The 115,437-nt window shown below is 49.7% G+C and overlaps 2 protein-coding genes, 1 long non-coding RNA gene and 2 other non-coding genes across 5 annotated transcripts; 2 read left to right on the top strand and 3 right to left on the bottom strand.

The window, feature by feature from the left end:
• Window positions 1-2,092: 2,092 nt before the first annotated feature.
• SACM1L (SAC1 like phosphatidylinositide phosphatase) lies at window positions 2,093-41,049 on the bottom strand. The gene is made up of 20 exons (XM_090284628.1): window positions 40,970-41,049; window positions 28,960-29,057; window positions 26,156-26,230; window positions 24,385-24,512; window positions 22,668-22,817; window positions 20,042-20,101; window positions 19,175-19,208; window positions 18,319-18,420; window positions 16,256-16,341; window positions 15,426-15,512; window positions 14,866-14,934; window positions 11,063-11,142; window positions 10,080-10,178; window positions 9,092-9,230; window positions 7,262-7,331; window positions 7,088-7,160; window positions 6,335-6,428; window positions 6,137-6,229; window positions 5,069-5,126; window positions 2,093-2,941 (listed from the first exon to the last, which is right to left on the bottom strand). Exons 1-20 carry the CDS (start codon window positions 40,999-41,001, stop codon window positions 2,805-2,807), a joined length of 1,764 nt encoding a protein of 587 aa, XP_090140754.1. The 5' UTR covers window positions 41,002-41,049; the 3' UTR covers window positions 2,093-2,804.
• Window positions 22,418-22,580, bottom strand: LOC150005358 (U1 spliceosomal RNA). Its single transcript, XR_016512582.1, has one exon. It is a non-coding gene; the product is annotated as a U1 spliceosomal RNA (small nuclear RNA).
• A 335-nt stretch (window positions 41,050-41,384) lies between the features above and the next one.
• TRNAR-ACG (transfer RNA arginine (anticodon ACG)) lies at window positions 41,385-41,457 on the top strand. Its single transcript has one exon. It is a non-coding gene; the product is annotated as a tRNA-Arg (tRNA).
• Window positions 41,458-50,024: 8,567 nt separating this feature from the next.
• LIMD1 (LIM domain containing 1) lies at window positions 50,025-98,461 on the bottom strand. Its single transcript, XM_090284627.1, has 8 exons — window positions 96,346-98,461; window positions 73,811-73,912; window positions 56,624-56,691; window positions 55,453-55,515; window positions 52,896-53,026; window positions 52,351-52,402; window positions 51,815-51,883; window positions 50,025-50,582 (listed from the first exon to the last, which is right to left on the bottom strand). The coding sequence occupies exons 1-8, from the start codon at window positions 97,736-97,738 to the stop codon at window positions 50,445-50,447; spliced, it is 2,016 nt and encodes a 671-aa protein (XP_090140753.1). The 5' UTR covers window positions 97,739-98,461; the 3' UTR covers window positions 50,025-50,444.
• Window positions 77,833-79,494, top strand: LOC150005355 (uncharacterized). Its single transcript, XR_016512325.1, has 3 exons — window positions 77,833-77,941; window positions 78,029-78,246; window positions 79,107-79,494. It is a non-coding gene; the product is annotated as an uncharacterized LOC150005355 (long non-coding RNA).
• Window positions 98,462-115,437: the final 16,976 nt, after the last annotated feature.

Raw genomic sequence — 115,437 nt, 5'->3', positions numbered from 1 at the left:
CTGAAACTGGTGAATGGAGAAAGGCGAACACTTGGACTTTTGGATAAAACCAACAGAACAAATAAAAATTCACGCTCAGAAAACCTATAAAGGGAAGAGCTGAGAATGCGCCATCTGGCAGTTCACCCGGGCCAGGACATTCGTTGTAATAATGAAACATATCACGCCTTCTTCACTGCCTCCCCCCCAGTGAAATCCCACTCCCAGGGCTGCTGCATGACGTCCAGCCCAGCGGAGAGCGAGACATGAAGGGAGAGCAAAGCAAACAAACACACCTATTCAGGGACGTGCTCAACTAGGAACAAATGCAGGGAAATGTAAAGACAAGAAGGCAGCTAGTGGTGATCTCCGGGCAAGATGTAGGGAGGGCGTTGGGAGGGAGAACACGGGGCTCCAAGGCCGCAGGCTCTGTTCTCCCCCCATTCTGTTACGGACCCCAAAAAGCATCAGGAGGGAAGTGGCGAAGCTGTGGGCGGAGCCGAGGTAGGAACTCCTACAGCAACGTCTTCCCTGCACCCTTGGTCCACAGCGGGGAGGGGGCAGCAGTCAGGGGACCAGCAGCCAGGCTGTGCCCAGGCCGGGAGTTCCCGCATACTTCCCGTGTTCCTCTCCTCCCCGCCCCCCATCCGGCTTCCTCTGTGTCCCCCCTCCTCTCACAGGTGAGTGAGCACATTTCTTGCGATCTCAGGCATCAGCCTTTGAGCCACACAACTGATTTCGAGGGGAATTAGATGAGAAACGCCCACGAGGCCCTGCCCAAATTGCAGGCTTTTGTGAGCAAAACGAGTTTCCGTTGTTCTAAACCACTGCGGGGCAACCTGTGTCCTGAGGACACTTCCCAGTGAAGCAACGTTGTCCCACCTCTCCACTGAGCACTGTGTCATTTTGAAAAACGAATGCCGATCCGGTGGGAGGGAGCAAAGGACATCTTGTCATGGACGTTACACCTTACTAAATATTTCCCTGGCTTTATCTGTAACTAGGAAATAATTGTTACAAGAATAAACACAATTTCTTAAGTGGTCATAACCGGAAAGCAGGATTTCAGAAGCTGTGGAATTTCTTGTTTCCTTATGTTGTCAAGTTTTTCTACAATGACCATGCATTGCTTTGCAAGATTTAAAAATTCTAATAAAGAAAGGACATTCCTTCAAGACAAAGTATAGGAACGACACCAACAGTAGTTAGAAAATATGACATTTTATTTTCACGTATGGATATACAGTACATGAATTTAGAAATAAAATCATTGCAGGGTACGGTCAACCACACCAGATCAGTCCATTCGCTGCGAAGCGGCCACATCAGCACTTCGGCTTTGGTCTTCACTGTAGTCGCTGAAGTAAGTTCTTAACGTGAAATGCCTGGTAGCGTCAGAGTAATACGTGACAGCAGACATGAGCTAAGTGTCAATATTTCATCTTTGGAACAAATTCTGCTTATTTACATGTTAGGAATAGGTAGTCCTAATTACTTACCCTATTGTGAGTTGTAATGACTGATTTTAAGCTACAGAACGTTTTCCAGCTATTATTGCCTTTAGAGTTTCTAAAAGCAACACCTCTTATTAATGTTTATAAAAGATAATGTTGAATAAAAGGTAATCTTGAAATAAAGGCGCTTTTAGAGATATTTAAGGAAAACAAGATTGCTACTGAGAAACCTGTACAGACTTCCAAGCACAACACAAATGTGGTAGCAGGGTTTAACTGAACTGTTTGCAAATAGTGGCGATTATACTATCTTACATACTTTTCTAATATTTAAACCTCATAATTACAATTTGAATACAGTCCGACGTAGACCTATGCACAGCTTCTAAAGCATATTTTCCAGGTTTGTTTTTACACATAAATTAAAGTTGAAGTTGGTCCTTCACTGGAGAACACACCTACCCGGAAGCGCTCGATTCAGACACACTGGCGGCGAATGGCAGGTTCACGCAGGCAGCCCCTCCCCGGTACCGTGCACGGAAACGCGGCCGCATCGCCCCGGGACAGGACCCCTCGGGGGCCTCACGCCTCCACGAAGGGCCCCCAAGGAAACGGAAGTGTCCAGGAGGAAGTCGCTGCCCAGCCAGGGCAATCCCTGGGCAATCCTTGTGAGAGAGGACGCTTTGGGCCATTAGCATAAGAGATAGACTTTACATTCTTTGATTTCATTTACACCTTTTAAAAAAGATAGAGTATACCTGAACCCATCATCACACTTACACTAAGCCGCACACATAAGGCAGCCCAGCTGAGCCTCCCAAAGAACCCCACCCCCACCCCCTGCAAAGTCACAGGCTGTTTGTCAAACTCCTTGATGAACGTAAAAGGCTTCCATTTTACACACATAGCAGAGTTAGCTTATTATTAAACTTTTAAGAGTCCAAAGATCTGTGGGAAAGTATGCTTGTTGACAGTGACTGCTTCCATAATGACAAAAATGAAACTGAGCTAGAAAAATAACTTTACTGTTTGAAGTAATGAAAGAAGCTGGATTTTTAAATCTATTACTTATTCTGCAACAGCTGATTAAACTGACAATGAGTAGATTCCTTCCATTATGTGAGCTGAACTCGGGTCACGCTTGAATTACAGAACAGCTTCAGATTACAAGCATAACTGTCGCAACAGTAAAGAGGTCCCCACGACAGTGACGCCAGGTCAACGGGAAGCCGTCACCCCACACAGCACGAGGTGTGCTTTGGGGAAAAGGCTTTGTCCGGACCCCAGGCTGCTGTGGAAAGCGGGTCAGTAAAGGCTCCAGCTCTGCACGGCGGAATCTTCCAGGCCAAGCCGCTTTCCACAGACACACACTCAGTCTATCTTTTCCTTCTGGACCAGGCGGGGAGCGTCCACGAAGTCTTTGCCATTGTAAAGGATAATCAGAAATGTTCCGACGCTGGCCACGCCCCAAAAGAGTACATAGGCCAGTGTTTCTGTCCAGGTGTCCCCTGTTGATATAAAAAAAACAAAGACGTGATAAATAAAAGTCATTTACTGATACTAGAGCAGCCTGTCAACCTTCAACACATATTGACACTGTAAGTCTGCAAACATACCTACGGGAAAATACAAGAACCTCTTGCTTGAGCTTTTTTAAAAAAAAATTTGTCTATTTATTTTTAGAGAGAGGGGAAAGGAGAAAGAGAGGGAGAGACACATCACTGTGTGGTTGCCTCTCATTCGCGCCCCCAACTAGGGACCTGACGTGCAACCGAGTCATGTGCCCTGACTGGGAATCGAACCAGCGACACTTGGCTCGCAGGCCGACGCTCAATCCACTGAGCCACAGCAGCCAGGGCTTCACTTGAGCTTTGAGCCTGCAGTCCTCAAGCTCTGGCTGGCACTGGAATCCTCTCCAGGGCTCGACTCATGGACGGCTGGACCCCACCCAGACTTTCTGATTCGGCAGGTCTGTGGCGGGGCCTGGGAACCTGCACTTCTGTCCACTATCTGTCCTGGGGCCACACTGCAAGAAGCGTTGGACTAGCCTACTTCATGTTATATCACACAAATAAAAACTGCTTTTAGATTATATATTTTAGTAGTATAAGAAACTACCACTAATAGTTTTCTATTTTCATTTCTTTATTTCTCAGCCCTATTTTTATATATATATTCTTTTTTTAAATCCTCACCTGAGTGTATGTATGTTTTTTTATTGCTTTTAGAGAGGAAGGGGAGAGAAATATTGATCGGTTACCTCCCATGTGCCCTGGCCGGGGACTGAACCCGCAACCTTCCGGTGTACGGGACAACACTCAAACAGACTTAGCCATCTGGCCAGGGCATATCACTAGTGGGTTAGTCCACAATATTAGCTACCATCAAAATATCTATGTGAAAATAACTAAAAAGTACATGTGTCAGAAAAGTTACATATTAATCAGTGTCTAAAACAAAACTCAGTAACCTATTTTAATAACGTATGTAATACAACTCTCCTGACATGCATTTTATTGTTCCCCCAAAAGATATAGTTATTTTTTAAGGAGTTTATGTACTTATTTACTTTTAGAGAGGGGAGGGAAGAGAGACAGGGAGAGACACACCGATGCAGAGAGAAGCGCTGATCATTTCCCTTTCGTTCGCGCCCCAACCGGGACCAACCCTGAAACCCAGGCGCGGGCCCTGACGGTGAATCAAACCGGCAACCGTCTGCTTTGCAAAAGGACGCTCAACCAACGGAACCAAACCGGCCAGGGAACTGATGTGTGTGGGGGAACCAAGGAACACCTTGTCGGTGGGGGGAGGGGCCTCGGAGTGGGGCCCCAAGGAGGGGAGTTGAGACAAGCTGAGAATGTTAGCCCAAGGGTTCAGGGGGGACGATGAAGACGAGGTGCCTCTCCCTCCAGAGGGCCTAAGGCTGTGCCTCGAAAGTACAATACAACCAAACCACAAACTCGAATTCCAGGAGCACTAAAAAGTATTCAACGGAAACACGCGAATCTTAGATGCTTATTAACTTAGTAACATAAGAAAAAAAGAAAACCAATAAAGAACTTGTTAGCTCAGTCCTTAGGCAATTTTGCTCTCAATCTATTAAAATTTAATAAACACTACATTAACCTATTAACAACACTTATTTTTCTAATAGGTGGTTGGTTAAATAAACTATAAATCTATAAACAGAATACTTTGCAGTGCTTAAAAATAAAAAACATGGGAAAATGTTTATTATACTGCTCAGTGAAAGAAACAGATTACAAGAAAATATATCTCACTTTTGAAAAAAAATCACACACAATTATAAAGATCAAAACATCAAAAAGTTAAGGCAGGATGATAAATAATATTTTTTTCTTTTTGCCTAGCTGCATTTTCTATAATTACTATGTATTACTTTGGTAATACGAAACGGTTTTAAAACCCTTAGGGAAAAAACATTTATGCAGCTACTGAGTACATATTTTTCCTCTGGCCACACCGAAGGACTAACCTCCTCGGCCCCCTTTACTCACTGAATTGCACTGGGAACATCAAGTATTGCGCTGACACACACACTCAGGACGCTGCGCAGGACAGGCCAACATTCTAAGAAGCAGCAAATACAAGACGTAAAGTACGAGCAGACTTACCGGCCATCAGCAGACAGATGATGCACATGGAAAAGGCCACAACCATGATAATGGGCAACTGGGAAGAGAACAGAGAGAGACCAGTAAGAATGCTAAGCAGCGGCTGCGGAATCAGCTGTGCACGCTTTCCCTGGGAAAGAACAAAACTTCCGAAATCTAAAATACAAGTATCTTCTTCCCACAAAACATCCCCATCTAGGCGTTCAATCCCAGCTGCCCAAGCCCTGAGGCTGGTCACGCAGGCAGCCCTGAGAAGCACGGCTTTGCTCCAAACCGAGTGCCGGGGAGGCCGGCTGCCCGGGTGAGAGCCACGGTGCAGGCCCCTCCTGCGCTGGGGCCTCTGCCACTGAAGCAGGACCTCAGAGAGGCTCCGTGAAGGCCAGTGAAAACAGGAGTCCAAAAAGGAGCCACGCACCAGAACCGCGCGGGCGTACCTCGTTTTACTGCTCCTCACCTCACTGTGCTTTGCAGGTACTGCCATATTTAAAAAAAAAAAAAAAAAATTGAGGGTTTTGTGCAGCCCTTTGTCAAGCGAGTCTATTGGGGCCACTTTTCCTACAGGCTTAGATGATGGCATTTAACAATAAAGTATTTTTAATTAAATATGTACATCAACAGACTACCGTATAGTGCAAACTTTTATATGCACTAGGAAACCAGAAAATTCGTGGGACTCACTTTATTGCGCTACTCGCTCTACTGCGGTATCTGGAACCGAACCTGCAATATCTCCGGGGTCTATGCCTGTACTTTGCCTTCCAAGATACAAGTTGCTTCCAATAATCCCTGAGAGTAAGGGGAGTGGAGTCTTCCTGAAATGAGAAAACTTTCTGTGTCCCCTTTGCTACGTGTCTTCACGTTAAAAGGATGTGCGAGAGGAGAAGTTTAAAAGAAAACAAACGCTCCAAAGTTACTTTCCTTCTCTCCCAGACCTTCTCCGCGGGGAAACCTGAGCACTTATGTTCCATTTAGAAAAACACACCACGTTTTAAATCAAGGAGAGTCGGCACTGTCTATACCTTCAGATACAATGCTTTTAACAACTTGAAAAACATAAAGGTTTCTTACAGCGAGGAATTTCAAATCCCTTGGAACACTTAAAGGACTATGAGACTCTAATTCATCCACTGAATAGTTCCCAAGAAATAAGTCTATGGCGTCCTGGAACAGAAAAAAAGAAAATTATTGACTCAAGTTAGATGTGATTACATTACTGGGGAGCAATGCAAAGGTATGGCCGCCTAATGACCAAAAACACAAACTGACCTGTCTAAACCCATCGGAAAAGTTGTTCTTGTAATACCGTATTAGAGAGTTCCAGCCATCCTTTAAAAGTCCCAGCTGAGTTCTCTTCCCGGTTCTGGTTGAAAGAGGTTAAGTTCTGAGTTACATATTTCCATGTTAAATTCCCATACTGTTTTATTGTGTGAAAAAAAAAAGCCAATAAGCATGTGGTATGGAGATAAGAGTTACAAAGATTTTAGAAATCAATCCTGAAAACATAAAGGAGATACTTCACAAAAGAAACCACCGGCAGGTCCAAGAAATACAGTCCCTTCCTAAAACACTACCAAAGTGGGCACAAATAGGAAAAACATTCAGTTTCAGGTGCCAAGACAGGAAATATGAAGAGAAACACAAGTCTATGCTAAGTCGTATGAAACAGCAAGAAGACTAAGAAGTCTTACTTGGCTCCCAGGAAATCCAGAGCAGAAGAAGGCCCAAATGCACCTGTAACCAATCCAAAATGTCCCCACCTCTCACTGCGCAGTGGCTGCGGGAAGCAGCCTCAGAACCGCCCGGGGGCTTTTTGGAGGTGCAGACCTTGGGCCCGGCTCCCGACCTGCCGAAGCCCCCTGGGGTGATCCAGGGGCGCAGTACAGCCCGCTGAGAGGAGCCGGAGGGCCGCGGTTCTCAGCCATCCCTGCCCGCGGATCTCCAGTTCAACCCAGCAGCGAGCCCTGGGCCTCGCCCCCCGGCCCCCCGGAGGGAAAGGCTGCCGCGGGAACGCGAGCTTGCCTGGTGAAGTCGGTCTTCAAGGCCCCGGTCCCCGCGTACTGCCTGGCACAGGCGTTGGCGTTGTCGGCCCAGGCTGTGAGAGAGTGAGAGACCAGTGACAACCAGAGCCCTAAATCTAAATATCAATTTATTTCTAAGTTTGAGTAACTCTGCCTCTGTTAAAGAAATACCTACCATTTTTGTAAATCTTCTCAAATTCATCTTGTTCTTCAAGCTTCTGTCCCACATGCAAAACACCCAGTCTCTGAAATAAGAGTGACTCCCATGTTTACCTGTCGTAGATCTCGGCACCCAGACCTTACACCGTTTCCCGGGGCTCCTGGCTGCAGGCGGGGGGCGCGTGGCTGCCCAGCAGGCCCCGGGGTCCGCAGCCCTCCCCCCGAGGCCCAGCTGCAAAGCCGAGGGCTCTACCCCGCGGCCCCCTCTCCCGGAGCCCCAGGGCCGCAGGATCGGAGCGGGACTGTCTGTTCTCGGGCACAGGGGCACAGGGGACAGGGGCGCAGGGAGAGGACAGGGGCACGCGAAGGCTCTGGGGGCTCCAGCCTTGCTTCCTCCGCCCACCGCCTTTGCCCCTCTGCCCCGCTCCCAGCCCACAGTGCCCAGGCCCCCTCAGCCCCTGGGGAGATGGAAGAACGCCCCCCCGTCGGCCTCCCCACACACCGCACGGCCCTCTGCGTACTCGGAGGGTTCCCGGTATCCTGCACCCCCCACGGGCTCCCCTCTGCGTTTCCTGGCCGCAAACTAGAAACTCCTGCCGCGGGCTTCGTCGTAGACCCTCCGCCCTCTCATCACCAGCAGCTCCCCTGTCCCCACCTCGGGCACAGCACAGGAGTCACCCTCAGGGGCCCTGGCTGGTAGGAGAAAAGCCTGGCCCGGCCCCCGCCGGCACGGGTGATGCCGGACAGCCTTCTGCCCAAAGATCCTCTGAACGCGGTCAGGTTTTATAACACCGTATTTATCACAAGAAACAGTTCCGTGCAGACTACAGAACCTAGTTAGATAGGTTTCTGTTCATCAGCTTTGGAAACAGCCGTCCCCAATATTGCTGCTATTGAAGTCAGTCCAACAGACTGACAAGCACACAGCCTAACGCGGATCAAAGAGACTCGAGGATGCTCCAAGGGGAGCCCCAGGCCCTGGAAAGGCGCTACTTGAGGTTCAAGGGCAGGTCCTCCTCAGGGAGGTACTCAGCCTCCACAGTCCTCCCCGGGTCCCACAAAACCATCGTGAACAAAGGCGGATGCTTACACTAACCATTTCAGCAGGAACCCATTTGTGATGCATTTTTGTTTGCCCCTCACAGCAAATGCCAATGTGATTTGGAAAGGCGGACTATACACATTTTTAATTCCAAACATAAATAGAAAAAAATATTTACATCTATTTTTCGCAACAGCACAATCCTAATGATGGAGCAAAGTTGCGTCAGAAACTTTGTACCTGGGGAATTAATATCCTTGCCAGTAATAAAAACGATGTAAATAAAAACAACCCTGAGGTACTACTTCGTATTACTAAAATAGAAAAAGGTTTTAAGTAATAAATAGCTAATGCTGGCGAGAGTCCAGTGAAATGGATTCACTATTGTCGACTGATACGACCCTGGGAAAGTAACAGACATATCCCTTTAACCCAGTAATTGAACTTCCGGGAATTAACCCGAAGGAAATAATCCAGGTTAAAAACAATACATATACACACAGTCTGTACAGTGGTATTTATAAGCTAAAAATGTAGTAGCCTGAACGGCTTAGTAAATCATAGTATAACTGAATGCAACGCTTAAAAACTATGATGACGTATCATGCTAGAGGACTGGCAAGATGAAACCTTGCGTGTGCAGACCGACTGTGGTCACGGGAAATGCCCCGCCGTGGACAGAAAGACAGAAACAGTGAGCGGGGTGAGGGGGAGGGCGGCGAGACTGCTTTTGTCACTGGGTTTTAAGCATGAAGTTTCTCTCATTTTCTGCTGTATTGTCTAAGAAAAGAGAAGCATCTGCACCTGCAGCTGGGCCTGCAGCGAGCGCCGAGCTAGCAGACTCTGGATCACGTTGGTTCTGTCCAGACAGTCCATGCAGTTGCTGCGGAACACGCCCTCCTGGGTCGCCACCACCTTGCCGGCAGAGTCCACTAGAAAATAACTAAAACATATTTGTATAAACACTCTCATAGAAAGTCAATTAAATCTACTAAGGACATACCTCTTCTAACACAGGTCTCCGATCAGTAGCATTGCTAAAACCAGTAAATTAAAAGGCCAGAGAGGAAATGCATGGTCCAGGTGTGTATCTGATGACCACAGACCAGGCAAGGGGAGCCCCCCATCCATAGAACAACTGCAGCATCGCAGGCCACTTCACCCAAGAGATGTGAAGAAGGGAGGGGAGCCCTGAGCCGAAACTGCCCCGTGACCCAAGGGAACACAGAAGCGCCGTAAGGCACGCTCCTTCCAAAGACGAGGAAGGCAAACGACACCACTCTGTCACAGAGCGTTTGGTGAAAAAAACTGAACATAAAACAGCAGCAAATTAACTTCATTATGTAAAAAAATTGTACATGTGTGAAAGATAATTTATAAAAATACAGAAATACCCTGTTGTAGGTCATTTTTAGGACTTAAAAATATTTTTAGCCCCAGCCGGCATGGCTCAGTTGGCTGGGCGCTGTGCCACAAGCCCACAGACTGTGGGTTCAATTCCTGGTCGGGGCACACGCCTGGGCTGCAGGTTTGGGCCCAGGTCGGGGTGTGTTCAAAAGGCAACCAGCCAATCAATGTTTCTCCCTCCCTTCCCCTCTATAAAACATTTTTTTAAAATCATGAAGTCTCATTTTTTCAATAAAAGAAAACCCTAGAAACAACAGTACAGCCAAGTGCAGTCAACACAGGGAACTGTATTTGTAAGTCTGCTAGAGAAGGAATAAGCATGATTATTACGTACACAGATCCCTCCCCACAACCCCCACGGGGAGACGGAGATAAAACAGCTTACCTTAACTCATCTTGCATGTCTGCTACCTGATCCAATAAAAGACTCAGTCGATCCCATCTCATATTTTTACATTCCTTATGGAAGTCAAAGGCAATATATCTACCAAAAGAAAAGATATTCAGAACTGACCGAAGATCATTCACTCGCTTTCCTTCTGTCAATAACACCTGCACAGCGACTCGCCCCTCTACGTCCTGGCAGAGAGGGGGCAGCGGGGCCTCCTGCACCCCGGGTTCCTCAGAGCACACGCCCACCTCCTCAGGCTCCTCACCCACTGCATGGAAAATGCACACACACTTCTGCCTCACGTGCTCCCCCAGGGCCTCACACAGGAGCACAGAGCAGCCCGGCTCCGTGCTGGAGAAGTGGGCTCCGTGGGGCAGTCATGTGTGCACCAGAAAGGAGCCCTCTCCAATGCAACAGCTAGCACACGGCTATTCTCCACCCCCACATGCAAAGGACAGGGTCCCATTGTGCTGTTTTCAAATTCACGGCCTCGCTGCCCGCACAGGGCCACTGCTAATGCCTCAGAAAGCCCCCCTGACGAGGCTACGGAGTTTGCAGCTGGGCCTGGTGACGTCCAGGAGGCCACATTGCTACTCCAGACAAGGCCACCAGGCTGGAGAAAAGTGCCAGCTCATGAGGCGGGTGGGACCACAGGGACCACAGGAAGCAGTCAGGAGGAACTGCAATTCGTGACCCAGTGACCACAATGACACAAAGCCTCAAGAAGGGGACTTTAATCTGGGACTAGGTTTTTACAAAACTCAAATTAAAACTCAACTGTTAAGAGGTATTGTGCAGTAGAAATTAGGCCAGAGAAAACTTTAAGCCAACAAAACCATTCTTTGATCCAGTACTAAAAAAACCGAGTTGAAATATACATGTATGAAACGTACAACATATGCGATCTGTGTGCTTGTGTGTGTATGCAAGTGCACACCTAATCCGAAAAGCCCCACAAGAGATTTCCAGTCAGGTACCTGATCATTCCATTTCCCAGGGAAGACACCATGGTTGCGAATGCTTGTTCAAGTGGCTTCTCTGAACCCTTCTGGTTAACCTGTAAAAAATTAAGAACACTACAGCTTTAATGTTATTAAAGGGAGAGCAGCACCAGCCAGACACGAGGGCTGGCACGCTCCAAGCCCTCGTTCTCTTACAGAAACACGGAAAAATCAGAAGCTGTCTGAACCAACGCCACAGCAGCTCTAGAAAACCAAGGCGTCCAGCAACCCAGAGCATATTCAACAGGAAGAACCCATCTCCAAGCTCACAGAACAGTTTCGTGGCGTCTGTGCCTGCCCTTACCCCAGCCCTTTCCCGGAGCGGTGACGGCCTCAGTGCTCAGCAGTGGGGACCGGTTCTCAGTCCCCTCCCCAAACCAGAGGGCGCGGGCCCGACCTCACGTGCACAGCACTGCGCATGTTTTGTTCTGACCTGAAGGACTGACTCCCTTGGCTCTGTCTTGTAGGACTCTAAACACAGGCAGGCAAAGTGGGGGGGCCCTGCTTTTAAAAGCTACAAGAGGACTCCAACCAACACAAAAGACTGTGGGTAGAGACATGAAACAGATCACCCAAGCCCGCGTAAGAAGCTGGGGTGACATTCTCTGGGAAATTAGGACATTAAAAAGCAGCCAAGTTTAAGGAGGATTTCAGAGAGCCACATGTACACCCAGGTAAGATGCAGGCTCAGAAAAGTCCTGTGAACACCTTAAATCTTCCTCTCAGGCTCCCAGCATGCCTCGCTAATGACCCCTCTGCAGATACTGGGAGCTGATGTGCTCTCTTTTTTGTATTTTTTTTGTCTGTTTCAATTCTTGGCATGCAAGGAAATCTCTGTCAAAACATTAGCTGAACATGAGCTAAAGGAGCAGACTTCAGTGAGCATACATGACAAGAAATAAGTCTTAGCAAAAACAGTCTGGAAAAGTCTCAAAACAAATGGATTGCTAGAGCTTTCAACAAGTAAAACAGAACACGAACCCAAAAAGAGCAAAACCATGGGAAAGAAGAATCTGACTTCCAGAGTTACCGCGTTATAATCAACCAGCCCCGATGTCAACCACAGCAAAGAAATCACAGGCAGGGCGTACACAGAAATAAGAAAACAAGGCTTCTTCAACGAAAAAGGATAAACGGACAGAAACCACCCTTGCAGAAACACTAGAAAAAGGTTCTAAAACAGCTGTCAAATATGCTCAGAGCGCTCTCGCTCCCAGGAACACACGCGCGCCTTCCCCTCCCCGCCCCTGTCCTTCCCCCCAAGTGCGTTTCCCTCGCCTCTGTCTCCTAAGCTCCGAGGGCCCTTCTCTGGCCTTTGTAACTTGTTTTCTGATCCCACACCCTTTCCTACCTCTGTAACTTTCTAAATAAACATTCTCTTATGGTTTGAGAAAATACATGCTTAGAGCTATAATAAAAGATGGACAAAAAACTAAAGGGAATCAGGAAAACGGTATATGAACAAAACAAGGATATCAATAAAGAAACAAATTATTGAAAGGAAGCAAACACCAAGCCTGGGCTGAAAAGTACAAAATGGAAACTAAAAGTTCACGATAGGAGGTCAGAAGCACACTCAGCAGGAAGAAAAAAGAATCAGCAAACCTGCAGACAGAACAATGACATAATCGAGTCTGGGGAGCAGGAAGGAGAGGATGAAGGAAGGTGAACAGAGGGACAGGGGACTTCTTGTAAACCGCTGAACAGACTCTCCACTCGTGACGGGAGCCCCGGAAAGAGAGGCAAGAGAGAGAAAGGGGTGCAGAGATTATTTAAAGAAAAAGTGGCCTAAAACCTCCCAAATTTGATGAAAAACAAATCTTCAAATCCAAGACGTTCGCCTATCTCCAAGTGTAATAAACCCAGAGAACCCCACAGCAAACACATTATAATCCAACTCTGAAGTACAGAAAGCAAACAACTCGGCGAGAGAAGACTCATCACCTACAGCAGAGCCTCAGGAGGGTCACAGGACGATTCCTCCTCAGACGCCTGGAAGCCAGGGCCGTGGGATGAGACGTATAAAGGACTGAAGGAGAAGAACTGTCTGAGAACAACATATGAACAAACAAGACAAAAATCATTCGCAGACACCGACCACAGCGTGGTGGTTCCTAGCAAGGAAGGAGGAGAGGAAGAGGCAGCACGTAAAGGGTACAGAGGGGCAAACACATGTCGACAGAGGCGATCTGACTCTGGGTGAGCACACAATGCAACATACAGATGATGTAACATAGAACCGAACACCCGAAACCTATGTAATTTTATTAACCAATATCACCCCAATAAATTTTATAAAAAATAGACAAAAAGCAAAACAAAACAAGAATCGTCAACCAAAAATTCTCTATCTTGCAAAACTATCTTTCAAAAACGAGAGAGCAATTAGGACATTCTGAGACAAACAAAAGCTGAGGGAGCTCATTACGGCTAGACCTGCTCTACAAGCAACGCTGAAGAAGTCCTTCAGGTGGAACAAAAGGATGCTACAAGAGGATCTCCAAAGAAGATATATGGATGGCCAATAAACACATGAACAGATGCGCAACATCAATAGGCATTAGAAAGTGCAAATCAAAGCCACAAAGAGTCAGCACTTAGGGACGGCCACAATCAAAAAACCAAACAAATACAGAAAATAACAAGGGTTGGCAAGGATGTGGGGGAATGGGAACCCTGGTGCATTGTTGGAAGGAATGCAAAACGTTGCAGCTATAATATGGTTGCTCCTTAAAAAGTTAAATATAAGCCCTGGCTGCTGTGGCTCAGTGGATTGAGCGTCGGTCTGCGAGCCAAGTGTCGCTGGTTCGATTCCCAGTCAGGGCACATGACTAGGCTGCACGTCAGGTCCCCAGTTGGGGGCACGTGAGAGGCAACCGCACAGTGATGTTTCTCTCCCTCTCTTTCTCCTTTTACCTCTCTTTAAAAACAGATACATAAAATTAAAAAATAAAAATAAAAATAAAGTAACCTTAAAAAAAATAAAAAGAAAAGGTTAAACATAGAAATACGAGATTCAGCAATTCCACTCCTAGGCATTTTGCCCAATAAATAATTGAAAGCAGGGACTCGAACAGACACGTGCACACGGCATTACCCACAGTAACTAAAATGGGGAAACAACCCCATGTCCACGGATGAAGCAATGGATACACAAACTGTGGCGCACACACACAGTGGGGCATTCAGACTTAAAACGGAATGACACTCTGATACACGCTGCAACATGAACGGGCCTTCACGACACAGTGCTGGGTAAAATGAGCAAGACACAGAGGAACAGGTATGTGAACAGGCACATTTATACAGAAAGCAGAACAGTTAGCTGGGGTTGAGGTGAGAGAGAGAACGGGAAGTTTAGTGAACACTGGGTTTCTGCTGGGTATGATGAAAAGTTGGAAACGGTCAGTAGTGATGGCTGCACAACATTCTTTTTACTTTTTTAAAGATTTTATTTTTTAGAGAGGGGAAGAGCAGAAGAAAAAGAGGGAGAGAACCATCGATGTAAGAGGACACAAACATTGACCGGTTGCCTCTCGCACGCCCCCCACTGGGGACCTGGCCTGTAACCCAGGCACGTGCCCTGACTGGGAATCGAACCAGCGACCTTTTGGCTCACAGGCTGGCATGCAACCCAGTGAGCCACACCAGCCAGGGCTGCACAACATTCTTAATGCCACTAAACTGAACACTTAAAATGGTTAAAATGATAAAATTTTATGTTAAAAATTTCATTTTTTGGTTTGTTTTGCTCCCCCAGAAACAAGTAAGAAACATACCAGGTTGAGTATGACTTGTTTTCCATAAATAATTAATTGCGAATCAAAATGCCTTTGGAAACCATCCATCTAGAGAAGAAAAAAAAGTTATACACTTTTATTAGAGTATACTGTAAGAATATTTATTTATAAGATGTCTTAAAGTATCTCTTTAAATATTCTCTCTGCAGAAGCCAGAAGCCTCTGGACATTCTAAATACCATGCAGTGAAGAGTAATTACAAGCCACTCTGCTCCGAACTGCAATAGCACTGCTTCAATTCAAACACAATCTCGAACAGGATACACAAAATACTCTAACCCTGTGTGGTTACAAATCTTACTGAAATCTCTAAACTTTGAATTTGGGACGCCATCCAACCACGGCTTGTTTTTCACATTTCTGACCTGCCATCGACACAGCCGTTTGACTTAGAGGGTCACTACGTGCCAGGGTCAACGGGAAATGCCTCAAAGATGAGGGACTCTGACTTATGAGGAATAAACGCATGCTCTGCATGTAAATTACAACGTCAACACGCTTCTTGCTTAGAAGATAAGGAAAGCACAGAAGACACATACATGATTTGCTACTTTGTTGATCTGTGGCCGTGGTTTGTACTTGAGGTTTGGTCTTTGAGACCAGAAAACTGGTATCGATCCTCGAGTCTGAAAGAAAAGAGAGAAATGTGAAAAAAGAAACATCCATGCAGACCAGTTTTTCTCAGCTCACTTACTGTCACGGGTATATACCCATCAACAAGTGCAAAGGAAAAAATATGAACACAACCAACGATGAAAGAAGCCCATGTGTGCCTGCTCCTAAAGTTCGTATTCTGTGGAACTATATTTGGAAAGGACCTTGTCTTCTGATTTTACATACACAGATCAGTGTTTGCCCTAAATTCTAAAATAAACCAATCTATCTACAACGTGAAATTAACAGGTTGCATCTGTGATGTCACTGGCTTTATACTAAAACTGGGAAACGGCGGTCCTCGTTCTCATGGGAACCGATGTGCTTAGCCACTAAGCTCTGGAGGAGCAAGCGACCCGCGGCTCCCTCAGGAGGCAGCAGGAAAGAGATGATCTCGCAATTAAGTGCAAGGCAGACAGAGTCAGCTGTCCTATCGTCACCGCCCTGAGTGAGTCTACAGGACAGAGCCACAGGAGGGTTCCATTCCATAACCCCTTCCCCTCCTCCCCCTGCCCTCACCTTAGGGATTCAGTTCAAGGGCAAGAAATGCCAGTAAGTGTGTGCCAGATTACTGGCATACCTTTGTTCCAGGGGAACTTTTTCCACATTGTAGACAAAGATATTACTTTAAGAAGGAGGGGGGAAGAGAGGAATTTCAATAACAAACAGAAAATTGTGATCCCAGCAGAAAAGGCCAGCAGGCACGTGAACTTGCCTGGACGAACGAGGCTTTGCTTCCATTGTAGTGCACAATTTGCTCTGTTTCTACAAAGTTAGCGGCGTGGCCCTCAGAATCAATCCCTGAATTGAAAAAAAAAAACAAAAAACTGTACTTATCACATAAGAAACACATCAGAAACTCACTAATTCAATGTAACGTGGAGAGAATTAAGTCAGTTCAAGTTACTGGAAAAGTACTTATAAAAATACATTTTAAACAAATGCATAATACATGATCAGAAAGCCAATAGATGCTCATTCATTTTGAACAGGCTTCGAGGGCAGTATTAAGGACCTATTAATAAATAAAGTTGGTTGTTATTTATATATCAATTGTTTATACATTCACAACCCTATAATTTCTCCAAAACAGCGTTTCTCAAACTTGAGATATATTAAAAAAAAAAAACAAAACACGAAAAAACAAATTTTCAAGGACTCCTGAGAGTATGTCCATAAATCCTAGTTTAAAAAAAATACTACTGTAATAGATTGAAAGTTAAAACCAATAAAAACAATATTTAATGCAAATGTGGACCATTATGTTAATAGTACTTCATTATAATAATTAAAATGGTCCAGCAGAAGCTTATAATGATCAAAATGATAGTGGAACTATATGAATGTATTACCTATTCAAAAAATTTAGTTAAAGATTATGTCTCCAGCCCTGGCAAGGCGGCTCAGTTGGTTAGAGCATCATCCCATACACCAAAAGGTTGCTCATTTGATCCCTGCTCAGGGCTCAAACCTAGGTTGTGTTAGAAACAAGGACATAGTGACTCCCAAACCAGTAGCAAAGTCATTGGTAACAAAGGGCAAATGTAATTAAAGGATCTCTGGGAAGGGAGTGGACAGTATTAGCATATTCACAAATCACAATAGGGGCATTTAGATGAACGCGTTAGATTGTACCTCCTGAGTATCCGGTCATGGAGAAACGGGGAAGGAGGAGAGGGGAGGGGAAACTAGTTGCGTTAGGGCGGGGAAGCTAATCGCTCTCACCTTAGAATGGCAATTTTAGGGTGGGGAAGCTAAGACTATAAAACCAGGTTCCTTTGTCTATTTGGCGCGCACATTCTCCTGGCTATGAGGGTGCGCCCGGCTCTGCAGACTCGTGAATAAAGGCCTCGTTTTACTGCTCAAGTCCTGTGTCCCAGTTTTTATTGTGAGCGTTTCTCACAGTTGCAGGTTCGACCTCCAGTTGGGGCACGTATACAGGCAACTAATCAATGTTTCTCTCACACAGTTATGTTTCTCTGTCTGTCTGTCTCTCTTCCTTCCTCACTCTCTACAGTTGATAAACACACCCTCGGGTGAGGATTAAAAAAAAAAAAAAAAAAGTTATGTCTCCATCCAAGAATCTCTAGTTACAAGGGAGCTGCTAACTAACTCTGGTTCTGTGATCTTGGCCAGCTCACTCACTGCAAGTCTTTCTTTCTCTGCTATATCACCTGGAATAAGGGAGAGTAACCAGATAACTTCCTGACCCCAAACTTCTACGACTTATCTAATGGCCCACAGGATTTCAGTCCAATAGTCTGCCCCCACACCCCCCCCAAAAAAATTAGAGAAACTCCTTTTCATGACAGTAACTTTTAATACAGATATTAAAAGGTTGATTTAAGCAAATCAGCAGTCGCTAGTACAAAGTTTAGAGAAAAAAAATGCTCAAACTGTAAGTCTTCAAAGTTGAAGGCATTAACTCAAATGCCTAGCTTTCCGCATGCAAAGAAGCCAAGAACAGGGAAAGTAAGTACTTCCGGCGGTGAGTTTAGGTTCTGGGAACTGCACCGAGTGCAGCCTGCGGTCACACATGCAGCAAACAGGCAGGCAGGCGCAGTGGACAATGTCCCTCAACGTCTGCCACGGAACTGCAGTGGCCGGGCTAAGGCACAGAAGTCCTACCTAATTGTTTTAATGAAGCAGGAGGTAAGTACTAACCGAGGCTCTCAAGTGATAATGTAAACAAGCAAACTCTAGGAGGTTGTGGTCACATCCCTGTAAAATGAAACACTGCATCACAGACGCTGAGTCCTGCCGACAGGGCAACCCTACCTCTCACATAGTAGCGCACCCCGGCTCGGAAGCAACTCCTCCTCGAGATGAGAATCCAATCAAAGCATTTGCCGTTAATAGAACACGAGTGCATAGTGATAACTGCACGGCGTTAAGGAAAATGGAACAGAGCAATCGCAGGTGTTCTTCCCAGACGGAACAATTCTGGCAGGACGGGCCCCGTCTGCCGGAGTTCCCCATTGGCTCCTGCAGGCACAGCCCCTGACGGGCGCTCACCAGCACCCAGTGCGCCCCCATTCAGAGCAGACTCCTTCTCCTCCCTACTGGCACTATGATGTAAACTTCGTAAGTTTTTAGTGGAAGCTTCCAATTAGATAATCAGACTCGTTTTGCATTTGTCCCGATTTCCCCCCTCTGCAAGCATTATCCATTTTTATTTTTCCATGGCTATTTCAAACGACAAGTATAATTTGTAACTGTAATTCTCCTCTCCGAACTGCAGATCCCCCTAGTACCTGAGTCTAACTTTTTAAATTTCTACGTCCAGTTTCCATATCAATAGTAAGGTTTAAACTACTTTTGTTTATTGATACGAGGTCTAATAAAGGCAAAACATAGAATACCTATTCCTTTCTTTTAAACCTCCAGCCCCAGGACTCTTGAATAGAGAATAATTTAGTCTATAAAGAGAACATTTTTTTTTTTTTAAAAAAAGGTCATTTACAACCAGTATGCTAAGATTTTATGTTAATGGTTTGATTTTGTTATCAAAAGCAATTTCTACTAATTCTACAATACTCTCCTCATGCAATATTTGAGACTGTCTCTAAATCTGCCTTATACTGATTGATATTCAAATAAAGACTGCTAGAAAACTAGTATAATGTAAGGATACAGCCATGTAATACTGGGAGGGCAAACCGATGGACCTGAAATGAAGATATGCATTACATTAGGAATCAACATATAAAATATGTTTAAACATGAGTGGGTAATATACAAATATAACAAGGTAGGAAGGTTATGGGTAATGTTTAATTTTAAAGAAATTTCTCTAGTTAACATTGTCTTCCCCATTAAAAAGTTTAAGAATGCGCTATAATCGTCTGGACTGGAATATTCACAGATTTGGGAACACTAATCAGACTCCCTGTAGCTGCGGAAGGTTTACCTCCCTCCTTTGCTCGGTCTTGGCCTCCAACAACTTCTCTTCTCTAAGGAAAAGATATGCTCGTGCTGTTTGCAGCTCAAACCGCTTTTGTAAAAAAGCAAAGCAGATGATAAGAAGTAAAGCCATTAGGCGACTCCAGTCACCCAGGTTCAATGTGTTTCGCTCCCTGGCTGGGCCTCATCTGTATGCGCTAAGGACCGAGGAAGGGGACACCTGGGCAGGGCTCCCGGGGGCCGGGAGGCAGCCCCGACCCTAGCGGAAGACAAAGGCAGAAGCTCCCCACGTGCCCGGGGACCTAGCCCTGGCCCTCCGTTTCTCCATTGCTCATCCACCAAGGCCCAATCTCTCTCTCATAAAAAACGTGTTTTTACTGAAGTACTTTTCTCTACTTAAGGCGTCTACAGGAGATGAGCTGTTCCTCCTCAATCTAGAAAGTTGTGAGAGAGCAGACCCGATCGAAGTCTGTAAGTCACCAACAGGGTTACACTAGTGTTACCCACACCGCTGGTGATTGGGTAGCCATTTCATAATACGTATTCAATTAAAACCCGGGCTGTAACAAATAAGCAGGTTTTATTTAGCGCACATTACCTCTGGCTGAGCAGAAAGTTCTCTCAGAAGATGACAATTCCATACAAACCGCTGATCGGCCTAAGAGAGAAGTTTTGAAATTAATAAAGGACCCCCTGCCAAGGTGAGTTTCTACAGAAAGAAAACTGCGACAACCAGTGTTCCCACCTGGTGGCTAGAAACGGGCCTCGTGGACATGCCCCAAACAGCACCCCCGTCCCCCCACACCAGCCCCTCCTCCTCTGCGTCTTCCTGTCTCACTGCCTCATGCCAGTGCTGCCGGCCCGGAAGCCGAGAGTCCTCCCAAGGTCTTTCTGTCTCACGTGTTCAGTCAACCAGCAAGTCCTCAGTCTCCCAAATCCATGCCCTCTCCGCCAGGCCCGTGCCCACCACCCTTGGCCAGCACCTGACTCCAGCCTAACCGCTCAGGGCCGGGCTTGGCCTTCCCCTCCCTCCCTCAGGCTGCCCGCAGGAGTTCTGTAACGGGACAGGTCTCCTGTCCGCGGGAATTCTTCACTGGCTCTCTGTCATCTGAAGAACCAGATCTCGGCGCGGCCTACCCAGTCCTGGGATCCGGCAGCCCCTACTTAACTCTCTGATCTCATCTCTGGCCGTTCTGACTTTCAGACTATAAATACAGAAGCAGCCCCTCTAACAGCTCTGCAGATGAACCAATCCTCTCCGTTCTCTTTGTAAACACACCAGCTGACACAGCCCCCTGCCCGCCACCACCGCCACCTGAGAGCCACTCAGCCGTGACCAGATGAGCGGTGCGCTTCCTGCGCCAGCCGCCCTTGTTATGCATCATTACGTAATGTAACTAAACATTCTATAAAGCAATAAAGTGTGATACAGAAGCAAACTGTTTACATAAAGCTGAATGGGCTGGAATTTAACTCGATAAAAGGCAAGCTGCTAAAACAAAGCCGCCCCTGAATGACAAGTGGGCGCGGCAGCCACACAAGGGCAGCGAAGCCAGTGAAGATCTGCGGGGTTCTGCAAGCACACTGCTCTGGGTCAGGACCTTTGGAGACTCAAACTGGAGGTGCTATGGATGAAATTTATCTAGAAAAGATAATTAGGAATCAAGGAACACCAGACACAGAGAAGCCTATGGTCCTACATCAAAAAACTGACAAGTCAATGCAAAATTTTAAGCGAAGATAAAATGTTTAAGGCATATGTGGTGCATTTATCACTTCTATGATTCCCTACGTTAACTTCAAGACTCTTGATGAGCTGACAAAAAAATCCCTTTCCCATCCCCACAGATGTAATGGCTTCTTTTTCAGTTTAGCCTATTACTGTCTCCATCATTGTCACCTGACCACTAACGCCTATTTGTCATTAAATCGCAGCTCAAAAGTGATCTTTGTAAAGTAGTCGCTGACTCCCCGAGACAGAGTGAGACCCACCTGCCTTCAGGATCCCATCGCACCTGGGTACTAATCTCCGTGACAGCACACGCCCCTTGTTTTGTGATCCCCTGGGCTTCTGCTTCCCCAGCAGACTGCAGGCCCCCCCAAGGCAGGGGCCCCGTCATTCCATCCTATGACCCAAGCGGCTAGTACAGTGCCTGGTATCAAGCAGGCATCTGCGAAGCACCTGACAACCAAATGGACAATGTAGCCACTCCTTTAAAAAGCAACAGTCTCTCTGTAGTTAAAAGCCCAACTTCTCGCCTGCTTAGCTTATATCTGAACTTACAGCTAAGCCTACATAAATTTTACAAGATTAGAGGATGAAATCTCAATAAAGTGAATTAATTAAAACATTGATTTAGGTTGAACTATATGAAATTATTATTTTTATTGGTCAAAACTCATTAATTACTGGCAATTTCATATGGTCCAATCTAACAGGTAACCAACAGCAACCTTTTAAATTCTGTCTGCCCCGTAAACACATCTAAGGTTTGTTAATAAAAAAATCAAGGCAGCATCATCCAGGTTCCTGAACAGCAAAAACCTTAACTTGATATAATTTGAGTCCCAGTTTTAAAGATGAACTCATCTTAAAAAAAAAAACACAAAAAACAAACAAAAAAACCCCCACCTTAAACAAAAGGATATTTTTCAAGTTCTTAAGTCAGTAATTTGTTACTTCGACACCACTGTAGCCATTACCTTTTAGAACATTAACTTTATAAGCATAATTAGGTGACTAATGCTAATAATAACTGTCAGACTACAGGACACCTACAACTAGGAAATCACCAACACATGAGCTCAGGCAGGACTTCTGACTGCCTGCATCATGATTCTCACTCCTGTCTGTGTAACATATACAGACTGGGATCCTGAATTTGGGATTGATTTATATTTGAAAATATACAGCCAGCCAGCCAGGATTGAGAAAAATCTATCTATCTATCTTTTTTCTTCTTCTTTCTTTCCTCAGGGGAGAGCGCGAACAACAGCCCCCCACTGCCCCAAATTATGCTGTCGAGTTTCCCACATGTGGGGAAATCACAGGGGTCAGCACACCCAGAGTCAATGAATAAGCCTTGCCCTGGGAAAACCACCTTCGTAATTACGGTACCTCCCTGCCAGGTAAGTATCAATATATATTTTTATGGATGAAATAGAGATATGCCTCTTAAAAAAAGAAACCCAAATAAGTAAAAATAACTGACGATTCAGCTTACCCTTTCCAAGAGACTCATTTCTTGAAATTCTGGACTAGTGTTTGACAGCCGCTGCAAAGTATGGGTCAGATCATATGTGGTTGAGAAGTAAAACCCATCCACACTCAAGACATGGTTTATCATCGCTAGGAAGGTTTTATTATCTTGTAACTGTAAACAAAAAGGATAAAAACAAAATCAGTCTACCTCATACTTGAAAAGCAATCTGTCAGCATGAAAAAATAATGAAAATAAAAATCTGTAAGTCTAGGCCTATTAACTATCACTGGTACAAGAACACTGCTCAATTGTAAGGTATCATTATATATTAATTGATTAGGCAGAACTCCTTCCCTTTGGTATCCTTCACAATTTTTACTCTAATGGGCAAGAGTTATTTTAATGAAATATCACCAACTTCAGTGATGACCTACTGTGTGCCAGACACTTTATGTAGATTTTCTTTTACCTTCAAAAACAAACCTGCTAGGTTAGTAATTATCCTCACTTGACAAATGCAAAACACAAAATCACGAGGGGCTTAGTAACACAGAGAGTAAGCAACAAGAGGATAATGCCATCCACATTCTTCAGAAACTTTACTAGGCCCTGGCCGCCTAGCTCACTTGGTTGGAGTGTCACCTCAATAAGCAAAGATAGTCAGCATTGGCGGTATAGTGGTGAGCACAGCTGCCTTCCAATAGGCAAAGACTGCGGGTTCGATCCCCAGTCAGGGCACATACAAGAATCAACCAATGAGGGCATGGATGGGTGGAACAGCAAGCAACATTTCTCTCTCCCTTTCTCTCTCTCAAACCAATAAATAAAATTTAAAAAGAAACAAACTTAACTGACTGTGGAAGATGCTAAGTAAAACAGAACTCTTTAAAAAAACATTTTAAGTCCTATAAAGGTAATTTTATTTTCTGATAACCATTTTAACTGGCTTTCCCAATGAATACCAAGACTGACATTTGTTTGTATCTTTGTTTTAGAAAACAACTGTTGGTGTTTGGTAATTATAAGACTTAGCCACGTCACCAAAGCCTCGGGCTGTGTACCTCGAGTCTCCCGACAGCGACAATACCAGCACCCCCACAGTTAGCAATCTCTCCTACGCCCCACTTGTGTTCAGTCTGAATCTCACTTGCAGCGTTGTCACTCCTGGTTTGTTTGCACTTTCACCTCTGGTGGGACAACCTTTAGTTACTGCACCAGGATGACTGAAATATAAACCACTGCTGGGGGACTGATATTAACAAAACACGCTAACTGTGATCTGTGCATACAGAAGGAGGGCTGTTTGAACACATATGCACACACTTATATCCACAGGTGGGAAAAGTGAAGAAAACTTTTCTCTGGGGAAAAGGGGGATGAAATAGGATGAGTGGAACTTCAAAGGTATTTAACATTTTATTTCTTTACAAAAAGAATATGAAGTTAAATCCGATGCCGAGAACATAAGCATTTTCTGTTTGTCCTTTTCTCGCCATATGAAATTCCGTAATTTAAGAAATGAACCGTTTTTGTTGTTTTTTTAAACAAACCAAGTGAAATAAAATATATGAAGACTTTTTAGAATACATTTTATGGCCAGGTATAAAGGTATGTAAAGTGACCTTGCTGTATGGGTTGCTTAAATAATTAGGTTTAAAAGTCCACCAAACATGCCTTGTATCCCACCTCCCTGGAACTACTTTGGGTTTTGCAATTAGTAAGTGCTTCCATTTCTTACCTGAATATCAGTTAAGTGCAACATTGTCTTCTTATAAGAAAGAATGTCAAAATCTGTTGCTTTCCAGATTACATGATTGAAAAATTCACCTATTTTTATCTTTCTGGTAATAACAATTAGATAATTTCCTGCAAAAAAGCAAAGCCAAACTCAGATAAATATAAATAAGACAACTCAAATGCCAAAGCAGCAGTCCTTGTTTAAAATCTAAAGGCTAGTGAATAAGAATGTATCTGCTATACAGATGAAAGGCCTAAACTTTTAAAAACCAATCTCATAATTTATGTTATTGACAAAAATTCCGATTGAAAGTTTACATCTTTTTCTCAAAAAAGATAAAAGCAAAGGCTTTTGAGAGCTAAAGGAGTGATCTTAGCAGATCAAAAGTAGGGACAGAGATCCTTCTCTCTCTCTCTCCTTCATCTACAAGGCAAACAGGCCTCTGCTAATACATTTCCCAGGGTGTAGCTTAAAGGGCCATAGGTCAGGAGATCTGACCACTGCAGGACAATGTCCCGTCTACACTATTCCTTTGTCCTTCATGTCACTCTATCAATAGAAAGGCAGAGAAATGTGTTGGGGCGGTAGTGTTTAACTAACAGCTGATGCAGCGTTACAGATGGTCCCCAACTCACGATGGTTTGACTTCGGATTTTCCTACTTTACGATGGCACCAAAGTGATAGCACATTCACTAGCAGCTGTACTTTGAATTTTGAATCTGGATCTTTTCCAGGCCAGTCATATGCGGTAGGACGCCCTCCCGCGATGCTGGACAAGAGCCGTGGGCCGCAGCGCCCAGTCAGGCCCGTGATCACAAGGGGAAACTACTGAGAGTCCACAGCGCGCTCGTGGGTCAGATTCCGCCCGGCTGCGGGCTATGTGAGTGCTCTCGGCATGTTTAAGGTGGGCTCGGCTGAGCTATGAAGTTCGGTGAGTTGGGTGCATTAAGTGCATTTTCGACTTACGACATTTTCAACTTACGATGGCTTTACTGGGATGTAACCCCATCGTTAAGTCTGGGGTTTCTGTACACAGATGAGCAGCCAGGCAGCAAGGAGCCTGCAGAGCACCACGCACGGTACCAGCCCTGATCCTGGCCACCTCCTCCCCCACGGCAGAGCAGGGTAAGCCTTTCCCACTAATTAATCTTAAGCTCTGTTGTTCAGGGCTCTCCTGCAAGTGCCCTCCCTAGAAGTTCCCTATGTATCCCCGTCCTAGAACCTGTCACATCGTGCTGCGGGAATTTGCTACTTAAATGCCTCTCCTTAGACTGTGAAGCGAGGACGAAGGGACCGGCATCTTTTATACCTGAGCACTCGGCACAGCACCTGACACAGCAGGAATTTTTTTAACGTTCAAAAAAATTCAGATAAACAGAATCACTTTCCTAATAACTCAGAACGAGGTAATATTCGCTAAGATGCATGATGTCTTATTCAACTCAGAATGAAGTTGAAGGCAGAATACGCTGGTCCGTGACTGTATTAAAAGTTTTATTTAAATACTCTTAGAATTTATGAAAAATGTTTAGTTGACTAGGGATTTCAACTTTAACTGAAATAAAACCCAAAACAAACTTCTTTTTAAATAGAATCTCCAGGCTGATAAATTTACCCATTTGGTGTGTATCACTGTTACAAGTTAATGACAGACACCTAATCTACAGATTATCACATAAAGCACGATGTGAAAAGCATGCCTTCGTCTTACACACGAATTGTGTCGATTTAATTACCTTCTTTGCCCACCAGAGCTTATTTGTTCCTTACCTGCCACCAGGTGGATTGTGCCCAGTATACCAAATATTGGTCTCGTGACAGCTGAAGGAGGAATATCTTTCTTGACTTTGAAAGGAAAAAAAAAAAGAAAAAATCACACTCACCAAGAGAATGGGAAATTTAGTTTGATTTCAATAAAATTTCAACTAAGTCAACATGCATGATTTGTTCTTAGAAAGCAATATTCCTCCATTCTGGCAGAATTCAAAATAAAGATGTCCAGTTGTATATAAAGGTCTCTGCCTGTCTAGAAAATGGTGTCAAAGGTAATATTCTCCAGCATTCTTACCAGGTAAATTATGGGTTATTTCTAATGTCAATTTTCAATTAAATGTATTTAACTTCTTGCCACAAAGTAAGTTTTTATCCCTTTAAGAGAATTAGAAAGTAAATGGAAAAACAAAAACAAAAAATAAATAAGTAGTAAAATAAAATTAAAAAGAAAGTGAATGAAGGAGGGTTGAGACAAGATTCTAACTGCCACAGACAACTAACAGGATGCGAGAAGGACGTGCCTATCCACGCCTAAGCACGCGAGATGGGCAGGTGCAGGTCCCCGGGAAGCAGAGCAAGGGGAGCCCTCCTCCGTGTGTCTGCCAGTAACTTACACAGGTATGAGGGAGGGACCACCATCAACTGCGACTTTACCAATTAACGCCCTTAATAAATTAATCTATGGATCTTAGATTACAGGGTTAATTTCAAAATTGCTGAACTTTCAGTTAATGTGTTTCATAAAACATATTTTGTAGGACTCTAGTTTAGAGAATAATGCCCTGGCAAATAAGCTTATTTTGCTCCACCCGTATTGCTGCTATTCCCTCTCCAGAGTCAGAACGCACAGAGGAGCATAAAAGCTCTGGGGCGTGCAGCAAGAAAGCTGTCCCACTGTTTAGCTCATGGCTTCCCAAACTCATGTGGCCATAACACTTTCCTCTCAGTCACAGCCGAATCATCACCTCGGAACCCATTTTGAAACACGGCTGTAAAAGCCAGGTTCTTTTTCTTTAAGGCAGTTCTAGTATTCTGAAGAAAGTAATTCTGAATAAGGTCTAAAATTCACTTCTGTTTCACTCAGTAATTCAACTTACTTAGCAATGCTCTGCCACAATTAACTAACATGAAAAATGGGAATGCCAGTGCAATGAAAAGCCCAAAGTAAGCCCTGAGTATACTGAGACCATCGGATAAACTTAAACCCATAGAGCTGTAAGTTATACTAAGTGGAGCGGAATAGCAATAAACCTATGGTAATTCCTAAGAAAACAGGTTAGTTTCTCATAGAAGAAGAAAACCCCTCTCTCGCGATGGTCTGTGCTTCCAACAGGCAGAGCAACTGAAAGCGAGTCCTCCCCTCTTCATTACCACCTTCAGGTCAAAGCATCGCTTCCTGTGTATACTGATGAGTGTGTGTATTTTCAGTTTTACATCCACACTGTTCGGGACCTTTAGCTTTGTCCACTGAACTGCGCCTGCAATCTCTTCCCACAAATTAAATGTCACTGAAAAGTCAGAAATAAGTGAAAATACATCCATACTAAATAGCTTTGATATGACCCTAGGCTGTATCAATATGGTATAAAAAAGTAGTGGAATTAAACTTTAGGAAAAGGGCACACCATTGGTTAAAACCAATCACATATCTAAGAGAACAACCACAAGCAAATGTCAAATTATCAAAGTAAAACAGAGCTCTAATTCCATTTGATCAAGTGAAAACTATATGTGGTCCTTACCAGAATAACCACATAACCAAAAAAATGGAAGTGCACAGTCATACCTTTCTTAAACTTTATTATCCTTTGCAAAATATTTTCATACTCCACTTTATCCAATCAAAGGGTAAGTTTACCAAATGCCTACTATATGGTTACTCAAATAATGTACTTAAGAAAAAAATAGCCCTCGCTTGGTGTAGCTCAGTGGATTGAGCGCCAGCCTGAGCACTGAAAGGTCGCTGGTTCAGTTCCCAGTCAGGGCACATGCCTGGGTTGCGGGCCAGGTCCCCAGCTGAGGGCGTGTGAGAGGCAATCGATTGATGTAGCTCTTGCACATCGATGCTTCTCTCCCTCCCTTCCCCACTCTCTCTAAAAGTATATACATAAAATCTTAAAAAAAGAAAAGAAAAAATATAGAACTCTGTCTAGGGGTGAATTTTAAACAAATTAAATATGAAATTCTAAACATGATTATCACATGGTACAATTATTTGTCACCAAAATTATTTTACATTAATCTAGTCAAATCTGTGTTCTACAGAACTGAAAAAAAAAAGTTTGGTTTTTAAACCCCAGAGAAACAAAACCAAAACATAACTGGATAGATGGATAAGATAGACAGCTAAAGCTTAGAAACATCATTTGCCTAAAACACAATTTTAGTCAATGACGTTTATATTATTTTTCATTAAATTATCCTCAAAGTCATGCATTTTAAAAAACAAAAGCAGCTATTAAAATTCCACACACTTAATGCTAAAACAACCTTCTCACAGTAGAATACCTTAAGTCTTACAGCTACAGACATTAATAAAGCCAATCCTGTTAAGAGTACAGATAAGGAAACAAATAAAGAAATAATTATGTTCCTAAGTCCTTACAGAGAGTAAAATTTTCAAGATCATTTCTCCTTTTCATAAAAAAGGAGAAAGCATAAAAACTGAATGAGGTAGAAAGAATTAAAATTTTATAACACACCCAGAGATGCACCCACTAACACACCTCTGTGATTAATTTAATTATTGCAACTTGGTATGAAATCTCTCTCAGACACTTCTAAACCTGGCTATAAAATACCTGCGAGGGTGACCTCTGTGGACACACGGTCGATGATGAGCACGTCATCCGCTCCATCATCACAAGCTTCCACATAAAATTTTTCAGGTGTGATATGCCTAAGAGAAATTTAAAAGCATAAATAAATAAGTGAAATAGACGTCTAATAGGCTGCTTATCATAACAACGTCAGCCGGGTTTGAATCTGACATCAGGTCCCCAGCTTTGGAATCGATGCAGCTGCTAGGCAGTCCTCCCTGGTCAGCGCTGCTCTTCCCACGTGCATATTTAATGTTGACAAAGTGTTACTTTGCTGGAAAACCAGCAATTTGACTCACACAAGAAAACTGCAATGAATTCTAATGCACTGTATTGAACATGGTGCAGAAGGCAAGCAAAATAGCAGTTGGCAGCACAATCCGAAGAAGCAGACTACCTGCGCTGTGTGACCCTGGGCAAGGTATCCATCTTCTCTGTTCTTCAGCACATTACCCATAAAGTAAGAATACCAGACTCACCAGGTAGTTTTGTTGTGAGGATAAAAATGAGCTTATTTTCCATAAGCATTGAGAACAACATCTGAAACATTGTAAGCAAGATCTAAGTATTAGCTAAAAATACTAAGAAACACATTTTTAATAAAACATTTCCAGGAAATTGTTTAATAAACCACTTTGACATTTGGGTGTTTCTGTTTTTGTTGTTGTTTTGGTTCGGATGCCACATTAAAAAAATGAGAATGAAAAAGAAAACTTTTCATTCTGCAAAATAAAAAATAAAATCAAGGGGGTAAAATTAGGGGTGGGACAGATAACTGAAAACACATGCGACTTTGTAACGGGAGTCCAACACAAGTAACCCTCTGTCCCTCGGGAGATGACTGAACAGCTCAGGCAAGCCACTGACGCATCACTAGGGACCGCGTCACTAGGGACTGTCTCAGGAAACACTAACGATGAACAGAAACAAAGTGAAACGCAGAGGCGCTGACCCCACGCGGCCGGCGGCACAGGAGGAAGTGCGACCCTCCAGGAGCTAACTCAGGCTGCGAGGAAACTGTCCCCACTCCAGCCCCAGGAGCTGATCCTCACTGTTCTTAGACGACACTTGAAAAAACTTGTCTGTGCGGCAGCCGACCTGAGGGGTTTTTCTTTTCCTTTTTAATTCTTCTCCGCTGATTCCACTCCCCTTGCCCATTAGAGACTCACGCAGACCCACGCACGCAACCCTAACTCACACCATTCCCTACTTACCGACCACGTGAGCTATCTGGTGTTACAGAAACAAGTCCTGCAGTAGGACAGACAGACTGACCACGGCTAAGTTCTCAGAGGAATGATCAACCCTTAATCATCCAAATACTACTCACATCCTTTCATGGTTCTCTTGTAACTAACTTCTTAATATTAGGCTAGTTTCCTCCATTTGGGGGCCTATGCTAAGGGAACGAAAATCCATTTTAATATAAATCAAGCAAAATGCAATAAAGACGACAAATCTCATGGTCCTCAGTTCGTACTAAATACAATAGTTTGTTCCTTTCTGCTGCAGAATAGTATTCTGCTGTATGGGTACATTCCAATTTGTTTATCCATTCACTTGGAGACGCACACTGTTTGTTTCCAGTCTGGAAATTATAAATATAGGTGGCATGAACATTCCTACAGATGTATGAAGACAGACACACGCATTCACTCCTCGAGGGTGACCATCTAGAAGGAAAACGGCTGGATGATATCAAAGTAGTTTAGTGCCTGCAGAGAGGAAAAGAGGGGGGACTAGGGGCACAAGGAAGCTTCTCTGGTGATGGATGTGCTCGTTATTTTTGATACTGGAGATGGTTTCATGGGTGTAGCACTATGCTAAAATGTACCAAACGGCACACTTCAAATACGTGCTGTTTACTGTATAACAACTATACCTCAATAAAGCTATTCAAAGTGAGAGGTCCGTAAAACAAAAATAAAATATAATAAAAACTTCCGACAATCCCACATACAGGGTACTTACCTCTAGTGTTAAATTATTTTTTTAAAAACCCAACACATCAGCCCCTGTCTGCAGAATGTTTAGGCAAGTGTAGGTTGCATTCTAAGAGTGAGACCATAAATGTATTGAAAAGCTACCACGATCTAAGCAATACCCAAGCTCTGCGGACTAGGAGGTATGTGATAAATAGAAACCAAACACAAAATAGAAAAAAAGAAATTATTAAAAAGCAGACCTGAAAACAAGACTGCCTTATAAAAGCTTTTGAAAAATGCGCTGTCCCTAAATCAGACGGTACTTTGCTAAGCTTTGCTCTTCAGAGCCCCTCCGCGCCCACACCCCCAGTCCTTGCAACGTCGTGTGAAGTGCCTGTGCAGCGGCCCATGTCCCACTGCAGCGTGTGGGGCTTACACAGGCTCGGGACCCGGAGTCACATGGCACGCTTTCCTGCAATGGCGCACGCCATCACGGAACATCCTGTTCTACCTCTAACATACCAGGGAACTCTGTGAGTACTGTTCATAATGTTCAAATGAATAACAATTTCTCCTGTGTTACCTGATTTTCTAAATTATTATAACAATGATAAGAACAGTCCATCGCCAATGCTGCTTTAGCATTAAGTCAACTACCAATGATTTGTTTTAGTCCCAGCAATACCCAGGCAACCATCCATAATCACAGTCAATCAGTAAGCACACGTAAGCCCCGTTTATATGGGATGATCATAGTTGAAATATTATACTTAGTATGACCCAAAGACTGCCAAATTATAAGAGCTCTGCATCAGTAGTAATTATTGGGTTGGTCAAAAAGTCCATTTAGTTTTTTCATGTTTACCAATAACTTTATTGATTTGGATATTTTGAGTATGTCAGCTGTCTCGTGAATGGTAGAACACTGATTGTTTTCAATTAATGTCTCGATTTGATCGCTATCAACTTCAACTGGTCTACTCAGCCCTGGAGCATTCTCCAGCACGGAACTTTGCAACCCACTTCTGACACATTTGATCAGTCACAGCACCTTCTCCATACACTGCACAAATCGTTTTTTGGCATTTCAGTTGCGTTGCTACCTTTCTTGACATAATAAAGCATAATGTGCCAAAAATGTTGTGTACTTTCCTCTATCTTCAATATTAAATGGCTGCACAAAAATTACCCAATTTGGATGTTTTTTTAACACGCACACTGATGTGACAGCTGTCACAATACAACCCAACGGAACTGTTTCAAATGCGGTTACAGACAACTAAGCACCGCTAGAGCCATTTCACATAAAAAACCAAACTTTGGCCAACCCAAGACACTCAACAGGCTTCGAGATTTGCAGTTAAAATCACAGAGGTTCTAATGCTGACTTTGCTTTACGGCTACGTAACGCCGGCCAAGTTACAAGCGCCTGCTCCGTGCCAGGACTTGCTCTAGGTCCTCGTGGTCCAAAGTCCTGGGTCACAGAGCTTACATTCTAACAGGAAAGACAATCAATATGCTAGGAAGCAATTCTGTGACTTCAGACAGCAGTAAACACTATAAAGAAACTAAAGGTACAGGGGAGATTCTGGGGGTGGGCGTGGTGCTCAATCTTCTTGAGGATGAAATGAAACAACAATAAAAGCTCCTGGCACAACTGTGATCAAAGAGAAGGAAAAACAAACAAACAAACAGAAAGGGCACCGGAATGTCCAACAGCCACGCTACCAGACTACTCGCTATCTGAAGGGTCACAATTTCTGACTCAGAATTCTGGACGGAGCCACGCTGCTAGCCAGGTGCAATGACAGAATGAAGCCATTTTCCGCTGTGCCATGTCTCAAAAAGATAGCTCTTTCCCTCTTTCTTAGGAAGGAAAAGTCTGTTTCACAAACATGGAGTACATCGAGAGTTAGACTCGGAATCCAGCCCAGGAGAGACGTGCAAGACACTCCCCTGAGGACGGTGAGGAGAGGTCCCGGGACAGCAGCCGGAGGGACGCGGGACAGAGGCTGCCGATGTAGGCCTCGGGGCCAGAATGAATCGCCAGTTTCCTGACATGTTTGAAAGGAGCTTTATTGCTGAAACTGAAGATTAATTAGCGGGAGAGACACTGAAAAAGCCAAGTAAATATAAACAAACAACTGCTTTTAACTCCAGAAAAAACAAACCAACCAGTTTATAAGGTCATGTAATTAAAATGCCCTACTGACTTCGTTTGAATCATACCTACATAACCATAACCACTGCCCTACTGTTAACTATACTGAGGAGAGGAAAAGAGAGCGTGGTACAGAAGCTAAGGTCCCATCTTCTGAAGCAGGAAGTCATCAGAAGACTAAAACTGGAAACAAAGTCCCCAGGGACCAGCAGTAGGCGCCACTGCCCAGGAACGTGGAGGAAGACCCCTGAAGGAGTCGCTGCGGCGGCTGCGGGTGGGCGTCTCTGGGCGGCGGGAGCTGGGGCTGCCAGCGTGCCAGGCTGCCTTTCCCTACAAGCTTTGGGCACCTATACTTTAAACCATTTATGTGTATGAGATCAAAGCAAACAGTTAAAAATGTGTTAAAATAAGAAAAAGAAAAGTGGGTGTAACTATAGATCAAGACCGAGTTCCCGTCCAAGGGCTCTGGGACTTCTGCTGGATGTCACTCCCAGGGAGATGCTGCTGGAACCTAAGCTGCTGGCACTGTCAACAGGCTGTTTTGATAATGTTACTGAAAATGGCTGCAGGTTTGCAGCGACGATGACAGGAACGGTGACTGCCAGCTAATCGCCATTTCTAAGAGGAGTCGTGACAGGTAAGGACCCAGAATCCCACCAGTCATAACAGCAGGTGTTGTCCCCACTCAGAGTGGCCTCACATCCCTCTGCTGTCCTCCTCTTCCTGCCTTGCATTTCCCACCACCCTTTACTTGGCCTGAACAGTGAGCTGAAGTACATCTGTTCTGTGTAATAGATTTTATTCTCTAAGTTTATGCTTCCCTGGTCTCCTTTCAAAAGCCAGTGAAACTTAACTTGAACTCTCCAGCACCTATTGTCGGAAACACTTGAGTCAACGTCCAGCGGTGTGATGTTTGCTGGTGTGTACGGTTTTATTATTTTTGTCTTTAATCTTCACCAAATAGGCTCCCAGGTCTGTAGACAAGGACTGCAAGCTTATCCACTTCCAACGTCATTTTTCACACAAGAAGAGAGCAGAAGTTCCCATCAATTTTCTTAAAGAGACTGTAACAAAGGCCTACATTAAGTTGGTTTTTACATATGGCCCTTAACTAATGTTTTCTTTGGCTCAGTGACAGAGTAAACAGAACTTTAAAAACTGCTTTTCTTTCTCTTAGCTAAGAAAAGATCTTGACAGGTCAAATTTTAACTGGACTGGATGTTATAGTGTAACTAATAAGAGGAGAAGGAGGGAGTCGTGTGTTTTCTCTGATTAGAAAGTCTACAATGTGTCACCAAAGCCAAGCTTGCCAGGAGTTTTTCAAAATTAACCAGTGAACCGGCCCTAGTAATGAATGTAATGAATACATGAAAACCGAGACAGAAGACTCAACGATAACAACCAATCTAGGAGAAGACCCTCTCCCTGCTGCAAAAAGAATGGCTCTCGATTGCTGCACTGTCTCACGATCCCATAAAGGTCTCTCCCATTACTTACTGTATGAAATAGATTTTAGAAGTTAAGGCAAGGGGAACTCCTCTAAGAACACGACTTGCTCGTTAACTATGCTGTTGATAACAAATCTCTGAAGTTCAAAGTAATACTGTGTTCTCAAAAGAGCTCTGGTCCTATGTAAAAGCTGTCCGTGAGGTCATGGGAATGCAATGGGCATCAACTATTACCTCTAACTGAACAGGAACACTGCCTTCTTTCTTTCAAGACAGGGGATTCGATATCAACGGAGAGTTCTGGTTTCTGTTAGGATGACACATATCCTGAGAGATGAAAAGGACATAATACTGAAATGACAATTGCTTCCTATTGACAACGCTCATTTGGTTGACTATTTGCCTTTTATGGATTACTGCCAAAGTATGGGGCAAAAAAGAAATCACAGGGAACTAAAAATTAAATTCCACAAAGGCCATTCTTACTATTACATTTAACACAAATACGTTTAATCGTACAGCCACCTGGTATTCAACAGCTTTTAAGAGTGCTTTTAAAAAATTACTCTTGTTAAGTTTTTAACAAGGCAACATAATTATAATATAAACACCAGATGTCATTTTTATTTTCTTTCAGTACTGGCAATATGATTTTCCAGTGTCTGAAAACATACCTTTTTTTCCCCATGTAATATTTACATAGTTCAGGAAACGACCTCCTCAAAACCCTTTCAAGTCACGGTAAAATTAACCTACTTCAAAAATATTACTATTTGCTGGCCTCACACCCATCAGAATGGCTATTATTTAAAAAATAAATAAAAAAGCTAACAAAACAGAATAACAAATGTTGAAGATGTGGAGAAATCAGAACCCTTGTGCACTGTTGGTGGGACTATAAAAAGATGTGGCCACTATGGGAAAACAGTATGGTGGTTTTCCAAATAATCAAAAACAGAACTAGCTTATGACCTAGCAAAGCCATTTCTGAGTATATACTCAAAATTGAAAGCAAAGCCTCAAACAGGTATCCGTGCACCCATGTTCACAGCGGTATTATTCACAAAAGCCAAAAAGATGGAAGAAAACTAAGTAGTCACTGGCAGATGAATGAACACACAAAATGCAGATCACACATAAAATACTAGTCTTAAAAAGGAAACTCTGACACACGCTATAACACGGATGACCCTAGAGGACATTATGCTATGTGAAATAAACCAGTCACAAGGACAATGCTGTGTGGCTCCACTTATGTGGGGTACTTGGAGGAGTCAAATTCCTAGAGACAGAGAGTAGAGTGGTGGGCGCCAGGGGCCGGGAGGGGGGCGGGCGGAGAACGGGGAGCTCTTTAACGGGGACGGAGTTTTGGTTTTGCAAGATGAAGAGGGTTCTGGAGACGGACAGTGCTGATAGTTGATCATGTGAATGTGCTTAATGCCACTGAAGTGTACACCTAAAAACGGCTTTATGCTTCGTATATTTTACCACAATTTAAAAAAACAACAATAAAATTACTACTTGCAAAGGAGCATGGTGATTGTCACGTCATAAAACTGTTGCAAGAAAGTCTTTCCTCAAAAATCTTACATAAAGAATTAAACCAAAGTCTTAATGATCGCATTTACCATATCTCCAGTTGAAAACGTACAGGCGTAACAGTTTACCAGCCCGGCTAAGCAAAAAGTACAAACTCAGGTAGTAAAGGAGGGTCCTGGGAGTCTCCTACACCCACACCCAGAAGGTGCTCCCACCACCGCTCATCCTTCCTCCCCCTGGGTCCCAGCGGCGTGTCCCTCATTGAGTGACTCCTTGGGCACCTCTCCTATAACCCAGGTTCATTCCAGACAATCCAGGAGCCCCACCCAGTCCCAGAGACCAATGTGATACTTCTAGGAAGGCAATTCATTTTAATTCCACCTTCGTCTTCAGCTCCGAGGTGCCATCTACTTCCTATTCTCTGTCCATCCTAAAATCCATTCTCTCCCAAAACCAGTCTCCTTCATAAGAGCAGACCTAATATGAAGGTCTAACACACAGCAAAACCTCCCGGAGGCCCGGGCCCTCTAAAGAATGCTCTTCCGCCAGCACGCTCCGGTCCTTAGCTCAGCCCGGCCCTAAAACACCCGTTCAGAGTGCAAAGGAACTACTAGCAGGACAGCTGGCTGAACCTGCAGGCTGCCAGGCCTCAGGAGGCCTAATGTGTGGCTCGGGAATATGCATTTAAGACAAGCACAGCACGTGATCCAATGCGGCCCAGCACTAACCTGGACTGTCCAGCCCGAGCCCCCGCCCAGCCGGTGCCTGAGATACAAACTCCCTATCATCCGTGCCTAAACTTATGAAGATCATCTTAGCCTCCCTCCATCCTTCCTCGCAGAGAGATGTGTGAATAATCTGAACGTTCACTGGACCAGACAGACCGCAGATGCCTGCGTCACAGCGCAGCTCAGTTCACATCTATTCTCAGGGTTGAATCATCCCTGCCCTGCCTGACCCCACAGCTATGACAATCTTTTAAGAAGAAAGGCAACTTCCTACGGGAGGAAACAATGTTTCTTCAGAGGCAAGCTGCTCGCAGCCTGACTTTCTAAAGGATGACACCTATTTCAGTGAGCCTTAAAGAAAAAGAAAAAGAAAAAAAAAGGCTTTGAACCGAGACTGGTGTGGCTCAGTGGGCTGCATGTTGTCCTGCAGACCGGGAGTGACTGGTTCGATTCCTGGTCAGGGCACATACCTGGGCGGCAGGCCAGGTCCCTGGTTGCGGGTGTGCGTGGGGGCCTGCGAGACGCAACAGAATAACGTTCTTCTCACACATGGATGCTTCTCTCCCTCCCTTCCCCTTTCTAAAAATAAATAAATAAATTCTTCAAAAGAAACGCTTTTGAGTGTTTCCAATAATGGATTTTTTGTTAATTATTTTGTAACTTCAAATTTATCACTGTCTGACATTACCCACCCATACACAGATGACTAATAAGGAAAAGAGCCACAAAATAGGCTATTTAGAACTGCCTGGATGTTTAAAAAGTGTGAATTTTAAATTCTAAACAAATCAAAATTCTCTTTTCTCTATTAAAAATCCATAAAAACATGTCAACTATTTTCAATTACAAGTGACTCATTTCTGTACGACATGTCAGAGGACTCGGGCGAGAGCAATCTGATAAGAGACAAGGTAATTTGAATAACGCACTGTAATGGAAAGATCACCAGACTGTGGGCCTGCCGTGTTCCAGGACTAGCGCTGCCATGGCTGGGCTCTGTGACCTGACTGTGAGGCCAAGGGCAACTATCTCCCTGCCTTTAGCAGCGATGGAGGATATGTATCCACTGATGACCTCACAGAGCCACTGGAAAGACATTAATATACGTACAGGAAGTGACTTAAGTTGCTGCTGCTTCAAAAGACTACATTCCAAAATATTCCAGACTGTTCAATTTTTGAAGTGCTGGTACGTGTTCTACACTGGAATGATCCTTTCATTTACTCAGGGGATTCACTGAGGATCTGCTCTGCACAAGGTTTTCTACTAGGTGCTGAGGAGGAGTGGAGAAGACATCAAGGTTAAGGGGTTTCTAGTATGCTCCACACATTTGCAACCTCGCTGGGGAAACGAAGTATATATAATGAGTTCAGCATTTCTAGGTGGTGAAGTGAGTCGCACAAACAGTGCTGGGCACCGATCACGGACCGCCAGACAGCAGATACTGTTCCCCAATTCTAAGAGGCAGACTGTGCAAACCACAGAGACGTTCGACGTCTCGTCCCAGGGACAGGAGACTGGTCTGCCAGCTCAGTGAAGGGAAAGATGTGGGGAAAAAAGGCTCAGAAAAAGTGAGTGTCTGTTAAGTACCCTGGTTCTGCCAAACATGCTGTCTTTCAATCCTTATAATAATCCTATGAAATAGTAATGCTCTCATTTTATGGGTGAAAACCCATTTCAGAGAGACAAGCAACGCGGCCAGGACACAAGGCAAATAACAAGGTCAGAGTCTGAATCCAGGCCTGCCCTAACTCAAAAGGCCTGTGTCTCTAGCTCTGTCATGGATATGACCACAGGTAAAGAGGGGAGATGGGAAGGATGCATTCTGCATAGAAGGACCGCAATAAGCCGAAGCTTGAAGCTCAACAAAAACTGCCAAGCCTGGTAGAAAGAGGGGAAAAAAGCACCGGGCAGTTCTGGGAAATAAAATCAAGGCACAGACTGTGAAGAGGCTAAAAGTACAGGTGGCTAAGAAACGGGGACTTACTCCTACGGACTTATAAAACGGAACTGGAGATTGTAAGCAGGGGAGGAGCGCGTGGCACCAGAGCCACGAGGAGGGTGAACTGCAGAGCAGGGTAGAGACGGACTGCAGAAAACGCGTGGCGCGGTGGAGAACGAGTTACTTAAAATCCCAAGCACTTCAATCTCTAAACAAACCCAGTAGCAATGCTTTTGTAATAAAAGATGATCAAACTATCTCCTCTACGCACCTCTCTTAAAACACAGCTCAAGACACATTTTGGAGAACAGCTACTGTGTCCTACTCATGGTAATACGGGTTGGAAACTACTTCCGCTTCCAAAGGCGTCTAAAAAAGAATACTCCTGGGATCAGGACACACTGAAAAACCTTGGGGCCCCCGCCTCACAGCAGAAAGGGCCCAACGGAAGGAGTAAGAGGGAAGACTGCGACCCACAGCCGCCTTGGTAAAGCCAAACAAGGTGCAAAAACGCTGGATCTTTCCATTCCCACAAGCACTCCAACTTTCTGTCACGGAAAGAAGTTGTAAGGGCTGACAAATGAGAGAATGGCTTTCACGATAACCCCAGATTTGCGTTTCTCCCAAATTTACAGTTTCCACTTCTCCCATTGATTGCGTTGTCACTTAAGGGCCAAGATGTCCTTTCTCTGATGGATGCGGAGCTTTCAGTTGTTCGTTTTCGGACTGAATTTAGTGCTCCTTTGGCAGCTCAAGTTCTCCTCCCATTCAATCTTTCCCGCAGGAAAATTCGGCTGCATTCCGTAACCCGACCCCGCGCTGCATCAGGCCAAGGCTCCGTATTACTTAAACACATTTGAGACTCCAGGTAGGATCGTATTAAACCCTGTAGTAACTATCAGGTAGACAGCAATAACCTAATTAGCCAGCAGAGCACAGGTGACAGCGGCCCCGCCAGCACCCTGTCAGAGACGCGGATGGACTCATTCACCAACAAGGCGATCGATCACCTTGAGAAGGGGAACTGGGGGAAAGCAAGGAAACCTGGCCGGGAAGATCGGGAGGGAATGTGCAGCTGGGGTTTGCGAGGAGAATTACAGCACAGCAAACACAGGCGGCAAAAGGACTGGGTCGGGGGTGGGGGTGGGAGGGAGTAACCTTCATCTTCCCAACAAAATATCCGATGTCCGCCCGACCCCGTGCCCAATTCTGTCTGCATCCCTAACTTTAGAGTGAGCCTTCAAGAAAGTTAAGTGAGCTTGAGGTTCCGGGGAGCAGCGAAGGGCCCGCGCCACATTCTGATGTCTGCATATCCCTGCAAAGGAAGCGTGATCCCTGTGTCTGAGCACCAAGGTATTTTAGCTTCTGCGGGCACGGATAAGCCCCTCAAAGGTTACATCTGCTTCCGCTGCCAATGACATTCTCAGGCGACAGCCACTGGATTGATTCTCGATCTAGAGCTAAGGCATTCCACAGGAAGTGAGCAGGACAAAGCCGTTCACAGGCCAGTGTAGGGGCCAGAGGGTGATGCTAAGGGAGATACATGTTTTTATTTCTCCAGGACAAGCCAAAAACCTTCCAACTCTATCACCCTGAGCCTATTTCTCAAAGCCTCAAGAACTTGGCCTTGGCCTTAATCGAAACGTCAACCTGCAATGCCAGAACCCTCCAGACTAGCCTCGGGCTATCACCCTGGACTTGAGAACCTGCTTTACACTTGATCTGTATAATATTTAAGGCCAAGTACGTCTTTCGGGATCTTAAAGAGTATCGACTGCACTTCACTCGCCTCCCTCCCCGCCCCCCGCATTCGAAGACTGGTCAGACAGGCTCCGATGCCCCGAGGTGTGTCGATTTGTGCGTGGACGCCAACGTGCTGCTCGGGGTCCATTAAATAAGAAGAAACTTTCTCTGCTGAGCGATAAGGACCAATTCAGGCGCCACCTCTCAAAAAAAAAAAAAAAAAAAAGTGGGGAAGGACGTGCAGGGCTGCACCCCACCGCCGACCTCGGCTTGCCGGCCGAGGCGCGGAGGCCGAGCGGGACGCGGAAAGACTGGCGAGGCTGGCGCTCCCGGGCCTGCGGACGCTCGGGCGGGGCCTTGGGGCGGCCGCGCCGGGCGGCGAAGGGGAAGAGTACGAGGGGCTCCCCCACCGGCCCGCCGCCCAGGGACTCGGGAACCTTCCCCGGGGCCATCGGCCCACACCTGCCGCCCCTTTAGGTTTACGGCTCCCCGCCCGCGGGACTCACAGATTCAGCCGCTCGTAGGTCGTCGCCGCCATCCTGCACCACCACCTCCTTCCTCCTCTTTCCGCCCGCCCCGCCCCGCGCCGCCACCTCGGCTACAGCCCCACCGGTCACCCTGGCACGGCGGCCGCAGCACCCAGCCTGGCCCCGCCCCTCTCCACGCCCCTCCAGGCCGGCGAGCGAACGGGGAGCGGCCGTGGACAAACTTAGTGCGTACGCAGGCGACGCCGTCCGATGCAGTCGGTTGGAGCGCGATGACGTCGCCGCTGCGGATTGGCGGAGTGAGTGTGCAGGGGAAAAGGAGGAGCGTTAGGAGCCGTAGGCTGACGTCGCAGCAGAAATGCAGTCGTTGTGTCGGGGAGCCTGTTGAAGCTGCGTAAGGGGTAATTGACATTGCAGCGAGTTTTCTAGCAGTACGGGGCCAGTGGCGCAATGGATAACGCGTCTGACTACGGATCAGAAGATTCTAGGTTCGACTCCTGGCTGGCTCGTCACGTACACCTTTTGCGCCACCCGGGGTAGATGTTTCACGGCTTTCTTGGGAAGGAATTTAACAAAAGTGTGATGGTTAAAGATCTTGAATTTTAACGCTACTTTGCCCAAAAGGTCACCTTTTAGGCTCTATTTGGAACTCGGAATTGTGCGAGGTAGCTTGTACATTGCCAAGCGCCCTGTTACTGATCAACCTGAGGAGTCTCTGTGATTAGGGTACGTTTAGGAAAACACACCTGGAACAGGAGCAGTTTGGGAGTGGGGATGGGGAGGGGGAGCGTACGGGGGCCGGAGGTTAGCTACCGGGGGACGCAGAGGAGCACTGAAAGCCGCAGTTCTGGCCTTTTCCCTGTGGATGAGAAGCCCCAGCGGTGACATGGAGAGCGGCGCGGCGCCTGTCCGCCGGGGTGGAGTGGGCTGCGGCTCTGACCCACTTCGGAGCGGGAACCGCCGCAGTGCGGCTGCGCGCGTCTGTGCGGCTCCGCAGGGCTGGGAGGCGGCCGCGCTGTCCTTTGAGAGCTCGGGGTTCCAAAGCAACCCGCCCCCCCAATGCCATCGGGAAACTTTAAGACATGGGTAGTTTTACAGTGACAAGACCCCAGGTAATTTCGTATATTTCTCTCACTTTATAGGCTCAAAGGCCTGGGAAGGCCAGAACATCGGAGGCGGAGAAGGGAGCGTGAAGCCGGGGAGTGGCTAAGACTTCTAACGCTGTCCATTCACCCAGTCACTCAAGCGATCGATTAGTTTCTCCAATATAATGTGTTTTCCTCCTGAGGAAATTGTAGGAAATTATTGGGAATAAGAATAATTCCGGTCCTCATCTCGAGATCGTTACTATTAACGTCATAATTTTTTCCATAGAGGCTTTTTTTTCTTCCGCGCTTTTAAATACAGGTCTACCCACACACGTATTTTTCCGAATTTGGGCTTATCCCAGAAATCTGTTTCCTTTTTGACTCATTGGCTGTTTGCCTGAGATTTAAGGTCATTAAACATTCTTTAAAGATATCTCATAGAGAACTAGGTATTTTAAGCATTACTCTTTTGTTGGGACTTTGGGTTGTCATTTTAACACTTTAAAAATAATTGTGTTGAATTACTTCATATATGTCTAGTAAATTTCTAGATGTGGAACGATCAGGTGGATATTTTTAATGTCCATTTTATGGACATTTTTACCCCTTGGTACATATTTTTTAATTGCCCTCCAAAAAAGTTAAGCCAATATACACCAATTAACACCCAGTTCCTTGCATGCTAACCAGCGCTGTGTATTATACATTTCATCATGATTTCTTTGCAGTTTTCATAATTGAGAAACAGGACTTCCTTTTACTTGATGTATATATTTATCATCTGATGTATATATTTTCTCTTGATATATGCATTCGGTGTTTTCTTGCAGATTTGTTAGACTTTGTAATATATAAAGGATCTGAATTCTTTGGCTATCAAATACATTGCAATCTGTTTATTGTTTACCTTTTCCTTATAATATTTTTGCACCCAATTTTCACGTTCATATATTTCAGGGTACCGATATTTTACTTTATAGTCTCTTCTATTGCATGTGTGCTCTTTTTCATATTGGTTTGTATAATTTTTTCCATTTACTTTTAGTCCATTTGTATTCTGTTGGTCATCTCAAAGTAAAAATCAATTAAGTCTTAAAGCCTATCACCTTTGTTGAACAATTAAGAGCTCTAAACTTTATTTGGACTAATTCAATCCTACCACAACGCCCTAAGGTAAGTTCTGTTGTTATCCTCATTTTTAAATATCAGGGAACTGTATTTGCTTAAGGTCATTGAGCAATTAGGTGGTAGAGCCTGACTGAGTTAAGACCTTGAACCTGGGCTCTTGACCCCAAAGCTGTCCTGCCCATGGACTTACTATGCACCAGAGGGTGACCACATGAGTGGACACACGGGCGTTCGTCTGGGCACAAATGGGGATCACATACGCACTTCACCCACTCCCCCTGGCCAGTTAGCAATCAGAAGGCCTCATCTCTAGTCCTGGTGATGCTTCTGCTCACCAGCTCTGGCTCTTGGCCATTTCCTCACCTTTGCTAAAATGGGGAATTAAGTTGTAGCCTATCCAGTAAGGCTTCACAAAAAGAATGCTTCCAGCTGAACAGCCACTGCTGGGCAGAGAGCACCTGCTTCGGCTCTCTGAATGTGTCACCACGTAGAAGTTCTGTCACCACAAGATGAAGAGACACAAAGGTTAATCTTTCTTTGCCAACTGTGTAATACAGCCCACAGCCTTTGTGAACATTCAAGGAGACTGAAAAATGGAAACTAATTCACATAGGAACAGGCATTCCTCTTGGGCACTTTTAAATGCCAAACAAGCCAAAATTGGATTGTTAGGAAAGCAGTATTCAGGATCAGAAACCAGTGAAGGATAGGTAATAGAAATTGACATCTTTAGCCCAATTTTTTTTTCCTATAGTGAAATTATGTTGCCCATGTAAATAATTTTTTTTCTTTTCTTTTTTTTTTTTTTTACAAAATCTGCCAACGGGCTTCCCATAGAAACAATCCAGGCTGCAAATGAAGCTTGGTGGCATCATCCATGTTATCTCTGCAGCCCACTTTGACATCCGTTCTCTATAGGAGAGTGGTTCCCAAGTCAGACTCCCACGTACTTTTGACTGATTCTGTTGTGGGGTCCACCTTCTTGCCAAGCCTCCAACTTGGGTATGTTCCCTCACTTCCCCTTCATCACAGGCCTGCTGTGTTCCAGGTCCCATGGGCAATGCTGGGTCCGTCCGCCAATCGGTGGGAGTGCCTTATGCTGCTTTGCACACCTGGGGTCATCCACATACCAGGGCTTCTCCTGCAAGGGTGGCACACCTAGAGCTGTCACATGCCCGGGACCTTCTCAATCAGACCTCTGGCTTTTTTCTCCCAGAGTATGACCTACTCTATGGCTTTCTTTTTTTAACACCCAAAGTCCAAGGTCCAAATTGCTTTTATGCACTTGTTTTCAATCCAAGGGAAATGCAAGCCCTACTTTTAGCAATGCTTGAAGGAAATGCACTTAGAATATTCCTGAGAGTTTCATTTCCAGCCCCGAAATTTGTTGGACTCTTAAATAATGCACACACACACACACACACACACACACACAACCTCCAGAAGATGTCCACGTCCTAATCCCTAGAACCTATGACTATCTATCCTACAAGGTAAAAGAGACTTTATTGGTATGATTAAGGGTCATGAGATGAGGAACTGATCCTAGATTATCTGGGTGTGCTCAGTGTAATCCTGTAAATCAGTGATGGAGCCACAACCAATGAATGCGGGCAGCCTCTAGCGCAGTGGTTCTCAACCTTCCTAATGCCGTGACCTTTAATACAGCTCCTCATGTTGTGGTGACCCCCAACCATAAAATTATTTTTGGTGCTACTTCATACCTGTAATTTTGCTACTGTTATGAATCATAATGTAAATATCTGATATGCAGGATGTATTTTCACTGTTACAAGTTGAACATAATTAAAGCATAGTGATGGTCTCGCGCTCTCGCTCTCTCTCTCTTGTGCCCCCTTCATGCGGCTTGGTGAAGGGGCCTTCTCCATGCAGATTAAAGCTGAGTTCTCCATGAGGTTTTGAGAGGGCTCTCCAGGCCGCTTTAGGAGGCTCTCGCCATGCGGTTTTGAGGAGAGGAGATCCATGCGGTTTGCAGGAAGAAGGCGGTTTATAAGGAGGCTGAGAATCCAGGCGGTCCTGCATTGAGAGCTGGAGGGCACCACAGCACAGAAATGACCTCCCCAATCAGAACTGAGTGATTGGCAGCTACTGAGATGCTCCCCCATGATGCCACGGAGAATAGAGAAGGTCACGTTGGAGAGTGAGAGGACAGTGACAGAGCCTGGAAAACAGGCACCTGTGGAGGACACACCTTCCCAAAGGAACCAGAGGAAAAAGTTTAATAAGTTAGAGGAGAACTTGAAAGTTTTCTGTAGGACCTGGCGTTCACTTTAGGCTTACCGTGCAGGGCAGGCACAAAACTGGCCATGTGAGTGTGCCCACATCCTAATCCCTGGCCCCTGACAGGACAAAAGGGACTTTGCAAATATGGTTAAGTTAAGGAGTTTGAGAGAGGGAGATTATCTTGGATTATCTGGGGAAACTCCATGTACTCCCAAGGGTCCCTGTGAGTGAAAGAGGGAGGCAAGAGAGCGGAGGTTTAAACATGCTACTCTGCATGGACGTGGAAATGGAAAAGTGCCGGAGAGCTTCCACGGTGATAACAGCAACAAGAAAAGGCTGTTAAAAAAAAAAGAAAGAAGAAACAAGAAACAATGCAAAAAGAATGAGTTTACGCCAAATGGAAGGAATAAAATCAATTATATATATACTATGTGAATTACAGAATTCTTACATCAAAGAAACTATCACAAGAGGCATTTTAAAAATGTTATTAAGTCTTTAAGCAAGTTTTTATGAAGTGTTTAAGTTAAAAATAAACAGATGACTTTATAAAAAAAAAAGCATAGTGATTAACCACAAAAGCAATATGTAATTATATATGTGTTTTCCGATGGTCTTCAGCGACCCCTGTGAAAGGATCATTCGACCCCCAAAGGGGTGGCAACCCACAGGTTGAGAACCGCTGCTCTAGAGGCTCAAAAGGGCAAGAATGAATTCTCTCCCGGAGCTGCCAGAAGGAACGCAGCTCTGCAGGCTCCTTGCTTTTAGCCTTCTGTGCCCACTTCTCCAGAACTGTAGGACACATTTGCATTGTTGTAAGCACTAAATCCGTTTGTTACAGAAGCAATAGGAAATGCGGAGACTCCCACAGAGACACTTGCACCACTCACAGTGAGTTTCGGCTCAGGAGCATTAATGAATTAAACACAGGGAAGGACGTTCTGGCCCCCAGCAGCAAGAGTGATCCAACAGCTCCCTTGGAGTGAGATTGCCTGGGATGGGATCTTGGTTCAGTCCATTGGGTACTTACTGTCTGGAGAGTTAATTCACCTTCCTGTGTCTCAGTTTCCATACAACGAGTGATTATAAAGAATGCGGTCCTTGGAACACTACTACATGGTGAGCACAGTCAATGCCAGTTGTTCCAACTGGTACTACATACTTTAATCGTGGAACTCAAACCCTGGCCCGCAACCCAGGCCTGTGCCCTGACTGGGAATCGGACCACCAACCCTTTGGCTCCTAGGCCAGCGCTCAGTTCACTGAGCCACACCAGCCAGAGCCGAGGCAAGAGAAAATTTTCAGCTCCATTATAATCTTACGGGGACCACCTTCATATATGCAATCCGTCACTCACTGAAACATGGTTATCAGGCATATAACCAGAGGGCAAAATCTCTGTTCCTTCCCAGTTCTGATACCCATATGTTCCTTTAAGAATCCAGAGCTCAAAAAAGAGACCAAATCCATTTAACAAAAAGCACCATCTTACTCTGCACACACACTAAAGAAGACCCAGTAAACATCATGTTTGGAGAGCACTTTATTAAGTCTACAAATTGGCGCAGTTTTATTGTCATGATAGTTTGAATCATTTTATAGTAACAGGAACATTTCAAATATTTTTTAGTAACAATATTTTTATAGTAACTGAATTTTTGAATAATTTTAATAGTAAGAGACAAAAATAATTTTCCCCACACAGTTAAAATTTTCACAACTCTGGAAATTTCCAACGTCTGTCCAGTTCTGGCTCAGAACAATAGATAGCTAATATAGTTTATTCATTTTTTCCCCTATTGCTTTTAAAAGTTACTTCGAATAGTAACTGGGAAGGTAGGGCTATTTGTGGCAAAAAGGAGAGTAGAAAGAATTTGGTTTCCTGGCAGACAGGGTTTTATTAACAAGTGCCCCAAGCAACAGAGGTTTGGGGCCAAGTCACGCACACACTCTTTGCAAGAGTCCCAGCAGCCTTCACGGCTCTCATGTTCACACACACGGGGAAGGCAAAGGAAGACAGCCTGCAAAGGCCTGTGAGTGCCACGTACTTCTTTCAGGTCCTAACATGCATTTTTCTCCTGTAAGTGTGGCGCCAGCCCGTGGGAACGCGGCGATGGCAGCCCTGGGAGGAGATCAGAACCCTGGCGACCCCTCCAGCCCCCCAGGACTCAATGGCATAACCTTGGGACTCAGCGGAAGGAGGTGTTCCCTCCAGCACTCACCACAGAGCCATGGAAGTCCTGCGCTGGGGACAGGCAATGATGGGGACAGGACTTGGTGCCCTCCCAGGTGAGAGATGAATAAATCAGACAGACAATCCTGATACAGCGGCCAAACTGGGTCACTGGCCTTCCTCAGACCCCCCAGGCAGCTTTTGAATGTCCCTGCCTGGGGGAGGGAAGGGAGTTGCCAACAGGTGGCAAGAAAAAACCTGAAGGGCAAAATGAGGCGCGGGAGAAGGCGTGAGGCTGGAATCGGGCCATAATTCTCCTCCTCGTTTAGCAGAAGTCTGAGAGTTGTCCAGGGAACTCAGGGCTACTTGCTCTAACTTATACAACAAACGTATTCATCCTGGTCTACCCGGTGCTTGTTTCCTTTCTAGGTGCCTATTAAGTACAACCCCATTCCAGTTCTATCTGGCTAACAACTTACAGAATGTTTAAAATAACCAGGTAGGTGAACACCTCTTCATGGCTTATATGCAAGGGCCTGAGCAGAACAGCCAAAACGAGAGTCCTACCCAGTACCCCCTGCGGGGACACTGCTCGCAAGAGAAGCTGCTTTGTGGATTTCGTCTGGTAATCAATCCTCTTATTGCTCTTCAGTGACTTAAAATGCCATGTTTGCAGCCAGATCTGAATCACCCCAATCAAGGCTATTTTTAAATTTTCATTTAAAAGATTAATCACACATTTAACTAGTTACCCAGTTGGCAAACACATGCCTCCTGCTTCTGACAGTGGCTCCGAGGCATCTTTCTTCATTCTGCCGGGCTTGAAAGTGGAGCAAAGGTGAGAGTCTGCAAGGCCAGACACACTCCTGGGTTGGCAAAGCCCGTGAGATGCATCGGCCGGCTTCACCTGCCCACAGCCTTGCCTGGGCTGAGCTGGGCGACTTGATGGGAAGAGAGGGGTATGACCCCAGGGGTCACCACCCCAGCGCCATGCGCTCACGGCTTTCCAGGAGGCTCAGCCTGTGAAAGGGAACCAATGAGAGCACGCAGCCTGGAGAGAAGTGACATCTGGCCAAAGAATCCCGGCAGAATGAACCTAATAAAAATGTGAAATAACCCATGGTGTCAGTGCTGCACTTCTTACAGGCAACTGCTGCCAAGTGAGTCAAAACGAGGCCCAGAAGGGACGCTGGGCCCTGTGGCAAGTCTGGGAGTCCCAGGAGGGCTCCGCGGACCTCCCCAGTCCCCCGGCTCGGGGTGCCAGCTGCCGTGCCCCAGTCTGGCTGGCAGTGTTGAGATGGCCCCAGCGCTCCTGTGACAAGGCCATGGGGCAAATGCCAGCCAACCTTTTAAAAATATTTATGTATTATCTTTTTCTTATTGAAATACCAAGGGACCCTGACCCCTGTCCAGCCTCGGGACTGTGACATGCAGGACAAACTTTGCCTCTTCAGTGCAGAGGCTGCCTTGAAACCTCGCCGGCGTGTGGCCGGCCCTGAGCCCTGGTCACCTTGGGGAGCCAGCACGAGGAAATGCGTAAGGCTGGGGCCCCCTGATGCCGATCTGCTCCGGCCCCCAGAGGGTTACAGTGCCCTGACGCGCCGCAGCGGGCCGCACGCAGCCGGACCTTCCTGGCACACGGCAGCAGCTAGCTGAGCCCACTGCGGGGGTCCCGACCCTCCTGGACCTGCGCTTTGGTGAAGCTCTTATCTGTGAGGTATTTTCTGTGTGTGGAACACTGACAGTGGAGGGAAACAACTTTTTTAAAAAAGAAAGAACAAACAGACAAAAGCGCTGTACCTTATACTGGTTTCTTCCAATGTAATGCCCAAGCCGAGAACTGGGCAAGAGGGCACTTGTGAAATGAGTGTAATAACTTAGCCTCAGGCACGCCCTCCACGCTGGCTTAGAGGTACCCCCGCTACCCCCCAACGCACACAGCACAAACAACTCGTCTGTGCGGGGCTGGCGGGGCTGGCTCTCAGGACGCCGGCAGGGCTTCCAAAAGCCCCAGGGGATGTCCGCACGTGGGCTCCCGAGACTTGCCTTTGGGAGAGCCACTCCAAAGTCACGGGCTCTAGAGCGCGCCAGAGGGGGTAAGGGCAAGCGGGTGGGCGACAGGCCTGGTGCCCGCACCAAGGTCTTTGTCCTGAAGCACTCTGCTAGAATAGGGCCGCCTCCGGGGGAGGGAAGACTTGCGGGGACCCGCAGGACGCTGTCAGTGTGGGTGCAGGGGACACCCTGTCTCGGCTATTTCAACACTTGGCTCTGTTTACCAAGGAAATTCTTCCTAAGGGACAGAGCGCACGTTAGGGCTTCCCTCTAATTTTAGGACAACTAAAATTTGCTGTCCTCCTATAGAAGAGCTGGAGCTCTGGGGTGGAAGGAACCCTGACATCACGTGTCACCTGTGTGCACCAGGGGCGGTCGGGCGCATGTGTTTCCTTGAAGGGAGGAAAAGGGCCGACTGTGTCCACAGCTGAAATCTGTCTTCCGAGGGTGTTAGGAAATAAATGCAGGCCTTTCCCTCTGGAGTGAACCGTTCCCAGAGGGGTCCGGCGGGTTCATTCAGTTGCACTGCGGTGACCTGTCACATGTCACCGGTTTGCTGGGGCATCTTCCTGAGTAATCGGATGAGCACAGGCCAGCAGAGCAAGGCCCTTGGAAAAGCCACACACCAGGCAGGCAGGGCTGCCCTCGCCGGGGAAAGGAAAGGAGCGCAGGCGTGTGCACAGGCACCCGCCCACCTGCCCTCATGCCCCCGCCCCGACTCCACCCCGGGGGCCGCTGGCATCACCCGGTGGACTGGTCACAGTGCAACCCTGGCCTCCCATCCCGCCCCGAGGTCTGCCCGAGGCTCCGGCTAGAAGTGGGGCTGGTGAAGGGCTGCAGACGCGGGGCCTTTCTCCAGCCTCTTCACGTGGCAGGGCTGGCAGAACAGGCGGCCCTCCAGGGGGTAGCAGCGGCGGCCGTCCTCGTCGTTGAGCTCCAGGCCGCAGTCCTGGGTGAGGCAAACGTGTGGTGGTAGCAAAAAGACTGCAAGACGGACACAGAGGCCACTGTCCCTGGGACCAGCGGCGGGATTCTACGGGGGTGCAGACTGCGGAACCCGGGAAGGTCTGCACTGCACCGTCCCATACGCGGGCCGCCGGCCACGTGTCACTATCGAGCACGTGAAACAGGGCTGGTCAGAAATGGGATGTGACGTCACTGTAGGCACACACCAGGTTTCCAGGACTTGGGGAAAAGAAGGGTATAAAATAGCCCACGAAAATGTTTTATACTGACTATGTGAAATGATAACGTTCTGGGTTGAATAAAATTTTATCACAAAAATTGATCCCACCTGTTTCTTTCACTTTTCTAATGGGGCTACTAGAAAACAGAGTGGCACACAGGACCCGAATCAGTGGCTCTCGAATGTCCACTGGACGGCACTGGTCTGCGATGTGTGGAGGGGACAGTCAAGCAAGTGTCTTCACCTTTTCCCCTGACAATTCCCACCTATTTCTTCAGTGCTGGTGGTGGGATCGAGCTATCTGTCCCCCCTGTACCCCCCTGTTCTCCTGATCCCCCACATCACAAAATAAATCTCATCTCCTTCCACTTAATTCTGGCCGAAAGTCCACGGGCCCTTAGAAGTGTTTGCACCCTTCACAAAGGCTAGTGAGGGGTGACCCCTGGCTGGCCTAACAGTCACGGGCCCCAGTGGCTCCATCAGCCTGGGGATGATACAGTGACTGAGGAGGGGCAGATGGCCCCCACCCACCTTCACAAGGACCAACCACACATCCCTGTTTCCAAGGGCAGGGGTGGGGTGGGGTGAATTTCTTCATGATTTCCAGGGCTCAGCTGAGACAGAGGCCCCTGGCATATAGAACAGCCTACAAGCTGGAGGAGCGGGAGTCTATTCCCCAAATCGCACATCTGCCTGACAATGTGGTCCCCAAACAGGACTGAATCCCACACTCCCCATGCCCCTCCCGCTCCACAGCTTTAGGCAGGGCAGCTGCGGTGGACTCGGGCCTTGGCAGTTACGAATCAGGAGAAAACAGTAAAGACCTTCATGTCCGAAGCGTCCAACCTCCCCTCCCTCTACCCCATTTCCTCCGTCAGCTCGGACAGCTGCCCCTGGCCCGAAACTTGATGACGGTCTCCTGACACAGTCAACTGGGCCGCTTTTCCCTTGGACTGCTGATCGGGGGTTGCGGGCCTGGGCAGGGAGGGGCCTACCTCACAGTGGTAACATTCCACATGGTAGTCTCTGTCCATGGACACGACACGGATGGTCTCATCTGAGCCCTGGACCGAGAAAAAGCAAGACCAAGGAGCCAGTTTGGGAGGGGCACATGCCGAGGGGGTGTGTGTTTTGGGGGGATTCTGAGTAACAAACAGGCAGCCTTAGGAGAAGAGCAGAAATTGGAGAAAGATACTAACACTGGGGAGGGGGGGTAAGAATGCATTTATGTACTTATGGGAAGAAGTGGAGGGGCAGGAGCCCTACCTTCTGGGGGGTCCAAATCACCACTGAAAAAAGCATCTACGTGCCTTAGCCCACCTGCTCATCTTCTCATCTGGGGTTAGCGTTGAGTCAGTTTGTCCTGATTACAGGGACAACCGGGACACAAGGAAGGCACTGGACTGGGCAAGCCAGCTAATGAGAAGGGGCCGTCTGGGTGAGGGCACGAAGGACAGGACACAGATCGTGTAAATGACCCCAGCGAGAAACCCGCGCCGTGGGAGATCCCGGGTCCACAGGAGCGTCTTACCTCAGGCGGAAGGATGGGAAGTCCGCAGGCTGCACACTTAGGGGCCAACACCCTGGGGGGAGACGCAAAGAGGCAATGAGATGCACGCTGTGTTTCTGGGGGGCAAGGCCCAGTGTTCTGGGGAGCCTGGCTCCCTCTCTGGGACTCCTTCAGTAAAGCTTCCGGATCATTCCTCAGTGGTACCAAGCACATCTGGCCCCTCTCACTTGACTCGGGACAGACACTGTCTGCTTACTCCCCTCATGGTGCCCAGCACAGGCCAGGTGCTGTGAGGTGGGTGGAGGTCAGTCACATCCGTGGTTTGTGAAATCAGGCAAAGCGGGAGCCATGAGCCTAGCAGATTTGATCTGTTTTGTTTTGTTTTTTCCCAGGTAAACATGATTCTTTAATCAGCTCCTCTCTGCACAGGGATCCCCTGAGCTTCTGAGGCCCGGGCTACCCCTTGCTGGTCTGGGGGCTTACAGGACCGGCGGCCTGCAGACGCGCCTCAGCAGGTGTCCCTGTCGGCCACTGCTGCGCGTCCACCGGTGCCCGGCCCTCCTTACTTGTGGTAATCGCGGACACAGTAGATCTTGTTCTCCGAGTCCACGGTGAAGGGCACCCCATCCAGGCACTCGTTACAGACGACACAGCGGAAACAGCCGGGGTGGTAGGACTTCCCCAGGGCCTGCAGGATCTGGGGACACAGAGGACAAGGCTGGGCCTCAGTGGGATGGTGGGGAGGAGGGGACGGTGGAAGGGAGAACAGCAGGCGGAGGAAGCACGTGATCACCCCACATGAGGCCCTCGTCCCGGAGTGTCGTTTGGACCAAAGTCAAGGAGGGACCACGCAGGAAAGCTAATCCAGTCACATGGCCAAAGGGGACGAGGCCAAACGGGATCCTTCTCCTGAATTCATAAAAACTCCAGGAGGAAAGTTAAACGCCTCCCTACCGAAAAATGTGCCATTCTCTGCAGGAACCAGTGCACGGCACAGCTGTGGGAGGATCCATCCGGGTTTGGAAGCAGCAAAAACGTGGGAAAGTGAAAGGAAACGCCTCGCGAAAAAGCAGAGCTCGGAGAAAGCCTCTTAACTCTTCCGGGCGGCTCTGCCTCTGCAGCAGGAAAATCCAGAAGCCGCGAGCCAGCCCCTGACGGCCTCACCTCCAAGGGCAAGCAGAGCCTCTTTGTTGTTTATAAACCCAGGGACGAGAAAGCCCCACAAGCCTCCTCTCAGCGTCATCTGATCCTCGGGTGATACCTGGGACCGTCAGAGGCCACCCTGAAACAGGACGGAGCTGAGACACGAGGGAAGGGGAGGGCACATCCCTGGGGACATCAGCGAGGGACCAAATTCACCCACCACGGAAGTGCCCACCTCCAACCTCTTGTGAGGTGCAAGAAAGCAGGTTCCCTACCAAGTCAGGGCTTCTCAAAGCACGACGCCTGGCCTGCAGCATCAGCACCGCCTGGAAACTGGTTCACAACACACCGTCTCGGGCCTCAGCCCAGATCTCCTGAATCACCCACTCTGGGGCAGAGCTCCGCAGTGGGTGTCTTCACGAAGTGCGTCTGCCCACGTAAACGTTTGAGCCGCACAGGCCTGAGTTAACGTGAGTCTGGGTTGTTCTATAACGTGGACCTGAAAGCATCTCTCCTGCCTCAATAGGAGGTTCATTTCTGCAAATACCCGGGCTGTGAAGCCCAGCACACAGTGGAGCTGTGGAATCGATACCTGCTAGGAGGCACCAAAGCACCCATCTACAGGCGACGCACAGAACGGTCATCAGTATTCGGGAGTGGGGGCCACCCAGGGTCCTTCAGAAGGGAATTGCAACTGAGGGGAGCTTGTCAGCGCGTTGTGAGACCCGTGGGAGCGATGGGCTGTGTCCTGGCACCTTCCAGAGCCCTGACGCTGCCTCCAGAGGCCTCCCCACCCCCCTGCACACCGTGGCCGCTGGCAAGCGGGTAGGACCTCCTGCTTTTCCGGTTTTCCAGCTTCCTCACCCCCTCTGAGGTCTCACAAGCCTTAGAGGCCTCTCTCAAGCTACGAAAATAAAAAGAAACACTGGCTGGGCTTCCACTTTGCAATTCAGACCCTGTCTTGGCAGAAAGAGACCCTTGAAGAGACCCAGAAAGAGACGCACAGTGGGATCAAGGTGCCATTCTGCTGCCCTCTGAGTAGCTGTTTCTTTTCACGTCAGATCTTTTTATGTAGTTTTCTTTTAACATGGGAAAATGCCCAGGTCCAAGCTGCAAGCCCGGAGCGTGCAATCCGTCTGTGAACAAAGGGGGCGCAGACCCACAATTCACACAGTTGGGAAGTTGGGGTTCTGTTGGAGAACCAAGAATGGCATCCGAAGGAATCTTTCTCTGCATCGTTATCATTTTGGGTGGCAGGTAAGGTTTCTATTTTTATTTTAAAACCAGGCATCACTCCCAGACAGACATTCACTACAAGCTGTCCAGTCCTAGAGAAGGCCCCCAGGAATCCAGGTTTAAGTTCGCCTTCTCCGGGGCGCTAAGAGATTGTCGCCCAAACTCAATTCCTTCCCTTCCCATATGCACAGGCTGATTCGCGCTTCAAAAAGAGAAGGATATTTGCCTTCCCCCTTGAGTCGAGACTGGTCTTGCGACATTCTCTGATCAATGGAATGAGGAAGAAATGATGTTCTGAAATGTCTCAGTCAGGAGGTAAGAAGACTGGCAGCTTCTGCTTCCTCTCTTCTGCTTATCTGAGTTCCTGTGCCCGACTCCGGGGTAGCTGAGAATTCTCTAGTAAAACCAGGCTCCACCCGACAGTTCACGTGGGATGCCGTGGGGATCACAGAAAATCAGAAGGAGCCCAGTGTGATCTGAACAGCCCAGAGCAGAGAGGATCGTCAGAAACACAACGCTGTGTGGACTGGATGGCGGAGGGAGCGAACAGCCGCCCAGGCCAGCGGTGTGGGCTCTTAACTACAGCAGGCGAGGTGTGTGTACTGCGTAGCACCTGCTTTTAACGGAGCCGGACGCACCCACCAGTCAAGCTGGGAGACCACTGTCCTCCGTGGTTGCTTTCTCATTTCTCTGGATGCCGCCCCCCACCCCCCACCCATGCCTTGCTCGGCTGACCCTACTCACCATGTCCATGATCAGATGGCCACAGAGAAAACACCTGTCAGCAGACTGCTGGAAACCAGAGTACTGCAGAGGAAAGAGAAAAAACAGTCACGCGCAGGCAGGGCAGATGGGTCCGGCCACTTGCCTGCCAGTCACGAGCATAACGTGGACGTTCTCAGAGGCGTCACTCCGTTCGGGAGTTTGTCATTTCACGGAGGACAACACAGCTGTGTGATGAATCGCGGAATATTCTCTGCCGCAAAAGCCATGACAAATACTACCACCACCTGCCCTAACAATAAGTACGTGACGTGCCAGGGAGCCCTTAGTCTAGGCAGGTCGTTCTAAAAGAGGGGCTCCCTGGCATCACCTGGGAGCTTTAAGAAGGGCACATCTGTACAATCCAGCCCAGACCTCCTGAGGCGGAAACTCGGGGCGAGGCCCTTGAATCTGTTTTCACGGGCCCTTCAGAGAGCTTATCATCACGTGCTTTGAGCCCTGGGGACGCAGGGCCCGGCAGGCCCGGCGGACGGGCCGAGTGTGGAGGAGGTCACCGGGCCAGCTGACACTGAGAGCCGTGCAGACCTGGAGGACGCAGCGGCACAAGGCTCAGCGCTTGGCTGCGTTCTGGGGGGGATGGGGAGGGGCAGGGGCAAAGAGGAGCCTAGGACACAGTCCTCAGAGACGAGGGTCCCAGGCACGGAGATGTTTCTGCTTCAGGCAGGTGGAGGAGGAGGAGCTGGGGACAGCCCAGGAACTGTCGCGTGGGGACTGAGAGGTCAGCAGCTGGCCTCAGAGGTGCGGACAGGGCTGGGGCTCAGAGCTGGAGGTCACTGGCATGTGGGGGGGCTGTCCATGCTTGGGAGAGGCTGGATTCCAGTGAGGAGGCTGGTATCCCAGTCTGAAGGAGTTTTTGGGTGTGGTGTGGGGGTGGGGTAGGCAGAAATGGGTGAAGCAACAAGAGGACAGTCCGAGTGGCCCTCAAGTCCCTTCAAAGCACAAAGCCCTGTGGTTTGCCACCCTGTGCATCTACAGAAAGAAAGCGAGAACCCCCTTTCTTGAGCAGTGCAGCTTCCCACCGACGCTGGGGACCACGGAGAGAAACCGCCCTCCTCTCCCAGCCAGGCCTCTCTGCGTGCTCCCTGACTCTGCTCAGGACTGCAGGGAGGGCAGCCCCGGGGGACACACTCACCAGGAAGTCTTCCTCACAAAACACTTTGCCGTTGACGAAATAAAAGGCTTTTCCTCTCAGCTTCCGGCCTAAGGAAAAAATACAAAGGCAACGTAAAAAGAAAGTGTTACTATGCGATGAACAAAGACACAAGGAAGGCCCAGGCTCTGTGAACAGAAATACACACGCAGACTATGCCAACTGTGGATACGTTTCTGGTTCACGGAAAGCTGCCGGCAGCCCCTGGCCCTGGGCAGGCGGAGGCCAGAGGACGGCCCCCTGGGGCTGCTGCCTGGTGGGTCAGCCGAGGGCTGACTTGGGGAATCGTCCTGCTGAGAAGCCAGCAAGACATTTGGTGGCAGGATGGCCCAGGCACAGACAAGAGGGGCTGCCGGGGAGCAGCCTCTTGTGAAGCTGCTGTTCCCCACAGGTGTGTGGGACCGTCACCTGACGTGTTCTACAGGGGATGCTGGTGACGACCTCTCAGGAAAGTCCTATACCTTGGTCAAGTCTTATTTTCAGATCATTTTTTCATGTGAACATAGAAAAGACACACTGTTGGAAAGATAATGGTTTTCCTTGTTTTCTTGTGATCTACGTGGGGTGAGCGGGGCGTGGGGAAAATTCAAAGTGCCCTGACACTTCAGTCACCGTAAAGCTACGTTCCTTGAGGATCTAACAATTTCAACTCAGCTACGTACTAGTGGGGCTTGGCCATGGTCTGACCGAGGGCAGTACGTGCTGAGCTGAGCTGAAGAAGTAAAAGGCAAGCCAGGGACCAGAAGGTGGCTGCAACCCACGTAACAAGGCACTACACCTAAAACAGAAAGAACACCAGTAATCGATAAGACAAAGACAAGTAACTCAATGGAAAAACGGGCGAAGAGCAGGAAGGGAAGCGGCAAAGGAGAAAAAAACCTGTTCAGTTCTAGGCAATGACCACTGTAAAAGATGTTCGATTCCACCAGCCATCAGAAAGTGCAAATTAAAACACAATGAGACACTCCCACTCCCTGGTGGGCAAAGCCCCCAAGCCTGACAATTCCATGTCCCGGTGAAGCTGTGGGACAAGAGGAGGCCTTTCGCACTGCTGCCGGGGTGGGGGGCGCCGAGCCGCATGACCACTTCAGGAAGAACTTGGCAAGGGCCCGTGATCCTGAAACTCCACGTTACCCGCCACACAGGCCTAGGCTGCCTCTTGAGATCTCCTAACGTGCTCGGACAGACGCTCACTGTAGCACTGAAATGAAAACCTGGGAGCCCCGAAGCATCTTCGGTGTCACCGGTACAGAAAACTTGATCAATACACAGAGGAAGAATCTCGAGTTCTAGTCACAGGGTGAGACTGTGCAGCTGTCAAAGCGAATGAACTGGGTTTGCACCCGGCATTCTGAACTAAACACACTGACGCGCAGATAACAAACACTGCCCAGTGATGCGTTATAGGATAGATGCTATTTTTATGTAAGTTAAGGCACGCACACCAAATACTGCTGTATGTTGTTTGTTAATACTTGTGCGTGTGGTAACAGTAGAAACACTGGGACTGAAGGATCCAGGCACTCAGGTCATGATTGCAGCTGCCCTGGGGAAGGGGAAATAAAATGGGAAGCCAGATGACTCCAATTTATCTGTAACATTCTACTTCCTTTATGGAAAAAAAAAAAAAGAGCTAAACGACAACATATAAATGTTTGTGCATGGTGGGTGGTAGGTAAATCAAGTTATTTCCTATAGCACTGTCCTGTGTTTTTTTAACTGTACACACACACACACACAAACTTCTTGAGATGAAATTATATAAATCAAAAGGCAAATGACAAACTAGAGAAAACATCTGCACTATATGACAAAAAAGAACTTAATCCTAATATGCAAATAGCTCAATTAACAGTCCAATATTAAAAAAAAAAAAAGTCAAAGAGAGGTGACAAAAGAAGATTGGATGGCCAAAAAATATTTTTAAAATCTTTAACTTTTCTCATGATTTAAAAAAATTGCAAATTAAAATAACACTCCATGTTTTATCACACTGGCAGAGGTTAAAAGGAGCGATGCTCAGAGTTGACAATGACATTGACAGACATTCTCCACCCTGAGAGGGACAGTGGAAACTGGAACAAGGGTTTAAGAGAAAATTTGGTATTAAGTATTCACAGAATTCAGAAAGTTCAGATTATTTTGACCTAAGAACTCTTCTGCAAGAATTTATCCTGAGGAAATAATCAGACGTCAATTGTTTCAAGGATCTTCATCTCAGCATCACTTATAATAGCATAAAAAAAATGACACCAACCAGCCCTGGCTGGTGCGGCTCAGTGGATTGAGCACTGGCCTGTGAACTGAAGGGTCTCTGGTTCGATTCCTGGTCAGGGCACATGCCTGGGTTGCAGGCCAGGTACCCAATGGGTGTATCTCTTACAGATCAATGTTTCTCTTCCTTTCTTTCTCCTTCCCTTCCCCACTCTCTAAAAATAAATTCATAAAGTCTTTAAAAAAAGACGACAGCAACTAAATGTCTAATTCCTGTAAAACAAATGACGGTATTTTTACTTTTATGTGACCATAAAAAAGACTGTTTTCAAAAAGAGATTTAATGACACAGAGATGCAATTAAAATACTTTAAAGGGAGGTATAAAAGGGTGTGTGAGTGTACAGATACAGATATACATATTCATACACCTATGTGACTGCAAAATTATATGTATGCTCACACACATCAAATATACACTCACTGTCACCAGTCATTATCACTGAGCATGGAAATGGGGGATTTTTAATTAGTTCTTTCTCTGAAGTGAATCTTAGCCATAGCCTGAAACAAATTGTAATGGAGGAGTGTGAAAACGGCCGTGGGGCATGTCAGAAGGCTACAAACCTTTCCTGTCCTTCCTTCAAAGTTAGTCACCCTCACTTCTAGAAGGTTCTAGACCTTCAGAAGTATTTCCTGACTCTGCTAACCTAAGGTAACAAGATGACTGCTTACAACTAAGTGAGTTCAGGGATCACTAACAGAACCCCCTGACAGCCCTGCAAGTTAATTTTAATTACTCACTCCATCCTGGGGTTTCCTACCGGGATGATGGGACAGGGGGTGAGGCTGCAGCTGCCGGGGAGGCCATGAGAGGAAGCCAGCGGGCCACCCCTACAAGCGGCACAAGACTTCCTAGAGAGAGGTGAGGCTGCCGACCCTGTGAGGTGGCACCCCAGCTCTGGGCCCAAGAACAGGTGCCGGAAGTTCTAAGGAATCTGAGCTGGGAATTAATGCTTTGTTTTAATAGAGGGCAGAGAACCTCTGTTCCAAACATCATCGAGGAAGATCATTAAACATGCCAGGGCACTGAACCCTCTCGTATTCTAAGAAACACAAATTAAACAAGAGCTTTTACACTCATATCAACAAAGCTTTTTTCAAGCGATGACAGTCGTTTGTGATTGTATCACTGCATATTTCTGTAAACTACCGATGAGAGTGTAAAACCATAAACTCTCTTTGGAAAGGAAACTTCAAAATGTTTATCTCTGACTCCGCAGGGCGGTCTGGGACTGAGCTGAGGGAAAGAATCTGAACTGTGAATAAATATTTACTTAGATCTAAATTGGCAGCCTTAGAGAGTGACTACATAAAACAGAGTACATCTGAATGTTAAAATATTATGTAGCCATTGAAATACCATTCAAATAAGTGTTTTAGTGATACTGGAAAATGCTTATATTATAGAAACATAATCAAAATACATTAGTAAGTAAAAAAAGAAAGCTGGACAACTGTATTTATAGTACAATTCCATTTCAGTAACATATACACAGACTACTAATATGCAAAAGAAAAAAACCCTGGAAGACTGCAAAATAAAACTATGGTAATAGTGGTTACAATACTGGGAGCTAGCATTACAGAAAAATTTTACTTTCAATTTTATAAAATTAAAAAAAACTTATCTAGTATTATGTATCACTGGTAGGTTGCCTGAAATGGAAGTTTTACTTACAACTTTATACATTTCAGTATTTAAAATTTTTTGAAGTATTAGGTACACTGGTAGATAACATGAGAGAGAAATTTCACTTTTTGCTTCATATACGTCTGTATTAAATTTTTTTAGAATTATGTATTTATAATCCAAAAAGTATTTTTTAAATTTTTAAAGGAAATCCCATATGTAATACTATGAAAGGTAAAAATAATCTAAAAATTATGTATTTCAACTATGTAAAGAAGAAATTCAAAGAAAAAAACACCGAAAAAGAAATCTGCCTAAGAGTGGCAATGCCTCTGAGTAGACCTATATGGTCTACTCAGGGGGCCGTGTCAGCGGCTGGGGGGTGTTTGCTATTTATACTCTCCTACACCTCCCCAAACCTTTAATAACAAGCAGGTATTACTTCGGTCATCATTCTGAAAAGTGCCCAGCTGGCTTGACAAACCTCTTGCTGTTAGTCCCCAGAGATGACAAGCCCCATGTCCAGAGGCCAGGGAAGGGGCTTAGGGGCTGCACCTGCTTTTGCTTTAAAAAAAGTAAAATAAAATTAAAAAAGCCCTGGCTGGTGTGGCTCAGTGCTTTGAGCACCGGCCTGCGAACCAAAGGGTAACCGGTTCGATTCCCACTCAGAGCACAGGCCTGGGTTGTGGACCGGGTCCCCAGTTGGGGGTGTGCAAGAGGCAACCACACATTGATGCCTCTCTCCCTCTTTCTCCCTCCCTTCCCCTCTCTAAAAAAGTAAATAAATAAAATCTTTAAAGTAATAATAATAAATTGAGGACTCCCCCACAGACCTGAGAGAGTGGGGCCTTAGTCTTCTCCCCTGGAGGACTCAAAGTCCAGTTTTTACTTCAGTCTTAAAACACCATCTAAGTTTAGATACTGAATTCCACATCCACATGTTTCAGTTTGTATTTTGTCAGTGGGACAAAAAGGCTAACATCTGTTGACTGCCTTCTATGTTTCAAGTACTATATTTAGAACTTTCATATTTAAAAAAAATTTTTTAAATGACCAAAAACAGTGTTCCATGTGACTGTATCATTAGTGCCCCTTTCTGACCCTGTCCCATCACATGCCTCTTACAGAGAAGTCCACGCGTCACTCCATGTCACTGCCTCTGGGTTCCAGCGAGTGTGGAAAGGTCCCACAGAGAATGAGGCAGAAACAAAATCCATCCCATGTCAACATCACGGAGCAGCACAAGGTGGCGGGTACTGACTGTTCTTGGGAATCCCTGGAAATGACACCCCAGGATGGTTCCCAAGTCTCCAGGTTTCCTTTTCTCTTCATAAAAACGCAGTACTCATCCGTGACACGTTATCATCTGCATTTGGTAAATTCTGAGGCTCAGGGAGGCTTGCCCAGGTGGTGAGAGGGCAGGACGGGAGCCCAGGTTGGTGTGGTTCTCTGTGCATGCCTGTCCCACGGTCCCACGGGCACCCCCTTATGGGGTGCACTCTGGTACATGGAATCCAGTTTCTCTCCTCCCACCAGGGAACGGCAAGGGAATCATCATCTTTGAAGCCCTTTCTGTTTATCGGGCACTTTACCTACATTGCATCTCGCTTAATTATCCTGACAATTCCGAACCGATCTCTCTCGATGGCACCCGTGTGCTGCAGCCTCACTGGGGACTGACTCCCATTGGCTCGTGGAGGGGAAGGGACGGTCAGGCTGAAAACAGCAAACGACTTTGAGAAGCAGGAAGGCAGAGGGAAAGCCACCACTCCAGATCTGGCCGGTGAAACAGACACCGACCAACCTGGGAATCCCTGGAGCAAGGGACCCTCTCCTGAGAGTTCCATTCCCCTGCGGACCCAGAACCTCCTCACTGGCACAGAAGCTAGAGCGGCCGACCACCACTAGGTGGCCCCAAAGCACAGCCAGGACCAGGACAGGTTGCCCAGCGGGTGGAGGCGGCTGGCCGCGGTCATTTCATAAATTCCACAATAATGTGACCCGCACGTCAGGCAGTTCAGCTCCACGTATCACACTATGTGACGGCTACAGCAGCCAGGCCAACTTGCCTATGTGGCGAAAAGTAAGTAGAAGAGCTGGGATTGGAACCCAGGTCTCTCGGGTGCGAAGTCTCCATTTCCCACCACACGATACTATATCCTTGTCCCAGGAGGAATCTCTCTCGCAGGCCAGGCGGCCTTCCCGATCAAACCGCGTGGAAGTAGAGCGGAATCAAGTCTCGCTGTCCTCACTCCCACGGCAGCACGTACGTGGGCAGAAGTGACACCAACTGGGCTCCTACAGACCAAGGACAAAATGGAATGGTGGAGGGGTGAGCACCACGCTACGCAGCCAGGGGCTCTCAAACTTCAGTATGCTTCAGACCAGCTGGCGGGTTTGCTAAAAGCACAGATTTCTGGGCTCCAGGCCCAAGATTCTGACTAAGTGGGTCTGCGAGGCTCCGAGAACCTGCCTTTCCCCAGGCGATGCTGCCACCGCTGGGGCAGGATGAGAACCACTGGGGCCGGTCTCCGAACCAGCGCTTCCACTGGCTGGGAGTCATCTTGGTCAAACAGGAGTGCTAAGACCTAGCCCGCCCCCACGAACAATCAGAATCAAACACAAAGCCACAGAAGGAGAACGAATGTCATCAGGCAGACATCTTTATAATTCTAGTTTCAGAATCATCCCGCAGCTAGTGATACGCACACCTGAAATACATCAGTTTTCCCAGGGCTTTAGAAGACAGGAGCTAAAGTTGCTCTTTATTTAATAGTTTATAAAATATTGATGAACAAATATACAGACGCAGCAGGAATCCCCTATAAAAGCCACGTCCCATAGATGCAGTGAATGAATATTTTATATTTGCCTTTGGGGCGCCTCCAGTTGTAACGAGAAAAGTGGGGGCAAAGCCAACGTGGCTGATGAAGGCAAGAGCGGTGGAGGGTGTCCCAGGGAGGTCACGGACGGTCAGCATTGAATTGGACAATAAAACGAATCGGCCACACTGCCCGTTTTCCCTATTTCGCTCTAGAAATAGATGCGATGCGTCTAGTCTGGAAAAGTAATTGGCCCTTAGCTATAAGCCCTCACCACAAATTTCAGTTTCCAAAATACCTCCCTGAAAAGTAAAAATGCGAGGTTTTCCTGACGATGAGACAAGTTCCAAGGTAAAAACTAGCAATTGTTTAGACCAGTGATTTTCAACCTTTCTGACTGCATGGCCCACACAAACCAAGTACTAAAATTCTGGGGCACACCAAAAAATATATTTGTTGCCCATCTGAGAAAATAAATAGGTATACTTTTGATTCGTTCACAGCTGTGGTCATTTGTTTATTGGACAATCGCAGGGAAAAGAGGTCAGTGCTCCTGCTGGACGCTTGCGACTGGGCAGCTTTAGCGCTGCTGCCCCGTTTCAGCAAGTTCTACCCAATCTGCTCCTTCAAACAGCTGTACCCAAAATAGGGCAACGCTTCAATGTATCGCTAATAAAGCAACAGGAAGAAACCAGCCACATTGGTTTGGTTCCGATGAAACGGATCAGCCGGGATTGCACAGCTCACGCAGCCTTGACGGCCAAAGGACAAGGCTGGGGGCGGGGGGCGGGGTGGAAAAGCGCTTGGGATGGCGTCCTTGGCTTTGCCACTGCCCAGAAGCGAGAGGCTGGCCGGTCACTAACTCCCTGGGTCCTTGGTAGAGGGTGCTGGAGAGGACGAAACTGGGGACCAGAGTGGGGAACCCAGCACACACAGTGCTGGCCCATACGAAGCATTCGGCATAATGACCATTGTCAGGGTCTCTGCAGGGACCTTCAGTGTCCTCAGCTGAACCCCCCCGAGCTAACAATCACCTCCGCCACCGTCCCCCTCTTGTCCAACGCCTCCAGGTCACTCCATCCTTCTCTGCTGACCGGTGGTAAAGGGCAGGGTTTCTGTTTTGTTTTGAATTTCCACCTGTCAGTTTTATTTTCATAATAATGGGGGGAAAATGAAACATAAAACCCAAGCCCTGATTTACTCTGTCAAATTGTTATGAAAGTTTCTAAACAGCCTCCATTTCTGTGCTTCCCCTCCTTCCGGCCAGCGCTGGCCGAGGTCCACGCGCCAACTCTCTTCTCACCGCCACCACGCGTTCTCTGTTCTCTCCCAGTTTCCCATTCCCACTATTCCAGGCCGCCGTCATCCGGATCAGAGAGGACCCCTGCACAGAGAGAAGACCCTGGAGACTTCTCGGCAGAGCAGAGAACTGTGTGGAGGAACTGGCACGGCCGGGGGAGAAGACATCCAAAAGGATGAGGGAGAACAGAGCCTGCTGCCCACGAGGGCCGGAAACAGCACCTACGCCCACCAGCCAGACTGGGAAAACTCATTATAATCCACGGGATATTAAGTGAAACACTCAGGGAGGTTTTGCCCTGGGAGTGGGTAATAATCAGACTGAGTCCTGCTCTGAACTCACTTAACAAATCTTAAGAGCCGCACTGGGAAGGAGCATTGTTTCCACATCACTTATTTGCAGACTGAAGAGAGCTCCAGCAGATTCAAAGGAATTCAAAGATATCCAGGACTCAACAAGGCACAACGCACAATGTCTGGCATCCGATCAAAGATTACCAGACACGCAAAGAGGCCGGAAAACACGACCCGTGATGAAGAGACCAATCAATCTCTGGAAATCAACCCAGAGCTGACAGACATTAGAACTCACAGAGAAGAACATTACAAATTGTTACTGTATCCCATAGAGCCAAAAAGTTAAGTAGTGACACAGAAGAGGGTCGTTTATTTTTTAATGTTATTTATTTATTTTAGAAAGAGGGCAAGGGAGGGAGAGAAGGAGAAAAGCCTCAATGTGAGAGAGAACCATCAATTGGGTTAATTGGCTGCCACTCGTTTGTGCCCCGAATGGAAACCGAACCCACAACGTAGGCACGTGCCCTGACTGGGAATTGAACTGGCGACCTTTTGCTCTGTGGGATGATGCCCAACCCACTAAGCCACACCAGTCAGGGTGAAGAATTTTCTTTTTTTAAAGGCCCAACTTTAGCTGCTAAAGATGAAAACTAAAATCTGAGATGGAAAGAATACTGGATGGGTCAAAGGGCAGATTACACATTGTGGGAGAAAAGGGTAGTGAATGTAAATGCATAACCATAGACACCGTCCAACCGGACACAGGGGAAAACCTTAAAAACTGAAAACGGCATGAGTGTGAGGCCGCAAAAATAAAGATGACATTGAGTTTCTGTCTGAAAACAATAGAAGCAAGGAAACAATGGAACAACGCCTTTTAAAAATTAAAAGAGAAAACTATCAACCTAGAATTCTATAACCCAGCAAAAAATCTCTTTTAAAACCGAAGGAGAAATAAAGATGAATGCATTCAAAATCGGAAAGAATTTATCACCAGCAGATCTGCACTACCCCAAAAAGTTGTTAAGACAGTCCTTTGTTCTGATATGGGGTCATGGGTGATTTTCTTCTCCTATATATACATATATTTGTAATCTGATCATATTGCCTTTGTGATAAATAAAATACTAAAAATAATACACTTCACTGATTATTTCCTATGAATAAGTGAACTCTGGTTTAGGAACAGAGACTATATTGGCACTGTTCAAAATGGTAGCCACTAGCTACGTGTGGTTATTTACATTTAAACTTTTACTGAAGTGAGATAAAATTAAAACATCAACTTTTCAGTCTCAGTAGCCACATTTCAAGGGCTCCGCAGTCTCGTGTGTGACCATTGGCTGCCACATGGGGTGATGTGAGTCTAGAGGTCAGGAAAGCAGCCGGAGACCTGGAGGCCAAATGAGAGTGAAGAGGGGTGGGAGGAGAGGCAGCTGCGGGGCCACAGACAAGTCCGGTCCCTGGGACGCTCGCCATGATGCACGTGCCTGGGCTCTGCTCTCTGGATTCCAGGGATCAAGACCTTGCAGGTGGAGCCAGGTGTCTGCATCACGACAGGCTCCTCGTGACGGTGTCTGATGCAGGAAACGGTGAGGACCACGGACGCAGTGGCAAGCACATACCCCGCACGGCCACCTAGAACTGAGTTGGGACCCCGGTCCCCCTGCACCAGCTGTGCGACCGCCCTGAGACTCCGCTTCCCCTTATGTACACGAGCGTGGCTGGGAGGCACGTGAGGGGCCACGAGGAGGCGGGCGAGAACGTCACAAACGCAGGTTCACGTCACAGCCAGCGACAGAGGCACAGAAGTGCGGTGGAAACCGGAGGGTGCGGAAGACGTTGTTGGTGAGGGAACGTGGGAGAGAGGAAGTGAGGAGGGAAGGGCAAGTAAAGGAGAAGGAAGAAGAAAAGGCCTGTAATAGTCAGGGTTCCCCAGAGGAACAGAACCATGTGTGTGTGTGTGTGTGTGTGTGTGTGTGTGTGTGTAGGTAGATTTATTACAAAAGGAATTGGCTCACGCAATTATAGAGGCTGACAGGTCCCAAGCTGGAGACCCAGGAGAGCTGAGGGTATAGTTCTAGTATAAAGGCAGGAAAAAATGATGCCCTAGCTCCAACTTCCTCCCTTGAAGGAGGGTCAGCCATTTTGTGGCATTCAGACCATCAACCGATTGGGCGAGGACCACCCGTTTGGAAGGGCAATCTGCTTTACTCAGATTACCACCTGTTCATCTCATGCAGAAACACTCTCACAGACAGACACACCTGCAATAATGTTTGATCAAGCATCTGTGCACCCCATGGCCGTTGAGCTGAAACACAAAATGAACCATCACAGGGCCAGAGTTGCGACAGTAATCTTAAGAGAAGATTTTAGAAACAGGACGTTCAAGAGAGAAAAGAAGAGATGCTCTTAGCAAAATGAGAGAGCCAAGGAGACCCAGGTCGTGTCTATGATGCCAGAGTCAAGTTCAGACCTCCAGAAAAGACCTTCCTCCCTAAATCCAGGGTTCTGGCTCTGACATGTGGCATCCAATGCAATCTCTTCACGCTACTCGGGTGCAGTGTCCCCTGGCACAGCGGCACACTCTCCATTCTCCTCTGAGAGCTGGGGAGACAGGTGACACGTTCCGGGGACACGCGGGGCACAGCCAGGTCTCACCCGTGCTCTGGGATTACTGAAGGAAAGGAAAGCAGACTTCCACCCAAAACCACGCGTGCGCTTGGAATGTAGGTGTGGCCATTAATGACACCAGTTACACTGGAGTTACCCGGACAGTATAGTTCAAAAACCCCAACTCGATTAATGTGTCACCACCACGAAGAAGCAGACGTTCTTCTAGGCCAGGGACTTTGTGCCTCTGGTTGAATCAACGAAGCCTGACCTAAGAAAGCAAGTCTGGTCCCAATTCCAGTGCACCCAGCAGAACTGGCTTTGCTTGAGATGGACGCAAGAGAGCCTTTGACCCGCCAAGTAAAAGAGGCCCCTCTGCTCTCTCCCGACCCGCATGGCCCTGGGCCCAGCTGTCTATTCCGGTTGTTTGCCGATTTCTCCCTCGCCCACTGATTTCCTTTGGGACCTGCCCACTCTTCCTTTCTCAGTTTCTTGATCTTCAGCTTCTTCCTTAGGTCCAGCTGACTCATTCGGCTCCGGCATAAATTCTGAATCCAATGAGAAATACTGGGATGACTCAAGGGCTCAGAAATTCAGGGAGCAAAGGCCTTAAGAAGGAAGAAACCGCGGATTAAAGCCCTTAATCCGTTTCCCTGCTATGGGTGCAGCCTGCTCTTGAGTCCTGTCTCCCCTCTTCCAGGTCCCAGGCAGCTAGCTCTTCTGCATTCCCAAGCCCAGAGCATTCGAACACCGGGCCTTTATTGTCACACGACCCCGAGGCGACAGCTGGATCTGAAAAGTCACAGCCAGACCCCATGTCCAGAGCCCGCCCCTTGCTTCGGCGCACGTTCTCAGCAAAAGTAACAGTAGAGTGTCTGAGAGCAAGGGCTTGTGGGTCCACACGGTCCTGCACTCAAGGGCCGACCACCGCACTCAACCGCCATGGAGCCAAGCGCAAGCCAACGCAATTCTCCCGGCCACTGTCTGGTCGTCTGTAAAAGGAGGGTGATGATAATGCTGGACTCACTGGATTGTTTTTGTTACAGGACTTGGTGAGCTCCGGTGGGGGGGGGGGGGGTCAGGCTGACAGGGAGCTAGAAAGCTCACCTATGAACTACACTAGGTCCTCCAATATCACCGTTGCATTGTCACGCTGATGATGAGGAAGATGCCTTAGGGACTTAACTCTTGTTTACATCAATTAGCTCATCGTGAAAAGCATGTAGTTATACCTGAATTCTGCTTAAAGTCGCAGAGCCTAGCGATGATGCTGAGTGAGGCCTTCCTGCCCTTAACACTGTGATGATTGCTTTAAGGAAGCAGGCCTGCTGTGAATTAAGGAAGACCTCCCTAACCCAGGCTCCAGTATTTGAGACTCGGAGCATTTTCAAAGTCAATGATAAAGGCAAACAGGATTTCAGGGGTGGTATTTAGACTTGGTAAGAAAAACCGAGTGGCTGATCAGAACCCTCCTGTACTTCAGGACTCACTGGATGGTGAGCTGCCAACCACTGAGTGATTCATTAGAACCTCTATTCCACACGCTGGGCTTACTCCTAGTCGCTTTATTTATCTGAAGGAATAAAATGGCACTTTTTGTGTGTTCCGGGTGCAGGCTGTCCACTGATTCAGACTTCCCCACAGCTGGGTCTAAATGGGTAAGATTTCATTATAAAACCCACTCTCGATCCTTAACAGGCGCGGATGTTTGGTTTCTGGACAGTGGGATGGGCAATGGCATATATTCTTAACTTTGCTGGGTCTTTCTCCCTAAGGTACGGCTGGTGGGGTGCAGAGCACCCCACCCTGGAATGTAAGCCCTAGGTCACAGCACTGAAAGTCACCAGCTCAGGCCTCGGCTTGCACCTCCCAGCACGGTCCCCTGAATGGGCCCTCCGTGGCCTGCTGCTGAGCTCGGGCCAACACTGGGCATAGTTCCCGTCAGCACGGACCACCTGTGCCCCACTCCCAGGACCCGTGCACCCCTGTGTTCCATGAGCCCCAGGGCAGGGAAGCATGTGGAATGTCTCCGCTGGTCCATCACTTTCCAATTCCTGCACACAAGCCGTATGTGGCAGACAGGTCTCCTCTGGATTCCAGGTGGATTTCCGCTCGTCTTTACAAATGAACAAAATCTTACTTTCTAGACCTGAAGCTGCCCTGGAGCGAGGACAGAGCCCTGCCTTCGCTGTCCCTCGTCTGCTCTGCAAGGTGCCAGCAAGAACGCCACTTGACCCCACAAGTTCAGCCCACTTTCTCTTCCTTCCCACGCCACCGCTCTGAAGCCGCGGTGGGCGCCAGCGTCCCCTCAGACAGGCCACTTGAACCACGGTGTCCAGACACAGTGTTTGTGGCCACCAGCCAAGGCCATGCCTGCTCTCTCCACTGACCCTCCCTCCTGAGGGAGCCCAGTGGGGACACGGCCGCGTGGGTGGGCAGACCCACAGCACCCATCTCCATGGCAACCGAGCACACGCGCGGCCTGAGGAGCATGGCGAGAAAGAAGGGAACTTGAAGAGACCACAGAAATCCCCGTACACGGCACCCAAAAGCTACTTCTGGGAGCGGACACCAAGGAAACAATTCAGTAGCGGGAAAAAGAGACGCACGCATGAGGACACTTGTGGGCCGTGGGCGATAATCAACAGGCTGCTAACGAACCTCGGAACCGCCCCGTCGGTTACTAGGTAACAGTTAAAAGGATTACCATGAAGGCTGCAGAGACATGGACGGATTTATGACAAAGAGTAAATCAAAAAGGATATAGTTTATATGCTATGATTACAATTAATAAAACTGTGCAGAAATGGTGGACACATTTGTATGGGTTTGGACAAAGCCTAGGAGGGAAAATAACAGGTGAAACATCTGTGTTATAGTCACAGAACAGGTTCCTGCCTCTAAGATTTTCTTTGGGGTTGCCACGCTGTTCTCACCACTCAAAAGGAACTGAACGCTGTTGCTTCTTGTCCCCGGTGGGGAACCGCCATGGTCCCCGAGAGACCCTGCACCCTCCAGGGAGTGGGAACACCTGTGACCCTCCCAGGACCCAAGAGGACGAGAGGCTGTAAGAGCGTCTCCCCAGCTCCCTGGGTGCCTGTTTGAGACGAGACAGCTTCTCACCCCTGATGAGAGGTGGGGCTGCGTCCGGGACCGGCTGCTCAGCATCCCATGACTGTCATCAGGCCCCTTTTGCGTCATCCTTTTGGGTGTGTGGGACAAGGACCGGGGAAGCTGGAACCTTGGGCATGTCCTTTGTTTTGTTGTCTGTGCAAGTAATAAACTGTCTGAACCTATCAGTGGCACATTGTGTCCTTACCAGTCAGACCAGTCAGGCCTGGCCTTGTAAGCATGTGGGAACTGACAAGATCCCAGAATTTTGTTTTAATAAATTATCAGTTACAATCCAAGAAGTGTGTGCCTGCGTGTGTGTGTGCCTACAGAAACATGTCTCTATTGCTGTCATAAATGAAACGGGGAAACAGGAAAATACAGACATATACACACGCACAAACACACACACTAACCAACGGAAAAACACAGCATATGAGGCTCACCTAGATTTGGGGGGCCGTGCATTCTGATGCCAGCTCCATGTTAGGTTTTCAATCTTGAGAAACTGTCTTCCCCTCTGTGGGCCTCCATTTCCAGTTCCCCTACCAGGGAGGGGATGGATGGATGAGCCCGGCCCCAGCTGTGCTGTTCCCACGACACTGAGCTTCACAGACACACACGAGGGTCTGCACAGTCAGGTCACGGGGCGCCCGGGCCCCTCCTTCTGCTGCCAGCAGTTACAGGGCAGCAAGAAGTGAACCGAACCAAAGTAAGTAACTGTTAGTGGCCCAGAGAAGCTGCTCAGACACGTGCCTGGTCTCCAGCTGCTCCAGCAGAGTGAAGAGGAAGCTGTGTGTCTGCACACGACAGCAGCGCGTGCAGGCGCGTGGCAAGCAGGACTGCACAGCCCTCACTTTCGGAGGGAGTCCCCATCCCCGTGCCTGCAGCCGCTCCGCTCTCGGGCCTGGGGGGCTGGCACCGGAGTCACAGAGTGTGGTTCTTAGGCGGTAGCGGAGCACCGATGAGCAAGCAGGGCAAGACACATTCAGGAGAATGGTTCCTTCCCGATAGGGGAACAAGGAAGGCTTCCTGGAAGAGGCAGTCTTCAGGCTGGGTCCTAAAGACTGGTCAGAATTTAAATACACAGAATGAGTAGAGAGAGGAGTCTCCAGGGCGCTGTGTATTCAGAGACATGGACGGGGAGAAGGGAAATGGAGTTTGACTGGGTAAGTCAGCAGGAAGCAATGACAGAGACCAGACCACGAGGGCCTTGAATGCTGGGCCAAGCAAACACCCAGGCCAGCTGTCGCCCATAGGCCTCTGTGCTTCGCACAATGTGAAATCGATAGCGGGTCATGCAGCCACAGGAGGAACCAACGGACTCATTAATAATGTTTTTCCCCAACAACTTTCTCAGTTCAAATGATAACTGCTTGAAAAGAAACACAGCTTCTACTTAGTATTTTCTTTTTATCCTGAAATATAGAGCAAATATTAAAAAATCAAAGATAACTCTGAAAAGAAAGCATGATCACAACTCTGGTCCAGGTACAACAAAAACGCGGGTCAAATGTGTTATCTGACTTGTGAATCAATGAGGGAACCAGAGAGGTGTGACCGGGAGCCTGCAGAGACCCACACATTTGGCCGTCGGAACTGCTAGAATCGACTTGCTAAACAGACATGAAACCAACAGTGGTCGATCCCCACAGGGCGACGGTCCACCGCACCTGCACCGACAGCCTGCACTGTCACGGACAAGAAACACGTGTGTTGCCGTCAGGACTGTACAACCTGCAGCGTGTGACGTGGCTCAAGGACAAGGCACGGCCTAGGAACCGGAGAATCTGGTAACCAGACAAAGCCTGTCCACTCAGGATACTCAGCAGACTTCAGATCCATTGCAAAGTCTTCCACGGTGTCTCCTACAAAGGTCAGCACTGACCACACACACGCTGTAAACTCTCAGGCACGTGTTTTACGGGAAATCGCAGTGAGGACTGAAGCATGAATTTGAGCCTGGCCATCGAGCCTTGGCAGGTGCGGAGGCAGGTCTATGCCCACCTGGTTCACTTTAGACCGGGAGTCAGAGCACCTCCAGGACTGTGCCATGGGCCAGCTGAGAGCAAGTCCCTCCCTGCCCCTCTCCAGAGGCTCCTAAAGTGAGGAGCCTGGCACTAGTCCAGGGTGCTCGGCCCTGGCCACCCTCTGGAGTCACCCAAGAAGCTTCGAACTGTACACTCTCCCCGCTCTGGAAACTCCACCCACGGTGCTTCTGGTTCTGCCAGTCACGGTGGGGCAGAGGCATGGCTGGTTCTTCTCCCCCTGGTGATTCTCAGGGGCAGCCCGGATGGAGAACCACTGGAGACCATTAGACCGCTTCGTCCCTGACACTCGGTCTTTGTGGTGATGTCCCCTTTATCCGACAGCTGCTAGCCTCGGTACAGAACTGGAGAACATCAGAAGGGCATTTTCCAAAACTGCTCCTCAAAACTGATCTTCGGTAGAGACCAGAAAACAAGTACCATTCCAGGCCTGGTCAGACTTGGCAAACGTCCTGCAATGTGTTAGGCTCTTCGCACTGTGGTTGCCAGCAAGTCAGTGAGACGCTGGCTGAGCTGGGCCCAGGCCTGGCCCCCCGATTTGCTGCTTTGGTCACGATGCACGGACCAGAGAACAAAGGGGCCCATGGGTGCGCTGCTAGGCCCCGCCCCTTGGGCGGTGTGCACACACACCCACACTGCACACTCGTACAGCAGCCTTCAACGCAGAGACTAGAGTTAGAGTTCTGAAGGAGCCGCGCCTCACACTGGCGTAACTGGCCCCCGCCGTGGGGGAGAGCGCTGACCACAGGCAGGCAATGGTAAATCCCTGTGCGCCCCCCCCCCCCCCCGCCCCTTACTCTTTGGAGACCGCTGACAGGCATTACAAGCCTGATGTCACTAGGGGTCACTCTGCAGCCACTCAGCTTATCCCCCAAGTGCACCCAGGGTGCTCCGTGATCAGGCAGGCGCCTTACCTGGATGGGCCCCGTGGGGGAGGCACGAACCCCTGCTCTAGAAGGCACTGTCCTTTCAGTGGGGCCAGTGTCTCCAGGATGGATGCTCTTCCCTCTCCTCCCTTTCTCGGCCCCCATGACCCTTAGCCACCCCCCACCCCCCACGCACACACTTACTGCAGGCCGCACAGGTGAAGCAGGCATCGTGGTAGAGGTTCCCCATGGCCTGGCAGGCCTGGCCGGCCCCAAACACCCCTTTGTTGCACTTGACACAGGTACCTGCAAGGGCGAGAACACGGGAGTGAGTCAGGAGGGAACTGCGTAAACTGAGTCATAAAAAGCCAACAAACAAAGTCAGATAACCCTCCCATTAGCAGCCCATCACCAAATCCCATGGGCTTCTCCTTTGAAATGTCTTTTCCTCTCACACTCTCTCCCTCCCCCAGCTTTTCAAGGATCGGTGCTTCCAACAGCAGGGGACAGCCACCAGGCTGGCTCCAGGCCCCCGCCCTCCACCCGCTGTCCACCCCTCTGCACGCCTCCACCTTGTCAATCCACTCCCTTGCCCAAAGCTCTCAGAGTCTCCCACCATCTCTAAGACAATGTCCAGGCCCTGGCTGGTGTGGCTCAGTGGATTGAGCGCCCTGCAAACCAAAGGGTCGCCGGTTCGATTCCCAGTCAGGGCACATGCCTGGGTTGCAGGCCAAATCCCTGGTTGGGGGCACACGAGAGGCAACCACACCTTGAAGGTTCTCTTCCTCTCTTTCTTCCTCCCTTCCCCTCGCTCTACAAATAAATAAATAAAATCTTCAAAAAAGAAAAAAAAAAAAAAAAAGACAATGTCCAAAATGCCGTGTCAAGTATGCAGATCGCCAGATTCCAGGTCAATAATTTCCTTCAGTTCTCCATGGGAACCACCAGCTAGGATTTACTCTCCCCGCTTTCTCCAAAAGCATCAGGCCCCCAGCCCCAGGTCCGTCAGCCTGCAAAGCAGGTGCTCTCCCCTGCCGCCCATCACCTGGCCCCTCACCTCCAAACACAACCCCCCGCCCCCAGGATCTCAGCTCTTAGCCTTGCTCATGGGCTCCCGTGCCTGGCGTCCTGCGCCCACTTACTGTCCCTTCACGCCCTTCAGGCCTAGCCCCGCCGCTCCAGCTCTCCGGCTCTGAAGCAACACGGTGAACCAGAAGTCAGAGAGCCAGGGCCCCTCCCACGTGACTCGAGTTAACCCGGGAAGGTCTCTGAGCATCAGTTCTTAATTAGGGAAAAGGTTCACCCCGGCCGCTCTGCACGTCTGCAGGTGCAGCAGTAAGGGCTGCTTTGCAGACCAAGGGTTCTGAAGAGCTCATTGACCTCGGCCACAGCGTGTTCGGAGGAAGCTCTGGCCTTGAACTGTAATGCCACAGCCTACTATCGCCCACACCGTGGGGTGACGGTGGCCCCTTCGAGCACTGGCCTGTGATGAGGGTTGCCAGTTCAATCCAGGTCCGGGCACAAGCCTGGGTTGCAGGCTGGGTCTCCATTTGGGGGTACGCAGGAGGCAACCACACACTGATATTTCTCTCCCTCTCTTTCTCCCTCCCTTCCCTTCTCTCCGAAAATAAACAAAATCTTAAAAAAAAAAAAAAAGACATTCCTGGGCCTCTGAGGACCTCGCCCTGTGAACAAGCCAGAGGCCTGTCTGTGTGTCTGTCTGGACCAACCCAAAAGCAGTGCGACCACAGCCCAGGCTCCGGGCCAGTCCACAGGATGGAGGCCCTGGGGCCCTTCTTCCAAAGAGCTCCCCCATTATGGTCAAGTGAGAAACACCGCAATTACATAAGCAATGCAGGATAGTAAAAAAAGATTCAGGGAAATATACCAAAATGTAAAGAGGGGTTTCTGTAGGTTGAGAATTTATGGCTGGTTTTACCTGTCTGCAGTGTCTACATTTAAAAAATAATTCTTATAAGAGCAAACAGGGCTTTATAGCTAAAAAATAAACAAAATTTTTTTTTTTAAGTCTAGCTTTAAAAACACTTGGATATATCTAAGTATATGGTATAATGTTAAAGTTCTTGAGAAGTCAGTTCTGTAGACACACATAGAGAAGAAAAGAGCTCCCCGGGCAGCCCGCGGGTACCAGCCCCCATATTTGGTCAGTGGGGGAGCAGCCCCTTCTAACTCTGTCTGTCCAGCTGAAAACCCCCGCTCCTGCGTTCAGAGTTCCTATCACCCCCAGCTGATAAGCAAACGAGACCACCTTCAGAGGAAGCCCTAGCCCACTCCTCCTTCATGAAAGACTCACACCGACCCGCTATGTGTCCAAAGAACACACCAGGCCGAGGGCCCTCGGGCCGCTTCTCCTAACTCCCCGGGAAGCAGGCAAGGCCGTCTATAGGGACGTAGGGCGTTGGCTGAGGAAACTGCTCTCGGGAAAACTTGTTCATAGAAAACTCTAGAGAACACAATTTGTAGTTCTGCATTTTCAACATTGTGAAAATTTTTCAAACATGCAGGAGAGTTGAAAGAATCCTATAGGGAACCCCCCATCCATCCCACCCCCCAATTCTATCACTGTTAACATCATCAATCCAACTTCCCACCTTCTCTTCAATGGCTATGAAATTGCCTGTATGTCTGCATGTGTATGTGTGTGCATGTGTGTGCATGCATGTAGGACAAGACTACTGGGCAGCTGGTATTTCTGTCAGAAAGGTAACAGGTGCCCCCATTGCTATGAAATGGAAAATGTCAAGGAACTCAGAGGCATCAGCATTTCTTTTTGTCTGATAATTTCATGTACAACTTAGGCAGCTCTTACGTCCGGAAAGACATCAGTTCTGGACACAGTCGGAGCTGGGACTGTCAGCGGGGAAGCTGACGTGAAGATGACAGGGTCGTGTCATGACGACATCTCCATAAGGCTCATCTCAGAGGCTCACCACCCTAGAGACTGGTGGAGTTGGCAGCGGCCACTGGGACCCGGAGGACTGGTCGCTGAAGCTGGCTGGGCCAGGTGTGGCCTCTGGGGTGTCGGACACTGGGAGCGCGGGGACGTGACAGCGATGGCATTGGCACGTTTGCCACTGGACTAAGCACCTGCCGTGCTGTGGAGGCTCCTGGCTGCCCGGGCGTCTGCCTGCCTCTGCGGGTACCCGCACGTGTCTTCAGGAGGGGCTGCGCCCTAACGCGGCCTCTGCGAAGGTCCAACCAACAACCGCTGGGTTGCATCCCTTCCTGCGTAGTTCCACGCACAGCCCTGTCCTCTCCCCGCTCGTCCCCTTGTACCTGGGGTACACACGTGCGCTCCCCTGGTAAGTGTCTGTTACAGAGATTCGGAGTCTTATTCGTCTCTGAACACTCCCAGCCCGACAGAGTGCACTTAGTAGGCCCTCAACAAACATGTAAAAACAGAAACGGATGACTTGGCATCTCTGAGCACCGGCTGTGGCCTGATCCAAAAGCAACGATGGGGCAGGATGCCCCTGAGAAACGTCAAATATCAAGTAACGGTGTGGTGCTGATTACACTATTTGGGGATCTCGAGATCTACTTCCAGTCCCCTGGTTGACCTGACTCTCAACCTTGACACCAGGCGATGAAGGCAATGGACGTGCACTCAAAGCAGAGGGGACGGAACGTCAAAGCAACACGAACACACCTCTGCTCGCCCACAGGAGCAAGACCACCCCCAAGGGCAACACCCCTTCTTCCCTGCTGAGTGCTGCGGCTGCTTCGCTGCACCCACTGTGGAGAGGTTGCTGCAAAGAGCCAGGAGCCGAGCAGGTCAAGGGCGTGGTCAGCTCTGCGGCCGCCGAGCACAGGTGAGCACAGCAAGGGGCCCAGCCTTCCACGCAGCGCGCCAAGGAGGAAAGCAGCAGGAGGCTCATGGGCAGGGGGATCCTGTCGGCGCACAGCGGAGACGTGAACTCATCTTGTGTGGGTGTGGGGAGTGAGACCTGAGCAGCTGGGCCGCTCCTGCTCACAAAGCGAACAAACGGCGGGATGGACAGCGCCTTCAAGTGGATGCGGACAACCGCCGGGCCTCCTGGGCTTCCTGCCCCTTTATCTCTGGCCGTCAGGCCTTCCTCCGCTCCCTGCAGGCAGCGGAGCGGAGCGACACCGTCTTCTGGCTTCCTCTTTATCTGAGGGCTGCGACCTACTGACTTCAACCCTGCCCCTCCCCCCACTTCTCTTACTTAACCCTGCAGCCGGACCTGAAGGGGCTGACATCATTTCTCACCACGCTGACCGTCTCACACAGATTCAAAGCAAGGAAGGACCACCAGTCACAGAGTGAGGAAGGTCCCAGAAGAAGCCACGCAGGTAGGAAAGTATTTCATCCTTGTGGCTTGCGGTGAGGGGACAGAAAAGTACCACGTGGGCAGGAAACATTTGTTCTTCCTTTCGTAGGAAAAGAAAAAAAAATCAGCCACGGTGAGTTTCATGTTCTAGGAAATCACGCACCTACCAGACCCCAGGCTGGGCGGGACTTTTCTTCCAGTGAAGGAGCTGTGGCCAACACCCCTTTCTGACAGCCCAATTCTAGGAGGAAAGATGCTGTAACGTGCTGAAGGTCACACTGCCGGTCACTTGAGAGACGGAATCGGAGCCCAGGCTCTCACTCCAAGGTCCTGTTATCCCTGTCTTGTTGCCAGTCGGGGACTGTTACAAATAAGGCAGCTTGTGTACAAGAGTTTGCGTGGCCATATATTTCCTTTTCTCTTGGGTAAGGACCTAGGAGTGGAGTGGCTGGGTCTTAGGGTGGGTGCATGTTTAACTTCATTAAGAAACTGCCCAACTGTGTCCCAAAGAAGTTCTGCCATCTTACACCCCCGCCGGCAGTTCATGCGGGTTCCAATTTCCCCACATCCGTGCCCACACGTGCCACTAACAGTGTGCCTGGGGAGCTCTTCATGGGCTTATCTGCCAGCCTCCGCCTTCTGTGGGGAGGTGTCTGTACAAACCTTTGGCCTCCTTTTTTTCCTTAATACTGTGTTATGAGAATTTCTTATCTATTAGGGATATAAATCCTTGATCAGATACTTGCTTTGTGAAGATTTTGCTGGATTCCTATGAACTCCAGCGGCCTCAGCTGCTGCCCTGACGCTCAGCAGCACTTCGGCTCAAGGGTCTGTGGGCTTGGCCTCGCCGCTCCCTGCTGGGATCCGAGCCTGGCACTGTCCCCCAGCCAGGGGGCTGCGGCAACCCCAGCGCTCGCCTCGTTTCCTGCCTGGCTCTCAAAAATCACTATCCTTCCCTGCCTGATGTCCGGTATCTTGGAAACCTCTGCTTCACACATTTTGTCTGGCTTTTGCTTTGTGTGTGCTTTTTCGGTTGCTTCAGGCAGGAGGGCAATCCGGTCCTTGCTACTCTATCCTTGGTGGGAATCATTAAGCATCTTACATACCGAGCACAGGGCTGCACAATTTATACATGTTTCTTCCCTCAACAACAATCCTATAAAATGGGCATTATCTTTGTTTTACAGATGAAGAAACTGAAGCTCGATGATTAAGCAGAAGGCCCAGAGGTGGGCTTCACGGTGCCCACCCCACTGCATAAATAAGAGGGGCAAAGGCAGTAGCAGGGGCGGGGCGGGGAAGGCCTGCGGGGCTAAACACTTAACGTTTCCACATTTTCGGGCGCCAGCGAATCCATAAGTACCCACTCACTGGTGGGAGCAGAGCCTCTCTCAGCTGTAGCCTGCGGTGGAGGCCAAGCCCCCCCGCCCCCCACCAGAGATGTGGCCTTGGGGGTTGTGGGCATGGAAGGACCCCTGCAGAAAGTGCGTGCGTGCCCAGGGCCTCTGCCTCACAGGATTGCCTGGGGGGCCTGGGGAGCTGGGTGAGTTTTTGAAAGATCATTAATAATCAATACCTGGGGTAGGGATTCTTTTTTTTTTTGACTGTTTATTCCCTCGTGGCATTTTTCAAAGTAGAATTTGCTTTTTAAAGCAGTGTTAGGTTCACAGCAAAACTGAGTGGGAGGGTCAGAGGTTTCCCACATGCTCTCTGCCCCCCAAATGACCAACAGCCCCCACTAGCACGGTATGCTTGTTAGCACTGATGACCCCGCACCCGGAGTCCGCCGTCTGCGTTAGGGTTCTGCGATACATTCTGTGGCTGTGGACACGTGTCCAATGACAGGGACCCAGCTTTATCAGAGCAGACAGGGAATTTTCACTGCCTTACCGGTCCTCTGCGCTCCGCCTGCACACCCCTCCCTCCCCTCGAGCATCTGGCAACCACTCATCCATTTACTGCCTCCACCGCGTCGCCTTCTCCAGAATGTCACGCCGTCGGAGTCACGCCTCGTATGTGGCCTTTCCAGACGGGCCGCTTTCACTTAGTCAGGTACACTTAAGGTTCCTCCGTGTCTGATTAGGGCTCGACAGCTCATTTCTTTGTCACTGAATAACACTCCAGTGTCTGGATGTACTACAGTTTGTTTACCCAATCACCTACCGAAGGTGACGTCCCCCCAAGGTTCTGGGGATGATGAACACAGCCGCTCTAAACACCCACGTGCACGTGTTTGTGCAGACACAGGTTTTCAGCTCATTTGGGTAAATGCCGAGGAGCAAGAACGCCGGATTGTATGGTAAGCATATGTCTTGCAAAGTGGCTGTTTGGGATTCTTTTTAAAAATGATGGTATTCCCACAGCGGGAGACAAGGACGAGGGACGGCTTCCTGGTTTAAAAGATGCACAACAGGAGGCAAATGCCACCAGAGATGGCCTGAGCCCTCCGCCCACCTCTCTTTGCGGCTTGTGGTTTTCTGCCAGGAAGAGCTAGTCACACCTGTCCCCTCCCGTCTGTCAAAGAATAAGCTGGCTGAGGGCCGGGGCCTGGCTGCATGGCTGGGTCCCCACCAGCAGAAGGGAAGCAGGGTGCTCACAAGCCCTGAGTGCATTCGGAAGCTGGAGCAGGGGGCGGGAGGGCGGGCCGGGGTCAGGAAAAAGCATGAGCAGGCTGCGCAGAGACAGGAAGACCAGAGGCATGGGCGCAGCTGTGGGGTGATTCCCGCGACAGCAATGAGCCAGCTCGGTGGCAGGGAGGAGGGGCTGGACGCAAAGAAACCCCATAGAGGCCCCAGGACACAGGAGGGGACGGGCAGTGGCTGTCTGAGCCAGGGAGGGCGTGTGGCGCCGGGGAGGGAGGACAGGAGAGACTGCACAGCTCGGGCGGCAGGAAGGGCTTCAAGGGGCCGCAGAGGGTCCGAGGGAGCCAGGCTTCCCCCTGAGATGCTCGAAGACGGTCTCCAACCGCTGCGGCCCAGACCTGTGGGGCTGCTGCCGGGCAGAAGCTCCGGGAAGATGAGGCCCTTAGTCACAGTGGATTTGCTCCCCTAGGGTGGGCTGGCTCCCATCCTGGAGGCTACAGGTGGGCGGGCCGGGGCCTGGGGCAGCTGTCCAGAGCCTTACCCAGACTTCCATGTGACAGAGAAGAAAACCTGGGTACCCATGACAACGCTCCTCTCGGAGGCCAAAGCGACATAACAGCCCTTCCCAAAAGCTTTCAATTTGCCAGAAGTACACAGAAAGTTTTACTCCTAAGGGAAGGTGACATTTTATTATTACTGTTGTCACTGCCACCATCATTTTTTCAGCTCCATGTTAATGACATTGGCAAAATACAATCCAGGCTGGCTTGTGTCTCTCTGCACAATGGCAGCTGTCAAACTGCTTAAAGGAGAAACTTTTCTCAAAAACCATGTCAGCGGAACCTCAACTATGTATAAGGGGCGCAAGAGAGCCCACTTGACGATTTGGGTGGGACAGAGCCCACTCTGCCTCCTGGAATGTCCCAGTCCCCGACAGCAGCTCCAGGAAAAGCATCTGATGACCAATGATATAGTGGAACTGATCGAACACAGACCCCACCCAGCCAGGCCTGGGCAGCGTTCCCTGGCAAATACGTGCGTTACCCCAAGTTGGTATTAAATTATCTTCCACACACCTGAAGCCAAACACTAACTTGGCTTTAGGGCCGTGGCACCTTCCCTACTCCCTGCAGAGGCAAGATTTACACACAGGGAGGCCAGCAAAGCAGCCACCGCATGAGGTTTGCCTGCAGCTAGGTCCCCGCCTCCTGCCCACGGACAGCCAGTGCTGAGAACCCTGCAGCCCTCCTTCCCTGGACGCACAGCCGAGCTGGGTGACAACCGCGTCCGCGTCTCCTGTTGCGATGCTAAGGACTGAAATATAAAGGCTCCATCAGGCTAGGTGGTGGGTGTGGCCCTGCATCCCAGCTCACACACCGGCCTGTCCCGTGACTGCGCCTCTCTCGGGGAGCCCTCCTGAAGCTGCCCCACCCTTCACTGGACATGGAGGGGCAGCCTCTCTAGCTCTGCCCCATGCAGCGAATCAAGGGGATGGGGTTGGGGCGGGGGTGTTGGACCACATAGCCATCAACAACCTACTGTGCTGAAAGGGGGCTCAGGCAAAGGTCAGAGCCCCCAGCCAGCGTGTGGGAGCAGGCTGGGAGGGGGCAGGTCTGCCTGGAACATATCCGGCTGATTTATTCCAGACACAAGTCGAACAAGGCTTTTTCTCAGCTGAGGGTTGCAGCCTAGGGATCTGGGCAGCTCTGGGAGTGAACAGGTTCTGGAAGAGGTGCCAAGAGCTTGGGGCAGAGCTGGCCCAACGACCCCAGCAATGGTCTTCCTCCTGGCCACACCAGAAGCCCCAGTAAAACCCCAGACGCAGTGGGGGCTGGGCTCCTGCCTCACAGGCAGATGGCCCTTCTCGTGACGGGCTGTAGGAACCAGTGGATATGCCCACCATGACCTCCAGGGACGGGTTTGGTTTGCGGGTGGGGCCAAACCACCTCAGGTGACGCTAAGGTGTGCAGCCTGGGCCCCCACGCCTCTGCCCTCTCTCCCAGGCACCCTGTAGTTCCTGAGTTGAGGGGTGAACACTAAGCAAGCCACAAAGGAAGTAGTTAAGGCCATTCTGCTCTCCGGGGTCATTGCACCAACCCGCTTTCTTCACTCTGAAGGCTGCTCAAAACCAACCACGGCTGCACTTCATTGCCGGGGGAAAGGAAGTTTCTATCGCAATTTCCCAATCACTGTGTGCTGAGCTGGCCTCCCGGCTGCCCGGGCGCTTCTCCCTCCCTGCCCTCCACTCCCTGAAGGAAGAAAAGAATTCAAGGTGTCCCCCAGCCAGCCCTGCACCCCCGCAAGGCCGGCAGCTGCTGGGCTCACCCTCCCCGCCCTTCCCTTCTCCTCCCGGCTCTCCACTCAGAGGCCAGTTTGCTCTCTCGGCTCTAATATGAAGTAGGAATGGCCAATCCGCACAGGAAGAAAATGTGCCACTGTGCCAGGAGTCAAACGCAAAGGTGGGATGCCACCTGTCACTGATCCGCCGGCAAAGACGAAACACAGTCATGGCTGCCACCGCCAGCACTTCGGCACACTGTTGGCAGAAGCACACACGTGGCCACCCTTGTGGAAGGCAGTTTGACACGACCTAACGAAAGCCTTAAACAGCTTCACACCCCTGGACGCAGTGACGTAACAGCCCTGGAGGTGGCCCTACAAGGAGGTTCTCGTTCTTTACCGCGGGGATCTCCATAAAGCCACCGCAAGTGCCGACGTGGCGAATACTGAACCATGGCTCCGAGAGGAAATGCAAGGCTAGGTTCCCGGGGGCCTCTGGTCACATTTCCACCGACCAATCAATACAGGACATGGTTTCATCTGTGCTTTTGACACCTTATTTAGCAGATACTGTTGATTCATTAACACTGAACTCACGCCCACGGCACTATGACTCATACCTGGGCGAGGCGTACGGAACATGCGCACTCTCTCCGTGGGCCACGTCAGAGCCTTCTTACGTTTAGGAACAAACACTTCAGCACTGCTTTCGGGGGCCGCTGAAAACTGAGAAATCACTGACAAAAAGCACAGAAATGCAAAAACCGTGGCACTGAATAGACCACGAAGAGGACACTTGTTTACAGCCCGAAAGCCGAGACAGGCACAGCATCACCCCCCAAGACTTCAGCTGGGACACCTGCGGGTGACTCAAAATGTTCCCTGCTCTGTGCATGTCCCCAAATGATCGTCAAAGAGCTGGCTACAGATTAGGGGGTTACAAGTAAATTTCAGGATGTAGGCAAAGGCACAAAACAGAATCTGAATAATAAGCATCAATTATATATGAATGCCTTATAAATCCCTTTATATTACCATTAGGACAGGCAAACGAATAAAAGGATGAAGAAATCAGAGCAGCGGTTGCCTGGGGTGGGCAGTGGCTGGGAAGAGGTGCTGGGAACTTGCTGGGGCCAGAACTTCCTATATTCTGATAGGAGTGTGGGTTACATGGGAGCAGGCGTTTGTCAAAACTCATGGACCTAAACAGTTCACTGTGCGTAAATTAAGTTTTTTAAGAACGCAGCCACAAATTCCTTGACGCTCCTTCCAACGGGAGACGGGGGTCCACAACCTCTCCCCTCGAGTGGGGCTGGGCCGGTGACGGTCATTAGAGCCCCGGGTGTCCCGTGCAGAGATGAGAAGGCCACAGTGTACAGCTGCCTGTGGCCCTGTCTGTTTGCTCAGCAGCGGCCCGTTCCTCCTGCCCCCCCATCCTGTGCTGCCTCGGACTGTAAACTTGGACAGGGCTGCCTCTCCCCAGCCCAGCCCCATGCCACACACCGCTGTCGGGTGTGGGTAACCTGGGGAGGTGGCAGCCACAGGTAGGCCACGGCAGAGGCGGGGCTGCCGGCCCTAAAACTGGCCTCAGTGGCAGGTCCACAAAGGGCCTCTGTGCGGGCCCGGCCACCTGAGAGGACGGCCTCAGCTGCATTAGAAGAGGCCCCAGACAATGGGGTCTTTGGAGGCTGCCCGGAAAGCCACCCTGACTTGGCCACCCTCCCCCACGCCCAGGCAAGCCCTCCAGAGCCTGGCCAGAGGCGCAGGGTGTGGGCGGCCTGTCAGCTGGGGCCCCAGAGGAGCCAACTCTGAGGGGTCCCCTCCCACCTCTCTGGACAGGAAACAGCGATTTTCACTTCTCTAACTACAGCAAGGGGCGGGGCAGTCTCTTTGGAGGCTCTGCCCCATGCTCACTGAGCGGAGCGTGTTTTTAAGGTTTTGGAAAATTGGCTGGCTCAGTGACATGACCACCTGCTAGGTCGTGTCCCATGCAGACACCAGCTTGGGGCCCCAGAGTGTCTTCTTTCGGTGTCACAGCACACATGAGCCCCAGGGGGCTCACAGTGCTGGGGGTAGGGGGGCATGGTGAAATCAGGCTCCCCTGGATAAATTACAACCTTCTTGTTTAAGTGCCTGTGGATTTGAACAAATCAGCTGGGCTTGGCTTTCAGATGGGACGAGGTAAGGAGGCTTTGATATTTTTGAGTAAATAATCATTGTAAGTGCCACACCCTGTTCTGAGAGCCTCATACAACATAGTCCCGTCCGATAGAAAAAATGATGCAAGCCATCTGGGATTTTACATTTTCAAGTAGCCACACTTAAAAAGTAAACACAGGTGAAATTAGTTTTAACAATATATTTACTTAGCCCAGTATATCCACAGTATTCTCATTTAAACACAAAGTCACCCCTGGCTGGTGTGGCTCAGTGGATTGCATGCCAGCCTGTGAACCAAAGGGTCACAGGTTCGATTCCCAGTCAGGACACATGCCTGGGGTTGGGGGGCACACGAGAGGCAACCACACATGGATGTTCCTCTTCCTCTCTTTCTCCCTCCCTTCCCCTCTCTCTAAAAATAAATAAATAAAGCTTTCAAACATAAAGTCAACATAAAAATATGAATGAGCTATTCACATATTTTTCCACACCAAGTCTTCACACTCCAGGTCTCTTTCACACGTAGGACACAGCTCAGTTCGGACCAGTTGCCTTCTGAAGTGCTCAGAACTACGTGCGGCGAACGCCTCCCACGCTGAACAGAACAGACATGTACTGTGCTAATTCCTTCAGTCCTCGCAACAACCAAACCTACACTTTCCTGACGGGGAAACGCAGGCACGAGACCGGTGAGCAGCCTGCGCAGGGCGGACCCAGCCGGGGCCAAGCCAGAGCCTACACCCTCACGCGGCTTTCTGTGCTCACAGACAGCACCTCAAGTTCTGATTTTCACGTAATGCAAGTGTCTTTTCTGATAAGAACATGAGCGCCGTGCAGGGAGTCTCCCTGCCCTCTCCCACCTCCCCAGGACTTAGGTGAGCGGGGCCCCCAGTTCTGCAAACGCGGACCATGGCACTGAGCCTCTTCTGGCCCCTCCAGTCCTCGGTCACCCCGGGCACCTTCCACCCAGGTGAGTAACTCCTGGTCAGGGTCACAGCTGAGGACAGCTGGTCCCGCGTGCCAACCTCCCTAGCACGTAGGTGTGGGGTGTGCCCACCACGGCTGTGACGCCCCCTCTCAGAGCACTGAGGCTCGGGAGGGAATCAGGGAATGTCCCCCTGCCTCCAGCAGCCATGGCATCCCCTCTTGTGCTCATCCAGGACCTACTGAGCATCCGCTGTGTGTCAGGTGCTGCCCTGGGCCCTGGAGACACACCAGGGACCAGGGCAGACACCTCACTCTCCTGGGGCGCACATTCCAGCAGGGGTGCCAGGGAAGAAGTCTCTGTGCACAGAGGAAGCCCCCCCCAATCTGAATGCAGCCCCTTGCATACAGCAGGTGCCCCACAGCGGCTGTGAAGGGAATAGATGACTTGGGCCTGGGACTGGATGTCGTGACGGGCAGAGGTGGGGGGAAGGTCTGGGGAAGGACAGGGGAGGGGCAGGTGAGCGCCGCAGGGACGCAGTAGGCACGGCAGCGCCCCACTGGGGTTCACGTCCACAGCACCGGCATCAGGACTCCAGAGCTCCACCCGGCCAAGCAAGGCAGCAAACGTCCGGAGTGTCATGCAGGTCACGGGTGGTCTGGCTAAAATTCCCTTCTCCTCAAAACATGGTCACGTCTCAGGTCTGTGCAGGGAACAGGGCATCTCCAGGCTTACAGACTGTGGAGGTTCAGCGCCCCTCAGGTTCAGCGTCCACCCCGCGTCTGGCCCACCTTCCACTGGCCACGTCACCCAAGTCCTGGCCCAGTAAGTTCGTCCTTCAGCTCGATACGCTGTCAGGGTCTGACAGACATCCAGATATCAGCACAGGGCGTCAGAGCTTACGCGTTCCCGAGAAATTACGCTGTGCCTCAGCCCGCAATGGCCAGGCAAACAGAGGCACTGTGACCAAAACATGTCAACGTTTTATTCTGATGACATAACATTATAAACACACGCCACGCTTCATGCACTCAACACGTCGTGAGTCACTTCTATAGACCAGGCCCTGTGTTTTATATCTTGAATCTTATCACTAATTCAGTGTCTGGTTTTAGTTTTTCATTTTCCTTATTCCTTAAGTGCTGCTTTATCAGAGAGCTTAAATATTTTCCCAAAAGAATGTTGTGTTTTAAAAAATATATTTCATTTATTTATTTTTAGGGAGAGGGGAAAGGAGAGAGAGACAAGGAGAGAAAGATTGATTGATTGCCCCTTACATGCCCCCAACTGGGGGCGTGGCCTACAACACGGGCATGTGCCCTGACTGGGAATTGAACCAGCAACCCTTTGGTTTGTGGGAGGACACCCAACCCACTGAGCCACATCAGTCATGGCAAGAATGTAGTTTTGATTGCATGAGGCAGGCCAACGATGACCAAGCCCTGTTGGTGGCAGAAGGGCACTTGTGAGTCACCTGGATCGGGACACAATGATCTCAGGGAGAAACCTGGTGGGCCAGCTCTTGAAAGGGGCTGCCACCACCATCCACTCGTCGGCCGCCTGGGCGTGTGCGTGTACACGCGGGTCTTCCCCGCCCTCGCCACTCCAGGCTCCTCTGCTCTGTGGCTGGCTACTCCTCCAAGTTCAACCGACACACACACACGTTGCTCACACAGTGCCCGAAGCAGGTCCTGCCCCCAAACAGGGTCACCCTCAGAGCCAGGAGCCTCCTCCCAGCCTCAGCCCTGAACCCCACAGCACAGGAAAGCAAGCAGAAGCACAGGACACCCTCTCCCCATCAGGTGAGGAAACTGAGGCAGGAAAGAGCAGCCACGTGCCCGAGCCGGCACAGCTCCTGGCAGCCAGCACGCGCCAGGCGAGGACAGCTCTGTCAGCAAACGCCCTGGAGCCCGGCCACAGCTGCTGTCAGCTGGCCTGCCCGAAATCCATCCCGTGCTAAATTCAAGACCTACTGCGTCACCGGGAAGCGAATGCCAACCGAGGTGGGGGAGGGACACAGGACAGGCGACACTTCAGCAGAAGCAGAACCCCCGCCCGGTCTCCGGGGTGAGCGCTGACCATCCTATGAGTAAACAGGGGACGCTGGGTCCCGCCAGCTGAAACGAAACCATGCAGTCAGCTCCCAGGAGGCTCCGGAGAACAGGGAAACTGCCGTTGGGGTCAGAGGGGCTTTGGGCAGAAAGGGCAAGTCTGCCACTGTCTCCTCATGCTGAATGGGCCGTCACATGCTGTCCAGCCCCGAGCCTGCTGGGATGCATGTGCACCCTGACTCAGGGCCTGCCTACTGGCGGGGTGCCCTGCCCACTCTGTCCTCAAATTACCTGGGCCTCTGCACCTCCTGGGATCAGCTGCAGGGAGACCAACGCTAAACCCTCGTCCTCTTCTTCTAAATGATAGACGGCACCATGGTAGGCTTCGAGAACTTTCTCTAAGCTACAAGTACATGTGGGCGGGAAGAAAGAGGCCCCGGTATGCTCCCAACAGACTTCCAGTTACAGGGAGTAAGCTGTCCCGGCTCTTCCCGGGACACGCACGGACGAGTCGCCGAACAAGAAGGGTGAGGAAGGAACGGGGCCAAGTCTAAACTCACAGCTCTCGAAACTTAAAAATAACCTGGCCTGAAGAATTCCCTTTAGAACACTCACGCAGAAAGTGTCCAGCCTCCCAGCGTGACCCTGAGATTCTGTGTCCAGCTGGTTTCCCTGGGAGGGGACCAATGAAAAACAAAACCTGGAGTAGATATAAATATTTGCTGGCAAGTGCTGTCCTGCTGGCCACACGCCTTGGAGAGGCCGGAGGCTGTTTTGTTTGAAGGTAACGTTTCTGTTCGGTTTGCCAGCTGGCCTCCCAGCACAGTCCCAGCCAGCGACTGGTGTCAAGCACCTTCTCACAGAGCCTGGACTTGACAGTGACCCTTGGCCAAGGCATCATGGCTGCCCCCAAGAAGAGTGTGGGCTGGCACCCCGCTATCCTTGCCCACAACACTCGGGAGTGTCACACAGGCACCCCTCGCCCTAACCCACACCCTTCAGAGGAACATGAGAAGTCAGGGGCCTGAGGGGTCATGGGTAGTCAAGGCCACGGTCCTATCACTGCCCTGCAGGGAGGGGCTCCTGGCCTGAAGAGGCCCCTGGGCGCCACCCCAGCCCCAAGAGTGGGACCCAGCTCCTCCAGCCAGCTCGGGGTGCCCTCCGCGTCCTGCCTTTCTTGTTGCTCCGCCAGAGAAAGGGGGAGACTTCAGCTCCGACCTCCTTGAGGCCATAGTTCCCCTGAAATTCCCTTCGTCAGGAAGCCACTGTGCCCCCGGAGCTGAGAGGCAGCACAGCGCGGTGGCCAGAACCTCACACTCAGCAGTCACACTCGGCAAAGCTCCTCACTAAATGTATTAGGTGGGTTACTGAATGTCTGTGTCCTCAGTTTCCCCATCTGTAAAATGGGGATAATGGAATAGGGTTGTTGGGATGACTGAACAAGTCAATGCACATGCCATGACGTGCAAACTGCCCGGCACAGAGCGACCGTTCAACAAATTGTAGCAAAACCATCTCTGAGCTATCACCCCAGCTAAACATCCCTTCCCCTCGCCCCTTCACAGCTCCTCCGTTTCATCAACAGACTTCCACTGAGCTCCTGCTGCGTGGGGTCCCGACAGTGTCGGGCCCCGAGGCCAGGGTCCCGTGTCCAGTGACCAAGGCTGAGTGGGTCCACAGGAGAGGCCTGGGAGATGCCGGCAAAAACAAGGTCACTGAGCCTCGCAGCGGGTGCTCACAGATGCCCCCCGCACTGAGGACCGACCCCAAGTTTAACTAGAATGAGAGTCTTGAAAGGCCTCTGGGTGGGCAGCCCCGTCAGACCGCGGCTCCCATGTTTGATCGTTTCCTAAAGGACATCATTGGTCCTTTCCAGTCTCATTTCATCAGACACAGTCCGCAGAGCAGACGGGCCTGTAGTTCAGAAAATGCTTCTGCATCTAGCCAAAGAGCCAAGACCCACAGCCCATGGCACACCCTGCATCCCGGCAGCCTCTGGCCTCCGGCCGCGGCTCTGCACGGGCAATTTTCCGCCAGAAACCCTCATGCTGATTGTTCGCAGGGTGGTAGGCATGTCGGTGATTCATGGGTCTTGTTGTAATTGTATGTATTTTCCAGAAAATCTACAGTACAAGCGATCACTACTTATCACTGAAAATGCAAGCAATTGCAAAGTTTTTTTTTAACTCTGTGGCGGTCTGGAAGGGCGGTGACTGTTCAGCCCCTGCCCCCCCACCCCGGCCCTTGCCATGGCCGACAACACTGCTGCCCGGCTCTGTGTCACCTCGTCAGCTAAAATCCAGGCACTCGACTGCACCCTAAGCCATAGCCGCCGGACTTCGGGTGAGGAGCACACAGCTCGGCAGAGAAAGAGCAGCCTGCCTCACGTCACATCTGGGCTGCGGGAAGGATCAGGCGCGGCACACCTGGCTTCCTCGCTCTCAAGTGCACGCCTCGCTCCCACAGCTCCCTCTCCTGTGTGGAGCCATAAATCAACACGTGTAAAGAAATACAACTTTAAAAAGAAAACTCTCCGGCAAGAATGGCCATGTGCATAGGTCGGTTTCGCGCTCCAGATTCCTAACGGAAAGAGCAGGAGAACCAGAGGGAGAAGACAAGACATTCTTTCCTAGTCCCAAAGGAACAGAGCAGAAACACCATCCCAAGGATGGAGGACCTCAGAGACAGACAGCCCGATGGGACCAGGCAGCCACCGTGGGAAACCGATGTCAGGACACGCCAGTGTTACAGCTGGTGACCCAGGGCCCCGGGGGAAATGGTAGGAGTGGGCCAGAAGGACGCTGGCTGGGAAGGGCAAGGGCAAGAAGCCTGCGGTGGGAAGGAATGCCCCAAGCTCAGGGCCAGCAACGAGGCTGGGGTGGCAGGAGCCAGTGAGCACAGCCCAGGCGCGGGCCTCAAGGGCATAGTAAGAGAACTTTGGTGTCACTGCCAAGTGCGATGGCCTGAGCCTGACCCTCGTGTCCTTCTTGCAGCACCAGTGCTGAAAGGACAGGATCCGACCGTGCACCTTGCTGGCATGTCATCGGGAACAGATGAAGCACGCTGGATGAGGTGTGGGCGCTCGGTCACCCTCTCCCGCGGACACCTCTGAAGAGCGATCCTGTGGCCAGAGCTGGCAGGCAGGGATGGGGCGGAAGGATGATGGCAAGTCCACCCCTTCAGAGAACACAGAGGACCGACAGTGTCCGAGCCCTGACCGCTGACCATAGCAGTAGCCACCTTCCAGCATGAGCCGGACAGTACAGTGGCTGCGACAGTGTTGGCCACACTGATGTCACCGGTTCCTCGCTGTCCGCAGCCAGAGCGGCCCTCCGATCACCCACACGCTGTCCCTTCGCCCCCAAACCTGACCCAAAACGTTTTAAAATTTGCTTAAGGTTTTAGTAGTTATTCCAAATCACACGATTGCTTAAAAACCCATGTTTGCAGTCAGAAGTTATCTGATAACTTTTCTTTCTTTCTGTGGTTATCACACAAGGCCGGTGGTGACTGTAAGGGGCACAGGTAGGGGGCTTCTGGGTGCTGGTCTCATTCTGTGTCCTGATGTGGGTGCAGGCTACGTGGGTGTGTCTTCTTGGTGAACATCTACAATGTGTGTCTGTTATACATCAATAAAAAGTTTAAAAATATACGCCCTTCTGATTTTAAAGGGAAGATTACCTGGTCTACTAAAAAAAAAAAAAAAAATTGCACATAGCTTATGCGATTTCAAAAGGGCTGGGTGTCCCCCTACCTCAGAGGTGCACCTGCGGGCTAGACAGGCAGAACTGAGGTCGTGGGTGCCACTTACAAACGTCACTGCAGGGTCTGCAATCTACCTACATGGTAAGGGACGCCCGGATCCAAGCAGTGGCGCAATGTCTCCAAAAGGAATTCAGGTGCACCCCCGGGTGACGGCGCTGGGTCACATGGAGCCGGAGGGCTGACGACTTTCCGCTGCCTCCTGCTTTGGCACCAGGTTCCAGTTTACGGCCGTGCCCAGTCTTTGGGGGTAACTGGGGTCGGACCAGGTTGCAGGCCCATGCGGTTTCCCTCCCGGCCCTCCGCAGCCGGGGGTCCCAGGAGCAATCCCTACACACTAAGCTCTGTCCCAGAGTCAGCTTCCTAGGCAGCGTGGCCTGTGACAGGTGGTTCGTTCACGTCCTTTGTCCTTGGAAAGGGAGCAGAGGCCCAGTGTGAGGAAGACAAACACACACGGCGGAGGAGAAGCGGGAAAGACGAAACCGAAGGCACGGCGCCCGCCTTGCTCCCTCCGCAGCGTGAACAGCGCTGTTTAAACGGAAGCCCAGAGGGCCCCCCGGGGGGTGTCCTGGGAAAGCGGGACACCATGCGCCGTTCTCCTAGCAGCAAAGCTTGTCCCTAACTCTTTCCTCGGGGACAGAAAGACACAGAGGCCAAGGAATCCTGGAGAAGGAAGGAGGGAGAAATATCTCCCTAGCACCATACGGTACCAAACCTACAAAGACGGCCACGGAAAGGCCAGAAGGGTCCTTGGTGACCAGTTGGTCAATGACTAGAAAGTGAGGTGTCTTCAGACCTCAGTGTTCTCAAAGGTGGAGGCCGGGATTCACGAGCTCTGCCCCAGGAAGGGGCCTACGGAACCAAAACCAAACTCCTGCTTTGCTGTGCTTCTGGCTAGAATCACATCGACTGATGGCACCAGTTACCTTATCCTGGTGCTCTCTCCGGTAGATATTCTTCTAGTTGGAAGAATAATTCCATCGTTATTTAACAAATGCAGTGTGCTGGGCAGACAAACTCTATCCAGTGACACGAGATCTGGGTCACGGAGTGGCGAGCCCACAGCTGGCCCTGCCTCCTGGTACGACAGATTCAGGGAGGCCTGCAGGACAGCGGGGTTCGCTTAAGGTCCCACGGCAGGAGCTGAGCCGAGAACTGACCGCCGGATGCTCCAAGGACAGACATGCTCCTCTGCCACACGGCCAGTCACATCAGAGCGGACGGAAGCTCCCTGCCACATCAGGCATGGCGCAGGCCCCCTCCTCCATGGTGGGCAGTGGGGTCCCCATCACAAGCTCCAAAACAAGCCACCAGGCAGCATGGGAAGGGCACACAGTCCCCAGCCACACAATCCCACCCCTGGGAGGTCACCCCACAGCTCCGCTGGCACCTTGCAGATGGCCCCTTTAAAGGTCCCCCTCCATGGCTGCTTACGTGACCCGGGGTACATCCACATGGCGGTGACGCCGAGCCAGCTCAACGCATGCCAGTACAGAACTGCCAGGACACACTGTCCAGGGCACAGGCAAAGAGCAGCTGACAGCATGCCACCGGTGTCACCGGCAGCTCTATATTCACTGTACTCAGGACAGCCGACTAGATATGGGGTAGGAAGGAGACTACGTACATGTTTTTATGTCTTTTGAATTTTCTGCACATGACTAACACAGTCAAAAAATAAATATGATTCCCCTTATAGGAAACAGCCAGAGTAGGTAAATCTACACGGGATGCAGACTGCTGGTTTCCAGGGGCTGGGAGAGCGGGGCAAACGGCGAGCAACAGCTTGGAGGCAGGGCTTCCTTCTGGGGTGATGAGATGTTCTGGAATGAGGCAGAGGTGGCGTTCGCACAACATTACGAAGGTACTGAAGGCCTCGGAACTGTTAGCTTTAAAATGGTTAATTTTGTTACGTGACGCTCACCACAATTTTTAGAAAGCCATAAAAATAGGCCTGGCTGGTGTGGCTCAGTGGATTGAGCGCTGGCCTGTGAACCAAAGGGTCGCAGGTTCGATTCCCAGTCAGGGCACATGCCTGGGCTGCAGGCCAGGTCCCCAGCTTGGGGCGCGAGAGGCAACCACACATCGAGGTTTCTCTCCCTCTCTTCCTCCCTCCCTTCCTCTCTCTCTAAAAGTAAATAAATGAAAGACATAAAAATAAACGAATGAATGAGGCTTTCTGCATCTGAGCTTGGGGACGGGTGCGGGGGGGGGGGGGGGGTGGGCGGCGTGGCAGCGCTGGTAAGAGGCGCACCCAGCCACACCCAGCGCCATCTGTGGGGCCTCGGTAAGTAATGTAACCGCCCGGGGCTTCAGGTTCCTCCTCAGTGAACGGGCTTAATGACAAAGCCTGCGTCCTAGGGTTGCTGTGACGAGTAAATTAAGCATTCCACGGCCTCTGTGTCACCCAGCGCCTGGCGCAGCCCAGGCCCCCGGCCCCTGCTCCTGCTGTCTGCCCTGCCGAGGACGCCCTTTCCCCGGGCAGACGTGTGGCCCACTGTCTCACTTCCCTCAAGCCTCCTCTCAGATGCCACCTTCTGACCAGCTGGTTTAAAACTGGAACCCCTCCTCTCCCTCCTTCTGTCCCTGAAAACTGGCTTATTTATGTTGTGCATCTCCTGTCTCCTTCTACCGCAGCATCTGCTCAGGGGGACAGAGTGTCTGTCGCTCCTGTGTGCTCTGTACCCCATGGCTCAGGGGAGACATTCAGTAAATATGTGCTGAATGAATGAATGGTGTTAGCGAATATCTCCGCTCTCGTCCAGAGTGTAAACGTGCCTCCCTAAAAAAAGAAAACCATCGTTCTGCTATTTGATGAGCTTGAAATAAATTAAAACAAAAGAGCCCTCAGCCCTGGCTGATGTGGCTCAGTAGATTGAGTGCTGGCTTGGGAACCAAAAAGTCGCTAGTTCGATTCCCGGTCAGGGCACAGGCCTGGGTTGCAGGTCAGGTCTCCAATTGGGGGTGTGAGAGGCAACCACACACTGATATTTCTCTCCCTCTCTTTCTCCCCTGCCTCCTCTGTCTCTAAAAATAAATAAATAATTTTATAAAAAGGCGCTCTCCCTCTCTCTTGGGAACATGCCCACACCTTTCCCGATTTTCGTCCTCTCCCCCCAGGTCCATTACCTTTACTCTCCTTTCTAAACCCCAAGGGCCCTTCTTTTGCCTTTGTAACTTGTTTCCTGAGCCCATTTCTTCAACAGCTCACTTCTTCTACCTCTGTGACTTTCTAAATAAACTTTCTCTTACTAAAAAAAATTAAGCAAAAGTTTAAATTAAAAAACCCACCGCATTTCCCCCTAAGCACTAGTCCCAAAGAGGGGCACTGGCAGAGAAGAAGAGAGGATTCTCAGTAAAATGATGCTACAGGCACGGACAAACGTCACCATGCCCTCTGACTGCCTGGTGTGGCATGAGGGTGGTCACCGTGAGACTGTCACCAACACAGTGCCCCCACGAGAGCCTCGGACCTGCCGATCACCCCAGGACACAGTGGTCCAGTCACGGAGAACAGGGCAGACTGACAGCAGCCAGCCTCCTGCCCCCAGACCACCCCCGCCCCTGCTCGCCTCCAGTGGGCAGAGTGGTCATCCCGTGGGACTCAGCTTCCCAGGGCTCTCAGGCCTCACAGGGAGAAATCGCGACCCCGAGAATCAAGAGTTCAAAAATGAAATAAAAAAAAAACAACAACCCAAAAACAAAAACAACCATCAGACTCTTCTAAAAATAGGCTGTCTTCCAGTCAGGTCTCCTGTGAGACGGCCACACCACTGCTCCGCGGGAGAACTCAGCTGCCCTCCTGCTGCCCCCAAACCCCGTGCGGAGAAAACAGCTGAGGCCAGCGGTCTCCAGAAGTCTGTGGTTTTGAAATAAAAAGAGAATAAAACCAAATCTGCAAGTTGGAGCAAAACCAGAAAGGAGCATCTTCCATCCCATTGTCAGCAACCTGGCGGCTGGCTGGAACCCCAGGTTTGGGGGGTGGCGGCTCAATCAGGAGGCATCTAGTCCACGGGTCTCCAAATGTCCCCCCATGTCAGGCTTGTGAAAACGCCAGGTCTCACCCCAATTTCTGATGCAGTAGGTCTGGGGTGGGGCCCTATAAGCTGCAAATCAGGGGGAGGGACGGGGCTGGCCCAGAGACAGCGAACCACTGGTCTAGAACCAATTCTTTCATGTTAGTGTGACACCTGCCTCAATTACATACAATACGTACAAACAGACACACACACACACACAGCCCTGCAGGGCCCCTGCCTGACCACTGGTCCTCTAACAGCCAGGCCTACCCGGCCCAGCCAGTTCCTGGTGCATGGCTCACGGGCACCAGGACTGAGAAAGCCGCTCCCATGCATGTCCTTTAACAAGCCTGTCACTGTGAGAGGCTCTAAGGCCCACATGAAACCCCTGAAAACCAAAGTCACAGCATTTCCCTTTTTTGAAAAAGGTCATGAGCAATCCCACCCTGCTTCACCCTTTGCACATGGGTAACCCCCAGCTGCAAGATCCGCTTTCTGCCCAGGGATGCTTTCAAGTTTCTGAATCAGAAGCACCTGAAAGAGGAAGCCCCCCCCCCCCAAAAAAGGGACAAGCCAAAGACACCTGCAGCATCCCTGGTGGCAACCCCATCACCCACTGTGGGCAGCTCCGCCAGCCTCTCACTCACCAAAGTAGTCGGCCTTCGGATGAGCATCCATCTCACGCTCCAGACGCTGAGTGAGGGCTTCTAGTTTCAATTCAGCAGCAGAGGGCCCGGGCTCAGGGCCGGGGCTGAGGGTCTGGCAGGGCAGCTTTACTCTGTGGGGGCTGGGGCTCTCTGGGAGCACAGAGCCCAGGCTGCCCTCCGAAGCCCAGCCGGGGGGGCCTTCTTTACAAGATAACTCAAGCGGGGTGGACATCACCGAAGGGACACGGCTGGTGGGGCTGAGTCTGGGACCAATGCCAGGGTCTGTACAGCCAGGCTTGGGACCCAGCCCAGGGACTGCACCCAGCTGCAAACTGTCCATGCTGGCTGGCAAAGATGACGGCCCAGAACTAGAAAGGTAGGATTTGGGCCCATCCTGGAACCAGGGCTGTGGGTGCACATTTGGTTTGGGCATCACGCCTGAAACCTCACTTCCCACCCCCGAGTTTGTTCTTGGAAGAGCTCCTTGACTGGGGCAGCTCAGGGCCAGCGGTGCTGAGAAAGGGGTCCTGGGATGAGCCGGCCCCAGGAGGGCCCCGTTCTCCGGGCCTCGGGAGGGAAGGCCAGGCCTCACCCACTGGGAGGAGGCAGTGGTCCACAGACCTGCCGGCTTCTCACTGCTGCGGCCATCAGCACCACCAGCCCGGCCGCTCTCCAGTGACCTGCTGGAGCTGGGGGACAGCTGCGGCTGGTATAGGTGGGGATCCCTGGAGGGTTTGGGCGGTGATGGGTCACTTCCTGGGGCTCCAGGCCACCCGGTCCCTACACCCAGCCTGGTGCTGGAAGACACTCCTGCTTCTTCACCCCACTTTGGGCTTGCCAAGGAGAGGTTGTCATAATAGTCTCCATGAGTGAGGCAGGAAGGATCCTCGCAGGGACTCACCCCGTGGAAAGCAGACACCTCGGAACTCGTCGGCCTCTCTCTGGAACCACAGTGCTGGCTACCGAGGCTCGTGCCACGGACAAACGGCCTGGTCCTCTGCTCCTGGGGTGGGTACGAGGGCTGCCCAGCAGCAATGGTGGTGGCTGTCCCAGGAGCTACTGTCAAGGCAGCCAGAGGGGGCTTGGCAGCTCCGTCCGTGGTCAGCTTGCTGCCCGCACCAGCGTCCCGGTGGGCTTGTGGGCCTGGGCGGCCCCCACCGTTGACAGGACCTCGGCTAGCCCTGGGCAGTGTCTCCTCCTGCAGGAGCTGTTGCTGCTGCTGAAGGTGGATTTTGGCCATCTTGGTGGCAAACACCCGGCGTGTTTCCTCAAACTCCGGGTTGTTGCCTGCCCCCTTGTCCACCCGGAAGAGTCCATCCTTCGATGCCTCATACATGTTCAGGTCCTCGATGAATTTACTGGCCTCCAGGCCCAGGTCGTCGTATTTATCCATGGCGCAGACTGATGTGGAGGCCTAGGCCTGGGGCCAGATGGGGTGGCGTGTGTGCGTGCTTGGAGGGGCTGGAGGGGCTGACGCTGGCCAGGAACGGGGGATCTCAAGTCCTGCCCAGAACAGGTAAAGCCTTCCACCTGCCCAGAGTGTGAGTCATGACCCCAGGCCTTAAAGCGCAGCCCAAGTTGAGGCCTCCAGGCCAGATGGACCAAGTTCTCTTCCAACTCCGTTTCCTCTCTGAAGTGTCCACGTGGGAGCAGATGGTGGCGCTTCCCTGTCCCAGCTTACAGTGCGTTCTTTTCTCCTTTTCAAATCATAAAAGGAGAAAGAAAAAAAAAAAAATCACATCCTCCTTAACCAACCAAACTCAGAAACCCACAAGGCAGCAGTCACGAGACGGGGCGGGCGAAGCAGCTCGGGCCGGGGAGTCTAGAAGTGGCCGGGCCGCCGGCCGGAGCGAAGGCGCGGCGGCCGGAGGCGCAGGCACGTCCCCGGCGCGCGGTCCCCGATGCTTACCCCGCAGCCGCGCGGCTGGGATCCCGGCCCGCGCTGAACGGGAGCGCGGTCCCCGGCGCACGGGCCGGCCCCGCCGCGGCAGGAAGTCCCCGGCGGCCGGAGCGAGCGGCCTATTGTCCGAGAGCGGCGGCGGCTGGGCGCGCGCGGGCCGAAGGGCGGCGGGACGCGGAAGTGAGTGCGCCGGACGCCGTACCCGCCGCTCGGTCGCCAGCCCGGCACGTCCCGGGCCTGCGAGGAGGCGGGGGCGGGGGAGGTGGCCGAGGGGCGGGGGCGCGGCCGAGGGGCGGGGCCGGCGCGCGGGAGGGCGGGCGCCCCGGGGCAGGTCTGCCCAGGGCAACGTGGCGTGGAGCGCCGGGGCTGGGGGGCCCGGAGGCGTGGCCCGCACGCGGGTCCGCGCTCAAGCGCGGGGATTGCGCGAGGTCTCCCCGCTACCGCCGCTGCCCCGTGCGGCTCCCCAGCCGGCTCCGGGCCTCCGGTTCCGCCCTGTCCCCGGCAGCGCTGGGCCCGGGCTTCTGCGCAGAGACCGCTGGCGGGAGGACGGGGCGGTGGGCCCGAGACGTGCCGCCTGCGGTTTGCGGGAGTCTCGAGGGCGCACGCTCCTCTCCCCGCTATGCCTAGTTTCCAGGGCAGGAAGCCCACCCCGCGTGTGCCGCTGGCCGCTGCCTCTGGCCGGGCTGTGCCCACCGCTCGACTTGACCGAAGTGCAGTAGTGGAGGTCTGGGTGTCACTCGTGGGCGTCACCCGTGGGCTGGGCTGAAGTCCTCTCTGACAGGTGGGGAGACTAAGGTACAGAGTGGGACGTGTCCAAGATGCCGTGGTAACCAGCAAAGCGTGGATGGAAGCCCAAGTGCCCTGGAAGGGGAAAAAGTCATGTTCTGGAGCGCTCGGGTTTGAGGTCCTCAGAGCAGCAAGAAAAACTCGTCCCCTGGTGGCTCGTTATTCATATGGCCATTTCTGACTTCTAAGTATGTAGATCCAAACGACTTGGGGGGGGGGGCGCGGGGGCCGATTCCTGAGCGCCCCTGCATGGCCCGGGCTCCCTGCACCAGCTCCGAGGTGAGGAGAGGCTTCATTTCCCACACAGCAGCCTGAGTGATCTTAAAAGTTGCCAGACCCGTCGCTTCCCTGCTTAAACCCTAGTCAGCTAAGAACGTCCAAGCCTGTAGAGAATTTTTATAAAAATTGATCTGTGCCAGACAGAAGATACGCCTCGAAGCAGGACTAACAGACGGAGATAATCGTTTCCAAGAAAGTGACGGTTTGCAACTTCTTTTATGCATTTGGAATTAAGGGGGAACCTCAGGAGGACTGCATGGAGGGGAGAGAGAGCCAGGTGGGGATGGGATTGCAGGGTAGTTAAGATTATGTGCTCTCTTGAGGGGTCTGGTCTGAAATGCGGTCACATATTAGAAGCAGGAACTGGAAAGAGACATCACAAAGGCGTGTTAACTAGCTGCCCAGAAACAATGGACAGGGCTTGCGTAAGGCAAAGATGAGCCTTTCGCTAAAGAAGCTGTATGCCTGGGGCGTGACTACCCACCATACCCACCTAGTTAAGAATTTATGATCAGATCGCCCTGTGAGGTTACCTCCTGCAGAACCCCTTTTCTATCCACAGCCTCCATGCTGACCCTCAGCTTAGGTTAAAATCGGCCCCCTATCTCAGCCCTCCTGCACTGGCTCCCTGGAACTGATTTGGTGGGGGGGGCCTTTCCACCCTGTGTTCTAGCTTCCTAGGGTATGCCAAGAACCTGACCTTGGCCTTCTCAGGGGCTCATCCTTCCCATCTCTGCTGAAGTCGCCCCCTCCTAGAGGCTGAGTGGTTTATTTGCACAATAAAGTTCGAGAATCAATGTTGTGAGAAGTATACTAGAATAAGGTATTTTTACTTAGAAAAACTTTTAATTTTTTTATCTATGAAATAATACACGTTTATGGTAACAACTCTGAACAAAGAGATACATAAACTTCTTAAAAGTTGTCCACAATCCCCTTGTTCAGAGGTAATCATTATTAAACATTATTATACCCTTAGGTAGTCAGTAATACTTGCTAATTAATAACAGGATTACTCATAAACTGGATAATTTGCTTATGAAATTTCTAGAGCAGTGGTTCTCCAAGGAGGTACTGGAACCAGCAGCATTAGTATCGCTGGGAAACGGGCCCAGGTCAGCGGTTCCCAATGCATTAGGATTTCTTAGGAAGCCTGTGAAAACGCTGGTTGCTGGACCTACCCCCAGAGTTTCTGATTCAGCAGCTCCGTCGAGGTAGGGCCTGAGAATTTGCACCTCTAACAGGGTTTCAGGTGATGCTGATGTGGCTGCCTCAGGAACCACACCACCCTTGGGAACCACTAGTCTACAGTCCCAAGTCCCATGCTTCCTCGGAGCACTGTGACAGGCATGCGGACATCTATCAGAGTGGAAATTTGAGGCCCGCTTTGTCTGATCCCCGAGTTTTGGGGGCATAGCTAAGTGGAAACACGAGGCCATCCCTGTGCAGTCTGAAAGCCCAGGGCCGGCTCCCTGGGTGCTCAGTGCTAACAGCTGGGAACCGGGTGCAGGCACTACAGACCCCAGCCAGGGCCTCTTGCAAATCACTTTCCTCCTTTCACTCTAGTTGGGCAGCTGCCCAGGCCCATACTTTTTGGTCCCTTCCAGCCGCCAACCCCCATCTTGACTTGCCTGCACCATGCAAGTCGCCAACCGGCTCAGGTCTGCACTCAATCGTCACTTCCCCAGGAAGTCCCCTCTCTCCATCCTTGTCCCTGACACCACAGTGAACATCTGCCTCCTCTCTAAAAGCTATGGCCTATGCGCCCCACTCCCACTCAGGTCTAGAAGCAGCCATGCCATCTCCACCCATAGACAAACACACCTGAACCCACAATCCACATATTTCCTGGCTCATCCCCTCTTAGTCCGTGGAGTACCTTAGACCTTTACAAAACAGCTTATGAAGATACCCTCCCATGGACATCAAAGCACACACTACACCTCTATGAAAGGGTACTTATTAATGCTGGAAATGACCAGGCGACCACTGGGTGTTTTACTGCTGTATTTACTTCTTAAGAGCAGAAATGCTTTCAAATTCTGTGCCCTACATTTAGAATTGCACCAGTGCCCTGACCAGTGTGGCTCAGTTTGTTGGGCGTTGTCCCTCAAAGCAAAAGCTCGCCAGTTCGATTCCCGGTCCGGGCACATACTTGAGTCGTGGGTTCAGTTCCTGGTCAGGGCACTTACAAGAGGCAACCGATCAATGTTTCTCTCCCTCTCTTTCTCCCTCCCTTCCCTTCTCTCTAGAAAATAAAATAAGAACAATAAAATAAAAAAGAATAAGAATGGCAACCGTGGTTATTTAATATGTATAGACCAGTTTTGTCCGTGCCATGTGCTTGGAAATATCTGTTTATTAATATCTCAAAGTATGTATTTTTAAACAACACCAGTTCAAAAAGCAAAATAATGAAGAGTTAAATATTTTATCAATAAGTAGGCAGAGCACAGATGGTGTCAGTGTTTACTGATAACATTTTGTTTTGTTGTGTTGAGTGAGAAATGTTCTGATTTCTATTTTACCAGTAAGGCCACTCCCGGCAGGGCTCATTCCCTGTGGCCCGGCCTGCCTGACAGGGGCCATTATCAGCGCCCAGCTTTGCTTTAGTCTTAATGTCTGTTTTCATCAGAACGCAGATGTCAAAACCGCCTGCCGGCGGACATACTCATGAACTGTGCGATTTTCAACTTGTGCCCAAAATCTCAGTAACATCAGTCAGATCATGTCCCTCCCCAGCTGCAACCCCCATCCTCCTGCTTCAAGCGTCCCACCTAGAGTAAAACCCGCCCCTTGACCCCCTGTGATGGGGCCTCTTGCTACCTCTACCCACTAATGTCCCCCCTCCCCCCCAGCCACAAGGGCTTCCTGACCATTCCCAGCCCTTGCCCTCACATGCATTCATTCCCCCACCGAACAAATGTCATGGGGCACCTAAGATGCCCTTTCTCAGGAGCTGAGGATGTGACTGTGAACCAAATACAGACTTTGTTTTGTCCTATCTGGGCTCACCCGGGGAAGGGATGTAAACAAGAGAGACACACAGGCCGTGCCGTGCACTAAAATAAGATGAGAGCCGTGGAGAGAAAGGAAGCTGGGGAGGAGGGGTGCGGTTTTAAATACAATGGCCAGGGAAGATGTCACTGAGGACGTGACATCGGAGCAAAGACTTGAAGAGCAAATGCAAGGAGACGCTGGAGACAGCCACTTCCTAGGCATTTTGTTGGGTCTAGTGGGATAGAGGGGAACGTGCCATAAGAGAGGGCTTTTAGATTTTCTTTCAAGATTTTATTTCTTTATTTTTAGAGAGAGGGGAAGGGAGGGAGAAAGAGAGAGAAGAGAAACATTGGTTGGCTGCCTCTCGCACACGCCCCGACCGGGGACCAAACCTGCAACCCACGCCTGTGCCCCGACTGGGAATCAAACTGACGGCCTTTCGCTTTGTGGGGGACGATGCCCAGCCAACTGAGCCACACGGGTCAGGGCTAGATTTTTTTTTAAATATGGGAAAGATACCCCATATTTCTATGCTGATGGCATGATTCCGTGAAATGGGGGTTGGGAGGAGGAGGACGGCTACTGTGGGGGAGAGGGAGAATTTTTGGAGTGACATGCCTGAGTAGCAGACTGGGACTGGGCACCATTGCACATTTCATCCAGGGTCACAGGGAGGAAGGACTTGGGCCGGAATGAAGTAGGTACGTGCACAGGCGTTGGAATCTTGGAGTGGTGGGTAGCTCTTTGGTTACTCAGGGGAAGAGGAAGGGCAGTGGGCTGAGAGGGAAGCCGGCGAGTTGCTGCTGGGGACTGGCCACCTCGGGAGTGAGAGAGCGAATGGCTCGCAGAGCGTGGCGTGGTGGAGGCGTGGGGGCTCCCCCTCGCTCCCGCCCTCCACCCTGAGATTCTGGGCATGACTCTCAGCAAGGCCAGCCAGCACGGTGGCATGGCTTTCTGCGGCCAAGTTCCGCTGTGCAGATGTGGGTTTGTGGTGGGTGGAGAGTTGCGTCTAACAGGGCTGGCTTTTGCCAAGGGAGTGCAATGTAACCGAAGTGAGCCAGGGAGTGGCCCCCCCCTCCTGCCTAGAACCCCAGATATCCATGTGACTCCCTGGCTTATAACCCTCAGGTCTGCACTCAATGGTCACTTCCCCAGAAAGTCCCCTCTCTCCATCCTTGTCTCTATCTGACACCACAGGGAACATCGGTCTCCTCACTAGAATGCAAATCCCGAGCCATGGATCGCCAACCACATTGTTCACTGATCCATCCCAGGAACCCAGAACAGTCCGGCGTTTGCAGGGCCCCTCCAATGCTCGGTAAATGAACGCATGAGTCACGACACAAAAGGTACAACAGGTGTCACGTCTGCTGGTGGAAAGAATGAAGGGGCTGAACGATGACTCAGACTTGGAGAAACAAAGAAAGGAGGCTGTTATTACTCTTATCACTTTACATGTCACTTCAAACCTTCTGTGGATCCTATTTGTTACCTGGTACTACATATCTGATCTGCTGGTTATCATCTGTGTTGCCAGTCAAGAGTACGACTACATACAAATATGCGTGTGCATGTATATTTGAATGTGTAAAGGATATTTGAAGAATATGCTTGTATGTGTACATACATGTTTTTCATATAAGTGTATATAAAGAATTGTGGACTACAGGACATTTGAAAAACCTGAAGGCAATACAGTAAATGGTTCTCAGACAGCCTGTGAATTCCCAGGGGCCCGGGAAGCAGAGGGCGAGTCTTTGAACAGAGCTCAGCTTCTTCTGCAGTTAACTGAAAGGGCCTCTCTGTCCCTTTTGCTGGCTACAGGGAAGTCTCCACACACAATGCTGTGTGTGTCCCACAGCTGGAGGGCCCTTCGAGGGAGAGCTCTGAAAAGCATCTTTATATTTTAGCTGAGCAGACAGATGAAGACTTAAGAATCCGGGTTCCGCTGGGCTCTCTCCAGCCCACTGATGCCCAGAGCAGGCCAGGAAACCCTGGTCCCTCCAGATGCGCTTCCTGAACCTTGGGCTGCTCTGACCCCAGGTTTCACTGGGAAATTGCCCTGTGAACGGTGACAAGCAGCTTCGATGAAGACCCTTTCCTGGTGCTTATAACAAACGAGGCTGTGCATCATGACTGTCTGCCCCGGAAAGCTGCCCAGGCCCGACCCAGATATTAGGACCGTGACCTTGCGCTGTGTGTGCGACCTGTGCCAGGCAGCTGGGCCCGCTCTTCAGCAGTCTCAGCCCCACACCCGGCCCTCTGCCACACAGGAAGACCCAGCTGGAGGCATGTGCCTAGCCGCAGGGGCCCACGTGGCTCCCCACTCTCCCACAGGGGAGGGAGGCTGCCTGCTGGCCCCGGCCCAACCCCTCCCGGGGCCATCTGCTCGGAGAGCCGCTGAAGATGTTTAACAGGACACAGTGAGGGGGAGAGCCGAGTCCTGAATCAGCTCCAGTCTCTGCTTACTCCTCTTTTCTTTCTTTCTTTTTCAAAATAAGCAATACATGTGTACGGCTTCAAATTCAAAAGGTGCCAACAAGCACAGGGCGAAGGGAATGTGTCTCTCCACCTCTGAGCGCAGCTGCCACCGTATCTCCAAAGTGCACAGGCCTGCGCAGTTCTCTGTGCGTGTGCGCGCGCGTGTGTGTTAACACAGCGCGACACTGCACTGCCCCTTGCTTTCCGCATTTAACAATACTCTTGGAAATCTTTTCACATCACTTCCCACGCAGCTGCGGCGGCTCGTATTTCTCTTTGGGTGGGTCACGCGGTTCGTAACGGAGCCCCATCCCGGGCCTTCGCTTCCATGTATCACTGTTCCTACGCCGTAGCCGTGGATGACTTAGAAAATCCTTCACGCTGCTGTGAGCCGCACTGGCGGAGGAACACCCACGAGGTAGGCCCATTCTCAGGAACTCCACCGGGCCGCAGAAATGACTTGGCTGTCTGGATTTCTTCATCGACACCAAGGAAGTCTGCCTCGCTTTCCCCTGGTTCCCATCGCAGGGGGCAGCGTTCCAGCCGCTGGTGAGTCAGAACAAGGACAAGAACAAGAAAGGTCGCTAACACGTCACAGCGCCTGCTCTGTGCCCAGCACCTCTCTCTGCGCTCAGCATATGTAACACAGTTTAATCCTCCCGACAACTCATGAGATACCTTCTGTTATGTACTCCTTTATACAGATGGGGACGCTGAGGCACACAGGAGGTAAAGAACTTGCCCCAAGTCCCGCAGCTAGGACGCGCTGGGTCTCGGGTTGGACCCCTGGCAGGCCGGTTCTGTGCCACGCCACGTCTCGTCGCAAAACCTTCTGAGTGATCGCTTGGCTGCTGAAGCCGCCTGAGCTGCTGCCAGGGTGTGCGTATCGGCGGGTGCTGGCCTGCAAAGCCCGAATGGGAACCATGTCCTCTGTTCCCTACACCACCTCGTGCCCGGACAGATGCTGGACTAGACTGGAAGCCTTGTTCCCTCGGGGACCTGGCACACTGCTCAATGAATTATCATGGAATGAATGAATATTGTACTGGATAATAACAACGTGAATAATAGCTAACATTTATGGAGTACCGGCTAAGTTTGCCATAAATTACCTCATCTATAAATGAGATAAATCCCATTACTTCATTTTACGGATGGAGAAACACAGGCTCACAGAGGTTAAGTAAATTGCCCAAGGCACACAGCGGGTAAGCAGAAGAGCGGGATTTGACCTCTGGATGTCTGCTCTCTGCCTTGGTGATCTCTGTGTGGTGTCTGAGGTCCTGGCTGCAACTCAGTTTGTGAATCCATGGATTTCCCTTCTAGGTATTAACCTCCACTGGGTGCAGGCTGAAGATAATAGCCACACATCCTTTAAAAAAGTGAATAACTTTGTATGTTAGACCAGTTTTAAGTCAAGCGGAAAGTATAGTTTTGTACACTTATAAGTACAATTTTGAGTTTCATGGCAAAACTGAGTAAAAAGGAGAGAAAGTTCCCATGCACCTCTGGCGCCCCCTTACTCCCTCCCTTCCCCACCCAAGTGCCTCATCCGTCACCAACATCCCCCACCCGAGTGGTGCATTTGTTCCAACACTGAACCTACATTGACATCATTATCAGCCGAAGCCTGAAGTTCACACGAGGCTTTGCTTTTGGTCTTGCGCGTTCTACAGGTTTTGACAAACATACGAAGACGGGCACCCACCACGATAGTGCAATATCATACAGGGCAGCTTCACTACCCTACAAAATTCTGTGCCCCTCCTGTTCATTCCTCTCTCTCCCAACTGAGTCAACGACTGATTTTTTTACTATCTCCATAGTTTTGCCTTTTATAGACTGATATGTTTGAAATAATACAGTCTGTAGCCTCTTCAAGGTGGCTTCTTTCACTTAGTGATATGCACTTGACCCCCCCCCCCCCAATGTCTTTTCATGTTTGATAGCTCGTTTCTCTTTAGTGCTGAATAATATTCCCTTTTCTGGATGGACCACTGTTCATCAACCCATTCACCTACCGAAGGACATCTTGGTTGCTTCCAAGCATTGGCAATGATGAACAAAGCTGCTCTAAACATCTGTGTGGGGATTTTTTGCGGGGACAGAAGTTTTTCAATTCCTTGGATAAACATCAAGGAGCAGGATGGCAGGATTATAGGGTTAAAGTATGTTTTGTTTTGTAAGAAACTGCCAAACTGTAGTTTTGCCTTCCCGCCCTCAGCCCTCTAACTCCCAGGAGGCGACCTCAGGAGCCACCTCATCTCGGCCCCACCTCTGGGACCAGCATGTCATGCGAGAAAGCTGCTCACTGCATACGCCACCAAATGGGAACCAATCGCAAAGCCCAGGGACACCGAGTCCTGTCAAGGATGTAGAACAGGGACAGCTCCCTTCCTCTGCTGGGAACGTACGCTCAGGACCACCTGGGAAAGTCATCTTGCGGAGCAGTGCATGACCTCACCCAGTGACTCCATTCCCACGCTATCCCCAGGGAAACCCTCGACCCAGGGGACAGGCACTGAACTCTCAACAGCGGCATTGTTAGTAATAGCAGAATCCCGGAAACAGCTCCAAACCCCACTGATGGTAGAACGGGTAAAAACATATACATTCCCGTCACACATGCTATGAACTACAGCTCTGTGCTCTGCTGTGGGGGCATCCTAATGTCTCGGAAGACAATGTAGAGCAAGAGACACACTTATAAAGTTCAGAAACAAGCAAAAGTATAGGAAATACAAGGGAGTGATAAGAAGTAATAAATTTCAGGTAGTGGGTACTTGCCTGTATTACTGGGGAGGGGGACACACGAGCTTCAACATGTAGGAAACATTCCAGTTCTTAAATGGGGTGCTGGTTTCACGGGTGTGATGTTTGGTGTTATGCTTCACACCTTAAATATATGTTTATATGTATTAATTATTTCCTAATTAAAAGTTAAAAATAATTAAAAAAAATAAGATGTTGAAAGCATATACACCAAGCTATTACGAGTGGTTATTCTGAAGGCAGGACTTTCATTTCCTATTTTATACAATTCTAATCGTTTGAATCCTTTAGAGTAAAGGGGTTACAGTTTGTATTTGGAAAAACGAAAGGCCGATAAAGTTTCAAGATAGCAAAAAGGGAGAAAGCTAAAAATTAAACCACTGAGGGGTGACCTATCTGAAAAAAACAGAAGCAGGCGGTAGTCTGCCCACCAAGGGCCCAAGAGGCACAGAGAAGCACCAAGATGGAAATGAGACCTTTGTCACACAGCTTCATGCCTCTGTCCCATTGCCAGCCATATTGCCCCTATTGTGTACAAGCAGTTCAATATTTCAAAAAATAAATTCTGTAACCATGCCACACCCGTGGAAGTTTTATGGGAGTCTGAGTGTGTTAAGCATACTCTTTTGTTCAAGGTAAATATTTAAAATACACCACAGACTTTGAACTCTCTTTTGATGCTGTTTCCAAATATACTGGAAGCCTCAACAAATCAAAGCAGCCAGGGCCTCTCTTGACCCTTGAGAGTCCCTGTCTACTGGGGATCTGGGGGAAAAGGAGCCCCAAAGAGTGTGTGTCCCTGTTGTCAGCCATTTCCCCACGGAGAAAATCTAGAATGCTGGAACGGGCTGACAGAGGATTCGAGGCATGAGCAGGGGCCCCATTGGGGGCAGAGAGGGCTGACACTCTGTTCTGTCTGCTCCAGGAAGCTCTGTGCTGCGCCACTAAGAATTCTGTCTCCTTTGTGAGATGGGAAATGAATTGCAGGTAAACGAGACACCCATTATTTTGTTAAGCAAATCAATCCCACGATCCACGCGGCTTCCACTTTTCAGAGCATATTTAAATACAAAGATAGCACCTGTATACATATTTATGCTTCAAGTCAAAGAAAACATGTTTTCTGATGCCAGTAATAATATAATTTTAATTGACTAAAATTGGGGAAGCGAGGCAAACACATAGGAGCACATCAAAGTCAGCCACCGTCCCCTGGGAAACAAAAGCCAAGACAGAGTCAAAGTCCAAATGATTTATCCAGTTTACCACCTGTGGTATATAATGGGTGAGGGACTAGGGGCAGGTGGGAGAGGCCAAAGGCAGTGATGCCCATCAACATCTGCGAGAACAGAGGGAGAAGGAAGGAGGGTTGGGGAGGAAGGACCACAGACAGCGGAGAGCTGCGGCACACAGACTGCCTAGAGGAGTCCCGTGCTGGGCAGCAATGACCACGCCTAGCGCCCCGCTGCGCTCCGCCATCAGCTGGGGCGCTGCAGAGAGCGGGCCACGGCCCAGCACTGCAGCAGCCGGCTCTCAGCTAGCCCCAGGCCCCTCGGCCGGCTCTCTCTTTAAGGGAGATCTGAGAGGCCCACGCCCACGGCCGCCATCGGTATGCGTATGAGTGTGCTACCATGTGTGTGGATGTAAATTGTTTTTAGAAAATTGTGATATTGTACACATTACTGGTAATCTGACTTTTTTCCTACTTAATTTAGGTCACTGGGCACACTCACACATAACATTAAAGGGTTCTTTTAAATAATTATTCATTCAATGATGCTTCAGGGGACCCATGAGTTTTCTGAAATGTGCTAAGGTTTGTGAAGATGTACATACGGGCATTGTCCCAAGGAGAAGGCTGGTCGCCTTCCTTCCATCCTCAAAGGGGTCCAGAAAGGTGGAGAACCACAGTCTAAAACGCCGTTTCTGACAGGGGTACGCCATGACGTATGAAACCAGGCCCCTACCACTGAGTCATTTCCAACTCTTGGCAACGAGGAACACTGACGTTCATAAATCTCAGCAAAATGTGATCCTTCGTTCCCCTGGGATGAGTCAATAGGTATAGGCTGCTTCTTCAAGGCTTTTGATACTATTGCCAAAGACACCAGATGCTTGGAAACAGGGAGCTTCGCTCAGAAAACGAGAAAATCCTGGCCGCCGTAACGTTCCCTCCCTTTTCTCTTCTCCAGAGCACTGGCGGGCGTTACTCCCACCGTTTTACTGAGGACCTCACTGAGCCTCGGAGAGGTTCAGTGACCGGGCCAGGGTCACTGGGTCTAAACTAGGATTCAAAGTCAGATCTGTCTGGTTCCAGAGAGGACAGACTAGAGGGGATTTAAAAAAATAAAATAAAACACCCCCACTATTTAATACCAATAGGTTGACTCTTCACCTACTTCCCTTCTGTATTATTTATGATTCTTCTGCTTGCATGTAGCAGGGGCCCATCTCAGCTTAACGTAAGAGAAAAGGAAGTTGATGGCAGGATGCGGGCATGGGCCGTGGTGCACAAAGCCAGGAATGCAGGTGACAAAGTGGGTGCTCAGGGAGGGTGTCCTTCCTCACCCCTCTCCTCTCTGCTCACTGCAGATGCTCCGCTGGCTTCCTAGGCTGCAGGGTGACCCTCGCCAACTCTCCGGAGGGTCCTGCCTGTCAGAGTCTAGGCCCTCATAGGAGAATCGACCATCTTTTCTGTCTCAAACCCAGATTCCTGGGAAGGAACTCCGATCGGCCAGGATTGAGTCAGGTGATTCCCCAGCTCAGTCACTGTTGCCCTGTTGCTGAGGAGGAGAGAAGGGGGCAGCGTGAACCTGTATTAAAGCTCCAAACAGTGAGTAGTCACCAGGACCAGGGAGGGGAGATGCTATGGCTCCTAAAATTTCCCCTATTAGGAAGAGAATAGGGTTTTCCATTACCCCTCTTCAGCTCTTACAGATAGCTGTTCAGGGGAGCAGCACATGGCCTTGACCTTGAGCTCCATCCAAGAGTGTGGTAGGAGGAGCTCGGTGAAGCTGCAAGGGAACAAGTGTCACTGAATTGCTCAGCCAGTTCTTTGTACGGCCAACAAGGAGGATCAGATGAAAATAATTAACCAGACTTTTGGTTATAAACAGCCTGCCCCCCCCCCCACACACACACGCCCTGCTCATAGTCTAGAAGAGCAATTTTCAACCAGTGTGCCACTGACCTCTTTCCCCTCAGACTGTCAAATAAAAATATAATAGCCAATACAACAATACCCATCCGGTATGAATGAATCAAAATTTTACCTATTTTTAATTTTTGGTCAGATTGGCAAAAAACATATTTTTTGGTCTGCTGCAGATTTTCGTCATTAGTTTATGTTGCCATAAGATGAAACAGGTTGAAAAATCGCTGGTCTAGAAGGAGGAGATGAAGTAAAGGGGGAGGTGAAAGCTCTCTGCACAATAAAGTCATGGGAATTTTCAGGGACCCTGGTAGGGAGGTAACAGTGGAGCGGGGAGCTGAAGGCTGAGAAAAAGCTGGGCACCTGGATCCCACCGGGAGCCTTCCTGCAGAGGGGAGGGCAGTGTCCCCTTCTGGGAGAGCGAGGCCAGTGTGGCTGGATCCTGGGGAACCCTGGAGTGGGGGAGGTGCACAGCGGGCTGGGGCGGGAGGGTCTCACCGGCCCATTGTCCGTTAAGCAGGAGAGTGACAAGATCTGAGCCAAGCTCTTAAAAAAACCACTCCGGGAGGGGCCGGGAGATGGGCGAGACGTGGGGGAGGGTGCAGGGACAGTGGGGAGACGGGGCTGTTCGCAGGAGAGGACTCTGGTGTCAGAGGACAGCGGGTGGACTCGGGATACCTGGGAGGGCAGCAGACAGAAGCTGTGGATGGGGATGTAGGAAGCCAGAAAGGGCGACACCAAGGAGCGTTCCTAAGTTTTGGAAGAGTGGGCTGGCCGGTGGCGGGTCATTTCCCGAATGGGGGCAGACTTCGCGAGAAATTTGAAGGGAAAAAATTGAGAGGAGAGGCCAGGAGGCCAGCTGTGTGGCCCGGGGCAGGTCCGGCTGGCCGCTGGCGTCGTGGGTGCTCGAAGCCACGAGCCTGAGCGAGCTCACCTGGGCGGCGGGTGGCTGGAGAGAAGGACGCCCGGCCACAGAGGGCAGAGCTGGAGGTGAGGCGGGCGTGGGCGGCCGGGGAGGCAGGAGCAGAAGAGGGAAGAGAATGGGTCTGCAGAGCTGAGAGGAGGCTGCAGACCCGTCCATGGCTTTGCAACGCAGACGTCATCGGCAGGGCGGCTTCAGTGGGGAGGGGGCGTGACTTCCCCCAGTCTCGTGGGATGGGGGGCTGGATCTCTTTCCTTGGGGTCATAAAAAAGTGCCACAGGACCTGGGGACATTCGTGCTACATTGGTAAAGCAACAACAAGCAGAAAGAAGGGCTGTGGCGTTTTCAGGAGTCCACCTGGGCGGGGTGTGAACTATAAAAGAGGCACCTCCCAGCCTCAGGAAACCCCAGAAGCCGCTAGAGGAACGGAACTGAGGGCCTGGGTGTGAGCAGTTCCCGTTCGCTACCTGGAGAGGTGACAGGCCACCGAGAGAACATGAGCCCTGGGGACGGGCAGAATGCCCTTCCTTGCCGGATTCCACAACCACTGAGGTCCCACACCCGAGCTCCTCCCCTTCTGTAAACCTCAGCCATTTAGGAGATAAAAATTCAGCCCCGAGGCCAAAGCTGTGTGCCATGCTCAGTCCACTTGGCACAACCAGTCTCCTGGAGACCTCAGAAGAGGAACTACTGAGAAGTACCAAGCACTCACGACCTCCTAATCCTGTAAACAAACAAGCCCAGAAGATGAAAGCTTTGCTCCATGGCCCCCCAGTGCCGTGGATGGGCGGTAAGACAGCAGGGTGCCCGCCACATCTGGGCACTGGCTGGAGCCACTATACTTTTTCTTGTCAAAATAAATGGGCCTTTTGTGTTAAAGATGACTTCATGGTTTGATTTCCATGAAGGACATCTGCAACCCTCGCTGATGTTGAAGTACCCACTGAAGCTCCCACTGACTGCTGTGGTGGCTGTTCTGGGTGACCCTCCAGGGGAAGCCTGCTGGGGACATCTGCCTCCTTCCCGCAGCCCAGTCCACTTGAGAGCTGCCCTAGCTGGGCTCCATTGGGCCCCAGGCTTCCTACCCCACAGGGGCGGAGCTGTGATGCAGGGCGGGGAGAGGGCTGCTGGGCCTCTGGGTCCCCGGGCAGGCCTTGTGATCTCTTGCTGTGGAAAGGACCATTGTCAGATGCCCCAGATGTCACCCTGGAGCAGGGATACTAAGGCAGGCCCAGTCCTGCAAGATGGGGGCTCCTCCAACAGGTGACCTGGACTGGGGGCCGCTGCTTTGGACGGCAGCCTAACACCTCCCTTCCTCCTCCCTTTCACAGGGGGTCAGCCTACGTCTCGGGCTGAGGGCTCACCCAGTCTCCTCTGTCCCCCTGCCCGTTCTGCACAGGCGTGTCCTCCACAGATTTCTTGCCTGCCTAGTACCATCTCGGTGTCTGCTTCTCAGAGGCCTCAGATGAACACACCAGGGGTCAGTGGGAGTGCAGGGAACTACTCCATGTTCATTGCCTGGGGCCCAGGCCAGTCTGACCCATCACTCTTATGCGAATTCTTGCCCCTAACTGGGGTCACTGTTCTGCCCCCTTCTGAAGAGACACCAATTCCCTCGTGAGAGGGGTGCATTGCACCCCATGCCTTTGTGGTGCCTGTGGCAGAGTGCTGACACTGAGCCCTCCCTGTACCCCATGACCCCCCAAGAAGTACCTGCATGTCCCCATTATGGGCGCCTCAATGAGTTGGCGAGTCCCACGTTCAAGGGCGGGGTGACATGTAACTTCACTCTGAAAAACATAAAGGGCTTTGGGGTTTGGTCAGCAGGTCCTCCTCTTGTTTGGGATGGGGACCATGATGTTGAGCTTAACCAGGGACTCTAGGTGCCATGAGATTAGGAAAAAAGAGGCAAAAAATGGAAGCAAACACACAGACTCAGATGTTGGATCTGCAGACAAGGGTTTTAAAACAACTATTTAAATATGTTAAAGAATTTATGGAAAAAGATGGACAAATATAGGAAAATATGAAGTAACTTAGCAGAAAAATAAAAACTTACTGAAGTATATAGTATCTAAATTGAAGAGCTCATTACTTAAGTGTAACAGTAGACTGGGCACAGGAGAAAAAAAATCGGTGAAGTCAAAAACATGTCAGTGAACATACAATTACCACATGACCCAGGAATTGCACTCTTGGCACTTACCCCAGAGAAATAAAAACTTATGTTCACATGAAAACCTGTACACAAATGCAGACACCAGTTCCACTGATAACAGCCCCAAACCGGAAACCACTCGGCTGTCCTCTCATGGGTGAATGGCTATCCCAACAACAGCATGTGCATATCACAGGGACATCTCAGTAATAAAAAGGGATGAACCATTGAGAAATGCAACAACTTGGATGCATTTCAAGGGAATCGTGTTGAGGAAAAATCCCTGTCCTAAAGGTTATACAGTGATCCTTCACTTATTGTGGGTATTACATTCTAGACCCCCCGCGATAGGTGAAAATCCGTGAAGTAGGAACCTTACATTCATTTTTGTATTTATATATATTTTAAGGTCTTATCAACCCTTCCCACACACTTATAAACTGTTCCCAGTCCCTTATTAACCTTTTCCACACTTTTATAAACACTACTTATGTTCTTAAACATATTCAACACTCTTAAACCTCCGTAACTTTAACAATATACATATACAGTACCGCAGAATCCTGCAATATAGCGAAAAATCCGCGAAAAATAATTAAATATATTTGTAAAAATCCCGCGATACATGAACCGCGATATAGAGAGGGACTACTGTATACCGTATAATCCTGTTCTTGAAATGACAAATTTATAGAGATAAAGAACAGATTAGCGGGTATCAGGGCTCAGGGATGGAGGGGATATGGCGGAGAGATGGGGGTGGTTATGAAAGGGCAACATAAGGGCTCCTTATAGTGATGGCAGTGTGCTGTGTCCTGACTGAGGTAATGGCCGTGAACCTATATTTGTTATCAAATTGAATTAAACTACACACACACACACATACACACACACACACCCCCCAGGCAGTATGAATAAAACTGAGACCATTTGAGTAAGATCAGTGGATCGTATTTTCATAATCCTGGTTGTGACATTGTACTCTATAGTTCCGTAAGATGTTACCATTGGGGAAACTGAGTAAAGGGTATGTTTGTATTATTTCTTACAACTGCATGTGAATCTATTAAAAAATAAGAAAAAAAAATAGAACAGAGTGTCAGAGGATCATGAGACAATATCACAGTTGTAACATAAATGTAAGTGACAGAGCAGGAAGAGAGAAGAGGGAAAAATGAGATAGAAGAATTATGTGAAGACTTAATGGCTGAGAATTTTCCCAAATTAGTGAAAAATATCAACCCATAGACCTATGAATCTCATGAAACCCCAAGGAGGATAAATACAAAGAAAACCACCTCTAGGCATATCCTACTAAAATGACTAAAATACGGAGTTTTACAGAAAACCTGAAAAGCAGCCAAAGGAAAGCAGACATATTCAATGGAACAACAAATGATGACTAATTTCATCAGGACAACGAAAGCCAATGGGATGACATCTAAAATGAAAGAAAGAAGTGTCACCAAGAAGACTATGTCAAGTGAAAGTATAGGGCAAAAAATTTTAAGACAAACAAAAGCTGAGAAAACTTGAGATATTTACTGCCAGCAGAACCACCATAAGAAACACTAAAGAAAATTCTTTAAGCCAAAGCGGCGTTATCTCAGATCAAAGGCCAGACTTGCAGAAGAATCAAGAAC

The sequence above is a fragment of the Furipterus horrens genome, unplaced genomic scaffold, assembly GCF_987537825.1.
Source record: "Furipterus horrens unplaced genomic scaffold, mFurHor1.1.pri manual_scaffold_7, whole genome shotgun sequence".
Lineage (NCBI taxonomy): Eukaryota > Metazoa > Chordata > Mammalia > Chiroptera > Furipteridae > Furipterus > Furipterus horrens.
The sequence above is the reverse complement of the archived record's forward strand: the minus strand, read 5'-3'. Positions and strand labels throughout refer to the sequence as shown.

Bases quoted from the DNA above. Each gene is read 5' to 3' on its own strand.
- LIMD1 (XM_090284627.1), bottom strand. From the start codon at position 97,738: ATGGATAAATACGACGACCTGGGCCTGGAGGCCAGTAAATTCATCGAG. The intron at 53,027-55,452 runs GTGAGTAGGGTC...CTGTGTCCCCAG, and splicing joins GCCATCTGATCATGGACATG to ATCCTGCAGGCCCTGGGGAA. The intron at 50,583-51,814 runs GTAGGCCCCTCC...TGCCTCACCCAG, and splicing joins TGGAATGTTACCACTGTGAG to GACTGCGGCCTGGAGCTCAA.
- SACM1L (XM_090284628.1), bottom strand. From the start codon at position 41,001: ATGGCGGCGACGACCTACGAGCGGCTGAATCT. The intron at 29,058-40,969 runs GTGAGTCCCGCG...AATTTCTCTTAG, and splicing joins ACCTACGAGCGGCTGAATCT to GCATATCACACCTGAAAAAT. The intron at 14,935-15,425 runs GTATGTGTCTTC...TTTCTTCTCTAG, and splicing joins TCAACAAAGTAGCAAATCAT to ATGGATGGTTTCCAAAGGCA.